The sequence below is a fragment of the Sciurus carolinensis genome, chromosome 2, assembly GCF_902686445.1.
Source record: "Sciurus carolinensis chromosome 2, mSciCar1.2, whole genome shotgun sequence".
NCBI classification, from domain to species: Eukaryota; Metazoa; Chordata; class Mammalia; order Rodentia; family Sciuridae; genus Sciurus; species Sciurus carolinensis.
The window spans coordinates 3,159,254-3,281,149 of NC_062214.1; the positions used below are offsets into that span (position 1 = coordinate 3,159,254).

The 121,896-nt window shown below is 37.3% G+C and overlaps 3 protein-coding genes across 3 annotated transcripts; 2 read left to right on the forward strand and 1 right to left on the reverse strand.

Moving 5' to 3' along the window:
- Nucleotides 1-22,143: 22,143 nt before the first annotated feature.
- On the reverse strand, nucleotides 22,144-29,651 carry Fam217b (family with sequence similarity 217 member B; the record flags this gene model as incomplete). The annotated part of the gene is made up of 4 exons (XM_047541213.1): nucleotides 22,144-26,243; nucleotides 27,632-27,717; nucleotides 27,842-27,953; nucleotides 29,410-29,651. Coding segments are annotated over 4 exons (1,560 nt in total), but the record flags the coding sequence as incomplete, so codon positions are not given.
- Ppp1r3d (protein phosphatase 1 regulatory subunit 3D) lies at nucleotides 29,297-33,173 on the forward strand. Its single transcript, XM_047541214.1, has one exon. The coding sequence runs from the start codon at nucleotides 30,080-30,082 to the stop codon at nucleotides 30,974-30,976; it is 897 nt and encodes a 298-aa protein (XP_047397170.1). The 5' UTR covers nucleotides 29,297-30,079; the 3' UTR covers nucleotides 30,977-33,173.
- Nucleotides 33,174-47,903: 14,730 nt separating this feature from the next.
- On the forward strand, nucleotides 47,904-121,256 carry Sycp2 (synaptonemal complex protein 2). Its single transcript, XM_047540362.1, is given in 43 exon segments — nucleotides 47,904-47,941; nucleotides 49,105-49,248; nucleotides 50,153-50,281; nucleotides 51,126-51,230; nucleotides 51,514-51,538; nucleotides 56,206-56,291; nucleotides 56,880-56,965; nucleotides 57,227-57,261; nucleotides 58,102-58,244; nucleotides 58,327-58,379; nucleotides 59,549-59,594; nucleotides 60,174-60,269; nucleotides 64,073-64,133; nucleotides 73,021-73,169; nucleotides 73,977-74,051; nucleotides 74,499-74,645; nucleotides 76,515-76,614; nucleotides 77,416-77,573; nucleotides 79,299-79,368; nucleotides 79,844-79,901; nucleotides 80,365-80,498; nucleotides 80,832-81,262; nucleotides 93,680-93,807; nucleotides 94,819-94,855; nucleotides 97,408-97,478; nucleotides 97,577-97,634; nucleotides 98,083-98,138; nucleotides 104,819-104,876; nucleotides 105,285-105,453; nucleotides 107,778-107,815; nucleotides 108,284-108,451; nucleotides 109,632-109,830; nucleotides 111,094-111,299; nucleotides 114,731-114,919; nucleotides 115,736-115,826; nucleotides 116,076-116,228; nucleotides 116,729-116,856; nucleotides 118,032-118,126; nucleotides 118,240-118,339; nucleotides 118,920-118,978; nucleotides 119,118-119,196; nucleotides 119,307-119,363; nucleotides 120,480-121,256. Coding segments are annotated over 43 exon segments (4,572 nt in total). The 5' UTR covers nucleotides 47,904-47,917; the 3' UTR covers nucleotides 120,558-121,256.
- The last annotated feature ends 640 nt before the right edge of the window (nucleotides 121,257-121,896 follow it).

Here is a 121,896-nt window from a genome sequence, read left to right on the forward strand (position 1 = left end):
GGGGGCAGAGGGGGAGGGAGCCAGGAGGAAAAGGGGGAGAGAGGGAAGGGAGAGGGAGAGCAAGGATGGGCAGAAATCATCAGGAATGAAGGCAGGCACCTCACCATAGGTCATATACACACTAGAGAGATAGTAAGAAATAGCATGAGCAAGGATATGTCAATCTATTTACCAACTTCAGTGAAATGAACCAAATTACCAAAACTTTCTCAAAAATAAATAAAGAACCTGCAGAATCCTTCATCTATTAAGGAAATGAAATTTGCAGTTCAAAATCTTCCAAGAATCGAAACCTCCAGGCTCAGATGGTTTCAATGGCAAACTGTAGCAAAATCTGGAGGAAGAGTAATACCAGCTCAACAGTCCCTCCCAGAAAACACCAAGGGAAAGAAAACTTCCCGACCTATTTATGAGACTATTGTTACCCAAATAATAGGCTAGATTGTTTTGGAAGAAGAAAATTACAGAATGCTCATAATTCCTGGTTCAAAAATCCTCAACAAAAATATTAGCCAACAGTATGTAGCAATATATAAAAAAGGCAGTACATCATGACAGAATGGTGTTTATCCTGAAAATGTCAGGCTGACTCAATATTTGAAACTAAGTACTAGTAATGTCACAAGATATAGAGTTCGCACAGAGAAGTCAATTAAAGTCTATAAACCAGGCATGGATAATTGGAAGTCCAAATTTTAAAAAAACAGTACCATTTATAAATCTAAAATATGTATAGGATCTATTTGCTGAAAACTACAAAAAACTAATGAAAGATATCAAAGAAACTGAGTTTAATTAAAAGATAAACTGTGTTTTTGAGACTTGATATTGCCAAGGTGAAAATCCTCCCCAAATTGACCTAAAAATTTGGTGCAATTCCAAACAGAAGACCAGCAAAGCTTTCTTAGAAATATTAACAAGCTTACCCCAAAATTTGTAGGGAAAAGCAAGGCAATTTAAATAGCTGAAACAATTTTGGAGAAGAAAAAGAAATGTGTGTATAGATGTAATGACTATTTCATAAACCTCAGTCTCATTTAAAAGATTGTAAGAAGTCTTTATAAATCTTATACCTAAAAAGCATCAAGAACTCTCATTCATTGCTGGCAGGAATACAAAATGGAACAGCCACTTTGGAAGTTTGCTTTTTCTTACCAAACTAAACATCATCCCAGACAATCCAGCAACCACCTTCGCAGGAGTTGAAAAGGTGTGTGTACACGGAACCCCGACTTGAGCGGTGTTCACGGCTGTCAGAATGTGAGCAATCTAGCTGCGCTTTGGAGGTGCATGGGTGCACCACGGGCTGTGGACATCCGGTGGAGTGCTGCAGGTGACCAAGAGACATGAGGGCCCTCTATGCATGCTGTCAAGGGGAAGAAGCTGGCAGAAAAGGGCGCACGCTGGGACTCCACCTCAATGACACTGGAAATGCAAAGTGGTGAAACTCGTGAAGATGGGTGGTTGCCAGGGCTGAGGAGAGGGAGATGAGCAGAGAGTGTTAGGGTGGCCCACATGCTGTATGATGCTGTGACGGGTGACATGATACTCATGCCCAAACCCATGGAATGCACCACACCCAGAGTGAACCTAAGGTCGACTTGGGTTCCACTGATAATAACGGAGAGCATGGGCTCATCAGTAATAACAAACGTGCCACGCCCTGCGAGATGTTAGTAGTGGTGGGAACGCAGGGTGGCCAGGGGGACTCTGCACTCCTCTATTTTCTGTAAATCTGAAACTGTTGCAAAAAAAGTCCATTAATAAGTTATACCTTTACTTATAAGTTGAAGAGGGCGGAGAGTGTGTGTGTGTCATTTCTTTGTTTATAAGGCCTCGTCTGACCTGGTACTGCAGCTCTCCTTCCTCAGGATCAGTAGTGATCCTGTTGAAGGCTGAAGGCTGTGGAGAAAGAGCCTGCGGAGCGCAGCAGTGCGGGGTTGCGGCAAAGGGAATGGGACGCACAGGAGCCACCGCCCGGAGGGGCCATCAGGCAGATGACACTCTTCGTGGGCATCAGATTCTCTAGGTCCTAGGTGCAGAATCCCGCCCGTGGACCTGGGAGACTTGGTTTACTACAGGAAAAGTGTGGCTGCAGAACAGGGCCCTTAGGTAGAGGGACTCCTCCCATCCTGGCAGAACCGGGCGGGGGGCTCTGGGTCCTCCCTCCGCACCAGAGAGGCGGAGCGGCCCTCGGGCTTCGCCCATGTGCCAGCCCAGGCAGGCACAGCCTGCTCCACACTTCTCCCAGGGGCTTCCCAGAGCCCCTAGCAAGCAGCCGCCACGGCGCCAGGCCCGAGTCTACCCCAGGCTGCTCTCCTCCTGCCCGCGAGGCTGAAGGCTGCTGCAGGGCTCCTGTTACCAAGCTAGTTGGCTTCAGGGAGTCTCACATACATTTTTAAATTTTTGTGCAAGCAAATTGGCTCTCTCCCACACCACTGCTCCCTGCTCCTCCATAATTCATGGCTGTGCTGGCAGCTCTTTGCTTCTTAATCACCCTGACTTCTGGCTCCAAAACTGGGCCAACTAAAATCCTCCCACTTAAAACAAGAACCACATGTTTGTTTTATGTTTATTATTTCATTTTCCATTTATTATCCTAAACGCTACATCTGAGACCTTTAGTTCTGTAAGATGCCTGAAAAGCAGGAGTGCTGTTTGTTCTTTGGCAAGACACTAGAAATGTCTGGGAGACTCGAGTCACAATGGAGGCAGGAAATATGGATATCCTCCACACTTGGAAAGGGTTCTTGGTCTTTGGTGAGAGCCTTAAGATTTATACCATTGGATAAACAAACCTCGGGGCACCGACAGGATGGATCGCCATATGGCCATTTGAAATCGTGTGCCTTACACACAGACAAGCACGTGGAACTGGCTCCTGTGGCAAATGCACAATGCCACCCCTGAATGCACAAGGTCGAAGTAGGTAAAGGTGACCGTGTGGCAGTAGACACCATAAATAATTACTTGGAAGAAAAGGATGGATTTGAAACTGTGAAACTGAGCACGTTTAATAAATAGGTGAGATTCACGTACACATATGCCACCAGGCATTTCCTCTTTCCCACTGTCAATCCTACAGCAATTCTCAGTGGTGTCACCATTTTCCTACAGGTTTATGGAACAGACAAGAAGTTAGGCCCCGCCCCCAGCACCAGATCCAAGTGTTTGAAAGCCTCGGCTAGTTCCAGACTCCCTCAAGCTCCCAGAACGTCTTTTTGCAGCTACTTTGGGCTGACTTGAGTGTTCATGTCCTGTCTGCGTGGTCTGCCAAAACCAGTGATAAGCACTCTCCCAGAGAAGCAGATGGCTAAGCCAGGATGCTCTGTTCCTGCAGTGCTCATGTGACACTTCGCTCGTGGCACTTTTCAGGGCTGGTAATCCTTGTCAGAGTGTTCATGGGGAAACAGAGCACCCATGCAGCCTAGGCAGGAGGGCCCGGTCAGGGCCTTGAAATCTCAACTTGACAGACCCCAGGGCAGAGAAATGCATTCTGAAACAGGGCCTTACTTTCACTCTTTGTTCTCAATGGTGCCTGGGACCTGTTGGTGATGCACCCAGCTTGCCTGTCCAAACCCATCTTAGAAAATGCTGCAAGGCAGCTCAATTCACACAACCAATCTAGGGACCCTTCAATAGATGGATGAATAAAAAGAAAAGTGGTATATATACACAATGGAGTACTAATCAACCGTAAAGAAGAATGGAATTATGGATGGAACTGGAGGCTATCATGCTAAGTGAAATAAGCCAATCCTGAAACCAAATGCTGAATGCTCCCTTTGATATGAGGATGCTGACTCACAATAGTCAGGAGGAGTGGAGGGTCCCTGGATTGAATGGGGGGGAGTTGGGGGAGGAAGGAGGACGAGAAAGGGAAAGACAGTAGAATGAACTGGACATAATCCTATGCTCATATATGAATGCATGACCAGTGTAACTCCACATCATGTACAACCACAAGAATGGGAAGGTATACTCCATGTATGCATGATATGTCAAAATACACTCTATTTTCATGTATATCTAAAAAGAAATTTTTTTAAAAGTGGGGAGTGGGGAGAAAATGCCGCTAGGGTCTGGGCTTCAGTACTGCTGGCTTCTAGGCACCAAGTCCCATGCTAGACCTCTTGATTGCTGCCTGCAACACAGCATTAAAAATACTAAAGCAAACAAGCAGGAGCAGTCAGTCATAGCCAGCACTAAACATCTGTCCCCCGCGCAAGGTTCAGGCCTGTGGTCCCATACTCCAGTGCCTCCCTCCTCCCTATGTGAAGCCTGTGGACCCTCAGGGGCTCCTGCGTTACCTGGGAGCTTCTTGGAAGCACAGAACCCCGGGCCCCACCCCAGCCTACCGATATGGAATCTGCATTGTTCCCAAGATGCCTGGGTAATCGATCTTTGGTCACAAAACCCTGAGAAGCACTGTCCTGGGCCCCTTGTGACTACTATACAGTCCCTCTTTTGTAACAACACTGCAAGTTCTGCAGAGAGGGGAGGCAAGAGTAGATGTGGACAGAGAAGATACTTTGTATTTCAATTTCACCACAAATTCTGCCTGTTGAAAAGTGGCAGATCCAGAGCCTGTCAGTGTGCTAAAGGCATATATTTTATTGCATTTACAAATACAGGGGAAGCTATAAACTACTTTTTCGATGTTTAGCAACATTCTCCCACCCTGAGGCAGTCGGTGCACCGCCATGCAGGCCTGAGAACAAGCTCGGTTCCCGCAGCTCTGTTCCACAGGAGCCAGGACAGGGCAGAACAGAACCCACCACCTGAGAACCTAAGTGGGCAGTGGAGGCGGGACGTACCATCAGATGGCTTTGGCACCTTTCTTTAGAAATTTGTTCCTGGCTGCTTAGAACCTGAACTTGAGTTGACTGGGAGACCGTGGTGTCAGACGCTTTGTGAGGAACACCTGAACTCACCACAAGACCCTGTCTACAGGAGCAGGAGTCTCACTCGTCTGGAAAGTGGCCTATTCATGGCTTGACTCCATATTTCAAATGTCAATTACTCATCAGAAACTAGCTGCTCTATTTCATAGCATTCTGTGCCTCTCTTCCCCTGGGCTTTCCGACACCCTGGCCATTAGAATGAAGGTCTGTAGCAGCTCATATAGCCCACAGAAATCACTGCAGAGCCAAGTCCAGCTCTCTGAGGGAAAACTCCTCATTAACCTGTGTCCCTTGCAAACTTCCAAGCTTGTCACAGTGGACAAAGAACCAACTTCCCAGAACCTGACACATAGTCAGCTTAAATAATGTTTGCCAATTCAACAGTCCTGCAAGAGCTTTCCATAACAAATCCAAGCCGAGAATATATCGTATTTTAGATACTAGGAAAATGGTGTCATTTCTCAATCAGTGGGGCAGTGAACATAGATTTTTCTACACCTATGATCTTCTATGGCAAATGAAACCATCTCTGGATATTCATTCACACCAGATCCACTGATCAAATACATTAATGACATGTTAGTAGACATATTGTTGAACAACTGGAAGGAGAAAATGATGGAAACAAAAGAGGAAAGAAAATGAGAATAAGCCACTGTGATCCTCAAACATCAAGGCTTAGAATCAAAGGCATTTTTAAGGAATCATGACCAGCAATTGCACATCTGAGGATTCACACTCAGCTGTGCGAAGATGCAGGAACAGACACTGGCTGCAGTTGGGTCTGCAGTAGTGAGATGCTGAAATAGCATAAATATCCATTAATATGGAACAAATCACAATGATACTCCATCCCTTAGCACAGGAACCTCTGCGGCCCACAATGATGCGTGTACACTGCCAGGAAAGACAGCAGCAGGTCACATCATCAGACAGCAAAGGCAATTGCAGAACAAGACACAAAGCGAGAGCTCAGTTCCTTAGCACAAATCCACATTCCTGGATCCGTAGAGAAATATCTGGAAGAAACAGATTTGTTAATTTGATTTGTTAATACCAATTATCCCTTGAAGGAAAAAGAAGCTCACATTTAGAAAGAGCCAGAAGGAGCAAGCTCACCACATGCCTTACTTGCTCCCCCACTTCCCACCCTCACCCCCTGCCTCGGGTCTGTAAACATTTCCGTTGGTACTGTCATTGAACCTCTGTGCAGATGGCTCACACTGAGGTCACCTGACATGGCAAGGTGCAGTGGGACCACAAACCCAGTCTGTCCTCCTGTATCTTTTACCACTGAGCCTGGAAGCTTCCTGTGACTTCTATGTTTGCATACGGTAGGCATTCACTACTTTCCATAGGTATTTCAAAAATACAAAATACTTTAAATTTTTTCTCTAAGAATCATAACATGTCATAGCTATCAGAGAACCTAATCAGTACATAATTCAAAGGTCTGTTGGTACCATGAAGGTAGTAGAAATGAACACCGCTGGCCAGGTGTGAGAATTCTGGCTTCCCAACATCCTCAACCTCAGTGTGAGGGCAGCGGTAGGGAATGGTGCAGACTGTGGCACTATGGGTGATTGAAACCCCATCTAAGCGTCTTCATGTGGGGATGTGGGCTTCATGTGGCCAGACCTTGTAATTCTGAGAAAGCCTGTAGAAGTGCAGAATTTTTAATATAATCTCCCTATTTTTAAACAGTGAAAAAAATTTAAAAGACTGCATGGGGCTAATAAAACCTCTTTGCAGACTGGAATTAATCGGCCTGCCCTCGTGGGTGGGTCTCATCACACTCACTCGGAGAAGTGACCCGCGTCAGTTTCTCGCTCAGGGAGAGAAGGCCTGGGTCTGAGCACAGGGGCCCTGAGTCTCTCCGCCCCACTTCACTACCAGGCCCACCAGCCTAGAGCCTCCAAGACAATCCTCCCACCTGAAGGGGTGTGCTCATCAGAGAAGGGGGCTCTCTTAAAGAGGAGATCTGACCTCCCTAAATTAGGAAATGGCCCCAGGTCTTCCTGCTCCAACTCCTGGTGGGTAATGACCCGTCTTCTCTCAGATGGCACTAGAAGCTGGTGATGCCCTCCCTGAGAAGGACAATGACAATGAGGACAGTAGCCAGCTAGCTGACTGAGCTTATGGCACCCTGGCTTCAGTGCAGGCCTAGGCCAACCCCGGGTGCATCTCTCATCCCCATAGCAAGCACTGGATTTGCAAGTAGCAAGCATCTGTCCTTTAACTATAGTCACTTCTATTCCAAGCTGGAGGTTCTGGTCACCAGTGATGGTGTAAAGTTCCTGGATACTTTCAGGGGCTCCTCTGACGCAACACTAAAGGTCCTACCCGTAAGCGGCTGCTCACGGTCCATAGTGCACACACACCACTCTTTCTGTTCATCTCAGTTTTCCTGAAGCCACGGCCGAGAAGGTCAGCATCGAGCTGGCCTGTGCCTGGTGCCTCTCTCTGTGAACCTCCCTTGTAACAAGCTGATGGCTAACCTCCCCTTTGACAGAGAGAGTCAGAGACTGAGAGACTTCAATGCAGATCCTGGGCTGAGATTTCTCTTAGGCCTGACACTACAGAAGAACTGAACACCATGGTTTAGTTATCATTATATATATTTTTAACAGCTACTATCTACTTATTGTAAGTGAAGTTGGTTTCTAGCCACATTAATTTTTATCCACAAAAAGCAGGTTTTTTTTTTTTTTAAATGACTTAATTACAAAGGAAATTGATCAAAAGAACATCACCAAGTGAACAGTCCCGCAGTGGCGGGAGGATGTGGCAAAACTCGCAGCGGTGGCAGGTACGTGACTGTGTTTTCATGTCATGAGAAGAAAGTGGCGTGCAGACGCCTGCAGGCCAGTCGGTGTGCTCCATTCCTGAGACTCGCAGTTTGCTCATATTCTAATTAGACATAAAAGCCTCTGCTATGACTGTCTGGCAGTACCTGGAGACTCTAAAAGGCCACATCTACTTACTATTTTATTTTCTGCAAACCAAACATTGACAGGGCACTAAAGAACTCAAAACTGCAATCCAGTCTCTAAATAAAGTGTCGATTCCAGCTTTATTTATTAAGCAACAGACTTCCAAGCCCTACCTTTGACAGGGAAGATCATCTTTTTCATGTTGGAAGCTGTTAATGAGGTTGACCTTAAAAATACAAAGTGACATTAATTAGTGGGGAATATACTTATCAGAGTCCCATAGAAACTGCCTGAAGCCACATTTAGAATTAGAAACAAACAAACAAAAAAAAAAACTTCTGCATTTAGTTTTGATAACAATGATTTCTTATTTGCTGTATCCAAATTCATAATTATCACTTCTTTAAGTACAAGAAAAGTTATCAAAAGATATCTACTATGTTATGACCAATGATAGGGACATTTAAAACCCTAAGAAACTACTGTTCTGTTAATTAACAAACTAAGAAGTCAACCTGGTCATTCAGGATGAGCACAAATGTATTAATATGTAAGATGTAAAATAACACCGAATGTCAGTTGCAATGGGACTTAACTGGGCTAGGCATTATTTGTAATGATCAATAAAATAATAGAACTTGGCACTTCACATTTACAAAATGACTTACATTGAGAATTGCGTACTTAAAATTCACATCCCAACCACCTTCCTCCCTCCCCGACAAAAAAACACATCTAGTAAGACTGAAGAAATCGCCGTCGGGAAATCCTGCCGAGTCTGCCAAAACCAGCAGACAGAAGAGCGTGTGAGAGAGACGGGGGAGACAGACAGGGGACCCAGGATAAATAGGGCAAGACAAATGGATGGGAAGTAAACTGCTGGTGAATGATTGCAAAGGGTACTTTTGGAATTCTGTATATTTTCCTTGAAATTTACATGTTTTCATATTAAAATTTAAAGTTACTACTTCGGTTGAATAACTAAAATTAACTATTAAATTTAGCACTAAGATTCTGACAAAAGGAAAAGAAAAAGCTGCTTTTATAAAATGAAAATTTTTCAATAAACTTTTTATAATTTACAGTTCCTGATATTTTTTTGATAACCTAATGCTTTAAGCAGAAAGAAACAGAGAACCGCACGGGGACACTTGTCACCCAGTGCTGCTGAACCTTAGAATTTTACCATGAGTGCTTCGCTATCAATCAACTTCTACAGATGAAATGGAGGCTGCATGTGCACGGCCCTCACACACCCCCGGAAGCCTCATCCTAGATCACATGGAGCATTCCAGCACACAGGCTCAAACCTTGTATGTGTGTGTGTGTGTTGCTGTGTTCAAACTCCTTCCGCAGAGTAGAGCTATGCTCAAGACTTCTCTCCAATTCAGAGAGGCGGGTCCTTTAAGAGAAGGTGAGTCAGCAGGGCTCTGCCCTCGCCATGGGATTATGGTCAATACAGGGAGTGGGTTCCTCACTGAGTCAAAAGTGAGTTTGGCCCCTCTTGACCCAAGTGCTGTCTTGACCTTCCTCCTTCCACCACAAATAACACAGAGGAAAGGCCCTTGCTAGCTGCCAGGTCCTTGACCTGGGACTTCCCAGGCCCCAGAACAATGAGAAATAAATCTGTTTTCTATTATAAGATCCCCAGTCTCAGGTATTCTGTCACAGCAGCACAGAATGGACTGATGCATTCACACACAATAGCAGGTAGTTTTTTATGGTTTGGGATTTTAAATAGTGGTTTGCAATAAGAATTACTCCATAACTTATTTTTTTACTGGAGTCTTTTTTTTTTTTTTGGTTTTAAGTTTTGGGTGTATGTGCGTCGACACCTCTAGCTACAGTACATTCATTTTCCACACTGATTCTGCTATACGAATAGGGAACAATGTGTTTATTTACCCAGTCCCTTAGTGATGACCATTTAGGTTGGCTCTGGTGTTTCATTAGTACCCCAAACACAAAGCTATGGTAATGAACACCATGTGCATATTGACAGATTCAGTGGAGCACTGTTTTTCAAAGTGTGGTGGCCTTGGGGATCCACACACCCCATTAGAGTCTACAGGCCAAATTGCTCTCATGGTAGCACCCAGGCATTATTTGCCGCTTTCCTGCATCACATTTATGTGGATGGTGCAGAGCAATGGCATGTCTGGTTGCTCAGGCCGGCACCAGCAAAGGCAGCGGCACCAAATCATGGCCACCACTAGCAGGAAAAGCAGGAAAGAAAAAGGGAAACTAGATGCACGTAACGGGTGGATTGACTTACCCATTGGAAGTCCAACAACTGATACGCGGTGGAAATTATTCATCTGACCAACCCGTAGCACCATCCACAGCTGAGCATTCTGAGACTAGCTGGGAAGCATGCAGAGCTTGGCCGCTGCGCACCCAAGCAGAAGGTTTATCTCAAAGAAAATGCGGGTGTGATTGTCTGAGGTGCCAGATGAACCCACCACTTTACTTGAAAGAACTGACGGACCGTGACGGTTCCTGTGTGGAAATCTGATGTGCAGTACCTTCATAATGAACCGTGAGCCTGCCGCTACCGAAGAAACGGTGGGCAGCTCGAAACCCAGTGATAAAATTAAAGCTTTCAACAAAAATCACGATTTTACAAAACTTGTGTCTGCCATTAAGAGTGACAGTTTCCCAAAAATTTGATTTTTGGAGGGTATCAGTGGAGATATTGATGGATTTTTTTTTGGCAGATGAAACATGTCAAAATTTGGACTATCCGCCTGTATTTAATTCTATGTTACTGTGATGAAATACCTGAAGTAAGCTACTTATAAGGAAAACAAGGCTTATTTGGCTCACAGTTTTGGAGGTTCAAGGCTGTGGTGCTGGTAGGGGCTCATGCCTGGTGAGGGCCTTCTCAACTGTGTCACATCTTGGCAGGTGGCAATGCAGGGACTTGTGTGGGAGGAAACCATTACATAGCCACATAGGAAAAGGGGGAGGACTGGGTAGGGCCAGACTGAGGCTTTCCTAACACCCCAAGGGCCCAGGTGAACTTTCTCCATCCCTTCCCAGGACCTCCCACCGGACCCGCCTCTTAAAGGTGCCACAGCTCCATCACCACATTGAGCACTAAGCTCCTAACACACTTTGGGAGACAAACCACATCCAAATAGAAGCACTGCACAACCCAATGAGCTAATGGCTTCCTAATGATCGACCAGCACGTTCCAAAATCACACACAGTTGAGGGTCTCCCAAACCACGAGAGAAAAGATTCTGATGTAACAGTAAGGAAAGTTCCTTAAAATGGGTTCAGATTCTACACTGTGGGTAACGGCAAAGACACTGCCAAGTGTCAGGCTTTGGTGTCTCATCAAGGAAGAATAGTCACAATTATTTGCTTAAGGCTAATTGAAATATTTCCCCCTTTCCAAATGCTTATCTGTGTGAGGCCGGAAGTTGCCAATGGACTTCAACCAGCAGTACTCACACTGGACAGATGCAGATGACAGCCTAGCTGGCCCCTCAGGCCAGACAGTCAGAAGATTTTCAAAGGTAGAAAGCGGCACAACTCTTCTTGCTCCATGGCATAATCCTGTTTCTAAAACAGGTGTAGAGAAGTCCACTTAGGAGGACCCAAGTGAGGTTCCGTGGCTCCGCTGGGCCTCAGTTTCTGCTTCTGTAAGTGGGGAGCCATTGCAAATATCCTTCCAGCATTCAGGCTCAGCTGGTTCATTTTAGTATGACAGCCCAGAAATGGCCCAGCCCAGCGTCAGATCAGAGTCAACTGGGTGTTTGAAAGGGGATTTGAAGTGGCGACTGTCGGCACCTGGCCTCAGAGATGCCTGCAATCTCACTTCTCCTGATGGTGCATGCCTCAGAAATGGACTCGAGATATCTGGTCTGAGCCAAGCAGGGGGACTGGAAGTCGTTACATTTGCTGAAATGGTTTTGTAAGTGCTCTTGTTATGTTTCCCATCCCTGCCAATTTAGGCAGTTTGTCCAAAGAGGATGTCACTCAAAAGGATTTGCATAATGCTTTCTACAGTGCGAGAGGGGGGCCTTTCCAGAGGCGATTCCTGCAGTTGCAGCGGCCACTGCTGTTTGATCAGAGAGGGGCAGGCAGGCAGCTAATGCCTGGGCCGCCCGACACAGCCCTTCAAAGGAGGGCCTGGTATTAGGGCTGCCACTGTGTTGTCCAGTTGGCCTGCCCAGGCAGCAGTGGCTCCTTGGGGGAGGAAAGTACCTGAGCAAATGAAACCTTTGTGTCTCCAGAGAACCAAAAAATCCATATAGAAATCATTCTCCCCAGAAATGCCCCCAAATATTTAATTTTGAACATAAACATTCAAAGAAAATTTTGACTTTCTAGAAACTGACATTTGCATTTCCTGCAAGAGATTCCAATAGAGGTCATTTCATTCTCCACCCCGTACCTAGCTGCGGGTGTCTAGACGGGGTGGTTCAGGGGAACCCCAGAGGACTGGAGTGACCACTCCGCATGGCAGCCACAAGCCACATGGGGCTCACTGAGCACCTGGAACGTGGCTAGTGCTAGTATGGAAATGAATTTTTAATTTCATTTACTTTTAATTAATTTAAAGTTAAATCGCCATGTCATTAGTGGCTACCACTTTATCTATCACAATGAAGACCGTGTGTACGTATGGTGCAACGTGTGCATTTATGGATTCAGATGACCTAGGTTTGAGTCCTCTTCTCTCCCTTACTAGTGTCATCAGGTAGATAACTTAACCTCTCTGAATCTGAATTTCCTCCTCCATGTACATCCAGACATAAATGTATGTACATAGGTACACTTAATCCTCACAATAGTTTCAATCACAATGGTCCTGTTATTATCCCTTTTCAGCATATAATACTTACATTAAGTGCTCAAGACAATTTCAGCAAGCTAGAAGAAAGGATTTTAAATGTCTTCACCATAAAGAAATGATGAATGTTTGAGGAGGTCAAGACGCTCTTGTGATTATTACAGTGTGTACATGAACACAAACACCACACAGTCCCCTGTGATATATACACGCACTTTTGCTACTTTTCCTGTACTAGTCTCTATGCAACGTTAATTTCATTGCTTCCATTTGCATCTCTCACAGGCACCTCAAATCTAACCTGTCCACGATGATCCCAAAGCTCACCTTCTCCCACACCTGCCCCTTCCTCAGGGCCCCGAACTCGCAAACCTGTCCGCTCGTTCCAGAAGTCATTCCTGATGTTCCTGGCTCTCCCCGCATCCATGTCCCATCCACTTCCCTTCCTGAGTCCTCTCTGCTGCCAGCTCTTCTCTGCGTCCACCTCTACTGTGGGAGTTACCACCGTCCTCCTGTCCCTCTTCATCCTGCTGGGGGCTGAACTGTGATCCAAAAACATAGGTGAGGCCCTCAGTCCCAGGCCCTGGAATGTGACCTTATTTGTAAAGAGGATATTTGCAGGCCTCACCAAGTTCAGATGAGGTCACTCTGGATTGGGGTGGCCCTAACCCAGTGACCAGCACGTCCCTGGGAAGATAACAGAGGCAACACAAGTGGGGAGGCCGTGCCCTGACAGGCTGGGCCAGGACTGCACCGGGTCTCTAAGGGGGTGGGGTCCTGCTGCACCCCGACTCCAGACTTCTGGCGTCTAAGCTGTGAGTCGGTCTCTCCTACTTCAAGACCCCTGGCTTGCGGGACCTTTTCGGAATCACTGGGACACTGACACGCTCTCCCACCTCACCCTGTACAAGATACCTGTGCCATCACATTGCAGCATGAAGCCCTACGGGGCCCCTGCTCTTAGGACAGAGTCCAGCCTGCTCTGTCCCCTGCTGACCACCCCCAGATTCACCTCTGACTGCCCTCTGTCCACCATCTACAGCTCTCCAATTTGAATGATCCTGAATGATTTAATAGGTCAGAGAATAAATGCGAGCGATTTTCTAAAAGATAACACAATTCAGAATGTCCCAGATTAAAACCATAGCAACAAAAACAACAGAATTTCTTCATGGTCCAGTTTCATTCTCTTCAAACCTCCCTCCTCTCTGGGCTTTGGGTCCTGCCCAGCCCAAGCTGAGGATTTGTGGGGTCTGGGCCCTGGAAAGGGTGGACAGGGGCGGAGCCTGCAGATCAGCCTCCTGACATTTGGGTGCATGCCAGGCGACCCAGCGGGGGTGTGGGGTCAGGAGAAGCTACTGCAGACTCACAGCTCTCCTGAAGGACAGGTGCCAGTTTTCAAATGTGGAGATCAGAGGAGGGGAAGTAGGTGTCTGTCGAGGATATCAAAGATGATGGAGATAAATCAGTTAGGACAGAAAGGTATAAAAATAATAGGTTACCTACGGCCAATATGGCAAATAATAGAGCACCTACTGGGTGCATAGCACTTTGCCTAAAGGTCCACCATTCTGATTGCCAACAATTTCTGATACCTATTAAACACACGTCCTCTCATCTGTCATGATTCTCTGGGGTCTGTATAAAGCAGCTTCCGCCAGACACTGAAGCACAGTCACAGCACAATCCCTACTGTCCACCAACCAACACTCAATCGAGGTGAGTCACCTTGCCCAGGCATGTGCCAACACATCAGGAGAGGAGTATGTAGCTCTACTTCCTGGGGACCGGCTGAGGGCAGGAGCAGGAGGGCGAGCAGGAGGAGAGGATTTGAGCTCAATGTATTCAAATCCGTGCTGACACGGGCTGATAAGACAGCGTTCTGTGAAGCATTAGAGATAAACTTAATGCACTGTTTGATTTAAAACACTCCCAACTCCTCTATGGCAAAATGCGGCCAAGAACACTCTCCAAACTCCAAGCCACTGGCCTGGAGAAATAGAGTTCTGTGAGAGGGTAGGTAGCTGAGGCAGGACTCCCCTCTGTTCTGTGCACCGCTGTATCCAGGACCCCTCTGAGTGTCTGGCCTGGGCAGGCGTCCAGTGTGTAGCTGTAGCCTGGGCACAGCATGAAGCCAGCCCCCACTGCCACTGTGATTAGAAAATCAGAAAGACCCAGGCACACACTGGTGAGCCATTGCCATGCCGTGCCCTTGGGACATGCCCACCAGGTCAGCCAAGTATGTTGATTAGCTCCGCTTCCAGGCAAAGACACGGAGGATTAACAGGGGGAATTAAAAATCCTGACAGGTGATTCAGTTGCATCTGAACTTCTGGAGGCTGCACCGGGGCATCGAGGTGTGCCAAAGCTTCCCAGGTGAGTCAGATGTGCAGCCAAGGTGAGGGCCAATGTCCCAATCCTTACGTGGATGAACCTGGGTTTGTTCACTAAGCAACCCAATCCAGAGTCCACGGTCTTCACCGATCACAGTGCTAACTCTCCACTCGGCCGACATTAACAGGGAGAAGTGATTTTCTCTTCCTACTGTAGGAAGCAAAGTAAGTGTGAGCAAAATTAGCACCGTCCACTGCCGGGGCAGACAGAAGAAGCACATTTTTCTCATCCTGCTTCGCCTGTTTTGATTCCCGTTCAAGCAGCGGCCACTGGTGGTGGTAGAGGGTAGATTTAGCCTCTCAGCGCCCTTGGTCTGCTCACATTGTCTTTTGTATAAACACAGATTTTCTCAATCTTATGAGAAGTGTGGACAGTGTTGTTAAGAAACTTGTGCAGATTGCTGTCATCTCCATTAAATACCAGCTTTAAGACAAGCAGCTGAGTGGCCTTCACTCCTCCCCCAGACAGGTTGGGATCCTGCCCTACCACCACATAAATTCTGGAATGCCCCCCAACACACATGCTCCTCACCCCAAAGGTGTCCAGCCCGCGGCTCCAGGTGCACACCTGCCTTCTTTCCAGACTCAGCCACATCACACTCGCTTCCGACCGCTTCCTTGAGCCAGAAAGGAGCAAAGCCAGCTTGTGTATTTTCAGATTCTTCACTTGAGTTCTGGGCACCTGTCCCAAACCACCTGCAGCAGCAGCAGTGAGATCACAGGGGCTCTTGCCTGTGTGGGGAGGCCCAAGATGTGCCCAGAGCACACAGGCTGTTATGGGTTGGAGGTGAGGTGTCCCCCGAAAGCTCACATGCGAGATAACACAGGAAGGTTCAGAGGAGAAATGATTGGGTTGTAAGAGTCTTAGCCCAAAATGAATTAAGACCTGATGGGGTTAATTGAAGTGGTAGGGTGTGGCTGGAGGAGGTGGGAATTGGGGTGTGGCCATTGTGTATATTTTGTATCTGGAGCGTGGAGACTCTCTCTCTGCCTCCTGATCACCATGGTGCCAGCTGTTTCCTCTGCCACACCCTTTTGCCATGATGTTCAGCCTCACCTTAAGCCCCGAGGAATGAAGCCTGCCTTCCACGGACTAAGACCTCTGAAACCATGAGCCCTCCAAGACCTTTCTTCCTCTATAATCGTGCTGGTCAGATCATTTAGTCACAGCAGAGCAAAGGCCGACTGAAACACAGGCGGTGGCCAGTCCTCCAGGACTGTGGCTTGGCTCAGCTGGGCACCTCCTCAGCCAGGGACATCTCCTCCAGTGGCGCTCTGGACGCCTGGGCCCAGACATTGTCACTTCAGCTTGTCCCTCCTCCTTCTCAGCCCTTCTTCCTTTGCCAGAGTGACCAGCTGGTGTGTGAGCCTTAACCTGGTCTGGGGCCCCCAGAGTTCCTGGGGAGCGGGTGTTAAGAAACACCAGACGTGCCACCTCGGGGTCTAAGAGCTCAGCCAGAGGAAGCTGAAGGCCAGAGCCACTGGGAAGGTGGGACCGTTCCATCCTTCGCTTCCTGGTGGTTCTGAGTCTCCATATAGATGCCCAATAATCTCTGTCTCTATCAGGCCATTTACTATAATCATCACACACTGGAAACTAACTCCAGGAAATTAGTTAAAGAGGGCGGGGGTGAGTGGGGAAGAAAGAAATGAACACGTTTTTACTTGTCAAAGGACTTTTTAAAAATTTTCCTTCCAAACATGTCTGAGCTTTGGGGTTTAGATTATGTTAACCAAAACCTCTCTTGAGCTTAGATCAGTCTGCCTTTTTGAGCTGGGAATTAATCGATCTTGGAATTAAAGTAGGAGGGAGGAGAGATGGGAAAGAGCCGCCCTCTCAATAGGAAATCTGTGGCAACCTGGAGGCTTTGTGTTGTGTTTTGGTTTGTGGGGGTTTTTATACCAGGGATGGAACCCAGTAGCCACATCCCCAGCCCTTGTTTTATTTTGAGACAGGTTCTCGTCAAGTTGCTGAGGTACTCACTGAGTTGCTGAGGCTGTCCTTGAACTTGTGATCCTGCCTCAGCCTCCCTGCCACTGGGATTGCACACATGCGCCACCGTGCCTGACAACTCTGCGAAAAGGGCCAAGTTCAAGTTCTATTCTACCAACACTCAAGGTTGGATGGGCAAGTTTTGATTCAAATCTGAGAAACATGGACACTGACCACCTTCACACCTCGCTTGTCATCCCATCTTGTTTAAGATAGGGACCTGATTTCAGCAGATGGAATAGAGGTGGATTCCTTGGCTGTACACTGAGCTCTGTGATCGGCTGAGTGCTGCAATTGAATAGCTTATTACTTTAGGCCAGATTGACGGCTTATTATTGAAAAGTCATAAATGTAATGTGAAGGCCTCTCGACATTTCCTATGCGTAAAGAGAAGCAGGAGGATAATGATGGAGTGAACAGCTTTGTGCTTGTTTCCAGAGCAGAGAGTTCTGCCATGGCAGCCAGGTGAGAACTTAAGTGAGTCTCTAATTCAGAATTCATGAGTCAGGTGAGCGAGGTCTCTGAATGCTCCCTGGGAGAAGAGTAGGTGGAGGGCCTGTGGCAGAATAATGCTGGGGATTAAGATGTGGGGCCCGAGAGTCAACCCCTCAGGGCACATGGTCTGTCCGAGGAGTGACAGGGGTCGCTAGGGAGGGGTTCTGCTTTTACAGGTGTTGCAATTTGAAAGCAATTGGCATTTTAACATGTTAATAGCAACTAAAATTTCGACCTTAGGTATTTTAAAAAATACTCCAATTGCCCTTTAGGCAACTCTTTCCCCTTGGGCTGGGGGTCCTCCAACTTGGCTGGCGACCTCAGGCTGACCTGCAGTGTGTCTTAGGTGAGTGCACTAGGAGGTGTCTGTGCCAAGCACCTGGGATTTCGGGAACACTAGGCCAGTGCGCCTGTGTCCTCGGAAGCACAGTACACCTCACAGCCACATGGTGGCAGCACCCTGCAAGCTGGCAGAGGAGTGTGTGTGGAGATGACAAGGCCCCAGCCACAGGTAGTCCCCTAGCCTCACGATCCTCCCCTGGGTGCTCCAGGTGTCTCCCGCTCCCGTGCTCGGCATTCTCTTATCAGCAAATGCATCAGGACGCTTCCAAGACCCGGCGAACTTTGCCCGGAGTTTCCCTGTCAGCGACGGCTCTGCCATTGTCAGGCTCGCTGGCAAAGACCTTTTCAGGGTCCTTGCTCAAGAGGGCTTGAACGTGGGCATCCGCCATGTTTTCAGGAAAAATGGTGTCGCAGGAAGGTTCCTACTATGACTTTAGCTGAGAATAAAGAAGCATTGAATCCACTACTTTCTAAAAGAGCCACCAGTAACTGGAACCAGACTGTCAGGTCTCCCAAATGCAGGCAGTGGTGATCCTGCCATACCCGCCTGCATCTCACCCCAGCCTCCCCTCTCCACACTTCCTCCTGCTGATGTCAGGCATGGAGGAAGGGGTGGTGCTGTCCTCTCAGTCTCATTCACAGAAAGAGCTGGCTGCCTGGCCCCTGGAGTTGGGGGCGGGCTTCTTTCCTCAGGAGGCCAGATGGGAGCAGCAGGAAAATCACGGGTGAAGAATCCGGGCAGCAGCACCCAGCCCAGCACCAACTTCTGCTGAGGCAGTGTCCTGGCTGGTCAGTCCCCAGGGCCAGCTGGGAGGAAAGGAACAGAAGTGGCCTGAGGGATGGAGAGGACAGGGAGGCACCTGACATCATGGCCATTTGGCGTGTTTTGGATGAATCAAGTAAACACTGAAGAGCTGCTCCTGAGTCTTGCTTCCTGACTCCCCTGTGTTCCTGCCAGTTGGGGTGGTGGAGGACATGGTCCCATACAGAGCAGCTGGTATTTGGGTGCCTTCTGCACGTGGGCAAGCAGCACCACCAGCTGGGGATGGCAGAGGAGCATAGCCCTGAGCCTGGACACTCCATTCTGTCCAACCATGCAGGCCCAGATTGCAGCAGAGGTAGGGAGCAGAGGACCCCAGGGGGAACCTTAGCCCTGCCCTGCTCCCTTGGCACTGGTGGGAGGTGAAGCCTCCCCAGACAGGGGCGCAGATTTGGTTTCCATCAAGGTTGACCTTGACCTTTTAAACTAAGAAGCTGGAAGGAAAGTTCCCTAGAGGGAACTGAGGGATTGAGAGCAAGGCAGATCCCAAGTGGAAACAGTTCTGTTCAGATCTCCCGAGTTTCGACTTCTCCATTATCTACCCAGGGTACGTTTATTTTACAGTCCATAATTCTGAATTCAAGGTCCTGTTACTTCATAGTCACAGAAAAGATTAACTCTTTGGAACAGTCTGGAGAAGAGTCTCTTCTTTCAACTGGAAGAGCTCTGCTTCCAGAAGTGGCAAAGTGGCCCTGTAAGTCCCAGCTGTCACACACATATGACAGCTGCCAGCATGCGTACTGCAGCTACCTGGGTGGGGGTGCTGCAGGGTGATGGAGGGCAGGCAGACTGGAGGAGGCAGGTGCCTGGAGGAGGCTGCAACAGGACGGATGGGTGCACAGAGCCTCTGGGTGTTCACTGTGCCCCTTTTAACTTGTCTGTATGTTTGAAAATTTTTACATCACAGCCAGGCCTGCCAGGTACAGCAGGTCCAAGTCTTTCTCACTTCTCGTGGGAAACTTCCATAGGGATGACACTGGTAATGAAGCTACCCAGCTCTCCTAGTCACTTACCGACATAAGTTTTATGCCTCTTTAGGGAAGAAGGCCAAGCACAGGGAGAGGCGGGGAGAGGTTCAAGAGGGAGTGTAGCTGATCTCCTCATAGCAAGTATCTGCTGATGTGAAGATGCATTTCTTTTAAAAATCAGAACATGTTCAATTAAACTTGGCATGCTATAAATAAATGCTATAAATAAAAAGCTTTCTATTCAAGTATTTAGAAAATTGGAAACACCCCCAAAAAGCCCAGCCTTCATCTTCTTTCCCTTGCTGTGTCAAGGCAGGCATCTCTGGAGGAGAGCGGAGAATAGCCTGGGGACAGGCAGGCAGGCCTTCTACACCTGGCTAAAATGGTGGAGCCCATGAAAGGGACAGAGGCAGAGTGACGTCTTGGGTCTGGAGTTTGAGAGAGAAAGAGAGTGGGTGTGAGCAACAGGTGGCAGGTGTCCTGAGAACGCTCAACTCCAGAGCAGGCACCTGCAGGGCTGGTTAACAGAGGTCAGGGTTTCTCACACTGGTGATCAATGGTTCAGCTAAACAGCTACCAAGTGCCTGGAGGCTCAAAAATCAGCCAAGATCAACCAATGATTTCCTCAGCAGCCCCAGTGTGTGAGGCAGTGGGTGGGTGGGGTGCCGCCTTAAAGCACTGGAGAGCAAGCAGGCAGTTCAGCCTTGCAGAGGTCTGTGCCTCCCTTTTCAACATGCCCAAGGGCTCCTCAAAATGCAGAGGGGCTTAGGGTTGGGGACATGCCTCAGTGGCAGAGCACTTGCCTAGCATGCAAGGCCCTAGGATCAATCCTCAACCCTAGGGTGGGGGGGACACTGAAAATCCAGATGGACTGGGTTCCGGGAGGGCTCACAGGCATGAAACTGTGCTTTAGCTCAGTGCAACTTAATGTGCATCAGAGTTGTCTCCCAAGGGGTGGAAAGAAGTGGTAACTTTCCCTACTTATCCTAAGGGGCAGAGCCAACATTCCTGGAAAAGACAGGTTAACAAGAGAAAAGTGTAACTAATTTCTTCAATCGATGTTCTGGAGATTTCAGAAATGAAACCCCGAAGGCCCAGGGAGGGAAACCTGACTATTTTGATGCTGAGGCACCATGCAGCATGGACAGCCTGTGGACTAGGATGGACAGCAGGAACTACCTGAGGAGAGGCAGGGCACCCAACAGGCTCTGTCCCTTCCCGTTCTTTCCCACCTCCCGGGTGTGGGGCAAGGACCCACTCTGAATGAGGATCTTATGACCACATGCCAGCTCTTGCACAGAAAGGTAGGGGAATATTCCCAGGTTTTATGATTGGGTTGGGGGAGAGGAGTTCTAGTCTTTTCTCAGAGGAGAGGGGGAAGCAGGGGAAAGACAGGTAGGAAAGGGTCAGAGAGCTCTTGCTTCTGAGCCCCTTTCCTCCAGCTCCAGGAGTTCAGCACACCGAGACGCCACACCTGAGGGGCGCCTTTCCTGAGTTCCACCACTAACAAATCATCCAAGCTAGAACAATTGTAATTATATTCATCACAATCCCATGTTTAAATTCCTTATGTATTTTACAGTGTTATTACAGTTAATTCCTTAAATATTAAATTGCTGAGCACAGAGATAAATCAGGTTTTATGAAACGGGGCTAGGATATTTTTATGAATTAGTGATTCTTGTTACTTCACTGAGCATTATTTTACCCTAGATATGGTGTCTTTTCTGATCTGGGAATGCCCAGTGAATGCGAGAGTCCTGCACAGCGCTTAACTCCAGATGGTGAACCAGTTATTGTTTCTGATGGCAGAGTAGAGCTAAACAAAGCACCTGCTCTGTGCCTGCACTCCTTCCTTCTCTTTCCCATTTCTTTCTGATTCTGGTACAAACCTCCTTAGTTGACCAGAAGGCGCTAACAGGGCAAATCCGTGGTTATCTGAAAAGGTTTAGTCTCCACCTCGTGGATGATGGTAAAATAGCAACAGCCCAAACCTGCCATCGTGTGTACTGAGGAATGACTTAAAACCCCCAGCACTACCGCCTCCACTGCAGACTCAGAAGAAAGTGCCTCATCACCAGAAGTGAGGTTAGAAAGGAGCAGAGGACTTGCGGGAGGTCTGCAGCAGGCGCCGCCAGGCCACCAGGCGAGCACCTGGAAAGACCCGGGTCACTCGCCAACGTGTGGGTTAAGATGGGACCTCACCCCATACGTGCCAGTTTGATCTCATGCTCACGGGATATGCACCCTTCTTGCCCACACTCTTCGACGTCCTGGGTACTCAGGGTACCAAGGTCTCACCACTTACAGCAGAGCTTCTCTGAGGGACCTAGCAGGGGTAACCTGTGCTCCCACCAGGACATCGCTCAGTGTGGAGATCGGCTTGAGCAGAAGTGTAGCCAGAGCACTTCTTAGAAATAACCAAAGAGAAAATAAAGATAAACTTAGAAACAACAGTATAAAGAGCTAAACAAAACCACGCCCAAAAAATCCAGCTATTTTTCTGCTGTTTAATTGATCTCAAGGAAGGAAGAAAATGAGTTCACAAAAACGTACAGGAATTTGGTTCTATACAAAATGAAACATACCATCATTAAAATAGCCAATAAACATGCTGAAGATTTTCCAGGCCATTTAAAATAGTGTCCTGAACATGTACATAAATAAATAATAAATACTGCCTCTGTAATCTTCAAATGCAGTACCACCAAGAGCTTCATATGTTTATGTAACTACTTGAGTAAATGAGCAAAAAAGTGAGGAAACAGCATCATACATGTCGAGCGGCAATTCTGGTCTCTGGAATGTAATCTAGATGGCTGAAGAACTGCCACCCACCTTCTCCTCTTAGCAGCTGTTCAGACCAATGGGCACATCTCCCCCACGTTCTATCACAGGCCACCAATTCGACCCCCTTCAAGTTATTTACAAACCTTTAGCCCTTTTATGCGTTTAAAGACTTGGAAAATAGTCTGACTTTAAACAATCACAGCAAATACTGACGGGTTTTTATAGTCCATTTTTATACTTCTCTACAAATTTGTCCACGGAGGGGAAGCCTGAAATAGTTTTTCATATACTCTTTTGGATTGTTTTGACCTTGGATCATTTTAATAGGTCTAAGTGCAAGGTCAGAAATGAGAGGCACTTCTTGAAAACGCAAGGACTCCTGTCACCAGACGCGGGATTCGACGAACCGCGCAAGTGCACAGCTCAGCTTTCCAACACCATCTGCACCGACGTTCCCCGATTCTCTTCTGCAGCAGTCGGTGCACTGGGTTGTGTTGGCTATACGTATCACAGCATCAAGTTAAGATTGTGCTTATGCAAATCCTGTAGCAGACCTAACTTTAAAAAAAAGCTTAATACTCTTCATTAGGAGCTCTGATCCCATCCAATAATACTGGTTAAGATAACCAACCTGAGGCAAAAAAAGTAAACAAGGAAAGTCAGTTTTTCAGGCTTTCAAAACTGTCTGAATACATGACGATTCCCAGAGGAAGTAACCGACTCTAGTTAACACAGCTGGGAGGGGAGGCACTGCCTCGGACCTCCATCAACATGGTCCTCAGCTCAGACAAGTGGGCGGAGGGAAAGGAAAGAGCTTCACCTCACCCGCGCGAGGCCTCTGAGAACACCCAGGAGAACGCACTTCAGGCAAGACAGGGCTCAGCACGAACCCTCAGCGCATATAGGAAATGTGCATGTGCACAATATTATATTACATATATTAACTGGTCATGAAACTTTATAAAGAGCTGCATAAAAATCTTGCAGAGGGATACCAACCACACGTAATGGGCTAATCCGTGCTCCCGAGGAGCAGGGCAGGCCAGGGCACATGGGATGCCACTCGGGAACCACAGAAAGGAGGATTAAGAGCAGTGCTGCTTTTCAAATGCAGTGCATCTACTGAGGACTATGGAAGCAAAGCCTACTACATGGACATTTCTGTTGGCATAAACAGGCATGAGACCTTAGCACAGAGCATGCTTTTTCCAGTGGGGTGGTGCATGAGGTGAAGAATCTGCAAAAACCTGCACCTAAAGTCCTACTGTAAAATTTCTCATCTGTGGTTAAGATCAGTTTTAAAAAGAGACATTATTTAGCCTCTGCACACTCTTTTAACTATAAATGTCCTTGTGCTATCTGCAGTAAGAGTTTGTATGCCATTATGTGTTCAAATACAACATGCAAATTTTTCATTTGCCCCAAAGGTGAAAAAATAAAAACACAGATGTAAAAACAAAACAAAAAACCCCACAGAACACAGCAATTGTGTGAAGGGATAAAATCAACCAGTCATTAGAACACACACAATCAAGAAGCTGTCAATCAAAGGTCTTGAAGATACAACCATCAACAGAAAGTTCACAGCACAAGAACAAGATGTCACTTAACTGCAGGGAAGGAAGACACTTGTAGAAGAGCCAGGAAACCAAGTCCAGATGTGGACAGTGAAAACACATCCAGCAACTTCATCCACACTCCCCTCCCCGCCCCCACACGCAGACTAGATTATAAAACCCTGCTCTTGCAAGCTGAAACAGATCCTTATTTTTGACTAAGGACAATAGGATCTAGGTCCCGTGAGTTTTCAGCCTGATGCAGTCCCTTCCTCCCGGCTTCTAAGAGGGGCTGTTTCTGTGGACTCCTTAAGGGAAACCTTCCACACCAGAAACTCTTGGGTGCCACGCAGTATGTTTGTGCCCCACCAAACAAAAATCATGCTTTGACCTGCTGGCATTCCAACTGGAAAATCTGCAAATTATTTTTATTCTGTTTAGAGAATTCAGAAATGGATTTCACCACTGCTTCTAAATTCAATGTTCCCTTTAAAAAAAAAAAAAAAAAAAGAGTCCCATGTCAGAAGTATTGAAGTTCCAGATGCCGTTATCTGTAGTGAGTGAGCAATTTAGTGACAAATGACCGCTCAAAATAGAAACTTGTGTACTCCCTGACCCAGGAGGAACAAGGCTTCTCTGGGAATAAAATGAATACAAATTCTCCTCGAAGAGCTCACGCAAAAGCAGGAGAGGCAGTGGATCCAGAGCGCCTTGTTTCAAATGCTAGGATTTCACGTCATTTAAAACAGTCTGCCTGTTTGACACACTTACATGCAAGAGGAAATGGGGAGCCAACCTGTCCGTACTACCCAGACTGTCTACCACTCTAGAAGTTTCCTTGACTCTTCCAGAGCACTGCCATGTTCCTGTATATGGCACATACTTTGGTTAATTTTTACCTAAAGGGTTCTCAAATGTCTAAGACTGTCAAGCAAAGAAAGGCTTATGTCATAGCAAGACACAGATTGCTGAAAATAACACTACTGGTGTGGGATGGGTGGAGTCAAGAGCCTATCAACCACTCAAACATCAGTCATAAAATGCCTTCAAATTCACAGTATTGTAATTTTGGAAGAGCTCCAATATTTAGGTCTACAGGTCTTGGCAGACCATCATTTCAGACACTATTTCAATTTATGTGTGTTTTGTTTTACTCCATTTGCCTTGAGTTTCTTCTCACTGGGTACAGTGGCATGACCACAGTTATTTGTATTTCCCTTTTTCTTAAGATGTGCATGTGCTTGTGCTCTGGAGCTCTTATAGGAGTCTGCCGAGTCCAGAATCACGGCTGTCTGTCTGGGAATCCGGATGTTACCGCTGGTTTCTATCTTGGGGCTGCTGTCACTGTAAGACAAATCCCAGCGCTGCAACTTGCTACCCTTACTTGATTTCTTTTTCTTTTCTTCAGTCCTCGTCTCAGGGGTTTGCTTCCGAGAACACAGCCTAGTGCTACTCGGTACATCAGGGGACCTGGGGGAAGTCTCAAACGCATAATAGGAGGGATGAACTTCTCCGTGGGGCCAACCTTTCTTTTGTGAAGGGCCTGACTTTGAAGCCCCTTCCATGTAAGGTGGTGGCCTGGACAGGGCAGTAGCAATTAGCTTACTTCTCCCTGGGCTCTTCAGCGCCCCCGAGGCCCCAGGGGCAGCGGGAGGCCTTGCCTTGGCTGCCTTCCCCTTTTCACACTGCACGGTCTGCATCTGCAGCCACTCCAGCTGGATGAGCCTGTCAATGTACTTGCCGAGAAGTCCCCCAGCCCGGGGCACCTCTGGGGTTCTGCACTCTGCATTCAGAAGCAGGGCCATATCCCGCAGGTCCCAGGAGCAGAAAGGGGGTGGAAGGAAGTCAGGATAGCGGTACTCAGGCTTGGTGTGACCCTGCCCCGGGGGAAGGTCAAAGTCAATGGGGTCAATTTCTTCAGCTCGAAGCTTGAGATCTGGAGGGGACAGGGGAGAAGGAGGAATGGGGATTCTTTCCGAATCTGACAGGTCACTCCCACTGTCCTCCTCCACGTCTTCCTTAATAATTCGCATGGACTGAAAGTGAAGAAACAACGTATCCTCCGAGGCCTCCCGGTGCCTAGAGCCCAGGGCGATGGCCTGGGGCTGGCCTCCGGGGGAGACCCCCAAGAGGCTGCTTCTCCTCTGGGAGGAAGCCTGGGCTCCTTGGGATTTACTCTGTCGTTTTCCTGAAGAATTCCTTGAATGTTGGGCTTTGCTCCAAGATGGGCCAGCATTCGTATTGCTGTGAAAAATAAAACTGCAAGTCTTACCACATAGAACCAAAAAAGGGCTAACTGAGCTAGGGTTAGAGAAACCAAATGAATCCTCTAGTTGTACTTTCCAGCTATTATTAGGCCTTAGAAAACCTAAGGCCCCCGGATCCTTGCAGAAGCAGTAGCTTTACAGAAAATTCTCTGCAGAGTGCTCTACCGGAAACATTAGGGACTACATGTGTCCAAGTCAGTATGGATCTTGCTTGACACCAAATGCCAGCATTTAAGAAAAACATTCACAGTTTTCAAAGTGCTTGTTTCATAATTTTAGACCAACTGTGTGTACTTTAAACAACGTCAGCCTGGAAAACTTTGTCATAGAACTTTACGTCTATTATGTTAACGGCCAATAGAGTTTAAAGACTTTCAGAAATAAAACCCACAGCTTTCTTTTGTAGATATATTTTAGGTTCAATGTAAATATAATGTAAAATGCACATTTTACACTATTCAATTGCTGACTGGTGGTGATTCTGAGTCAACTAAACTCTGAATATGTAAAAGAAAAGCATATAAAACCTGTTCTTTAAACTAAAAGCTCATTCATCTGTTGCCATGTAGGAAACACACTCAGGAAAAAATGTATTTAAAAGGATACAAATAAAATCATCCGGTGCCATGATAATTCAATATGAATAAAAAATAGAATGAGTGTTATCTTGTGAATGGCAGGCAAAGACAAAGAATATTGTGTATATTACTAGTGCAGCAGTGGATTCTTCCTGGGGTAATATACTCTGAGGCAGACTCTCACATCATAGTTGAAAATACCTGCAATTCAATTTATTCACCAAAAACAGAGCATTTAACCAAGGTAAGTACTTTTCTGTAGCAGAAAACAGAAATGGGTGGTAAGCATGCTTTCTGGAAAATTCAAGAGGTTCATTTGCCAGGGATTTCAACCACACTCAGCAACTATATGAGAATGTGTCACCCGTAATTAACAAGTACGGAGTATGTTACATCACTGCCAACAGCAATCGTGCTCAACAAATATGAACGACTGGAGAAACCAATGAAGGAGTGGCTGTCATGCAGAATCCACAGCTAACACAGGGAAAATCTTTGTTTATGCTAGCTGTCAGAATGCACCAGAGATGACAGCTGTTAACGGTGCTCTTCAATATAGAGGAAACCCATGGAGAAAAGGGACGGTGGCATTTGCTGACACTGGCAGAACATGACCTCCGCAAGCCAAAAACAAGTAACTCTGTAGCTGCCTGATCTACTCGCTTGAGCTACACGAAACGTATGAATGTGTATTTCTTATTCAGACCTATTTTTTTCCAATGACACATATTCAATCTGAGGCAACACGCCTTTTGCAAGATAAAGCAATTATATGGAAACTATTTACCTGCTTTTCTGATCATATTCATTCACCCTATTCCTTTTCTTGAGAAATTCACATGGTCGACCATCATCTAGGGCTTGATGAACTGTCTAAAAAAAGCAGACATTCAATAATAAATACTGTGAACACAGACGTGCACACATACATGAAAACACAACAAGGGGGAGAACAGGACAAATCTAAGTAAGATTTTCACTTAAAAGTTTACATCACCTTGTCTGTGCTGCTCAAAATATTCTTGCTCAATCTGTTGGAAGATGATGACAGTTGGGGAGGTGACTTCTTTATTCCTCTTATGTTTGGAAAGAATTCACCACCACCGGAACTAGAAGCAACAGCATACTGACAGTCAGTATTGATTGCAAAGGGTCCTATGACTAGTATTGGGCCATTTTTTCACTTGTTTATTTTTTAGTATTTGCACAGCATTGAAACATTGAGGCTGTGACCATACAGTGGTTATATACTCTGAACTGTGACAGATGAGAGGGGCACACTCTCATATGTTTACAGTTTAGTTTTCTTTCCCCACCCCCACAGTGGACATTAGAAACAAGACCACACTATTATCAATGCCATGATAAGATTCTTTCTCTACTTCTCTCCCTGCAATGACATGTGCACACACAAACAAAATCTTCTTGGAAATAATGTGTTGTTGAGGAAATCTGTGATGATAATTAAGGTCAAGTCTTACTCCAAAGCTCCCCCATCTACTCATTCATTCATTCAACAAATAATTTCAGGAGTGCCTAGAAATGGCTCACAAACCCCTCTTCCCATAGCACCTAAACTCTAGTGAAGCAACTCTCTTTTGCTTTCCCTACCCATCAATTCACTAAAAGATCATGAATGTATTAATACATGTTACATATGATATGATGTCATCCCTTCTGAAACTTTGGTCACTCAAACTAGACTGTGGTTATTCCTCTTATTTTGAGAGACCTGGGCAGGTGTGCTCATTAGAACCTGAACACATCTCTCCCATAATAACCCCTGTTTCTGTGGAATGGAAAACCGGGGGGGTGGGGGGGTGACAGTTGTTGGGAACATTTCAGAAACTTCCTGTACTTTTTAAAATTATTTTTCATTTTTAAACATATTCCCGTACTTCTTCATCATAACCGTGTGGGCCTTTTTAGTTGGTTCACATAGGATGGTAACAGAAATCACATAGGGGTTCTCGCAGTTAACTGACCATACCATACTCAGGACGCTCGACTCTGAGGCGTAGAAAATGTTCTTTGCTTGGACCAAAATGCTCTCTAGAAAGTGCACGTGCATCCTGTCCCTTTCACCCCCTAGACTAGATTCACACCAAGGGCTGTCTAGTTTGCTGCCAGAAGTTCCTGGGAGAAAGGAACACCCGCAGGGTCCTAAGCATGCAGAAAACAAATTCCCATCTCCCCGGTGGTTCCGGGAAACGAAGCCAAAAGTCAGAGATTCAGGCTTCAAGAATGCTCCCCAGGCATGGGAGCAGCTGCACAATTCATCACACGGCATTAACTCCTGTCCTGGGTCTTCCTCTGGCGGTGCGCCGGACAGGCAGAGGCAGCCCCCATCCCCGCCCAGGGAACCGGCTAGCCATTGGGCGGGCAAAGGATTGTGGGGACGTGCGGGCATGACGCTTCTCTACGCAGCGAGGCTCCCCGGGTCTGGCCGAGGATACAGGCTGCAAGGCACACGTCCAAAGAGCTGGCTGGGGAGACACTAAATCAGTCCCGGACCGGCTCCCGGCCAGACTGGGTTCTGCCCTCCCTGGCCCCACCCCCACGAACCGCGAAATCCGAGGGCCCGCCGCATGCACCTTCCTGGTCCGGGTTCTGTGCAGGCACCACTGTGATCGATCGGTGCGCAGCCCAGGCAACGCAGACAGAAATCGATCAGACCCTTGCCGCGGCCGCCGAGGGCACGTGACGAGGCCGCAGCCCGCTGGCTCCGGCGCCGCGCGGGGACCGACTGCGGCGCGCTGCGGCAGAGCGCGGGCGGCGCTGCGGGCCCGGGGCTCGGGAGGCGCTGCTGGCCCGGCCCGCCCGCGGCGGCGTCACGAGGGGCGGGGCGGAGGCGCGCCGGGAAGTTGCGCCCGCGGAGTTGCAGCCTCGTAAGTAACCGCAGGCCGGTGGGAGGGGCGGCTCGCCGCGCGCCCTTCCTGAGCTCCCCGAGTCCGAGGAGGTGCGCCCTCGCTCTCGGAGTGGCCCCAAGGGCTCCGCTCGAGGGACGCTCGGCGCCCTGGAAACTAGCTTTTTCCCCCTCCTTGCGACAAGCGGAGACCCTAAGGCGAGGACTCGAGGGGAGGGCGTGGCGGGCCCAGGGTCCCCTGCTGGTCGTAGACCCGGCGGGCCCTCGGTGCCTTCGGTACACTGCTGGGGACACCGAGGAAGCCGGCAAGGGGTGGTAAGGTTGCTCCTCCTCGATTCTGACTCTCACCGACCGACCGACGGCTGCGCCATGTCCAGAGGCCCAGGATCCACGGTCCTGCCGCCGTCCCCGGGGTTCCGGAAGCCGGCTCCCCGGAGCCTCAGCTGCCTCTCCGACCTGGACGGAGGCGCGGCCCGGGAGCCGCGGCCCTGTAGGCCCCCGGGGAGCCCAGGCCGGGCGCCAGTGGCGCCCGCGCCATCGGGCTGCGACCCCCAGCTGCGGCCCATCATCCTGAGGCGAGCGCGCTCGCTGCCCAGCTCCCCAGAGCGCCGACCCAAGGCCGCTGGCGCGCCGGGCGCTGCGTGTCGTCCGGGCTGCAGCCGGCAGCTCCGTGTGCGCTTCGCAGACGCACTGGGCCTGGAGCTGGCTCAGGTCAAGGTGTTTAACGCGGGAGATGACCCGTCGGTGCCGCTGCACGTGCTGTCACGCCTCGCCATCAACTCAGATCTGTGCTGCAGCAGCCAGGACCTGGAGTTCACCCTGAGGTGCCTGGTGCCTGATTTCCCACCGCCTGTCGAGGCCGCGGACTTCGGCGAGCGTCTGCAGCGCCAGCTTGTGTGCCTGGAGAGGGTCACCTGCTCGGACCTGGGCATCAGCGGTACGGTGCGCGTGCGCAACGTGGCCTTCGAGAAGCAGGTGGCAGTGCGCTACACCTTCTCCAGCTGGCGCACTGCGCATGAAGCGGTGGCGCGGTGGCGTGGGCCTGCGGGCCCCGAAGGCACCGAGGACGTCTTCGCCTTCGGTTTTCCGGTGCCACCCTTCCTGCTAGAGCTCGGATCACGTGTGCACTTCGCCCTTCGCTACCGAGTGGCTGGTGCCGAGTACTGGGACAACAACAACAGCCGTGACTACAGCCTCACGTGTCGCAACCACTCTCTGCACATGCCTCGTGGGGAGTGCGAAGAGAGTTGGATCCACTTCATCTGAGCTGCGGTCCGAGTGCCTGGAGCTCCAAGGTGCTGACCTGTAGGTCTTTCCTGGCAGGGTGCTCACTTCTGGGCGGGTTCACCTACCCTGCCGCTCCCCCAAGTTCTGAACTCGTTTTCTTTGCAAGATCCCCTGACAGTGGCTCTTCCTGTCTTCTACATGAAATTTCTGTGTCACCTTGTCTAATAAGTAGCCTCACGTAGCCAGAAAGACAAGTCGGTTGTGGAGTGTGTTGGGGGGCAGGTGCATGGGAATGTTTGCCTCTTTGGAGAGGACCCAGGCCCTGTTTTGGGGAAAGACCCATCTCCTGCTAGGAAGGCCTTTTGCATGTGTCCCGAATGTATCTCTGTAAACTAGCTGTTATTTATTATTGTAATGTTGGGACCTTAGGCCCATAGCGGATACCTTCTCAGGAATATTCTGAATATAAGCTTAAAGTCATGTTGTGTGTTTTTGACCATTGTAAACAAAATGTGCAGTGTGACCTGCATTATGGTCCCTCAAGGCATTCCTGCCCTGGGACAAGGAAAACCTGAGACCTCATTTGCTTGCCAATGCCTGTAGCCTTCTAGCAGTGGAAACTATTAATAGGCACAGAGACCTCTGCCTCGCCAGCCATCCCGCAGCCTTTCTGGGGCTCTGGGCTGTCTCCCCTACATCAGCAGCTGAGAAGAGAATGCTTAGGATGTTTCAGCTGGCAACAGCCCTTTCTCTGCAGTCACTCCTCGTGTCCGGATTTCTCTTGTACTTGTTTGGTCACTGTGTCTGTGCACATTATTGGGTCATCCTGTTTGGGTGTGAAACTACCTAAACATTTTAAGAAATCTTGCCTTAAGTTATTTCAATTTTCAGGTGACTATAGAATTTCAAGCAGTGTGCCCTTTGTAATTAACCTTTCTGACAATTAAGGTGACTTTTTAATTTCCTCTTAAGGATCAGAAAATTCCAGGATTTGTCTTTTGTAAGTTCATGTGGACTTAGCAAGTGGAACTAGAAGGTGTTTTCAGCATTAGCTAAAGCCCTGGAGGAAAAATAATTCACAAATTTTTTATTCTAAATTGTTTTAAATTGTACTTATAGGTCAGGTTTTTTCAGCTACCTGCAACTTTATTCTTTGTGCCTTCAGATAGGAGAAATTTTAACATTTTCTGGGCTTGTTTCCCAGTTTTTAAATGTTAAATGCTTAAAAACACACACACACACACACCACTAACCAGGCAGTCAAGACCACTGCTCCAGTGTTACTTAATGTTCCCATTAAGAGGCTGATGAGTTCTTTCGGTGCTGAGTGGTGGTCTCTCTGACAGCAGGTGCTAGAACTGATGCATGAAAAACCAGCTGAGATGTCAGAACCCCCAAGATGGGACATTTGTCTATGATGCAGCTGAAGCCAATGGGGTTGATTTTTACGATGGCTGTGTCACCCACCGGGAGTGAAGTTTTCCAGTGCCTGTTAACATTTGTATAATCAGTACTGAAAAGATGCATTTTGCCTTTTAACCAGTTTGCTTTTGATAACTGCAACCTCTGTTTTTAACGTTCCAAGAACATAAATGACTTTATTTGATAACTTTCGATCCAGGAACACCAAATCTTGATTTAAAATATGGTGATTAAATTGCACAGCCTTTGCCCGTTAGGGCTGTGAACTACATTGGCATGAGAGAGAGAGAGAGAGAGAGAGAGAGAGAGAGAGAGAGAGAAGCCTGGTTGCAGTCCTGCTGCTTAACAAACTGTCCAATTAGGTCAACAAGTGTTTGAGGGCCTTGGCTGCTCTCCCCATGACCCCAGCCCAGAGTGCAAGACAATTGTCCCTACTATTCAGGTACAGGTTAGAGCTGCCAAATGTGTTGTTTAAAGGCATGAAGAGCATCTTTCATCTATGTGAAAGTCACTTGCCAGGAAGGTTCTGGTTGTAGTATAAAGAGTAATGGCATATCATCAAAATTAAAAGAACCTCAATGTGCCTTTTAAAAAAGCAACGTTTTGAAACTTAGAAGCTTAAATAGACTTACCTGGTGGACAGAGAAGTTTTAAGACAGCTCATGAGTTTTCAGACCTAACACAAAGCTCTATTGCTTAGATGTTAAAAGCTTGTAGTGGATTGTGCAATTGTTGGGTTGTCTCCCCAAGCATATTTTATTGTAATTCATTGAAAATGATTTTACTGAAGCATAAGCATTAAAGTATATGTGCAAAAGTGTCTGTGTGCTCTATTTAAGTGTATTTGTTCTCTTAGTCTACAGAAAACAAAGCTTTAGAAACTTCATTGTTTAAATCATTTCACACATAAGTTTTATCCTTAAGGCACTGATAAATGTAGGGCCTTAGTTTTAAAAAAGAATTGTGTGCTACACCTCACCTTCAGGAACAGAGTTGTGTATGTTTTTGAGAAACTGAAAAATCTTATATGCCAGATTAACATTACTTATGAAGAAAGCTCTAGGGAACATGGGGTGTACTAATTATTCTCCTTCACTTACATTACTTCACTCCTGTGCATAGAATAGTCTGTGACCCTCTGTCAAATACAAAGCCTTGCACACGAGGGAAGGAAACATTGTGTCCTTTCTTAACTGCTTGGCAAAGTACTAGGTGCTTTATTTGATTTCAGTTAATTCTGCAAAATATGCTACCTGGTTGATAATATATATATCCATTCTCTTAGCTGATATGACGGAAGCTCAAAGAGGTTTAAGTAATCTGCCTAACATCCCACAGCTGGTAGGTAGCCCACCTCAACCTTCAAACCCACATCAAACTCCATGGTCTTTCTGCCATTGTGATATGGCTTCCAGAATGTTTCCAATAAGTGCTTGTTAAATTTAGTTAAAATGGGGGAGGTAGCTCAGCAGTTGGTCATTTTCCTAGCATATACAGGCCCTGGGTTCAACCTTCTGTACTGCAGAAAAAGAAATATATTGAAAACTTATGATTTGGATAGGAGGTGTCACCTAAAAGCTCCTGTGTTAATGCCGGAGGTGAAGCAATTGGATCATGAGACATGTAACCTCATTAGTGGATTAATCCATTTGCTGGATTAATGACTCAAAAGAAGTGGTAACTGTAGGCAGGTGGAGATGCCTGGAAGAGGTGGGTCACTGAGGGCTGCCCTTGGGGTTGTACCTCCTCCCCTGGTTCCTCCCCCTGTGCTTCCTGGCCCTCAGGTGGGCAGCTGCCCTTTCCGTGGCCTTGCCTTCCTGCCATGGTGTTCTGTCTCACTCAGGCCCACAGTGATGGAGGCTGCCAACCATCAAGTGAACCCTTGAAAAGGTGAGCCCAAAATAAACTTTTCTAAGTTGGGCTTGGGTATTTTGATCACAGCAAGGAAAAACTTAACACAGAAGCCAAATTTTGATGATGATTTGATTGTTTTCCTTCAAACACCATAATCTAAAACCTCTAAATACCAGTAAGATTTTTCTTCCACATTGTACTTTTTATTGATATTTACTAAAAAGGGAAGATGCAAAATCACTACTTTTTTAGTGTATTTGTAAAATTCCTGTGCATTCACAACTCTCATGAAGGATGTTAAATCTATTAGAGGAAAATTAGATGTGAAGATTATTATGGAAATCTGTCAGATCAGGAGGTTGAAGCACTGGGCTTATGTTATATATTATATATTATTAATGCTAAATTGTGTAAAGAATTCAAAAGCATTAAGAACTTTGCATATATAAAAATCCACAAATCCCTCTAGATTGCCTATGTATTTTGTAAACAAGTTACAGATTAAGATCTCAATTAAGTTCGACAAGGCATTTATAAAGGTTTCAGGAAGTTTATAATTCCACCTGAACAAAATACTTAGAAAGCTTGGTGGGCATAGTGGTTTATGCCTGTAATCCCAGCCATTGGGGAGGCTGAGGCGGGAGGATCACAACTTCGAGGCCCTAAGCAGCTTGAACCCTTTCTCAAAATCCAAGAACAACAACAACAACAACAAAAAAAAAAAAAAAAAAAAAAAAACAAAAAACTAAAAGGGCTTTTGCATGTAGCTCAGTGCTAAAGCATGCCCCTGGGTTCAATCCCCAATATTAAAAACAGGACGCTAAAAAATATTTCAAATTCTTTTACAGTTTATATTTTCCTATGTAACTCCACCTGCTTGGGTCCTCAGTTTTTATTCCCCTGTGTTTACTTTTCCAAGTACTTTTCACTGTATATTTAAGTCATAATTTTACGTAGAGGGGGAGGATATTTGTGTGTGTGCGGGAAGAGTTGCTGGCTACGGAACACAGGACATCCTGCGGGCTGAGCGGGTGCACTCTGAGCTACACCTCCAGCCCCATAAGCCGACATTTAAAAACAAGTGTTGCCTTTTAGATGGAATAGCAATAAGCTACTAAAATACAATGCTAAGTTTTGGCCTGGCGCACTGCATTTTGGCTGGGCCACGGCATTTACACTTGGAAGGTCGCCCAGCAGGGACGCTGGCTAACGGAGCTGTGGCTGCAGCACTGATGGTAGAAGGGAAAGCTGGGAGCGTGCACGCAGGTCCCGGGGGCGGGAGGGGTTGGAAGCGGGGAGTCCATACCCACTGCCTGGCCACGCAGCAGCCAGCCCTGCTGGGCGCCGGCCGGGCGCTCCCAGGAAGGCTGGAGCCGTCAAGAGCCCCGCAGACGAGGGAGGCGCCCGCGATCCACACAGCGCAGGGTTTGGGCTGCGGCTGCGCTGCGCCCCCTGCCGGTCCCTCGCGGCCGGCGCGCCCGGGGGGCGGGGCGGACGGAGTCTCGCGGCTGCGCTCCTAAAGGCCGGGCTGGGCGACCCCAGCGTCGAGGGTGGAGGGGCGGGGCGCGGCCGGCCGCTGCCGATTGGCTACGCCGCCGACCAGCCAAGGCTCCAATTGGACGGCGATTCCCGCCTTCCGTCAACCGCCTGAGGAGCTGCGGCGGTTTTAGAGAGGAGACTACGCGACGCCCATCAGAAGCGGTGGCGGCAGCGGGGCAGGACGCGGAGTCCTGCTGGGCCGGCAGAGTGAGCAGGTGCTGGGGTGCGTCTCCCTGACGCCGGGGCCGGCGGGTGGGCAGGGTGGGCAGGCTGGTCCGTTGAGGCCAGCCGCTGTGGTAACGGCCGCGGGCGGGCGTCTAGGCGAGGCGTGGCCGGGCAGCGGGGCCACAGGGCGGTCGGCACCGCGAGTCCACCTCCAGGGCGGGCACGCGTGTGCCCTGCAGTAGCCACGGTTGAGACTGCGGTCGCGGTGGGGAAGGTGTGCGCCCGGGGCGTCGCCGCCGCCCTCTGGCGGTGGCCCCACTCTGGGGCCGCGTGCTCTCTGCGCATGCGCCGCCGTAGGCTCCCCGCCTGGAGGTGCAGCCCTGTGCACACGGCCCTCTTTTTGGAAGCCCCTACTGTACCGCGTTTCCCCGGGCTGTTCCTGGTGCCAGTCCTTCCCGTTGTTTCTCAGGGTAGAAAAACAAGTGCATTGACTTTGTTTCCTTCTAGGATTAGTGTTCCCTGTTTCTTGCAGATATTCCACTTATTTGATAGAATAGCTGGGAAAACTCTTGTGCCTGGATTGCAGCCTTTACTCATTGATTCTTGCAGGGGCATGTGAAACTGTATTATTTATTTGGTTTTTCTTAAAAAATCTGCCAATATAGTTACTAATTATTTTCCCTTTTTCTACAATTGACTGCTTTGTGAAAAATTAGCTGGAAACTAAGACCACCTTATTCATGTGCCTCTTGGTCATAATTCTTAAGTGCTGCCAGAAAGATCTATGTAAATATAAATAGCCCATGCATTTCACTATGTCATAAACAATGCTTTTTTACTTATTTTGTGTTGTTGACAGTTGCTCTCCATTAAAACAATATGTAAATGTATTCAGAACATAAATTTGAGTTGTTTTAAAGGTTGACCTTAAATGGAAATAACACTGAAATTGTATATTTTTGAATAATTGAATCTTCCTTTTTTTTGTAACAATAAACTTACCATTCTAGTTGTTGTTGACCAGCTAACTGCTGTCAACAAAAATGCACTAGGAAAGAGTTTAAAATTAAAAGGGAGGCTTAAAAAAAGAGTTTGTAAACCAGGAAGAGGCAACCATGGATATAAAATGAGTATGTCCTCCAAAGGGAAAAAGAGAGAGGCTGGTTTATATAGGGGAACCACCCAAGTTCCCACTTAAGTATGCTTATACAAATGAGGGATGCAAGCATGCTCAATCATGGTGAGCATTCCTAGGATTTCTATTCTGATTGGTTGACGTTTATATATGAGTGTAGGTCATAGTTCATCGGTCAGGTTCCGGATGCAAAATGAAACTTTGGAGTTGGGGAGGTTTTTATCTGGGCAGTTGGATTGGGATCAGACCCTGGGCTCCAAAGTTTAGCTTGTAATGCTTCCAGAAAGAGAGTAGAATCAGCAAATGGCTATAAGGTTTATACTGAATTTTAGGTCCAGTTAGCCACTTGGGACCTTTGGAGATTCAGCTTTTCTTAAAGTTCACACTGCCATTGTAAAAAGTCCATATTATGTTAATGAAGTTTACTTCTAGGTCTGCAAATCTGGCATTAAATATGAATTGTATAGCACTACAAAATGTTCCTTAGTTACCATGTGCAACTGTTATTTGCTGATATTTCTAGAGCCACAAATTAGAATGCAAGTGAGAGAAATAAGAAAATGGACATTTGGCACCATTAGCAAATAATTCATTATGCAAGAATCAACTATATTCTTACTCTGCCAGAGGAAGGATTTGACAATTAATGCCTTTTTCCTTACCTAAGCTCTTGAGTTGCTCAAATGCTACCTTTGTTCTGAAGCAGAGACTAAAATGTCGTCATCATCACAACCTGCAGCCTTTCTTGTATCAGCTGTGGGTTCCCACTGTCTCCTGAACTCCTATCATTTATGGTTGCTATAGAAGTAACATCTTTTCATTTTTTCATTAGTTGAGTTTCTCTTTTTCTGAGTGTCTTGTTCTTATTTAATCTTTTCTCCTTTCCTATTGGATTATTGCTCTTTCTTCTGGTTTGTCAATTCTTTGTAATTATTTTGATGTTAATCCTTAAACTGTCATTCCATTGCAACTTTTTTCATAATATGCTGCCTGTCTTATAAAAATATGTACAAAACGTTCAAATCTATGCTTTGTGATTTTGATATCTTCAATTATTCCCTATTGCAAAGTAATTGAACTATTCTCCTAAGTTTTATCTCAGTAGTTTTTAAACATTTAGGTTTTACATTTTAATAGTTAATTCATCTAGAGTTTATTTTTGTGAATAGAGGATATGCAGTTCTGTTTTTTCCACACAGTGAGTCAGTTTTCTCAATACCATGTTGTATCTAATTTCCTTTTTTTCTTTGTCATGTGCAAAACTGGCTTGCTTATATGTGATCTTCCAATATGTAATTGGGTATGCATTTGAATCCTCTTTTGTTTTATTATCAATTTTTCTATTTCACATACATAATACTTCGCTGTTTATAGGGACTATGACTTTGTAATGTGTTTTACTCAAATAAGGTGATTCTTATATTTTTCTGAGTCATTAGAACAGCATTATTTCTCCATATAAATATTTTAAGAACCAAGTTGTGAAAATATCCTTTTATTGTTTTTGTTGGAATTACTTTGAAATTTGAAATTCAGATATTCATTTTAGGGAAGAATTAATAGATCTATAATGTTAAGTCCTCACACTAATGAATAGAAATAATTCCATGTATTTATATCCTTTATTGAGGTCCTTAATATATTAACATCTTACATATCTTGCTTCTTGTTAACTTGTTCATTTTAGTTTTATATTGTCTTACTATTGCTGATATTTGGATATTTATGCTGAGCCTTATTGAAATTCTCAAATAGCAGCACTCTTTTTTTTTTTTCTGGGTTTCAATGAGGGGGAAAAATTTTTTAACTTTAAAAGTGGCAGAAACTTAACTTTCATTAGACCTTTTTGGCTAGTTTGGAAATTTTGAGTTTAGGTTGTAGGCATAATGAATTTGCTAATACTAAGCTCCAGAATTAAGAAATTTACTACCTGAAACGCAGCAGTTTAGTTGAGATAGATCTTTCCTGACCTATATTCCCCACCTTATACCCCAGAAGATAAAGGAGGCTTACTCTAGAGAAAAGGGAGGACAAAGCAAGGTGCTGAGTTTCTCACAAGTTCAAAATTTCCTGAAAGAACAAAACTGAATTCAATGTGAAACTGAAGAGTTCCCATGTAAAAGAAGTGTGGGGCTGAGTGGAGTCTGGTTTGTTATCCTTCCCAAATTTACCAACCGAATAAATAATCACAGCCCCTCAGAGGTGGTATGAGAATGAGGCCAATCTTTTCTCACAGGAACTAGGAGTAGGGGAAAGGTGTTCCCCTCTAACATTCCCCAACTTTTTGTTTACTTAACTATTTCAGAGATTTGTCTAGACAGTTTTGTTCCCTCCTTGATAAGGCCATTTCCCCCTTTTGGGAATCATGTTTGAACTGTTGGCCCTGATGCAGTTATTTCGGGGAGGAGGATATATTTTCATTATTATTTAGTATTGCCAAAGATTGATTCAAAAGACTCTCAGTAGTATGGGGTTGAGGGAAGAGAGCAGCCAGAAATGATGATCTTAGACTCTCCAGAAGACCAACTTATCTCTATCAGTTATCAAGAATCTGACTTATTTAACTGAATTGGAGAAATTTGGCATCACATTTAAGGAAAGCGTCTATGCATATGTTACTCTCTGGTGGCAATGCCATCATGTGTGTGGTGGAGAAGGGCTACCCTAGTTACCAGATTTTATATAAGGTGTTTTTCTTTCTAATCTAGTATATTCAAAATCTCAACTTTTATTTATGCTTTGAATCCCATATTTCTGGCACTTTAGTATGAAATTAAGTGTGGGCCTTAGTGACTATTACAGATTGAATTGTTTCCCCCCAGTAAAATATAAGTAAAATAAAAGTCCTAATTTCCAATATTTAATTTCCTTATTTGGAAATAGGGTCTTTGCATTCAACTAAGTTAAGATAAAGTCATTAGAGTGGGCCGTAAACCAGTATGACTGGTGTCCTTAGAAAAAGGGGAAATTTGGACACAAAAAGGCATAGAAAGAAGATACTTTGAAGAGGAAAAAGGGAGAGCACTGTGTGACAAAAGGAGTCAGAGGGTGGCGCTTTGCTGCTACAGCTGAGACAAGTTGGCTACCAGAAGCTGGAAGAGGTATGAAAGGTCCTTCCCTGAGTACCATCACAGGGAATATGGTCCTATGCCCATCTTGGCCTTTTTTTTCAGACGTCTATTCTCCATTACTGAGATAATAAATTCCTGGTGTTCTAAGTCATTCAGTTATTTGTGTTTTGTTAAGATAGCTCTTGGAAATTAATATAGTAATATAGGGTCTACAGATGCCTGTGAGCAAACATTTTCTTTGCTGTATTGCAGAAGCTAATAGCTGCTACCTCTTGTGGAATTTCTGAGGTTTGTAAAACCTCCCTCCTAGGGAAGGTTCCTCCCTCAACTCACACTTATCTTCACTGGAGACTCCCCCAGCAGATTCCTGAATGGAAGCTGCTTTTGTTGCTTCTGAAGTTTAATCCTTTGATACTGGAAGTATAGAGAAGATGATTTCAAATCAACATAAATTCAGTTATTTATTCCACAGTTCTGTGAAGTTTTGACAAACTAGTAATGTTTTAAAATAGGCAATATTGTTGTGTTTACTTTAAATTGAAACGAACACAGTTATAGTTTTTCCTTTAAAAAAAAAAGAAACAGCATTTGGTGTGTTCCCCATGTGTGTTTGGGAGAAGAGAATACCAATGCTCTCTTTGAAAAAGAAACATTACATGTATTTAAAATATTTAGGAATCAGAGATGTCAATTAAAACCTTATTACCAGGGTACTGTATTAACAAGTACATAGCTGGTCAGCATCATAGACATATTTTGTAGGTTGAAACTCAGGGGCTATGGCATTAAATACGTTCTGGTGACCAAATAAGTCCCTTTTGTTCAGTTAACATTTTTAAGTATATATTTGCACTAGCTGATAATCAAATGATATAGTAACAGTTTTGAATATTAACACAAGTGAATAATAGACAACAGAAAAAGGTTAGTACTCTTATTTGAATTTGGCCCTCATCAGATCAGAATCTTTGAACTAGTTTTAACTGCTTTTCTCATATTTTCCCTTTAATCTGTTGTCTTGACATTGTTATAATGTCTACCTTTGCTTTTGTAGTTTTACTTTTTCTGTCTCAAGGTCTCACACTAGTAGATTACACATTCTTCTAGATTTTCTTCTAATTTTGTTTTTGTTTTTAATGCATTTGAATTTCTCTGTAATACGGTATATATATTTTGTTTGGGTTTCTTGTTTTTAAGCACAATTATTGAATGTTGAGTCACTCATGGAATTTTGAGAGCCAGAAAACTAGGCCAGGTTAGTAGTCAAGATAAAAACAAGAAACAGTCTTGGTCCATAGACTGTGCTTTCTAATATGCAGCCAGTAATCATATGTGTATATTTAGATTTTAAAATATAACTAGTCTATATAGAGATGTGCTATCAAGGTCAAATACACAGTGTAATTCAAGTCATAGTTCAAAAAAGCAAATGTAAAATTTATAAATCTACAATTATAACTGAAAAGGTCAATATTCCTAAATTATTGATAGAACAAGTAAAACTGGTGAAACTGTAGAAGCTTTGAATGGTTCAGTCATTTGACTTGACTTAATTAACCATTTTAGAACATTCTACCCAATAGCAGAATATTCATTATTTTCAAGTATACATGTAACATTTACCAAAATAATCCATGTTCAGGATCATGAAATAACTCTGAAAAGAATTAAAATGATGCAAGTCATGCAGAGTGTTCTGTGACTATGAATGAATGTAGAGGTCAATATCCCCAAAATTATAGAAAATCCCTAAATATTTGGAAACTGTCATGCTTCTAAATAATTCATGGATCAAAGAAAGAAATCAAAAGGGAAATCTAATAGTCATTTGAACAAAATGAAAGTGAGAAGCACAATCTATCAAATTTGTTGAATACCACTAAAGCAGTACTCAAGAGAAAATTTTTGCACTAAATGCCTATTATAGTAAAGTTCTAAAAATTGTTCAAAATTACTTGTTTAGAAGGTGAATAAAGTAAAGTTATCAGAGAAAGAAGAAAAATACTAAATGTCTGGAATAAGAGGCAACATCTACATCTGATTATGAAGAAATTAAAAGGATAATAGGGAAATGTTACATATAAGAATAGAAACTGCAGAAATAGACCCACACATATGTGGACATTGACTTTGGGTAGAGATGAAAATACAGTTTAGTGGAGAAAGGATGATACCAAAATAGCTGGATATCAATTTAGTAAGGGAAAAAAAGCATACCTTACGTTTATTTATTCATACCTTACGTTACATATACAAATAAACAGAGCATAGGCCTGAATGGAAAACCTAAAATAGTAAGGGAAACAGATGGATAAAACCTTCATGACCTTGGGTTAGGCATGGATTAATTAGCTATGCATGGAAAGCATGAGTCAGAAAGAACAAATTGATAAATTGAACTGCATTATTATTAAAAACTTTTACTCTTAACAAGACATTATTAAGTGAATACAAAGACCATGTATTGGAAGAAAATTTTGCAAATCATATATTTGAAAAAAGACTTATGTCTAGGATGTATGAGGAACTCTTAAAATGCAGTAAGAGCACAAAAATTCCAATTAAAATAAGAGGGGGATAGAAGTCCATGAAAGAAGATATCTGGATACAAATAAACGTGTCAGAAGCTCCTCAAAGTAGTTCATCATCAGGGAAATACAAATATAAAACCACATTGAGAAAACATTACATAACCATTTAGGATGGCAAAAATTTAAAAGATTGACAATACCCTGTGTATCTTTTGCATTTTAATAATAAAATAACATGTATATGTAAGCCAATTAGAGTTTCTTGTCCATTTTTATTAAATTATCTTTTTAAAGCTGACATGAGAATTCTTCATCTAAAGAGAAAAGACCTTTGTTGGCTGTAAAAATGCAGCCACAGTGACTTCCGTGGCTTGCTTTGTCAGTTTCTTAATAATGTATTTTGAACAAGAATTTTTAATTGTAAGCTTACCCAACATAGTTTTCTCCTGAATTTTTAGCGCTTTTTATAATAATAAATCCTTGCTTGTGAAGTTATGAAGTTGTTCTAATATATTATTTTCTAATAGCTTATTTTACCTTTCACGTTTTAATTTTCTATCCACTTAGGCATGTTTGTATATGGTATAAAGTACCTGCTAAACATTAGTGAGCTGATTGTATTGCTTATGAACATTCAGTTGAAATGGTACAATTAATTGGATAAACTGTTCTTACTCCTTTGTCTCATCATAAATCAAAAGTCATTATATGTATACCTGGTTTATTCATTGTGTTCCATCTGTCTTGGCTAATGCCACATTGACTTTTGGTAAATCCTATATTAATATAGTTTTTACTAGCTTTCTTTTAGTTAGTTTATAATGTTATATACATTTTTATTTACACTTTCGTATTTTTATCTAAGATGTGTGTATCTTAAAAGCAATTTTTTATTTTTTTAAAGTATAAACCTATCTGACAATCTCATTTTAAACTGAAGTTATAGAGTAGACAAAACTTCCTCTCTCTTAGATCCCCAACCCCCACCCCAGATAAGCCTGAGAATTAAATTGACCTAAGACAAATTAATGAGAGAAAACCACATATTTATTTTATGCAAGTTGTACATGGCACAGGAGCCCTCATAAGAACATGAAAACCCAAAGAAGCAGTTAAGAGTCAAACAGAATAGTAAGTCATAGAATATGACAAGGCAGAAGAAGCTTGGACTAATGTACTTAATTGGGTAAAGAAGTGATTAGGTGTTAGTTTAACAAGATTTGTTTGTACAGATTTTTCTTGGCTTCACCTTCCCGTACTTGAAGGAAAGAATGTTACTTTATTTTTGATATGAAGGGCATGTTTAATATGGGAATTTCATCTTCTGCTTTTAAAAAACAGAATGGAGGCTGGCAGGATGAGACTTTTTTTTTTTTTGAAGTGACTTTAATTCAAAATAGTATGGGAGAACAGCATATTTTAGGATGACATATTCTTAACCTGTTTACTTGTATATATTAATGTAATTACTGATACTAACTTCGATTGTACTACCTTACTTTGTGCTTCCTTTTGTCCCACCTGTTCTGGGTTGGAATCTTACTCTTATTCCTTCCCTCCATCCTGTTCTTTTGTATTTATTAAAATAAAAACATTACCCTCCCCTGCCCTACTTTAATACTGATATATTTTTTCACTGTTCATTTAGTACTTAACCTTAAAAATGATATTCTTTTATCAGCATGTGTTAAGTATTAATGTGGAATGCTTTAAGATCATTTCTACCATAACAGCCACATATGATGTTTATACATATTTAACACTGAAAATTATTTTTATGCTTAATATATATTTAGGAAATTTTTTACTCTTCAGTCTTCTATATGGGACCATTTTCCTTCTGAAATGTTAGTATCTTATTTAGAGAGTCCGCTGGTAACATTGTATAAGTTGTTTTCTTATTTTTTCTCTTAAATGTATTTTTTATCATTTTGATGTGTATTTTTTGCTGGCTATAGAATTCTAATTTGCAGAGTTGTGTTTTTTGTTGTTTGGTTTTTTTTTTTCCTTACCTTCTAGCTGTTTTATTATTTCTGCCTTTGACTTTTTAGTAGCTTTCTATGGTGTGTCTGGGTGTAGTTTTTCTTTTATCTACCAGGGTTCATAGAGTTTTTTGAATCTGTAGTTTGATATGTTCTGTTGATTCAGAAAACTGCTACCTTTCAATGGGGCTTGTGCCTTATTCTATATCTCTTTTTTTGGGCATATGGTTATATATAATGGCTTTATAATGTATCTTTTATATTCTTGCCCCACTTCCCATTCTTATATTTTGTATCTCTTTGCACTTTATTCTGAATATTTCTTATAAGATAGTTTTTATTTCACTAATTTTCACTTCATGAGTGACTAATTTGCTATTAAACAAATCCATCTATTCTTAATTTCATTAATAGACTTTCTATTTTTAGAATAATTTGTTCTTTTTACAAATTTTTGTGACCTTATTTCTTTCCCCAGTTTCCAGTCCTCTGCTAAAAGTCTCAATCTTGCTTTATAATCTTTACATAGGCAATCACAGTTATTTTAAAGTGTCTAATTATATCTGGTGGTTCTGTGAGTCTTTTTTCTTTTCAATAGTTCAGTTGTTTCTCACTTTTTAATAAATTCATCAAAAAGTCTATATTGCTTTTCCTATAGGTTTTCATATGAAGACATTTGCTTATTCACTAAAATATTTTTGTAATTTCTATCTTTTTATATTCGATGTACTATTGAAATACACATATTTTAGTTTTCAAATATATAACTTTGAAGCTACCTTTGGATCTGATTTCTAATTTATTTCATTATGATCAGAGAGCCAAGTATTGTGTTGATTGTTTTGTATGCTTTTGTCTGTTTGTTTGCTCTGGTAACTTAGGATATTTTCTCATTTATTCTTATTCATAAATGTCATCATAGTTTATCTAGATGTTCTTTTTGTTTATCTTCTTGGGACTCAATAGACATTTTCAGTTTGTGAATATTTTTTTTTTTTTAAAGTTCTTGGCTATTACTCGGTTGTCTCTCCCTTGCTAATTTTCTGTATTTGTTAATTTCTAGAACTCCTGCTGCATAGCATTGGAATATCTGCATCTCTCTTTGACTTTTCAACTTTTTCTTATATATATTTTATCATTTCTTTATAATACTTTGTATTATTTCTTCAACCTGATCTGCGTCTATCAAGGAAAAGAGCTACTCCTAAGCTTTCAGGTCTCTGTAATAGTGGCAGTGGGAGCTAGTGTTCTCTATCTCCCATTACTTCTCCTGTGATTCTTCATTAATCCTGTACTTCTAGTTATTTCTTACCTCCAGATTTGAGTTCTTTCTGTATTTTTCATATTTTCTATCTATGAAGCAAGTTTGTGTATGCATATATATAGATATAATCATGAATACAACATTATTTTTCACACAAATGGCTTTTCCCTGTATACATCATTTGGCAACATTTTTAAGTCATTTAAAATTGTTTTATGGAAGATATCCTTCTGGTTGATTTTGTTTAACTGTTCACACAATGATTATCATATATTATAATTCATTCATTCCTCACTTTCCCTACCATTTTGGTCTTCTATCTAAATGATTTTGAAATTTTGCCACTCATAACAGTGCCTCTAAAATATCACTATAACCAGTTTCTTATGCAAATGAAGCAAATGTTTCCCTAGGAATCAGAGTTTCCCTCTTTAGTTAATCTTAAATTCCATTTAAAAGTGTAAGAGTTTTTTTTTTTATTTTTATAACCATGCCTTTTCCATGTCTTATGTGTCTTTCATAGCACTAAATTTCTCTACTGGTGTGTCCACAAGAAAGTAAACTGTGACTAATTACTCTTGTTTTATGGATACATAGTTCTATAGTCCTCGTGGTTTAACTAATTGCCTCTCTGTGTTGGGATTCCTGATGTTCTGACAAAGCTCTTCACAATACAGGTTATATTAAAATTATTCTAGTCATGATTTCTAAAAAATGGTGCTATTATTTCTTTTCCCTTCTGTGCTAACCTCCAGATGGTATTTGGAGATGTTAGATACTTTTGTTGAGATGATTAAGTGGTGCTTCACACAACTCTGCTATTTCCTGTTTCTATTCCCTTTTGAAGGGAAAATATGCTTACGTTATTTTCTAGATAAGAAATGTTTATTGTATAGAGCATGCTGAGATGGTCTTCCTACGTACACAGACACCAATATATCAGATTTTAAAATTTTTCCATAATTATTAAAATAGTGTGGTAAAAAGAGCATAATCAATGAAAGTTGTTATACATTAATAACACTCTCAGACACACCATTGACACATATTAACCTTAAGTTTCTTTTACTGTAAAAGACAAAAATACTTCCACACATTCTACAAAATGAAATGTCATATCGGGTTTTGACTACTGCAATAATCTATTTTCTTCTCCATTGCCAACATTGTTAATCCCATGGGTGCTCATGGGAGGAAAAATAAATAACCTTTGTCTTTCCCCTTGTCAGAAACCCACTAAACACGATTGTTTGAAGTAGCATCATCTATTTTTTGTCCTGTTTTCAGGACCATTGAATCTCACTTTAGAACCTGGGGGTTGCTTCCCTTAAACGTATTAATTTGTGGTAGTCATTTATTTGTATGTGCATCCCATGTCTTAAGGGATCCATATTACTTTGGGAAAGTGATATCATCTCCTTCGTTTGTGCATTTAGCCACAAACTGTGGTTCTCTTTTTTCTGAACATTCTTTTTCACATATAAAATGTATTTAAGTTACCTTTTCTTCACTCTTCCTTGTATATTTGTATGTTCTAATCAGTCTTGTTCTTTGATAATGTATTTTTATTATTCTTCCCTTCCTGAATAATTTATTACTAGCCCAAATTTCATTGAGATATTAATACAAGAGTATTTTTCTTCTCAATCCCAAGAAAGAACAATATAGTAGGAATCACTGGTGAGGGAGATCTAGGTTTCTTTTATTAACTATCTTCCTGACCTTTTGGCAGGATTTTTTGACATTAAATAATCTAGTTTTAAAAAGGACTTGAGTAAGTGATCTTTAAACTTTCCTCTAGAAATATCTTTGACTAGATATGTAATTTGATAAATACGTATGAAAAATATTTACTGAGGAACTTAAACTATATTTATTGCCTTTGGTTTAAATAGCAATGTTCATTTTTGCATGTTAAGATTATTAAACTATAAACACAAGAAACATTATAAGACACAGAAAATGTTTTCTTTTATAGGTGTTTGCTTTGTCCTGCTGTTTTTAAACAAAGTAAAAAATGCCAATACGACCAGATCTTCAGGTATGTAGTCCTGGAGACCAGAAGGAAGTCTTTTAATTCCTAAAATCATTTTTCATGCAATTACATGCATTCAGTGCTATAATCTCAATATCTATCTCTCTCTCTCCCTCCCCCCACTCCTCTCTCCCTCTTCCTTTCCCTCTCCCTTTCCTTCTCCCTTTCCGGGCAATAGGAATTGAACAACCTTGGGGCACTCAGTCCCCTTTTTTTCCCCATTTTGAGACAGGGCCTCATCAAGTTATCAAGACTGGTCTTGAACTTCAAATCCTCCTGCCTCAGCCTCCCAGGCCACTGGGATTATGGGCATGCAAGCCACTGCACCCAGCTTCAGTACTATAATCTTTAGCCAATAACTAAGCTTCCGTGTTTTTATGAAATGGTTAAGAGTAGATCAATTTACATAAACATGTCCTTTCTTTCATTTTATGTTTTCAAAAGTTATATTAAGAATATGAAGTATTAAAAATGATTCTTATACATATACCTTTTACTTATGCACTGATTTAAGTCATAGTAGTATGCCTGGATATTTTCATATCAACTTTTTAAACTTGTAGGATAAAGAGTAAGTTTTAATATGTCTATTTAAATTGTATATGATTCAACATCAAGTCTGCTTAGTGGTCGGAATGAAGTGTGAAAACTCCTTATTACTGAAGTTGTACTAAATAGCAGGGAAGGCAGGTTTTGTAAAGGTTATAAGTATTGCATAGAGTACTGGTTTAAATTATATTGATTGGAATAGTTTTTAAAAGGTGTTTTTGCCTTTTTTTACAAGGTTTTCTTTACTATTTAAATCCCACTAAGAACTTGGTAGTCAGATATGCTGGGTTTTTATCCATTATATTAAAGTATTATTAAAAAGTTGATTTTACTTTTTTCATCAAGTTTTCATTGTGTCTAACATAATGAAGACTTTAACAATAAAAGATATTAATTTGTCCATATTAGTGAAATATTTTTTCTATTTAGATTTTTGTTATCAAATAAACTTAATCTTTCAATTACTTCAGATTTAATAGTGGATAGGTTTTTAAAAAATTGAATTATTATGAACTTGTTTGAAAGTTTTTGTGTGAAAACAATTCTCAAATTACTAGAATGCATAAGGGCATGTTTTTGGTTTTGATTTAATATATGTGCCATTAACTGTATTTCTCTAGCAGTTGGAAAAGTGCATCGATGATGCTTTAAGAAAAAATGATTTCAAACCTTTAAAAACACTTTTACAAATTGATATATGTGAAGATGTGAAGATTAAATGCAGTAAACAGTTTTTCCACAAGTTGGATGACCTTATGTGCAGGGTAAATATCCTTTTTGCTGAATGGTTGTTAAAATTATTAGATTTTTATTTTCTAGGAAGTACTTCATTAGGAAAAAAATGAATGAAGAGTCTTGGGAAAGATTGCTTACAATTATATAAATAAATGTTTATTTTACCATTTGCACATTTATTTTTCATTTGAGGAGTTTCAATACAATGAACTCTTACCATTATTAAATATTACATAATCTTGGGAGAGAAAACCCCTGTTTACCTATTTTTAGTTTAAACAACTTGATTTTTTATAAACTGATGAGCATGGTTTATCTTTTTTTAGTAGTCAATTGACTTTTATTTATTTATATGCAGTGCTGAGAATTGAACCCAGTGCCTCACACCTGCTAGGCAAATACTCTACCCCTGAGCTACAACCCCAGCCCTGATCAGCGTGTTTTTAATGTGACATAGTGCTTGGTGCTTTCAAAAATAAAGCAAACCAAAAAAATATTTATCTAAAACTTCAAATTGAATTTAGTATATCTAAGATATTTTCATACTGGACAAAACAATCTCCCCACTTACCTGAGATTTGTTATAAATCCTACAGATGGAATAGAATTTCTCAAATTCATTAAATACATAGAACTTTTTAGAATGTGAGATAACAGATATCTGAGGTAACAGATTCATTTTATCACAGTCTAAACATTTCTTGAGTTTATGTAGATCTTAATTTTTGCCCTGAATTTATCATTCACTGGCTGAGTGGTTATGGCCAAATTGCTTTTTTGAACAACACTTTAATCCTTTCCAATATAGATAATGATAATGATTATCATTCAGCATTTGTGAGGATTATAAATATAAGTATAAGGCTCCTGGCACAATTCCTAGTCTATACTCTTTTGTCTTTATAAAAGTTTTAATGTATACTTTTCATTTAGGAACTTGATAAAAAGAATATCCAAACTACCTCTACCATTTTGGTTTCTATTGGAAGATGTGGCAAAAATATCAGCATATTGGGACAAGCTGGGTTTCAAACAATGATAAAACAAGGATTAGTTCAAAAGATAAGTATAGATTATATAAAATTTGCTTGTGAGGGAAATATAAAAGATGTACTTTTTATTAAAATAAGAATGATCCAAACTGTTGAAAAATAAATTTGAGAGCTTTCTGTAAATTTTGAGAATAAAATAAATATTATCACAGGGTAAGAGAAAGTATTTGTATGCAAACTGTATGTCTCAGAAAGAATTAATATTCAAAAAATGTATATATATATATGAGCTACAAAAGTAAAGATCCCAAGGAAACTGTAGGAAAATTCCTTGATAATCATGTGAATTTAAGGTCTGTGGTCTCCCTGCAGCCTTTATTTTCTATTTAACTCTTCTTAATCACTAACTTCATTTTTGTTTTTATATTGTTGATTGTCTCCTCTGCCAATATTTAGGATATTGATTTTTTTGTCTTTATATATCCATTGCCATATAACCAGCACCTAGGACAGTTCCTAGAATGTAGTATGTACTCAAGTATCTGAATTAATTAAGGTAAAATAGTGAACTTTTCATATAATAATGATACCAAAATAATCCGAGTTGCAATGATAACTTTTTTCATCTATTCTAACAAATGTAACTGCATGAGGAATTTGAAGGGGAAAATAAAGATCTTCTACCTGGCCTTAGATTAGCTTCATCCATTCCTAACTTATAGTGAGTTAACCAAAAAACAAAAACAAGGAAGATGTTTAAAAGCATAAACTTATTTTGATACGATACTGAAATTTTTATTTTTAATGTCTCTTTTTGCCTAGGCTTACTGTTTATAAAAGTATAAATACATTTTCAAACTTATTAAAATGGAATTCAAAGGAACTAATATGTACAATTCCTTTTTTTTTTTTACATGGTTGCCTGGTTTGAAAAATCCAGAGAGATTATTCTAAGTCGAGGAAATTCAAAAGATGAAGCTGTTATAAATATGATTGAAGACTTATTTGATCTTTTGATGGTAAAAATCACACTGATTAACTGATGTTATAAAGCATGTGCTTACTTAGAAAACAATTTATTTCTCTTTTCAAGAGTCACTAACAGATTGGTTAGTGATTTGGTTAAATTAGTCTGTTTACATTGCATAAAGCATTTATACTGGCTAATCTGATTCAGTGGTTCAGTTATAAAATTTAATTGTGCTGGGAATTAAAACATAAATTGTCATTTTAATACCATTTGTAATGATTTATAATAGAAGATAGAAAATTATACATTAAATATCATTCACTTTTTTTTAGGTCATACATGACATCAATGATGAAGGTAAAATAAATATTTCTGCTGTAACAATGATTTACTGTTAGAGCTTTAGTATAATTTTGCAATTCCTGTAATATGTCCTAATATTATAAACTCATTATAAGGGATCAAAAAACATTTTTTAACAGAACCAGATAATAAAATTTTGGATGTTGTAGGCAAAGAGTAAAAAATGAGAATATTATATAGGTACTTACATAGTAACAAAGAAAAGTTTCTGCATATGTTTTATTGATATAACTGAGAATATAATAATTGAGTATTTCTTTGTAATTTAGGTCTCTCCTAAGAAGGAGGATAGCATTCTTTCTTTGAGGGGGTAACATTTCACTTGGTGTTTTAAAGTTAGTGTTCCCTATTTTCAAAATTGATTACATATATTCATTTACTAATGTTTATCTTTGTGAAATTTATGAATGTCAAATTAGAAAATATCTTTTCAAGCAGATAATGGCAAACACATAAGTTCATGAGCATGATTTCAGTTGAACATGTTCATCATTTGCAAGGCATTAATAGAATTGTTAGGTTATTTTTTTAAATATTTGCCTTTTAAAATGTCATTGCATTATAGATAATCACTTTCAATTGAAGGCTATTGGGAAGCTCCTGAATTGCACCCATTAGAAAGGACTTTGAGATATGGAAATTTCCTTTGAATTCTTATCAAGGTCCAAAACACTGATGGACCCATAGGTACAGCTTGGAAAATATGTATGCCCTGTCAATTTGTGTGGGAATGGAGACGTTGCTTCTTGTAACTTTTAACAGTTTGGGAAATGTATAAGGCAGCTTGGCATTACTTGCTGACAACCTTAGTAATCATCAAAATGACTTTACTGCAGTGTAGAATCATCATGAGCACTATTTTATCTCATAATTTGGGACTCAGTTCATTAAGCAGCATTTTCAATTCTACAACTAAAGCTAATTATCAGAGATGTTTAGTATTCAGTAATAGTTGAAGACAGTTCTTGTTCAGAAAAAGTTCAGTCTTGGTCTTGAGTATCAAGAGTCACAATAAAACTTTGCCACTCTTAAGTCATTGGGTGGGCGGGCAAGTAGGACACTCAGTTACTATTTCTAACAAAAATTCAAATTACTGACAATGACTAAGTTCATGAGAGTGAACGAAGTTTACCTTTGGCGCTATTTTTTCGATAAAACATGACATCCAAATATTCTCCATAGAGCACCTGCTGATATGTAAATACAGCCATACAAAAAAAGGCAGTGGGTTGAACTTAGTTGGTGTGACATAATTTGCCTACCCTGATCTAATGGAACAAAATTTTCAATAATAAACTGAGAATGCAGAACATGTCCTTTCACTTGTGGCTAACAAGTGTCTTGTGATAAGCAGTCAGATCAAAGTTATTTTATCTCTATTGGTTGAGTAAGACTTTCCCAGGATACCAGTTGAGTCTGGTGAATTATTTATAAATAAAGCTTTTTGCTACTTCCTTTTTTTTAAAACTTATTTTTATTGTAAACAAATGGGATACACGTTGTTTGTACATGGAGTAAAGGCATATCATTTGTGTAATCATACATTTACATAGGATAATGGTGTTTGATTCATTCTATTTTTCTTCTCCCCCACCCCTCCCACCCCTCTTTTCCCTCTATACAGTCCCTCCTTCCTCCATTCTTGTCCCCCTCCCACCCCCCATTATGTGTCATCATCCACTTATCAGCAAGATCATTTGTCCTTTGGTTTCTTGAGATTGGCTTATCTCACTTAGCATGATATTCTCCAATTCCATCCATTTGCCTGCAAATACCATAATTTTATTGTTCTTTATAGCTAAGTAATATTCCATTGTGTATATATACCACAGTTTCTTTATCCATTCATCAATTGAAGGACATCTAGGTTGATTCCACAATCTGGCTATTGTGAATTGAGCAGCTATGAACATTGATGTGGCTGTATCTGTGTAGTATGCTGATTTTAAGTCTTTTGGCTATAGACCAAGGAGTGGGATAGCTGGGTCAAATGGTGGTTCCATTCCAAGCTTTCGGAGGAATCTCCACACTGCTTTCCAGAGTGGCTGCACTAATTTGCAACCCCACAGCAATGTATGCGTGTACCTTTTTCCCCACATCCTCGCCAACACCTATTGTTGCTTGTATTCTTGATAATTGCCATTCTAATTGGGGTGAGATGGAATCTTAAGGTAGTTTTGATTTGCATTTCTCCTATTACTAGAGATGTTGAACATTTTTTTATATATCTGTTGATTGCTTGTAGATCTTCTTCTGTGAAGTGTCTGTTCATATCCTTAGCCCATTTGTTGATTGGGTTATTTGTATTCTTAGTGTAGAGTTTTCTGAGTTCTTTATATATTCTGGAAATTAGTGCTCTATCTGAAGTATGAGTGGCAAAGATTTTCTCCCACTCTGTAGGTTCTCTTTTCACATTGCTGATAGTTTCCTTTGCTAAGAGAAAGCTTTTTAGTTTGAATCTATCCCAGTTATTGATTCTTGCTTTCATTTCTTGTGCCGTGGGAGTGTCCTGTTAAGGAAGTCTGATCCTAAGCCGACATGTTGAAGATTTGGACCTACTTTTTCTTGTATAAAATACAGGGTCTCTGGTCTGATTCTGAGGTTCATGATCCATTTTGAGTTGAGTTTTGTGCAGGATGGGAGATAGAGGTTTAATTTTATTCTGTTGCATATGGATTTCCAATTTTCCCAGCACCATTTGTTGAAGAGGCTATCTTTTCTCCTTTGCATATTTTTGGCACCTATTATGAGAAAATGGTATTTATTTGGGTTTGTGTCTGTGTCCTCTATTCTGTACCATTGATCTACCTGTCTATTTTGGTGCCAATATCATGCCGTTTTTGTTACTGTTGCTTTGTAGTATAGTTGAAGTTCTGGTATTGTGATACCCCCTGTTTCATTCTTCCTGCTAAGGTTTGCTTTAGCTATTCTGGGTTTCTTTTTCTTCCAGATGAATTTCATGATTGCTTGCTCTATTTCTGTAAGGTACATCATTGGGATTTTAATTGGAATTGCATTGAATCTGTATAGCACTTTTGGTAGTATGGCCATTTTGACAATATTAATTCTGCCTATCCAAGAACATGGGAGATCTTTCTATCTTCTAAGGTCTTCCTCAATTTCTTTCTTCAATGTTTTGTAGTTTTCATTGTAGAGATCTTTTACCTCTTTGGTTAGATTGATTCCCAAGTAATTTTTTTTTGAGACTATTGCAAATGGAGTTGTTTTCCTCATTTCCCTTTCAGATGTTTCATCGCTTGTGTATAAAAATGCTTTAGATTTATGCGTGTTGATTTTATAGCCTGCTATGTTGCTGAATTCATTGATGAGGTCTAGAAGTTTTCTGGAGGAGTTTTTTGGATCCTCTAAATATAGAATCATGTCATCCGCAAATAGTGACAGCTTAAGTTCCTCTTTTCCTATTTGTATCCCTTTAATTTCTTTAGTCTGCCTAATTGCTCTGGCTAGAGTTTCGAGGACAGTGTTGAATAGAAGTGGTGAAAGAGGACATCCCTGTCTTGTTCCCGTTTTTAAAGGGAATGCTTTCAGTTTTTCTCCATTAAGAATGATGTTGACCATGGGCTTAGCATAAATAGCCTTTACAGTGTTCAGATATGTTCCTACTATCCCTATTTTTTCTAGTGTTTTGAGTGTGAAGGGGTGTTGTATTTTGTTGAATGCTTTTTCTGTGTCAATTGAAATAACCATATGATTCTTATCCTTAAGTCTATTGACATGATGGATTATGTTTATTGATTTATGGATGTTAAACCATCCTTGCATTCCAGGGATGAACCCCATTTGATCATAGTGCACGATTTTCTTAATATGTTTTTGTATACGGTTTGCCAGTATTTTGTTAAGGATCTTTGCATCTATATTCATCAAGGATATTGGTCTAAAATTTTCTTTCCTTGATGTGTCTTTGCCTGGTTTGGGTATGAGGGTGATATTAGCTTATTTTGCTACTTTCTATGCAAAAGAGTTTTAAATTAATTTTGTTTGATTTTAACACTGCCTTTTCATTGATTTGATTTTCTTACAGTTAACATTACAACCTAATCTAAATTCTTATATTTTTAGGGGAGGAAAAAACCCTAAAGCACCAGCAGTTATACACTTGATTTTTGAAAATAAATTACCATATCTTTTTATCTCAGTATATTTTTCCCTCTAGTTACTTTGGGAATGTTGTCCATTTTCTGTTGTAGTTTTTCCATCATTTAGAGTTTTTTTTTTTAATTTACATTATGAAAAATGGTGTAGTAAATTTCTTTGAACATGTATTTAATATTGATAAAGTTTCACCTTTGAAAATGGATTAACTTGAAAATACCTCAAATTATTTAGAGCTTGGTCTGGGCAGAATACATTGATAGTCTTATTAGAATAAGAAATCTTTGAAGTAGGACTGAAAATTAATGAGACCAGTTTTTATTAAACCTCAAAATTGAAGTTTCTACTTTTGAACTACATTTACTTCATCTACAAAGTAAAACATGCCGACATGAGAAGCTGGATCTTGGCTTGTTTCATGCTTCCTGATGCCCTTCTTCAGAATTGCACTAATACATCCTTCCCACTAATTCATGTAAGAAAAAACTGCCTTTTTAAAAGAATTTAAAATTAACATTTGTCAACAATTTAACACTTTTTTTCAGGCAAACAGCAAGTAGTAGAAAGTTTTGTTCCTCGAATTTGTGCCCTGGTTATTGACTTAAGAGTGAATATTTGTATTCAGCAAGAGGTAAAGTCATTTAATTGTCTTTTAATCCTAAAATTTCAAAGTAAAGAAAATCTTACATTAATTCATCAAATTAAAAATTTCTTTTATTTTTGAGCTGAAATAACTTTTTGGAATATATTTATATTGACTTAATCCATTGCCTTGTATATGTCCTAAATATAAAACATTTATAACCATATGAATTAATGTATACAGATAGCCATGCTAAAATAAATTATGCCATCAAGATATTAGTATATAAATGCCAAAAATAACCTACAGTTATGTCTGTTTTTACATACTATATCATAAGAGCATAATCTATAAGGTTATATTTTTTGGTTTCCATAGACCTTATAATAGAATAATTGCCATTTTGCAAAGGGTGTAAATGCTTTAAGTACAGGAGTCATGTTATACTCTACTTTTAATATCTATGGTTTGTCCTTTTGTATTTCACTTTTTATATATTCTTTCTTTTACCCTGTTCCATTCCCTGCATAAAGTACAGTGATTTAGATAAAAGACTTCTGAGTTTATGTGCCTATTTATATAAATACTTAATGTTTTACTGAATATAAAGTTAATTTATTTTTTTTTCTTTTCTAGACTTTAAAAAAAATGAATGCTATGCTTGACAAAATGCCTCAAGATGCAAGGAAAATACTTTCTAACCAAGAAATGTTAACTCTCATGTAATAATTTGTACTGTATTCTTTTATTAGTTATTCAAGTCGAGAATTTAAAGAACGAATTATAAGGCAATAAGGCAACCATGAACTTGCATTAAATAATTGAAACATGCAAATTTTGTAGATTTTTAATATATGTATATATTTTCTGCCAAAGACAGTTATAGTAGCCAGTTATAAATTTTACTGAATCCCCCCAAACATGTGGGCTTTCTATTTAATTAATAACTAGTTCAATATATAACCTGTTCTTTTAATTCACAGGACTAGTATGGGTGAAAGGATTTTAGATGCTGGAGGTAAGTATATCTTTTCAAGATTTGGAATAATTTCAAATTTATAAATAGTATTTAATATATCTAATAAAATATTAGCATACTGTGATAAGATATGAAGCAATTATAAACTATATACAATTGTGCATTTTAAATTACTTTAGTATAAACAAATTTTGAAAGTGTTTTTGGGACACAAGTAATTTGACATTAGATTAGTTAGATAAATGTAATTTGTGCCTAATGGTAATTTATGAATAATAGTTATTTTCCAATAGTTTTGAATTACTTGTGCTAAACAATTCCTCAAATGGTATTTTGTGAAATTAGAAGATCTCATATTCCTGGAATAAATAACCATTTAAACAGTATGTTTGCTAAAAGAATCTAAATTTTATTTCCCAAGTTTCCTATGAGCAAATTTTGATAAAGTGATTTAGTGATTTACATAGAGAGTAAAGCAAGGTTTAAAGTATACTGCGCTGATTATAAATATTGTGTTAAACAAAAGGAAAACAAGATTCTGTGATTTGTATACTACTGTATGAATTATTTTACAGCTTACAACTCTAATTATAATAGTGCAACAGCAGAATATGAATATTTAGGTGTTTCTTCTAAATACTTTTTAAAATTTTACTTTTTCCTTTTATTAGTAATCTTGTTTGTTTTAATTTGGACTGTTTAATTACTGTCATGATAAAATATATCTAAAACATATGAGGAAAACAGCGAAGATGAATAAGCTATACTAGCATTTCCTTATTTCTCTTCTTCATTTTAATACTTTTGAAAATGTTTGTGGTTTTGTAAATTAATTTCTGTAATTTCAAATCATACATTAATTTACAATTTTTTTCCTAGATTATGACTTACAGGTGGGCATTGTGGAAGCTTTGTGTCGAATGACCACAGAAAAACAAAGACAAGAACTGGCATGTCAGTGGTTTTCAATGGATTTTATTGCTAATGCATTTAAAGGAATTAAAGACTCCGAATTTGAAACAGTAAGTGGAATAAACGTAATAGAAATATGCAGATATTTTTGTTTGACTATGATTTTTTAAAAGTTTTTCTCTTTAAAATTAGGATTGCAGGATATTTCTCAACCTTGTAAATGGCATGCTTGGAGATAAAAGAAGGTAAACTCAATTCAACCATTTACTGATAAATAGAGCTCAAGAGGGAGCATCTAGTGTTAAATCTTTATTAATAGAACTTCATTTGTTAGGATGGAGTATGTAGTGAACTTGGATATTTAATTTAAAACAATATTTTACATCATTTAGTGAATTACTACACCAGTAATCTGAAATAATCTTCTTCTGGTCTTGTTTTGCTTTATACTTTGTGAGGAAAGAGTGCATTCTGATTTAATTCATATTATTAATTTTGAACCTCCAAATTTTGTAGTCTTTCAGAGTTGCATAGACATTATATTTAGTGTTTGAGGAATAATAACAATCTAGATATTTATGTATTTCTTAAAACTATCTTCTTCATCTACATACTAGTGAGAAAGTATGTAGCAAACACATCATCTCATTACTTTATAATTGACATAAGTAGGATGTTTTCATACTCAGGTAGAGTATGAAAGAATGCATTAATACAAATTTGTATGCTTTTTTAATAATGATAGAACAACAATATTTCTAATGCCCTATTTCTGGATTGATGTCCTGGATGAATTAGTTTGTATTTACTTTACTTACTAAGGAAATGAAAAATTGAGTAAGGGTTAAATGCAAGGAGTCATATTACCTGGATCTGAATTGTAAGTTCAATCCTTACTATTTCATATATGTGTATATGTGTGTGTGTATATACACACACACACATACATACATACACACACGATTTATATATATCTCACACACCCCTATACACACAAATTATTTAACCTTACTGCTTCAGTTTCCTTAGCTATAAGAATGCTAATAATACCTACTTCATGTTTATTGTGAAGATTAAATGAGATAATGTTTAAGTGTTTAAAATAGTATCTGACCATGAAAGAGCACCGCAAGAAGTTAACTATTTTTACTATCAGAATTACTCACTTGTCTTTTACTATGAGAACTTTATTGTATTAGTAGTGTATTCAAAATTAGGAATTTCTGCTCATATCTGATAGTACACAAAATATTTGATATAGTTACTTTGTCAAAATGGTAGGTTGAGTAGTATTCTCAAAGTAATATGCTTTTCTCTACCCAATTCACCAGTTTTATAAGGTAAGAAAGTCTATAACTGGAGAAGATTAAGTTGTGAAGGCTTATTAATTTTTTAAAATTATTTTGTATTTCAGGGTCTTTACATTTCCTTGTTTGTCAGCATTTCTTGATAAATATGAGGTAAGTTTGAAATTTAAAACGTTGTATTGGATTAATTTTGGTTGGAAAGTGAAGTAATTTATGGGATTTGATAAAAGAAATTAATAGTTATAATTAGATCACAGATACAACTGGTTTAGTATTGTGTCTATGACACCAGGAATAATTCTGTGAGACAGCATATGTGTAGCTGTGACTCTCCACATTTTCTCGTTTCCTTAATCAAGCCCATTATTGTTTATCATTCACAAATATATTCAGTCTAATATTTTCAACCTCTATTAGTGCTTGGAATATTTGTGTCTTCTTGACACATGTTAATTTCTGTATAAAATGTTGAAATAGCTTTCCTTTGATTCTTCATAAATTTAAGTGTTATATTTGTCTATTTTGTCTTATTTTCCCTTCAAACTATACTTTTTTTTTCCTTCAGAAAGAATTCAGGGAATACCTTTCCTTTTTATGGAATATAATGTTGCTGGACTCTAGAACCTAAAAGCCAATTAAGATGATAATACAACCATGAATATAACCTGATCATAATTTTATGTTGTCATTTTATAAATATAGTATGTACTAATCCTATGTTCATTTTATTAGCTACAAATACCATCAGACGAAAAGCTTGAGGAATTTTGGATTGATTTTAATCTTGGGAGCCAGACTCTATCATTCTACATTGCTGGAGATAATGATGTAAGCTTTATTTCTCCCATGTTATTCTGTGTTTGTATGTATGTATAAAAATTTTTAAATGTTCTTTAAGAATCTACTTTAAGAATTTCTAGTTTTATGGCTATTCATTTCATATATTTCAGTGTTAGCCCTTGTAATTTTAACATAGTAACCTACCAAGCTAGTTAGAAATGAAAAATTTTTCTGATGTTTTATTTTAACACGAAAATTAATGCTAAATTTAATACTAATTTTAACATATACCTTTTAGAAATAAATTATGTTAATTCAGAATTGAATATTCACACAAAGTCAATTAACTCTAGAAGAGACAGCTGTGGGCCCTTGGAGTATAACTTAGTGGCATTGTGTGTGCTTAATTCGTGTGAGGCCCTGGGTTCAATCCCCAGCACCACATTATTTAAAAATAAAAACAAAAACAGGAAAAAAAAGGCAGCTATTCGAATACAGAGGCATTATGTTAAAATTAATATTAATAAATGGGGATAAATAGTCTTATTCATTCATAAAATCTTCTCTTTGAAATATTTAGTAATTAATATGGTAACATTTGAAAGTGAATTTGCCTTCTAAACATGTGGGGTGTTTTCTACTGATCTTTACCTGAAGAAAATCCTTGAACCATTGTTTCTTAACAGATTCTACCTCATATTCGGTACACTGGCATACTTCAGTTTGGAATTGTATGGTCAGATTACCAAATTCTGAGTGAGACTTGATTGACATTTATTAACCTATTAGTAGTGGGTGATATTATAGTAAGGCTTTTAGTCTTTTTATTTGGTTTCTTTATAGAATTCTGCTTTTTGTTCCAGGTAAATTATAAGCGAACATTAGTTACATTCTTTTTAGAATTTCCACATTCTTTTACTTTTTTTGAATTTTAGAGTGCCTTCTTAGAATGCTTAATTAAAACGGAATTCCAGTGATTAGCTCAACTTTTAAGAGACAGTGACAGTTTTCATAAGTGTATTTTTCCTTTAGGATTTGTAGGGGTATTTAACTGAATTTTCCTTCAGAAATCGAAATTTCATTTTGAGAGAAGAGTATTTTATTAATGTAATTCCTGCCTTCATTCAGCTTAGTCTAATGGGATTTAGACCAAAAATAAGCACTCATACTATAGTATAATATATGATAGGGAAAGTATAATGCATTTTTAAATTATGTTTTTGACACTGATCAAGATGCTTGGAGATTCTTCCCCAAAATATATTTTGAATTCTCTTGCTTATGAATTTTTATAATAGTAGTATGTTAATATTTAAAATCATTTTGTTTATTTGTGGTTTGTTTTCTACTTTTCCTTCATAGAACGTAATATTCTTGAGATCAGGGACTGGCTTTTTTTTTGTTCATAGCCCTAAGGGCTCATGTTGGTTGCCAGAACAAATAAATGAATAGTGAAAGAACTGTATGATATGTAGTTTGGCTAGTGCATAGAATGCATAGGGGGTTAGGAAAAATAAGTTAGTGTGGAGCCAATGAATGATTTCAAGTAAGAGGTAACATTAATTCATTAAATATTTATTAAGAACTTAACTATGTATTAGATATGCACTAAGCACTCATGTAAAAGATTCCACTATGGGGAGAAGGGGTTTAAATATAGTGGGGAGAATATATTTAAAAAGACCAAGGTCAGAGGTAGTTAGGGGGCTTTTGCAGTAGTCTGGGTGAGGAGTCATGATGTCATGGTTTTGGGAAGTGACAGTGAGAATGGATGGATGGTAGAAAAACTGAAGGGGAGGTAGAATTGAGCAAATTTAGTGAGTTGTTTTATAATAAAAGGATTGGTAAACTTGGATAACTAGATAGATGAAGATACTGTCACAGGAGGTTAAGTTTTGTAGGGCAAGGATGAGGAGTTCAGTTTTGAATGTGTTGATTTGGAGACACTGTGGACTATTCATTTGCATAGATCTGGTAGGCAGTAGAATATGATTGGTCCCAAGCTCATATGCAAGCAGTGAGCCATAAGTAGAGTTATAGAAACTCTCTTTGTATAGATGACAAAAAGACAAAGATTTAATGAGTTTGCATGGAAGAACTGTGAAAAACATGTATTTTTACAGGATAGAAAAATCCTCTCAAAGAAAACAAATTAGAAGGGTGTAGAATTATGAAAGACTAGGGAAAGGAATTTTTATAAGAGAAAGTGATCAATACCATGAAATACCCCTGGAAGGTTAAGTAAAATAAAAACTAGTGATTCATTAAAGAGCAATTTCACTTAAACAATGAGAGTTTAGGCATTCCTGGAAGATTGGATTCTTTGTTGAGAAGCCATGACATCAAATTAAGGGAAAGAGCATAATAGTAGGTAGAGTAACATGAATTTAAAGGAAGAATTTTTAAAATTTTTATTTTGTAGGAACTTTATCTTAAGGATTGGAGCTTTTTTAAAAGTGATGCTGCAGGGCAGATATGGGGGCAGGAGATGGAGGAAGAAATTGAGGTCAAGAGAAAAGTACATAAAACAGATTTAGAGGTGATGATGAAATAAGTTGCCACAAAATACTGATAACTGTTAAAACTGGGTAAAAGCATATTTTGGGCTTGTTATACTATGATTTCTACTTTAAAAAAATCTGGTTTAAATTCCCATAACATATTTTTGAAAAAACTGTAGCAGTGAACAAGGTATCTTAGTATATAAGGAGGAAGAGTTGCTCTGCAATTGGTAAATGATAATAATCACTAGGTATAGAACGTAAGGGCTGCCATTGTTACCAGGAATGGAGATTCCACCAGGGCCCACTGAAACCTTTCTGTCTCAAATCTCCATCTTCAGGGACTCAGCAGCTCTTATGAGAGGGGAGGTACTGAGGGAGGAAAGGCAGGAGACATACATATGTAGATTAGCTAGGCTGTGCTAGTCAGAAACAAGTTATAGCCTGTTTCCCTGGTGTCTTCCTTGGTTAGCATGAAGTCCCTCAGCCTCCATTCTCAGTAGGAGGAAATCCCAGACACAGAAAAACAACTCTCAGGAAGTTGCTTTTGCTTTTAAAGGGGCTCTGTTTCATCATGTGTCCCAAAACTGCAAGGTTTTTTTAGTAGAACTTTGGAGAGAGATGTGAATATCAATACGTTCCCCCTGTCTCTGGAGTTTTGAGGTATGGCAAAATTAGTTCCCTAATTGAAGAAGACTAGAAAGATAGTGATGCCATTCAGGGATGACCAGTTTCAACTAAGGCAAATAAGGGAAGAGAATTAGTGAAGAGATTGAGGAATTTCTATATGTCTTCATTTATAAGCATTTTTCTTTAAAGAGCAAATAATTAGAATTATTTTCCTCACAAGAGTCACAACTGGAATTCACAACAGTTCCTTCACAACTGGAAGGTTTATGGTCCTATTTTTTTTTTTTTTAGGGGCTAGTATATAATCTGTACTGTAACTTTGCAAATTCAGTATCATTTTATTCATACAGATTTTTAGTGAAAATACTTGGAAGAGCACACATTATTTAGGCTTTTTCATGCACATTTTGCTTTCAAATTCAAGAATAACCAATTAAAGAGTATTATGATTTAAGACTTGAGATATAGGTACTAGTAGTGTGAACTGAGGAATGACTATGTCTTCACAAAATATTTCAAAGGAAGAATAAAAGGATTTGGAAAAGTTTTTAAAAAGGATATCCTCAAATAGCAATAGTCATTCTTTTTGGGCATTAAGAATAAGAATTTATAAAATTAATACTATTATATCATTTATAAAATTTAAAAAATTATATTTAAAGGTATTTTAAATCAGGAATAAACTATAATTTATTGTCAAAACTTGCTTTTACATTTAAGGATCATCAGTGGGAAGCAGTCACTGTGCCTGAAGAAAAAGTGCAAATGTACAGCATTGAAGGTACATTGAAGCATTGTCATTTATCGTTCTCTTCTTGATTCTTATCTTCAGGAGTAGAAAATGTATCTTCGTTGGGATAACACAATAGGCTAATGAAAACAAAATCAATATTTTCAGATGTTCACATCCATAGAGTCATCAAATTCCCTAACTCCACATTTCCCTCTGATCTCCCAGCTCCTTTCTATACTTTTTCTCTTCCCTATCTAGTCTAGAACCCATGATCAATCAATCTGACCCCTTGCTTGTTGATATTTTCAAGGCTCTTATGTTTCTATCCCATTTGCTTGATTAAATCCAAACATCTAGTTTCTCTACTCTTTTAAGTGGAATTGCATAATGCTGCTGGATAAAATCATGTAATCTGGCAGACTGGTGTCATTACAAATTCAGATATTAAGACATATTTCAGTGAACATTTAGTGCTTTCTCCTTTTGGTTTTTATTTGCATTTCCCTAATGTCCAGTGATGTTGAACACTTTTCATGTGCTTTTTGGCAGTGATAATAATTTTTTATTGGACTGTCTTTTTTAGTGCATTAAAGTTATATATAATAATGGGGTTCATTTTGACATTCATAAGTGCATATAACATAGTTTTTTCCATTTCAATCTGAGTACTATCCCTTTCCTTCCCTTCTTCCCCCTTATTGGTCTTCTACTTATTTATTTTTAGTTGGTGCAATATAGTTATATATAAAATTGGAATGCATTGATATGTACATACAAGCATATAGCATAATTTGGTCAGCTTAATTCCCCAACTCTTCCCCTTGCCCTCTGGCCCTTCCTCTCTCCCTCTTGGCTCCCTGCTTCTACTCTCCTGATCTCCCTTCTATTTTCACATATATATGAGATCTTTCTTTTTTGGACTTTTTTATTATTTTTAGGGGTTATATTCTGTATACCTGTGTTTTATGTTTCTCCCAGTCTATATCTTGCTCACTCATTTTTTTAATGGTGTCTTTGGTGAACACAAGTTTTTAAATTTGAAATCTAGTCAATCTGGTTTTTTTTCTTTAATGGTTATTGCTTTCTGTGACCTAAGAAATCTTTGCTTATTCCCAAGTCACAAAGATGTTCTCTTATTCTCTAAAAGTTTTATGCTTTTAGGTTTTATGTTTATCATTGTAATCTAACTCAAATTAATATTTGGTTATGGCGTTATATAGAAATTGAGATTCTTTTATTTCCATATGGATGAGCAGTTATTGCAGCATTACTTGCTGAAATGTCTTTCCTTTCTCTGCTAGATTTCTATGGCTTCTTTGTTGAAAATCATGTGACCCACAAGAGGAGGCCTATATCTTGGTGTTCTGCTCTCCTTTGGTCTGTCCTTCCTTCTACTAGTACCACACTGTTTTAATTATTATACATTTATGATTAATCTAGCAGTCAGCTATGCAAGTTTTCCAACATTGTGGGTTTTGGGTTTTTTTGTTGTTGTTGTTCCATGATTTTTCTGGAAATTCTAGGCATTTTGGTTACCCATATAAATTTTAGAATTTGTTTATCAATCACTCCAAAAAGCCTATTGGAATTATAATTAGAGTTTAGATCAATATGGGGTAAAATGACATATTAACAATAGTAAGTATTTCAGTTCATAAATAAGGAATATATCTTATCTGGTGACTCTCTCTTATAATACATTTCTTTAGATTCAAACATCTTACATGTTTCAGTTTTATTGCTATGTGGAATTATACTATATGGGTATGCTTCAGTTTATACATCCATTCACCTTTTTGGAATGCTCCCAGATTTTAGTTATTAAAAAATGTTGCTATAAATATTCACATATAATTATCTATATAGATATGCTTGTATTTCTCTTGCGTAAACTGCTAAGGAGTACAGTGGTTATATTATACCATAGGTATGTGTTTACCTTTTTAAGGTAAACTGCTGACCAAAGTGATTTTATCAGTTTATATTTTCACTCAGTATATACTTCAATGTTCCAGTTGTTCTACATCTTTGCCAACACTTTAAATGGTCAGACCTCCCTTCTTTCTTTATTGTCAGTTCATTGCAATGTTGGTAGAAATTTATGAAAGCAGACATCTTCCTAGTATCTGATGTTGGAGGAGTGGGAAACATTAATCATTTTTTAACCATGAAGTATTTCATGCTATCTTAGTCTGTTTCCTGTTGCAATAACAAAATCCCTGAGGCTGAATAATTTATGAGAAAAGACATTGTTTTAGCTCATAGTTCTAGAGACTAGAAAGCCCATAATCAAATGACCACATCTGGTCAGCTTCTGGTGAGGGTTTTATGGAAGAAAATGGAAGGAGTCACATGGCAAGAGAAGAAAAAAGAAAGCCAAGGAAGCAAAACCTGCTTGTTTATCAACCTGCTCTGACAGTAATACTGTCCTGTGAGAGAGAGAAAACTCTTGCACAGTTAAGAAGGCATTAATCCATTCATGAGCATTCTGTCTTCATGAGCCAACCACTTCCCACTGGGCTTAACCTCCCAATATGGCCACATTGAGGAGTTAAGTTTCAACATGAGTGTTGGTAGGTATAAAACGAAACATATTTAAACCGTGACCCATTGTGACAGTTTTTCATGTATTCCTTTTCTTTTAGCTTGTTTTATGATAGGTTTCATAGAATCTGCTGAGATAATTCATTTTTCCCTATTTTGTCTATTTCCATTTTTTCTTTAGCATACAATAGTAATTTTAAAGACCATGTTAGATCTATTAATTTTAATAATACATGATTCTATTACCTGAATCATCTTTAGATCATCTTATAAGGTCTGTTGCTTCCTCTCTTGATCAGTCATACATTGTTGTCTCTTTGTATGTAAAGTAACTTTTTGCAGGACATTGTATATGAAAGAACTATAGAGGCTCCAGATGCTTCTTCCACCAGAGAGAGTGTCTTCCTTTTTCTTAAGTGGAGAGTAAAGAACTAATCAGTGATGTACGATCATCAATGCTAGTCCATGTTTGGTTCATTTTAGTAGGTTTTCTCTCTACCTTGGTTGCCTTTATTCTTTTGGTGTGATTATGAACCCTATAGGTTTCTGTCTTCTGAATCTGAGTGACTGTGAGAGATACAGTTCTATCTTTTAGAGGTTTCTACCCAACTCTCCAACCTTAGTCCATTCAGTACAAAATCTAGGAAATGTTTTGAGAGGGAAACTTACCCCATGTTTTAGGCTGGCCCCTCTTTGAAGCAGCACTTTGCTTCTAAGCCATGGGACTACTATAGAGTTAATTCTACCTTTTAAAAAAATGATACATAATAACTTTATGTATTTGAGGTGTACAGTATGATATTTATACACACGTATATACTACAAGTCCTAGCCAGAGCAATTAAAGAGAACTCTGCCACTTCAAGCAGCTTCTATCCATCTCTTATTGCTATGTAGGGAAAATCAGATATCCCATGGCCCAGCTATTCTACTCCTTGATATTAATCCAAAAGAACTAAAATCAGCATGCTGTAGTGATACATGCACATCAGTGTTTATAGCAGCACAATTTACAGTAGCCCAGTCATGGAACCATACCAGGTGCCTATGAATAGATGAATGGATAAAGATACACACACACACACACACACACACACACACACACACAATGGAATTTTACTGAGCCATTACAAAAAAGAATGAAATTATGGCATCTGCTGGTAAATGGAAGGAACTAGGGATCATCATCCTAATTGAAATAAGTTAGAGTCAAAGATCAGATGTTTCTCACATTTTTGTGGAAGCCGGAGAGAAGTGAGTAATTAAAAAAAGGATGGGGCATCCCATTGAAAATAGAAGGGAAAACAGTGGAGTAGAAGGAAGGAAATCAAGGGGGAAAGAGTAAGGGGAATGGGAGAGGGAAGGAACTGTAAGAAATTGACCAAATTTTGCTATTAGTACTTCTATGAATATATCACAGTGAATTCCACTTTTATGTATATATCTAGAAGATGCCATTTGACAAAAACAGTAAATAAATAAATAGAAGGAAGACCAGTAAGAGTAGAGTAGAAGAAGCAGGGAGAGAGAAGGGAGGGAAGATAGAAGTACCGGAGATTGAAATGGAATAATTCATATTACATGTTTGTATGAGTACATTGAAATGAGCCTCATTTTATAACAAATTAATAAAACATTAAAAATAATAAAAATGAAAAGAAAATCATGCTTGAAGGTATCAGTGTATGTAGATGTAACAAGCAAGACGTGCCACCTTTTTTTCCAATAGGGACTTTTGACAACTCTGATTGTAGGCTTAGAAAGAAAAACTCTACTGGAATCAAAATATACCAGCAAATATTTAGCTAATCAGTTGGGCCTGGAATAAGGAATAGAAAACTCAGAGACTTTATCACTGTAGTATGCTGTAAGTATAGTACAGTATGTTACAGTATGCTTATTTTAGTTCTTTTGGGTAAATACCAAGGAGGGGGATAGCTGGGTCATATGAGGTTCCAAAGTCTTTTGAGAAATTTCCATACTGCTTTCCAAAATGGTTGTACTAATTTGAAGTCCCACCAACAATGCATGAATGTATCTTTTCTCTCACATTCTCATTAGCATATATTATTTGTATTCTTTTAATGATGGTCATTCTAACTAGAATGAGATAAAATCTCAGTATTGTTTTAATTTTCATTTCCTTGATTGCTAGGGGTGTTGAACTTTTTTTCTTTGTTTGCTGGTCATTTATATTTCTTTTGAGAAATATATTTCTTTTGAGAAGTGTCTGTTAATCCTATACATACAAGACCCAAAAAACTCCCACCAGAAGACTTCTAGAGTTGATAAAAAAAATCCAGCAAAGTAACAGGATACAGATTAAAGTAGGAAAGTCAATAGCTTTCCTATGCTCAAATAATGAATCTGCTTAGAAAGAAATCAGAAAAACTATTCCATTCATAACCCCCGCCCCAGACACACACACAAAATAGCTGGTAATAAATCTAACCAAGGAGGTGAAAAACCTCTAAGAAGATGGAAAGATCTCCCATGTTGATGGAAAGGCAGAATTAATATTGTCCAAATGAACATATTACCAAAAGCACTATACAGATTCAATGCATTCCCCATCAGAATACCAATGACATTCTTTATAGAACTAGAAAAAACAGTTCTAAAATTCATTTGGAAGAATAAGAGATCCAGAATAGCCAATGCAATACTAAGCAAAAACAGTGATACTTGGAGGCATCACAATACCTGATCTTAAATTCTATTCTAGAGCTATAGTGATAAGAACAGCATTGTATTGTTATCAAAACATACAGAAAGGGTGTTGGGGTTGTGACTCAGTGGTAGGAGTGTTCACCTGGCACGCATGAGGGCCTGGGTTTGATCTTCTGCATCACATAAAAATAAAATAAAGGTATTGTGTCTACCTACAACTAAAAAAAAGAAAAGTGGAAGACCAATGGAATAGAATAGAAGACACACAAACCAACAGAGATATGGTCATATACTTCACAAAGGTGCCAAAAACATGTTGGAGAAAAGTATCCAGATTTCCCATCAGCATATATCCTATCTGTAGTAGAGGAATGAAACTAGATCCCTATCCCTTACCCTGCACAAAAGTCAACTCAAGTGGATCAAACACCTTGGAATTAGGAAACTTTGCAATTGTTAGAAGAAAACCTAGACTCAGTACTTCACCTTATTGCTACAATCACCGACTTCTTCAACAAGACCACTAAAACTCAAGAAATAAAACCCAAGAGTCAGTAAGTAAAATGGTATCAAATTTTAAAACTTCTGTACAGCAGGGGAAACTTTTAAGAATATGAAGAGAGAACCTACAGAATGGGAGAGAAATCTTTGCCAGCTACTCTTCTGACAGGGTATTAATATCCAGAATATATTAAAAACTGAAAAAGCTTAACACTAATAATAATAACAACCCAATAAATGAATAGGCAAAAGAACTAAACATTTGAGTTTTAATTTTTTCCTGTTATTTTCTAGGAGGATATTGGCCTGCCACAATTTACCACATCTTAATCAAATGGAAGCCTCTAACTTTCAGCTTCAGATTCTCCCACAGCTACTTGGCAGTCCTCCATGTCTATAGTGACCCTCTTCTCTCTGACTCTCACCAGCAGCTATTTAAATCTTTATAACCATCCTTAAGATGGGTTTCCCTTTTCATTTCCTCTCTCTCACTGTGATGGTGATAACCCAGAAAAACATGAAACTTTCAGGTAAGAATGCCTAGAGATTTTAATTTCTCAGACCTTCCATCTCCAAACATCTTGTATTCATATCCTTCTAAAAAATCTCTATAGCCAGGTGCAGTGGCACACCCTATAATCCCAACAACTTGGGAAGCTGAGACAGAAGGATCACAAGTTTGAGGCTAGTCTCAGCAATTTAGTGAGAGCCTTTCCCAAAATAAAAAAGACTGGGGATGTAACTAGTAGTAAAGCATCCCTGGGTTCAGTCCCTCACCCAGTCCCAAAAAATAAAAAGAAAAAAGAAAAAAATAGCTTCTGTAAATAGAAAAGGTATATCTACTCTTTTGGAAAACTAATTTTTCTGAGTTCTCTATTCACATTTTTCAGTTATTTGCTCCATTAGTTTGTATCTCTTATATCTTCTTCCTCTCTCTTAGTAGTTCATTTTTCTTTTCTCAGCATAAAAAGGGGTCACATATCTACACCTTAAAACAAAAAGCCATGTCATTTTTTAGCTCTTTTTCCACTCATAGCCAATTTTGAAAGAATAGTTTTTCTCTTTCCTTCTCTTCTTCCCATTAACTTCTGTTCCTAATATATTCTGTTGTATTAAGAACTCCACTGAAACTTTTCCACTGTCAAGATAATAATTAACTCATAATTAAAAATAAATACAGGTACTTCAGTCCTTATACTTACTCACATTTGACAATGTTGGTCACAACTTATTTTTAAATATTTTTTTTCTTACTTCTGAGCCAAACTCTAGATGCAGATATAAAACTTTTATACTTGGATATTTTCACAAATATCTAAAACCCATGTATGAAACTAAGCTCATTATTGTACTCTAAAGAGCTCCTTCTTCATTTCCTGTCTTAATAAATGGTATGATAGTCATTTAGTTTAGCCAGATATATTCTTGACTGTTTCCTCTCCTATACGTAACCCACTTTCCATGATCATTCATTTTTACCTCTTAACATCTTTTGAATGTCTTTGCATTCCCTTTGTCCCATGTTTGATTAATGTGAAGTGGTAATTTGTGAGAATACTTTTATATAAAAATTAGGTATAAATGGTTTAAAAGATTTTTCTAAATGACTTTTCAGGATAAAAGTATATTAACATACATATTAATGTAACTGTAGTGTACTGGAAACCATCCATTTATCTTAATATGTTAATAAAGTTCTGATATTTTGATATCTATAAATATTTAATTTTTATAGTAAGCAATGTAACAGGAAGTCTTTTAGAATCTCAGTAATATTGCTAACAAATTAAAAACAAAGCAAGCCATGAACATATTCCAGGCAGTTGAAGCAAGTACCAGAAAGTTTGTTTAAATAATCAATAAAATAAGTATCAATAAATTTCTGAATAGGTAGTCACAATATATGTGCATAAATCTTTGTACAGCAGTGGTAAAGCATTCAGGAAAATTACAAGTTTGAAGTAATCTTTGAAGTAATCTCATATTTATGTGCTTGCAAGCAATGAAAGCAAATATTACATTTAAGTTCACAGCAGACCTCAGAAAAAATGCATTTTCAGATGGATAAAACAATCAGCAATAATATTCTATAAAGATTATAAATGTTTTAATCTTCATCATCAAAACGTGAAACATTATCATCTTAAAAGTCACCTAAATTTTCATCTCTGAAACCTGAAAACTTGTTACTATTGCCCATGACTGTTTTTCAACTATTTTAACTCCTTGAATTAGAAACTGTCACTACTATCTTCAATCTATTAGTAATTTGTACCACTAAAGGGCATTACTGTGGAAGTTTCACAAACATCTGTGCAAAAGCACTTAAAACATTTTCTCTTTCAGCAAAGATCGTAAGAATCAGAAAATTTCATAACCCATAGGGTTATTTTGTCCCTTAAGACATGGAGTGGCCTACAGAGCTTTTTCCAAATGCAGAAATTCCATATTTTGTTTTGGTCCTTCTACCTTTTACATGTTTTCTTCCTGCCCAAAAGTATATTCTGGGGGTAGGTGTGGAGATCTCTCAGCCAACAATAGTAGCCCCACCGTAGGTAGGAGAGGAGCAATGGTGGTCCTGGGCCTGGGGCTTAGTCCATAATATAGGCAGCTTAATCAGGTGCCAGGTGATTTGTAGGTAACTTTTCTAGGGGGTGGAGTGAAGTATTGATTATATACTGGCACTTAATTTTTTTCTGGATTTAAAAATTCATCGAGGATAAGAACTATATTCACTTCACATTTTCTTGATACTTAATTTTTATCAAATATTATTTGTAACATATAAGTATACGTTTATAACAACTATATATAATAGAAATGTTTGAATAGATGCTTATGCCTAGAAATTTAGTGATTGTATGAAATTATTTTCTTTGCTAACCTTTTTTAAAGTTAAGGAAACAGCTTTCTTAAATGTATTTTAGGAATATTTTGTTAAGAATCTGTCAAGAGTCCAGACTTGTTGAATTCTCTGTTTCATTAGTTATGACATTAGCAAATAATTCATAGATCCAGAACACTGTGACTCTTAAAGGTAAATTGACTTGACTTATTTACATAGTAGGTAATGCCAGAATTGATTAAACACTGTTAGTCCTTTAAGTTTGAAGTTTGATTCAATTAATCTAAATTAATATGTTGTTTTTCTTATTTTTAGTATACTTAGAGTGATATAGAAATCAATATAAATTAATCAATGTGATTTGTTTGTATACAGTGATAGAATCAAAGAAGCTACTGACTGTAATTCTGAAAAATATAGTAAAAATTGGTAAAAGAGAAGGAAAGGAATTGCTTTTGTATTTTGATGTATCATTAGAAATCACTAATGTGACTCAAAAAATTTTTGGTGCTGATAAATATAGGGTAAGTTTTTTAACTCCTTAAATAAATATTTATTATGTTTGTAATTCTAGAAACCTAGTTCGTGGCTAAAAGTTTCATTACTTTTCTTTCCCCATTCTATACTTCTTAAAATGACATGTAGTTCTTTAAATTTGTACTATGGAATAGCCATCATCTTATTAGCCATATCCTTTGAGATGTTTATTAGAAAATATCTCAGGTGACAGAATTAGCAACAGCTTAGAACATTATTGAATTCCTGGCCCATGTTTAAAAAGTAAAATGAGACAAAGCACTGTTTTCAAGATAGTAAGCATTGTACGAATTATACAAATGATAACTTAGAAGATATAAGTAATTTGTTTGGGAAAATGAGTTGTATATGGAAATTGAAGAAAGAGAATGTTCGTGAGAGGTTTGAAGATAAGGCATTATTATGAAGTTGGGGCTTGAATGGCCTTCAAAGTTAAAGAGAAAGATTTGGATAAGATGCTTTCCAGGACCGTGGAAAACATTTTAAGCCAAATATTATTTAATGATAATTTAAGGTGAAATTTCATCTGTTTGGGGAGATATTCTGTTAAAAAGTTTATATAGTACAGAAGATTTATGCTGAAAGATAGTAAGATAAATTGGTGAGGAAGCTTTGTAGAGGGACCAAAATGGTAAGCCAAGGAGACTCTGGTTAGTAGGAAGTAATTGAAGCATTCTGAGGAATGGTACTTATGTATATGAGGAAGGGATATTTTGGTAGTTGTGGAAGAAAATAGGTAGGAAATAATTACATTAAATTGAAAGAAAATGACATTACTTTGAATTGAATTTTAGGAATTTGCCAGAAAACAAGGTATTTCAGTTGCCAAAACATCTGTGCATATACTTTTTGATGCAAGTGGATCACAGGTATATCTCTGACTTACTTGATTTTTATCAATGGGCCAAGTTTAAGAGTAAATAACAACAGTAATAAAGTTGATATTGGGTGAATATCTAAAAAAAAAGCAAATATAAAATGGTGCTCTAATAAAATATGTATGATTTTTATAAAGTCACTAATGATACATTTTAATACAGAGATTAGAGAGTTATTGATAAACACCAGTTTTGGTAACTTTACAGATTAGTAGTAAATGTTCTTTTACTAAAGACAAAACTTGTTTGCAAGTGGATATTTTTAGTTGAGTCACTTTGTAAAAATTGGTATATGGATAGAAGAGAATAGAAGAGGAAAAGAGTTGACATTTGTAAATGTGAGGTGAATAGGAGCTTCATTAAAACATGAAGTAGGTTTTCAGAACTTTCTATGACTTGCATTTTTAAGAATAGTTTTTTCCTACATTCTTCACCAAGATTCTAGTGCCAGAAAGTCAATTCTCACCAGTGGAAGAAGAACTCAGTAGTTTAAAAGAAAAATCTAATCCTCAAAAGGAATTTGCTGAACCTCCAAAATACATCAAAAACAGTAACCAAGGAAATGGAAAAAATAGTCAACTCGAGGTAAATATGGTGTCAAAATAGTTTATAAAACTGCGTAAGTCAAATCATTGTCATATATAAGTGACAATGATTTCTAGCTAGCTATCATTTTTATATTAATGGCCTTGATAACTGTTCAGTTCCCGCCCGTGTTTTGCAAATGCAAACCAAAGAAGATAGTATTTTGGCAAATTATGTATACGTGTAGGGTTAGAAGTTAGAACAGGTTTACTATGGAATTGGCATTCTAATTATTTTCCTACTTCTGGTACATCAGAGATACTTTCTCTCCCATCTACTTTTTTATAGATTTTCTCTAAAAGCTTAATAACCAGTGTTCTGAACATTTTACTCCTTCCCTGCATAGCTTCTTTTGTATACATAATTTAAAAGCTTAAATTATGTACCAGACTTGTCCTCAAAGTTCTATCAGTGCATCTTCATTCTTTTTTCTAAGGTGTCCTCTTGTATGTCTCTTCAAGTTATTCTCTAAAGTCTAATCTCAATTATTTTTTGCCTAAAATCTGCTTCCATACCTCAAAAACACTACTGTTAATTTTTCTGGTGATATCCTTGATGCTGGCATCTTCTCCCCCCATATATAGAACCAAGATGGTGATAATTGTTCTTTTCATAGTGTCTCTCATATCCTTTCTTCTTTGTTCCTTCTACTCTTACTCATCTCAGTACATATAGGTTAAAGTAACCTAATTGAGCTTGATTTAAGCTATCCCTGGTATACCAGTGATTTTGCTTAAATATCAGTGTTCTGACAGTATTCTTTTGCTCAAAAAGCTTCATCATCTCTGTGTTTATCCCACTGACTCAATAGATTTTGATTTAGTTCTGTAGACCTGCAATCACATTGTTTGTTCCCTTTTTTTTTTTAACCTTTTCTCATCTAAAGCATACCTACATTTACAATTCTCAATTTTTCTTTCTTCTTGGAACTTTCTCTATTTCAGATTTTATTAATCTTTTATCTTTAGGAACTCTGACTCTCTACAGGCTTTTGCATACATTTTGGAATGTTTTTCACTCAGTATTTTCTCCGTTAGTCTTGTGTCCTCAATTAAATGAAAAATGACATCTTTTATTTCCTCTAGACAGTTAGATCATAAAAGCTAGCTTTGGCATCTTGATTTCGGAATCATGTTGGGTGCTTTTTAAAAATGCATATTCTTTGATCTCGCTTTAAACTTTTGTATTGTAAACTCTGGGAAAAGTCTTAAGCATGTAAAACTTGGAAAAATGCCACAATGTTGTTAAACTTCTGCTGTGACTTCAGTAAGGATTAACTATTTGAGGCATTCATGTGAATAAGTAACTTTTCAGTTCCCATTCAATATGTCACAAGAACCATAATTTCTTTAAGAAGAACGGGGTTGATGTTGAAAAATACAAATCCTTATTGGAGCCTCTCCTTATGTGCCACCAGATCTCTGAATTCCTGTAGTGACTTTGCTCCAAAGGCATTTTGGTTTGCACAGATAATTAATTACATTTGCAAAAAAGTGTGTGAAAGTTTTAAAGAATGCTTCATATTGTGAAAGCATTTTTAAATAATTTTACCTGAGCATGTGTACGCAAGTTAATAGTTAGCTAGATAAATAATATCAATAAAATATTTTTAGTTTGTACTTGAAAGCACTATATTGTATAAATTTAGATATTATATAAATATTATTTTAAACAATATTTCTGATTTGTTTTGATTATTTAATACAAAATGTGGATAAAACCTCTCAAGTCAGCCAGAAACACAGAAATTTCTGAATATTGTGTTATTTTTAAAAAGCATATAACTTATGCATATTGTAAGTAAAATTGTAGTGTTTTTAATTTCAAGAGAAAGTGTATGTTTACTGTGGTTGTTTCTCATGGTTTAAGATAACTACTCCTAGCAAAAGAAAAATGTCTGAAGCATCGATGATTGTTCCTGGTGCAGATAGATACACTGTGAGAAGTCCAGTACTTTTAATCAACACATGTAAGTTTTATAGTCTGAAAAGATTTTTAACAAGTATTATATTTTAAAGGAGAAGATGTTTAATTCAGGGAAATTTTAACATAGTCTTCCTGAAGATACATAAAAATTTATAAAAATATGAATCACAAATGCCTTCTAATGGGAAGAAAGATATAATGGGAATTGAGATATAAACTTTTTCAAAATATTAATATTCAGCATTAATATTTTGTCATAATTTAAGCAGGAGGCAGCATAACATAATGGTTAAAACATTGATAATGGTTAAACAGACTGCTTGACTATTCCTGTTTCCCAGTTTGTATTTTGTACAGATTATTGTCTAGCTAAATTTAGAACCAGTGTCTTTTCTGTGATACAGCCCACGGTGTTTATCTCCTCAAGATTAGAGGATGAAATGAAAGTCATCATTCAACAGGGAATCTTTGTTAAACATATAGCTGGTTCCTGGCATATACTGAGTTAAACGTTTAGAAAAAATTGATACTTTGTGCTAGTGACTTTAAACAAAGTCTTTGTCTTCCTGACAATTTAATATTGACCTTCCATTCCCCAAATCTACTGGCAGTTGCCTAATGTATGACAGGTTCCTCAAACTTAATAATAGGTCCAAAATTAAGTTTCTTTTACATCACTCCCTGACATTTTTTCTCAACTTCTTATCTTGATGAGTGGCATCCATGTCTACTTATTCCTGTAAACTAGAAACTTGGAAACTGTCCTAGAACTTTATCTTACTCACTTCAAAAGTACTGCAATAGAAAAGAAAAAAACTCTTGCCATCCTTTGTCCTCCTTTTAGCAACACCACAAAGAAGAAGAATTAAACCACCACTGCAAATGATAAGTTCTGCAGAAAAAGCTGCTCTTTCTAAAACATCAGAAAATGGAGTGGATAATGCTGTATCACTTAAACCTAGACCAGCTGAAGGAATAAATAGAAGAGATAATACAGACAAAGTAATTACACTTGGGGAGTATTTTTAAAATTGTTATCAGATTATCATAGAAATACGTATTGAGTTAACTTCTCTTATAAGCAATGTCTCTTTGTTTATACATTTGTAGTTTTTCTAGATATCATTTATTATCCTTGAAAGTAGATTCCTTCTGGAATATTACTCATTTACTATGCTTGCAGTAAAACTTATGAACATCTCTTCACTATAATTGTAGTTCATACACTGTTAAGAGAAAAGGACTTTCTATCATTCTTTAAGAGTTTGTGATACAAGTTAACATCTGTTACAGGGAAGGCTTTAGTGGGTACAGAAATGTGAGATCCAAATGGATTCTTTCCTTATGTATTTCATAAGTCTCTCATGGAATTAGACAAGTTAATAAGATAAGATAATCCCAATATAGTGTAAGCCTCTTCAGATGTACATAGAGGTTTCAGTAAGAACCATTGAAGAGGCAGGTACTTAACCGTATAGCTGGAGGAAAGGATGAAAATCAGCAGAGACCTTTTAAGGATATATGGGAGGATGAATTGATTTTTAAAATATCAATTAGTCACATGAATATTAAAGAGAAGGGCATTCATTCCAGGTTATTGAAGGGATAGGATAGGGAATGGATAAGACAAAAATGGTTTCTTGGAGAAACAAAAGTTTATAGATGAAGAACACTTAATGGGTTTTTATTTTCCCCTGGAATATAACATGGTCAATTTCTCCTGGGATCTGTTGATGCAGGGGTCAGGAACATGTAAAGATTTAAAATCACTACTAAGAGTTAAAGGAGAAACCTGAGAGTAAGTACAAGTGTTAGGCAAAGTTGGAATTTAAATCTGAGTTTGATCATATCATTAGTTCATAAAAATGTGTGCAATATTCTCAAAGCATAGTAGTCTTCCTTCTCATATTTAAAGAAAGAGCACATAGGTGGATTTTTAAAAAAAATTTAAATGGTTGTTTGTGGGACATAGAGGATATAAGAATTGAAGAGAGAAAAATAGTAAAACTAGCTCAAATTATTGAGCTAAGTATTTATTAATAAAGGCACTATTTTTCAGTTGTTTGGCATGGTCCTAAGTATTGTAAATGATAGGCATGGTAGCTAGAATTTTGCTTACATATTGTCAGGAGAACCCTTTTGACATTGTGACAACCAAAAACATACATGCATATTTCTACAGCTGTTTCTAAGTGTAGAAAACCTTGGCTAAATTAAGTAGAAAAGATTGCTGAGGCAAGGTAAAATATCTTGGGATAGAGAGTATATTTTCTGAAAGTGATAGCATATTTTAATTGTATCTGCATTAAGTGTGAATCTGTGGCTGTGGAAAGAGGAAAGCTTAATGCAGATAACAACTTACCTGGGTGGTGGCCAAAAATTAAAAAATAATTTAATACTTGATAATTTCCAACTCCTCTAAATACTTTAGTGAAAAGAGAAAAGAGGTGTAGACTTATGACATCAGCAACAACAGGAGATGTGCCATGGAGGTTCTATAAATTGTCAGTAACAGATGAGAGTTATTATTCTAGTTATGAATGGGATTAGAAAACTTATATGATCTTTTGCCTCCTTGTCTGCAATGAAAGGTAGTTTCTTCCATTTCAGAATAGGCAATATTCTAGAATGGGCATAGCATTTATTTCAAATCTTAATACCCAACTTTTAAAAGTTTTCATATAATGCCTTAATTCAAGTTTACATTAATGTTTCCTGTGTTTGTAGCATATCAAAACTGCTAAAGTTGTAGAAAAGACAGAAAAGAAGGACATTGAATTTCCAAACCAAAACTTCAGTAAGTACTTTTTAGTTTAATTTTAGATGCTTTTGTAGTGGTGCATGCCTGTAATCCCAGCAACGTGGGAGGCTGAAATAGGAAGATTGTAAGTTCAAAGCCACCCTCAGCAATTTAGTGAGGCCCTAGCTAACTTAATGAGGCCGTGTCTCAAAATAAAAAATAAAATAGGTTGAGGATGTTGTTTATTGGTTAAGTATCCCTGGGTTCAGTTCCTGGTACCTAAATAAATAAATAACAGAGAAAGAGGGTACTTCTCTCTATACTTCTCTTTAGCCCCACTGACTTTCATTGAGTTGAAAAAGAATAAAAAATTATAATGAATGTGCTTTGGTGTGTTTGAGGTTGCAAAGAAATCGAAGACAATTTCTGTTCCCAGTAAATTGGGTTCTGAAATTATGGAATTTTATACTAACCCCTATTTGATTCTTCCCAACTACTTGAAAAATGAAAATATCATTTTTGTTTTATTTAGATGAACTCCAGGACACTGTTCCTGAATCACAGGCAGTGAGAAAAATAGATAAACCTGTGTAAGTATGAGAAAATCCATCAAATAATTGAGTGTATATTGTTATTTTTAGATGAATGTAACATTTGAAAAAAGCCTTTATATTATTAAAATGTAATATTAGTTATAGCATAAATCTTGCTCAGTTATTATAATAGCACTGTGGGAAATGGCCTATACTTTATTTCCATATTAACCAGCATAACTTTTTAAGTTGAGAGATTTTTTAAATGTATGAATGTGAAAAAAATTTAACGTGGTTTAAATACATAGTAGAACGTGAAAAGTTTGAGATATATTTAGGTAGATATTAAAGTAGTAAAAGTAATGGTACTTTTCTAAATTTTAATTTTTGTCATGTCTTATGAAAATATTTTCATGTTTAAACAGGTTGTTTTCAATAAACATTGACTTAAATAAAAGTCAAGGTCTAAAGAGTCATATGCTAATTTTTATATTAAGTAAATGAATTTATTTTCTTCTAGACTGCCTGGTGTTTTAGACAACATCTGTGAAAATAAAATGAACTCAAAATGGGCATGTTGGACACCCGTAACAACCATTAAACTATGTGATAACCAAAGAGTCAGTACTTTTTCAGGAGACACATTTAATCAAGGTGAAATATAACTTTATATGCATGAAGTGGTAACTTCCTTGGATGTCTAACACATATTTTGGGTTTTAACAAATTTTAGATATTGCCAGGCGGAATGGCACACTCCTGTAATCCCAGCTATTCAGTAGGCCGAGGCAGGAAGATTACAAGTGTGAGGCCAGCCTTGGCAATTTGCTGAGACCCTGTCTCAAAATTTAAAGTGAAAAAGGGGCTGGGATGTAGCTCAATGGTAGAGCACTCCTGGGCTCAATTCCCATTACTGGAGAAAATAAAAAATAAAAGTATTATAAATTTATGCATTTTATAAGAATTAATTTTTCATCCTTCCATTAGATATCGGTATCAACAAGACACATACTAAACAAAAATCATCTTCTATATCTGATGATGATTCTGAAGAAACAGGAAAGGCAAGATATAAGAAAGAAATAGTGAAACCTAACAAAATAGATAAAGCGGAAGAATTGTACAAAAGAAACAATCAACAACAAAATCATCCACAGTATTCAGAGCAGAAAAATACTGAAAATACCAAGCAGAGTGATTGGCACATTGAATCTGAAACTACTTTTAAATCAGTTCTTCTAAATAAGACAATTGAAGAATCTCTGATCTATAGGAAGAAATACATATTGTCAAAAGATGTGAATGCTGCTATTTGTGATAAAAGCCCTTCTCCTGGAAAAAATTTAAAGAGTCAGAAAAAATCAGGGAAAGAAGTAACTTCTGAACTTAATTCCTGGGAATTGAAAGAAAAACAAATGGTGAGCTGTCAGTGAGTTTTGATGTCTTATATAAATAAGGTACCTACTTAATTACATAAGAAAGCGCAAATTTGATAGCTGCATGACGTGTGTAATGCCTTGCTCTTTAATTGAAGGCATAGACCCTGAAAGGAGGGGGGTCCCCTTATCCTTCTTACTCATCTCTCCCCAGCCCTGATAGAACAGGCATGTGAAAGTGGAGAATAAGTGAACCCTGAAGTTTCTATCTCTTTGGGTTCCTTCCATTCTGACCTTTTGAATACACATACCAAGCAATTCTTTCTTTCATTTTTATAAACTGTTATTTTTTATTTTCCTCTGTGACTAACCTACCAGAGATTAAGGACTGTGTTTATTCAGCATTTGTTTTCTTGCATGTCCTAGCAGAGCTTTGGATGAATACATTAAACCTTTACAAGTGTTTGCAGGAAAGGATGTGAATAGCTTAGAAGAGACTATCTTCTGTAACTGTTGCTCATCCTCACTGGAGCCCCAACTTTATTTTTCAGACTTAATCATCTCAGTATCACATCTCCAAGACATTTTAAGCTACTGTGCATCACACTTGCACAGAAGAAAATTCTACATTTTGTAAAAGGTGTCATAAATCTTTTTTTCAATTGCTATCAAGATACAGATTATGGAAAATTTTTATTTAAAATACATTTTACTGCCAATAACGCAATTGGTTTTTGCCATTCCTATGATGATCAAGTTTTTTTAGTCTTTGATTTTCATTTATCCTCTGAAAATACTGTTAATACTTGAGTTGCCAAATTTCTGGAGTCAATGTTAAATGTTTATACATTCTGATCTAGACATTACTTAATTTGTTGACAGCTTCCTTTAAAATTTTTTTAACCTGTAATCTACTTTTCATGCTTAATTTGCTTTCTTCCATGTTTTTTTTTTTTTTGATTCCTAGTATGCTGTTCTTTTCTCTTTAGACTCTTAGCTGCTATTTAGTTGCCTCAGTCTTAGAGGAAATGAGGTTCCAACTGTCCAAGCACAGTTATATCGTTCAATTTTAATTTGAAACTTTTCTTTTTTGGTGGGGGAAGGGTGTTAGAAACATTTCACAAAATTTTTCTGATCTAGTCATTTCTTTTTTCTGGAAGTGCAGAAACTGAATCTTCTCTTCTAAGACATGGTATGATATTTTAAAAACCTACTTGCAATTTTCAAAAGTTCTCTTCATTTCTTCATACTCCCTGTATCACTACACAATATTTCCTGCCATTCATGGATCATTCTAAAGTAGTCATCTGTCTGGCCTTGCCTTCCTACTTAGTATCTCACACAGAGTATGCCTCTGTAGTTCAGATTTCCCAAGCTGGCTCTAATGATACTGAAAATTCTGAAATCACACTATTTTACAAGAGGCTCATTTTTACTTTATTTTTATCAAGCAAGTAAACTATGTCTTCATGCTGATAATCTCAAAGTACAGTAAATGACAATTTATTACTTATTTATAAAAGCATGTGGACTTCAAAATGGTTAAAAAGATTTTATGTCTATATTGCTACAATTAAAAAACTCCATATACCTTTTATGTAGGAAAGAAAAGTAAATATAAAATCAGGAGACCTCATATCTTTAAGAGTATTGTTAGGGTTTTTTAAAATAAATTATCTAAAATTGCACTAATACTTTTTCAGTCTTCATTTTTTTTTTAAAATTAGTAGACTTTTTTAGAAAAGTTTCACATTTACAAAAAAAAAAATGAGTGGAAAGTAAAGAGACTTCTCATATTTTCCCTCATCCATTTCCTCTATTATTAACATCTTGCATTTAAGTGGTGTATTTGTTAGAGTTGATGAATCATTATTTAAACATGATTATTAACTAAAGTCCATAGTTGAATTACAGTTCAATCCCTGTTGTACATTCTGTGTGCTTTGACAAATATATGATAACATGTATACACCGCTACAGTACCTTACAAAATCGTTTCATTGTCTTAACATTCCCATACTCCACCTGTTTATTCCTCCTGCCAAAATCGTGGAAACTATTTTTTACTACATCCATAGTTTTTTTTCTTTCCAGAATGTCATATGCTTGAATTTTATAGTATGTAGTCTTTTCAGAGGTTTCTTTCACTTATCAGGTGCATTGAAGGTTTCTCAATGTCTTTTTGTGACTTTTTTGCTTGTGTCTTTTTAGTGCTGCATTATATTCTATTGTGTAGATTAACAAGGTTTGTTTTCACCTATTGAAGTTTGCTTGGTTGCTTTCACATTTTGTCAGTCATGAATAAAACTGCAGTGAACATTTACGTGCAGGTTTCTGTGTGGACATCCATTTTTCCATTTGGAGAAAATACCAAGGAGCATGATTGCCAAATCATATGATAAGAGATATGTTCAGTTTTGTAAAAAAAAACAAAAACAAACAAAAACACCAACAATAAAAACTGCTGTCCTCCCAAGTATCTGGTACTCTTTTGCATTCCTGGCAACAAGGATTGAGAGTTTGTATGTAGTGGTCTTTTTATTTGCAAATTTCTAATGACTGGATGTTGAGATATTTTCATATTTTTACCATCTGACCTGTATGTTTTCTTTGGTGAGCTGTCCAGATCTTTTGGCATTAAAAAATTGCTTGACTTGATATTGTTGAGTTTTAACTAAGAGTTCAGTGTGTATTTTGGATTCCAATCCTTTATCAGATACATGTTTTGCAATTATTTTCTCCCAGTCTATGTCATTCTTTAAACAGTGTCATTTTTTTTAAGGAGCAGAAATTTTTAATTTAAATGAAGTCCTACTTACTGTTTTTTCATGGTTTTTACTTTTGGTATTGTATTTAAAAGGCACTACCAAACTCAAGGTCCCCTAGATTTTCTCATATGTCATCTTCTAGAAGTCTTCTTGTTTTGTAGTTTAAATTTAAGCCTGTGATTCATCTTAAGTTAATTTTTGTGAAAGATATAAGGTCTTTGTCTAGATGTTTTTTGCCAAGTGGATATTTAGTTGTTCCAGTACCATGTGTTGGAAAGAGAATCCTTTCTCCATTGAATTGCCTTTATTCCTTTGTCAAAGATCAGTTAACTATACTTGTGGGGGTCTATTTCTGGGCTCTTAATTGTTTTACTGATACTTTGTCTATGCTGCCATTACCACACTGTGTTGATTACTGTAACATTTTAATATGTCTTGAAGTCATGCAATGGCATCCTCTGACTTTTTGTTCTTCCTTATTCTGTTGGTTTTTCTGGAATTTTGCTTTTCTGTATAAACTTAAGAATCAATTTGGTAATAACCACAAAATAGCTTGCTGGGATTTTAATTGGGATTGCATTAAGTTTGTGGATCAACTTAGGAAGAACTGACACCTTGACAATATTGAGCTTCTTATACATCTATGTGGAATATCTCTCTGTTCATTTAGACCTCCTTTGATTTCTTTCATCAGAATTGTGCAGTCACATGTTTGTTAGAATAATACCTAAAGCATTTAATTTTGGTGGTGCTAATATAAATTTAATTTTTAATTTCATTGCTGTTTATTAAAAAGTTACTGAGAGGAGATTCAAGATGGTAGATGAGAGGAAGGCTGCATTCCTAGTTGCTTCGTGGCTCAGGATTCAAGCAATGGGAGTACTATTTTTCAGTGAGGGTGGGTGAAAGGGATTTCACAAAAATTCAACATTGGACAATGAGAGTATCTTAGAGACTCAGAAATTTGGGTGCATTAAACAAAGAAGAAAGAGTACATTGGAGCCAGGCCGTTTGTGGCAGGGGCAGAGACATGGGTCTACCTCAGAGAACACAGAGAAACAAAATAGACAAATTTGGTATGGAAAAAGTTGTAGATCAGAAAAGCAGACTGAACTTAGCTGATCCAGATGCTATATTGTGAACTGGTGTTTGAAAAGTACTCTTTGTTTCTCAGCTGGCTGGGGAGAGCTGAGATAGGAGTCATCCTGAGGCAGCCATGCTGTAGCTGCTGTTGTGGAGCCTCAAGGTCATGGCCAACATTGCCATACTGCCCAGGCAAACACATGCCATGTGGCTTAGGGTGTACCTAGCAGAATGTGAATGAAACAGGCACAGAAAAGATTGTACCCAAGGGGATTCAAGTTTAAAAAAGCAAAGGGGAGCCCAGCTTGCTTTTCCTGTGAGTCTGGTAGCTCAGATGACCAGATGAAGAGGGTTAGGAATTTGAACAGGCAGGTGTGAATACTCTCTGGGCTAAGCCTGGAAAGGCTGTTTGTGGGCAGCAGAGAGGGTGGAGGCCTGATTCCCCTGCCTCATGAGTAGAATTATTGGGAGGTTCCTGAGATCCAGATTCCCAGCACAGAGCAACTGCCTGGCCCTGTATTGTGTTGAGCTAATCTCTCAAGAGCAGACACCACCCCGCAAAGCCCCTAAGGCCTGATTAGACCTAAACTCCAACCCCTGGAACTCTCCTCATAATAGCACTCTGCAGTAGCCCTTGGGAGTGCATTTATCTGGTCTGTGTAGACAACTCCAACTGACAGCACTTACAGCTCCATCCTATCTTATTCTGCGAGAAGGGAGGCTGAGAGCTATTTTAACCAACTTCAGTCTTAGGACATTCCAAAGGGTAGCTCAGTGAGCAAAACAAAAAGAGGAAGAGGTTAAGGTTGCTTATGTGCTTTTTCTAGTTCTCTCTCTTGTTGACTATATTGACCACATTGGTAGAGACAGTTCCTTCATTTTTCATTAAGAATAATTTTTTCTGTGTGTGTATGTTTATGTGTTTTTGCTCTGCTGATTGGTGTGTATATTCATATTTTTGTCTCATTTTTAGCATTTTTATTAGAGTGTAATAATTATTCCAAATTATGTCCCTTTCCCTTCTTTCCTCCCTCTATCTAGTTCTCCTCCTACTGTACTTATGCCATGTATCTTTATGATATTGTCTCCTTTCTTGCCACCTTCTTCACCTTATTTTGCTCTAGTTCTACATAATGAGAGAAAACTTTTGGCTTTTGATTTTCTAAATCTGGCTTGTTTCACTTAGCATGATTTTCTCCATTTGCATTCATTTACCAGAAAATGCCATTATTTCACTCTTGATGGCTTAGTGGAACTCCACTGTGTATATATACCACATTTTCTTGATCCATTTATTTGCTGATGGGCATCTGGGTTGATTCCATAATTTGGCTATTGTGAACAGTTATTTTTTCTTATCTTGTGTTTTGAGGGTTAGGGGCTTTTAATTGTTTATTTAGGTCTAGTTTTGTCTTTGTTGGTTTCTCTCCTTTTTCTTCTGCTAATAGCAAAATTTAACTGTTCTTTCTTTTTCTCTCTCTTTTCTTTGCATGTTTTTCTTTTCCCTCCTTACATTACCTACTACATCTTCTCTGTATTATGTGTTCCCTTTTAAACATTGTAAACTCACTTCTACCTTATTTTCTTTTCTCTTAATGAACTGTATTCCCACCATCTTTTAGAACTAGCTGGTTTATATAACTCCTGCACCCACCATCCGTGCTCTTTGAATTACAACTGTGGATGACCTAGTTGACACCTGCTATTTGTTTTAATGCCAGATCTAGTTCATGGTTGCTTATTGTTTTTCTGTTGGCATGTGCTGATTCCCCCATTCCTGTTTATTGTGCTAGTTAATATTATAGATGTCATAGTATGAACTGGGTACTTATTTTAGTGCTATATATTATTTGCATTGGTTGTTGCTGTTGTTTGTTTCCCCCTATTCTGTGAGGTGGTGGTGACCTATAAGGACACTAGAAGTTCACAGGGTAGAGACTCTGGTGCTGAACTAAACTCAAAGGGTTACACACCTTCCTCCACACCCATATTAACAATATTCAAACTTCATCTCTGTTAATACAAAGAATAGAAGAGACAAAAATTCAAACTAATGACCAGTCAGTCCCCAAGTAGAAAGGGATGAGAGTGAGCCCTTAGGTTCTACTCACAGACATCCACTACTACAGTAAAAACAGAATTAACAAAAAGGCTGTGGATACCACACCTACGAGGGGGTTCTCAATCTAGATCATTCTAGGAAACTTTGGCAAGAAAAGATTGTACCTTAAAAAGGCCCACATGTAAGAGTGGAAGAGAAATCCATCCAAACAGATGCCTAAAACCAACATAGGAGTATAAGAAAAATGAAAAATCAAGTTAACATAATACCTGCTAAGTTCACCAGCAACTGACCTCAAAGATATTGAAGTGAATGAAGTACCAGATAAATAATTAAAAAGAATAATTATAAAAATGATCAATGAATTCCAAGAGAATACAGAAAAACATAAAGGAAGCCAGTACAGGATATGAATGAGAAATTGAATGAGAAGATAGAGATATTGAAAAAGACCCAAATGTGCAGTTGAATATCTAATAGAGTAGACCATGCTGAAGACAGAATCTGAGAGTTGGAAGATAAAGTAGCCAACCTTGAACATTCTGGCAATATTAAATAAGTAACTATAACCAGAATATACAAGATCTCTGGGTCAACATTAGGAGACCAAATTTAAGAATCATTGGAATTGAGGCAGGTTGTGAAATGCAGGCTAATGGAAAGGATAACCTCTTCAGGTAAATAATTACAGAAATATTTTTCAAAAACCCTCTCTCAAATTAAAATTTCTAACAGAACAAGGATAGAATTTTAAAAGCCTCAAGAGAAAAATATCAGGTCACATATAGAGGCAAGGCAAACAGAATTATTTAGAATTTCAGAGTACAGACTCTAAAAACCAGGAAGACTTGGAATGGTGGTGTTCCAAGTCCTGAAAAAATAACTGTCAACCAAGATTGCTATATCTAGCAGAGCTATCCTTCAAAATCAAAGGAAAAATAAAAATCTTCAAGATAAGATTGGAATACTGGTATACTGAGCCAGCATACAGAATTTACTTAAAGAAATACTCCACACAGAAAAAATAAAAACAAACCCCAGAGCTCACCAGTGAACAAATCTCATTTGAAGAACAGCTAAGCAAATGAGAAACAGGACCAAATAAAACATTATAAATAAATCACAATGGCAGGAATTAATAAACCTCTCGCTGTACAACTTTGAATATAACTGGTCTCAACTCTTCAGTTAAAAGACATAAGCAAGCAGAAAGGATTAAAAAGTAAGATCCAACAATATGTTGTTTCTAAGGGCCTCTCCTTATAGGCAGAGATAGTCATCACAGGCTGAAAGTGAAAGGGATGGAAATTAATATACTACATGAATGGAGCCCAAAAGCAAACAGGAGTAGCCACGGTCATATCTGACAAGGCAGACTTCAAACTAAAATCAATCAGAAAAGACAAAGAAGGTCACTTCATATTGGTAAAGGAACTGATCATAAATACTTATGCCTCAAACATGGGTGCAATTAATTATATAAAAAAGAAACTAATTAAAGCCTCAGACCCCAGTACAATAATACTGGGTGATTACATCATACACTATTAGATAGGTCATCCAGATATAAACTCAGTAAAGACTCTTTTGACTTCAAAAATGTCATAAATCAAATGGACTTAACAGACACCTATAGAATATTTCATCCAACAGCTGAATATGCTATCTTGCGTATCTCCAAAATAGATCATATTTTAGGTCACAAAGCAACTTATCAAATACAAAAAAAATTGATATAATTTCATGCATCTTACCAGATCATAATAGAATGAAATTAGAGATCAACATCAGAAAACGATCAGAGACTAAATAACATATGGATAAAAACATATAAACATATGGATTTGAACAATATACTTTTGAATGATGAATGGGTGATAGAAGAAATCAGGGGAGAAATTAAAATGTTCCTAGACTTAAATGAGAACAATGATACAACATTCCAGTACCCCTGAGACACTATGAAGGCAGTTCTAAGAGGGAAGTATAACTATGAGTGTCTACATAAGAAAATCAGAAAGTTCCCTAATAAACAACCTAATGATCCATCTCAAGGCCCTTGAAAAGTAAGAACAAACCAATTCCAAAACCAGTAGAAGGAAAGAAATAATTAAGATCATAGCCAAAATCAATGAAATTGAGAATAAAAAATACAAAGGATCAAAGAAATGATCTTTGAAGAGATATATAAGATTGATAAACCTTTAGTCAAACTAACCAAAAGAAAAAGAAGACCCATATTTATAATAAAGTTAGAGATGAAAAAGGAGAATCATCACAGACATCACAGAAATCCAGTGGATCATTAGGGACTTTTTTGAAAACTTTTACTTCAACTAATTGGAAGACCTAGAAGAAATGGTACATTTCTAGACACATGTGACCTGCAGAAATTGAATCAGGAGGACATAGAAAACCTAAGCAGAGCAATACTAGTAATGAGATAGAAATAGTAGTTTTAAAAATGTAAAACTAACAGAAGCCTCCGACCAGTCGGATTCTTAGCTGAATTCTGTCACACCTTTAAAGAACTTATGCTAGTGCTCCTCAAACTTCCATGAAATACAAAGCGATGGAACACTCCCAGATTCTTTCTATGATAGCCAGTATCACTCATATCAAAGCCAGATAAGGACATATCAAGGAAAGAAAACTGCAGACTAATATCCCTGATGAGCTTAGATGTAAAAAAAAAAAATCCTTCATAAAATAAATATAAGCAAATCATATTCAACAACATATTAAGAAGATTGTACATCATAACCAAGTTGGCTTTATCCCAAAGAGGCAAGATGATTTAATGTATACAAATCAATAAATGTAATTCATCACATAAATATAATGAAGCACAAAACCACTTACTCTTCTCTACAGATGAAGAGAGGGCCTTTGATAAAATTCAGCACCCATTCATGATAAAAATACTGAAGAAACTAGGAATAGAAAGACCTACCCCAACATCATAAAGGCTGTATATTAAAAATTCAAAGTCAACCTCATAGAAAATGGGGCAAAACTGAAGTCATTTCCTTTAAAATCTGCAACAAGAGAAGGATGTCCATTCTCACCACTTGTATTTAAAATAGTACTAGAAATTCTAGCCAGAGCATTTAGATACAAGGAATAAAAATAGAAGTCAATTTATCAGTTTGCAAATGATATGATCCTATATTCAGAAGATCCAAAAAACTCTATTAGAGCGAATAAATTCAGCCAAGTGTCATATGACAGGATCAACATACAAAAATTAATAGCTTTCCTATATACCAACAATGAATCTACTGAGAAAAAAATCAGTAAAGGAATTCCATTCACAGTTGCCTTTTAAAAAAAATACTAGGAATAAATCTAAGGAGGTGAAAGACCTCTACAGTGAAAACTGTACAACATTGAAGAAAGAAATTGAAGAAAGCAAAAGAAAACGGAAAGACCTCCCTTGTTCATGGAGAGGCAGAATTAATATTGTGCAAATGGCCATACTTCCAAAAGCAATATATAGATTAAATGCAATCCCCCTCAAAATGCCAATAATATCCTTCTTAGAACTAGGAAGTAATAGTCCTAAAATTCATTTGGAAGAATACAAGACCCAGAATATCCAAAGAAATTCTAAGCCACAAAAACAGTGGTGGAGCCATCACAATATCTGACTTGAAATTATATACCACAGAACTGTAGTAAAAAGAACCACATGGTACAAGTGTAAAGACAGACACATGGACCAGTGGTGCAGAATAGATGACACACAAACTCACACATCTACAGTCATCTGCTCCTTGCAAAGTTGCCGAAACCATACATTGGAGAAGATAGCCTTTTAACAAATGGTTTTTGGAAAATTGGTTATCCATATGTAGAAAAATGAGACTAGACCCTTATCTCTTACTCTGCACAGAAATCAACTCAAAATGGATCAAAGACCAAGAAATTAGACCAGAAATTTTGCAGCTCCTAGAAGAAAACTTACGGTAGATATTCCAGCTTATAGGCACAGTGAATTTCTAAATAGGACCCCTAAAGCTCAGGAAATTATGCCAAGAATTAATAAATTGGCATCAAATTGAAAAGCTTCTGCACAGCAAAGAACAATTTTGAATGTGAAGAGAGGACCTAGAGAATGGGAACCAATCTTTGTGAGCCACTTTTCTTACAGAGGATTAATATCCAGGATATATAAAGCACTCAGAACAAACAACAACAAACAAAAAAACCCCAAATAACCCAATTAATAAATGGGCAAATGAATTAAACACTTCTCAAAAGAAGAAATACAAATGGCCAACAAATATATGAAAAAACGTTCAACATAATTAGCATTTAGGGAATTACAAATCAAAACCATATTGAGATTTCATCTCACAGTAGTCAGAATGGCATTTATCACAACTGGTATGAATCTACATCGTGCACAACCATAGAAACGAAAAGATGTACCCCGTTTGTGTACAGTGAATAAAAAATAAAAAAAATAATTTTAAAAAAGTGTAAAAATAAAAAATAATTAAAAAAAGAATAGAAACAATGCTGGAGAGGATTTGGAGAAAAAGGAACACTTTTACACTGTAAAAGTGTACAATTGTAAATTGGTACAACCACTCTAAAAATTGATATGGAGGGTTCCTCAAAAGATTAGGCGTGAAACTACAATATGACCCAGATATACCACTCCTCAGTATTTATCCTAAAGAATTAAAGTCGTCATACTACAGTGATACATGCATCCCCATGTTTATAGCAGCACAAATCACAATAGTCAAAACTATGGAACCAGCCAAGGTATCCATCAGCAAATTAATGGATAAAGAAAATGTGGTATATATACACAATAGAGTTTTATTCAGCTGTAAAGAAGAATGAAATTGTCGTTTGCAGGAAAATGGGTGGAACTTAAGAACATTATATTAAGTGAAATAAGCCAAACTCAGAAGTCAGGGGTAATATGTTTTCTCTCATGTGGAAGATAGGAAAAAAGGAAAAGAAAGGTGGTAGGGAATCTCATGAAAATCTAAGGGAACCAGTAGAATAGAAGAAAGGGACCAGGGTGTGGAAGGAGAGGAGAGAGTGGGGAAGTGCTCACAGAGATATTGGCCAAAGTATATTCTTATGTTTTGTGCTTGTGCTAATATGTAACAACAAATCCCACCATTATACACAATTATAATGCACCAATAAAAAGTGTGGGGAAAAAAGTTAACTGGCTTTTGTATACTAACTTTGTATCTTGCAAACTTGTAGTGTTTATTAGTTGTAGTAGTTTTTCGTTGTTAATACTTAGTTTTTCTACATAGACAATGAAATCGTCCATGAACAAAGACAGCTTTATTTCTTCCTTTGCAATCTGTATACCTTTTATTTCTTTATTGCATTATGCAGAATTCCTAGTATAATGTTGAAAAGAAGTGATGAGAGGGAACTATCCTTGCTTGTTCTGATCTTAGCAGGAAAGGAACTCATCTCTCACCATTTGGTGCAGTGCTAATTTTAATTTTTTAAATAGATGTTCTTTAAGTTAAGGAAGTTCTCCTATATTCCTAGTTTACTGCAAATTTGTATTATGAGTAGGAGTTGGGGTTTGTCAAATGCTTTTGGGCCTCAGGTGATAAGATTTTTCACCTTTAGCCTCTTTATATGATAGATTACACTGATTGATTTTCAGATGTTCAGTTAACCTAGCATTCCAGAATACCACTTGGTTGTTGTGCATAACTTTTTTTAGTACATTATTGGACTTGATTTGTAAATAATTTGTTGAGAATTATTGCATCTGTGTTTATGAAAGATACTGGTCTGTAGTTTTCTCTTTTTAATGTCTGGGGTTTTGGCATTAGTGTCATACTTTCCTTGTGGAATGAGTTAGGATATATTCTATTTCTCTCTTGTGGAAGATTGTGAAGAATTGGTATAATTTCTTCCTTAAATATTTGATAGAATTTACCAGTTAACCCATCTAGGCCAGGTGCTTTTTGTTTTAGGAGATTAATTATAGATTCACTTTCTTCAATACATGCAGGCATTTTCAAACGATCAACATTTATCCTTGCATGAGTTTTGGTAAAATGTATTTTCAAGAAATTGGTCCATTTTATCTAGTTATAAAATTTGTAGACATGGAATTCATGATATTCTTTTTATCACTGTAATTTTCCAGGTGGTCAAAAATGATGGCCACTCTTCCTTTATCAATATTAGTAATTTTTCTCTCCCTCCCTTAACTTAGCTAGAGATTTATCAATTTTATTGATCTTTACAAAGAACTGGCTTTATTTTCCCCTTTCCCAATGTTTTGTTGTTGTTGCTGTTGTTGTTGTTATTATTATTATTATTATACTCTATAGAGCATTCTGCAAAGTTCTTTATGTTAAAAGACTTGTCCTGGGTGGTTCTAATGCTTTAGGGAGCCCAAACTTATTAAATAATTTGGACCCCTTTTATTTTTCTTTGTAGGTATAAATAGAACCAGATTTTTCTTAAATTTTTATATTTAACCTTTATTCTCCTTCGAAAGTTAATTGAGAGAATTTTAAAGTAACTTATAAATTGTTTCAGAGAGAAAAGTCAAAAGGAAAAGAATTTACTAATGCAGCAGAAACCTTAATAAGCCAAATTAATAAGAGATACAAACCAAAAGATGACATGAAGTCTACAAGAAAATTAAAGGAGTCTTTGATTGACGGGTATGTTCATAAATTTTAGACATAAATGTTTTTCTGACAGATAACTGAATTTAAAAAAAAGTTAGTTTCAAATATGCATTCAAATCATGTAACTATCCAATAGAAAACACATAGTAGCTATTATGAGCAGTAGTTGTTTAGATTACACAGGAAGGGAATTAAATTTGAAATATGTCATTCTAGTGATTGGTTACATTTTATAAAGTATCAAATAATGCCATATCAATATATATACCATTTTAGAAGTAAATCTTTAGGATGCAAGTATCTTAGAATTGTATTTATGGACTCTAGTACTGAGTAAAACTAAATTCATTTAAGTAGGTTGCTTAATGAAATACGAAGTTTAAATGAGCTGAAATGAGTTATTTTAACGTGGTAAATAATGTATTCCTTGTTTGCCATCTTTCTGAATGTTAATTCCTTTAATATACAACGTCCATTTATGAACTCTCAGGTGGTGGTGGTTATTATTTTGGTACTAGAGATTGAACCCCGGGGTGCCTTACCATTAAGCTATATCCCAGTTCTATTTATTTATTTTTATTTTGAGATGGATCTGGCTAAGTTGCTTAGGCCTTGCTAAATTGCTGAGTCTGGCCTTGAACTTTTGACCCTCTTGCTTTGGCCTGCCAATTGCTGGGATCACAGGCTTGTGCCACTACATGCAGCTGTCAGGTTGTTAATTCAAATTTAAATTAATTCTGGCCCTGTTAATTTAATTCAAATTAATTAATTCTGACATCTATAAATGACCTTCAGAGCAAAACCATTTATTTTAAATTGTTTGGTACTTCCTGTTTCACTAATGATTCAACTTATAATTAACTATTTTAGTTGCTATTTACTCTTAGTAAAGCTGCAAAAATATAGCTGTTGCATTTTGATTATTTATAGCATATTGAATATAGATTTGGTGACAAATATGTTTTGCCTTATATAAAATAGGTTTTATGAAAAATAATCTGATATTTAATTGCTCTTTAAATATTGTCAAAATCTTTTTTATAGTGGTTTTTTAAATAAACCTGACCTACAACTTAGTAAGGTAGGTATCCTTTATTTAACTTCACCAAACCTGTAGTCAAACTTGATATTTGAATCTAGACACTAAACTTAGTAAGAAGGAATTGGATGCTTCTTTTATGTAAGCCCAAGATTTTACTTTTTGTATATAATTCAATATGTCCATATCACTGGTTTTTGTTGTTTGGGTTTTTTTTTTTTTTTTTTTTTTTTTTTTTTTGGCTAATTTATCCCATCCATCTTGACAATTGTAGATCATTCTTAAGTTCTGATTTGGTAAAAATATTCTCTATTAATCCAGACAAAAATATCAGTTTTCTTGAATTTATTATTTAAAATTACTTTCTGTGTCCACTTAACCAGGTTCTAAAGTTCACCCTCTGTAAGGGTGAATCTTCTCTTCTTTCTGACAACTCCTATTGTCTTTCAGTTCTTATTTCTGATTCCTATGCTGTTACAGTAGTCTTTCTATAATTCTCTTTGCTTATAGTTTGTTTCTTTGCCAATCCATTCATTACAACCAGTCCTGGCTCATTTTCTTTCTGAATGACACAGCTTCAATCATGTTATTTTCTGGTTTAGAAACCTGCTTACTAAATTATGTGGAGTCCAGAATGGTACACTGCTCCCTTTAATAGATTGTCTTATTTCTTAATATCTGTTTCCTAGACAACTCTTATTTAGCTGAAACAGGATAACTTGAGGTTCCCTGATGTGTCTTCCCTATGTACTTATTCTCTTTAATCTTCTTTGGAAAGAACTCAGAGTTAAGTAGGCTCTCTCACCATCTTTTCTGATTAGCAAGATCTTATTACCTTTAGGGAGTCTTGCTTTGGAGTCCGTCTTCTTTGTGAAAAGTTTCCAAGGTTCCCTGACCCCCCCCCAAAAAAAAAATTCAATTGGAAAGAAATAATTTTTGTACTTTAAAAAAAAATTTTATTCATTGTTATAGGCGTCCCCTCCCCCACCCTGTCTCCTGTCTTGCCAGGCTATAACTGTTTGAGTCATCCTTGTATCTTCTTTTAACACCTTTATTCACTTTTGTACCTCTGTAATACATACATGTATTCACATTTGCAAATCCTGTTTTATATGCTCTGTAACACCTAGCAGTAATAGTACACTGATGCATAAAAAGTAAATGAACATACATACCTAAACATTGGTAAGTCAGATAAGTGATCAGAGGAATGATATATTGAGAGATAAGGTTTTGGGGATAATGCAAATCATTCTATATGAAATAGCCAAAATTTTAAATTGAAAATAAATCACAAATTACAATGAATGTTTTAGGTTTTAATATTTATAACTTACTGGATATTAAATTAGTTTTATGATTATTTTGATTATTTAGCAATATTATTTAATCATAGTTTAATGTCTTTAATAAAACAATACAACTATTGATTTATTAAATTCAGTAATTTGTGATCTGACTGAATTTATTTTGAGGTATAACCTATGTGAATAATCTTAAGCATATTTTCCACAAGTAATACTAGTTTAGTAATTTCCATTTTGTCTCTCTCACATTAAATTTTACATAAGCTTTAACCTCTTTCAAAGTTTTCTATTTAAGAATTTAAAGCAAATGAGAATCCAGTAAAATTGAAACATGTTTGCTTTGAGTTTCTAGAATCACTCAAATGTAGCTTACAGTACTAGTCAGAATGTCATTTAAGTACTGTAATGTCAGTAAATTTTAAGGAATGAAGATTTGTTATTAGATTTATAATATTATGTTTTTAATTAGTACATGCATTCAAATAATTTTTTTAGTGTGGATGTTTGATATTTTCCTTGTATAAATTTGAGGTACATGAAATGATGACATTACATAGTAAAATGATTACTATGGCCAAGAAAATGAATAAATCCATTATTTCACATAATTTACTCATAGTGGAGGAGCCAAAAAACACCTAACAACATAACATTATTAACTGTAGTCCTCATTTTCTGTATTAGATCTCTAGAATTTATTCATCCCTATATACTATCCTTTGACCAACTTCTCATTTCCTTCTTGTCCCACTCATAACCACCGTTTTACTCTCTGTTTCTATATACTCAATCTTTTCTTTAGATTTCACATGTGAAATCATGTAGTTTTCTCTCTGTGTCTGTCTTATTTCATTTGGCATAATACTCTCCAGGTTTATACATGTCGTGGCAAATGGTAGTATCTCCTTGTTTCTAAAGCTGAATAACGTCCCTCGTGTGTGTGTGTGTGTGTGTGTGTGTGTGTGTGTGTGTGTGTTTATCAGTTTCCTTATCCATTCCTCTGTCAGTAGACACTTTAGGTTGTTTCTCTGTCTTGGATATTAAGAATAATGCCACCATGAACATGGGAGTGAAGGTATCTTTACAGGTGGTGATTTCATTTCTTTGGGGTATATGTTTATTCAACTCACATTAAGGAAAATGTTACAAATGCCAGATTTATAGTAGTGAAAGCACAACTGGAAACATGAAATATACTAAAATTTAATTGCACATGTAATTTCTTTGCTATATATGGTAAATAGTAATCTAAGTTTAAATGGTTTTATGTAAACCTCTTGTATTTAGGAAAAAGTTCAGAAAAAAAGTTATAGAAAACTGAAGACTACTTTCGTTAATGTTACTTCCAAATGCCCATTGTAAGTATTTTTCATAAATCTTTTCATTTTCTGCACATTTGAAGAAACTAAACATATTTATTATATAATGGAACTAATATTTGTCTTTAATTTCACAGGAATGATGTTTATAATTTTAATTTGAATGGAGCTGATGATCCTATTATAAAACTTGGAGTAAGCTAGAAATTAATGATTATTTTGTACTTATTCATAGTTATTTTATTATACAGTTAAGAGTGTATTTTTTATGTGCATCTTCTTATGGATGTAGTTTAAAATTTTTTTTAAATATATGAAAATTTATTTGGATAACCAGCCTAGGTATATCTAGGGGTTTTGTTCTAAATGCTTTGTAATAAGATAGAGAGAAATGAGTGGAAGAAGTAAAAGGACTTATTCTATCAAGAAAATCAGTTTTCTTGTTGGGACAGGTTTAAAACAAATGCTTGCATTTGTTTTGCTTTTAGTATATTTTATTACATTTATTGTACCTTTTGATTTTATTGTCAATTTTTATGATTCCTTGAAATGATAGAAGCTAGAATTTTTGCTTATTTCCTTAATTTTTGTTTACCTTGACACTAAGACTACTCTTTATTTTTAATGTTTATTCACCATATAGATCCAAGAATTTCAAGCTACAGCTACAGAAGCCTGTGTGGATAATTCATTAAAATTGTAGGTGTTTTTATTAAACTACATAAGTCAGATTAAAACTTAATTTTGTCTTTTTATTTTTTTTTTATTTTTTTTTAATTTTTTTTTACGTTTACATAGGGTAATGATGTTTATTTTATTTTTCCCCTCCCACCCACCCCTCCCACCCCTCTTTTCCCTCTACACAGCCCTTCTTTCCTTCATTCTTACCGCTCTCCTTAGCCTAACTCTAAACCTAACCCTAAACCTAATGCTAGCCCCTCCCACCCCCCATTATATGTCCTCATCCGCTTATCAGCGAGATCATTCGTCCTTTAGTTTTTTGAGATTGGCTTATCTCACTTAGCATGATATTCTCCAATTTCGACCATTTGCCTACAAATGCCATAATTTTATCATTCTTCATTGCGGAGTAATATTCCATTGTATAAATATGCCACAGTTTCTTTATCCATTCATCAACTGAAGGGCATCTAGGTTGGTTCCACAATCTGGCTATGGTGAATTGAGCAGCAATGAACATTGATGTGGCTGTATCTCTGTAGTATGCTGATTTTAAGTCCTTTGGGTATAGGCCAAGGAGTGGGATAGCTGGGTCAAATGGTGTTTCCATTCCAAGCTTTCTGAGGAATCTCCACACGGCTTTCCAGAGTGGCTGCACTAATTTGCAACCCCACCAGCAATGTATGAGTGTTCCTTTTTCACCACATCCTCGCCAACACCTATTGTTGCTTGTATTCTTGATAATCGCCATTCTAATTGGGGTGAGATGAAATCTTAGGGTAGTTTTGATTTGCATTTCCCTTATTACTAGGGATGTTGAACATTTTTTCATATATCTGTTGATTACTTGTACATCTTCTTCTGTGAAGTGTCTGTTCATTTCCTTAGCCCATTTGTTGATTGGATTATTTGTATTCTTTGTGTAGAGTTTTTTGAGTTCTTTATAGATTCTGGAAATTAGCGCTCTATCTGAGGTATGGTTGGCAAAGATATTCTCCCACTCTGTAGGCTCTCTCTTCACATTTCTGATAGTTTCCTTTGCTGAGAGAAAGCTTTTAAGTTTGATTCTATCCCAGTTGTTGATTCTTGCTTTTATTTCTTGTGCTATGGGAGTCCTGTTAAGGAAGTCTGATCCTAAGCCAACAAGTTGAAGATTTGGACCTACTTTTTCTTCTATAAGATGCAGGGTCTCTGGTCTGATTCCGAGGTCCTTGATCCATTTTGAGTTGAGTTTTGTGTAGGGTGAGAGATAGGGGTTTAATTTCATTCTATTGCATATGGTTTTCCAGTTTTCCCAGCACCATTTGTTGAAGAGGCTATCTTTTCTCCATTGCATATTGTTGGACCCTTTGTCTAGTATGAGAAAATTGTATTTATTTGGGTTTGTGTCCATGTCCTCTATTCTGTACCATTGATCCACCTGTCTATTTTGGTACCAATACCATGCCGTTTTTGTTACTGTTGCTTTGTAGTAGAGTTGAAGATCTGGTATTGCAATACCCCCTGCTTCGCTCTTGCTACTGAGGATTGCTTTAGCTATTCTAGGTTTTTTATTCTTCCAGATGAATTTCATAATTGCTTGCTCTATTTCTGCAAGGTACATCATTGGGATTTTAATTGGAATTGCATTGAATCTGTATAGCACTTTAGGTAGTATAGCCATTTTGACGATATTAATTCTGCCTATCCAGGAACATGGGAGATCTTTCCATCTTCTAAGGTTTTCTTGAATTTCTTTCTTTAGTGTTCTGTAGTTCTCATTGTAGAGGTCTTTCACCTCTTTTGTGAGATTGATTCCCAAGTATTTTATTTTTTTCGATGCTATTGTGAATGGGGTAGTTTTCCTAATTTCTCTTTCTGAAGATTCATCACTTATGTATAAAAATGCATTGTATTTATGAGCATTGATCTTGTAACCTGCTACTTTACTGAATTCACTTATGAGTTCTAAAAGTTTTCTGGTGGAATTTCCAGGTTCCTCTAAATATATAATCATGTCATCAGCGAATAGGGATAGTTTGAGTTCTTCTTTTCCTATTCGTATCCCTTTAATTTCTTTGGTTTGTCTGATTGCTCTGGCTAGAGTCTCAAGGACGATGTTGAATAGAAGCAGTGAAAGAGGGCATCCCTGCCTTGTTCCAGTTTTTAGGGGGAACGCTTTCAGTTTTTCACCATTTAGAATGATATTAGCCAATGGGCTTAGCGTAGATTGCCTTTATAATGTTTAGGAATGTTCCCACTACCCCAATTTTTTCTAGTGTTTTGAGCATGAAGGGATGCTGTATTTTATCAAATGCTTTTTCTGCATCTATTGAAATAATCATGTGATTCTTAACTTTAAGTCTGTTGATATGGTGAATGACATTTATTGATTTCCGGATGTTGAATCAACCTTGCATCCCTGGGATGAAACCCACTTGATCGTGGTGTACTATCTTTTTAATATATTTTTGTATGCGATTTGCTAAAATTTTGTCGAGAATTTTTGCGTCGATGTTCATTAAGGATATTGGTCTGAAATTTTCTTTCCTCGATGTGTCTCTGTCTGGTTTAGGTATCAGGGTGATATTGGCTTCATAGAACGAGTTTGGGAGGGTTCCCTCCTCTTCTATTTCATGGAATACTTTGAGGAGTATTGGAATGAGCTCTTCTTTAAAGGTTTTGTAGAACTCGGCTGAGAACCCATCTGGTCCTGGACTTTTCTTTGTTGGTAGGCTTTTGATGACCTCTTCTATTTCATTGCTTGAAATTGGTTTATTTAAGTTGTGTATGTCCTCCTCGTTCAGTTTAGGTAGTTCATATGTCTCTAGAAATTTGTTGATGTCTTCGAGGTTTTCTGTTTTGTTGGAGTATAGATTTTCGAAATAGCTTCTAATTATGTTTTGTATTTCACTCGTGTCTGTTGTGATGTTTCCTTGTTCATTCCGAATTTTAGTAATTTGAGTTTTCTCCCTCTTTCTCTTTGTTAGTGTGGCTAAGGGTTTATCAATTTTATTTATTTTTTCAAAGAACCAACTATTTATTTTGTTAATTTTTCCAATTGTTTCTTTTGTTTCGATTTCGTTGATTTCGGCTCTGATTTTAACTATTTCCTGTCTTCTACTACTTTTGGTATTGGTCTGCTCTTCTTTTTCTAGTGCTTTGAGCTGTAGTGTTAAGTCGTTTATTTGTTGATTTCTACTTCTTTTTTTGAATGCACCCCATGAAATAAATCTTCCTCTAAGTACTGCTTTCATAGTGTCCCAGAGATTTTGATATGATGTGTCTTTGTTCTCGTTTACTTCTAAGAATTTTTTTATTTCCCTCCTGATGTCTTCTGTTATCCATTCATCATATAATAGTGTATTATTTAGTCTCCAGGTATTGGAGAAGTTTCTGTTTTTTATTCTGTCATTTATTTCTAATTTCAATCCATTATGATCTGATAGAGTACAAGGTAGTATCTCTATCTTCTTGTATTTGCTAACAGTAGCTTTGTGGCATAAAATATGGTCTATTTTAGAGAAGGATCCATGTGCTGCTGAGAAGAAAGTGTATTCGTTCTTTGTTGGATGGTATATTCTATATATGTCCGTTAAGTCTAAATTGCTGATTGTGTTGTTGAGATCTATAGTTTCTTTATTCAATTTTTGTTTGGACGATCTATCCAGTGGTGAGAGAGGTGTGTTAAAATCGCCTAGTATTATTGTGTTGTGGTCTATTTGATTTCTGGAATTGAGAAGGATTTGTTTGACGTACGTGGATGAGCCAATGTTCGGGGCATAGATATTTATGATTGTTATGTCTTGCTGATTTATGCTTCCCTTAAGCAGCATGTAATGTCCTTCTTTATCCCTTCTGACTAGTTTTGGTTTGAAGTCCACATTATCTGAGATGAGGATGGATACTCCAGCTTTTTTGCTGTGTCCGTGTGCATGGTATGTTTTTCCCCATCCTTTCACCTTTAGTCTATGGGTGTCTCTTTCTATGAGATGAGTCTCTTGCAGGCAGCATATTGTTGGATTTTTCTTTTTAATCCAATCTGCCAGTCTGTGTCTTTTGATTGATGAATTCAGGCCATTAACATTCAGGGTTATTATTGTGATATGATTTGTATTCCCAGTCAATTGACTCATATTTGTTTTTGACATGATTTGGTTTCTCCTTTATTTGGCTATTCCTTTAGGCTAGCGCCTCCTGTTGCTGATTTGCATCGTTGTTTTTCATCTCTTCCTCATGGAATATTTTGCTGAGAATGTTCTGTAATGCTGGCTTTCTTTTTGTAAATTCCTTTAGCTTTTGTTTATCATGGAAGGATCTTATTTCATCGTCAAATTTGAAGGTAAGTTTTGCTGGGTATAAGATTCTTGGTTGGCATCTGTTTTCTTTCAGGGCTTGGTATATGTTGTTCCAGGCCCTTCTAGCTTTTAGGGTCTGGATTGAAAAATCTGCTGATATTCTTATTGGTTTCCCTCTGAATGTAATTTGATTCTTTTCTCTCGCGGCCTTTAAAATTCTGTCTTTATTTTGTATGTTAGATATTTTCATAATAATGTGCCTTGGTGTGGGTCTGTTGTAATTTTGTATGTTTGGAGTTCTATAAGCCTCTTGTACTTGGTTTTCCATTTCATTCTTCAGATTTGGGAAATTTTCTGTTATTATTTCATTGAATAGATTGTTCATTCCTTTGGTTTGTTTCTCTAAGCCTTCCTCAATCCCAATAATTCTTAAATTTGGCCTTTTCATGATATCCCATAATTCTTGTAGATTCTGTTCATGATTTCTTACCATCTTTTCTGTTTGGCCAACTTTGCTTTCAAGATTAAATAATTTGTCTTCAATGTCTGAGGTTCTGTCTTCCAGGTGTTCTATCCTATTGGTTATGCTTTCTATGGAGTTTTTAACTTGGTTTATTGTTTCTTTCATTTCAAGGATTTCAGTTTGGTTTTTTTTCAGTATCTCTAACTCTTTATTGAAATGATCTCTTGCTTCCCGTATTTGGTCTTTTACCTGTTTTTGGTGCGATCATTTAATGCCTGCATGTGCTCTTTCATCTCCTCCTTCAATGCCTGCATTTGCTCTTTCATCTCCTCATTAGCTTCCCTGATCGTTTTAATTACGTACATTCTGAACTCCCTTTCTGACATTTCTTCTGCTGTGCTGTCATTGGGTTTTATTGATGTAGTATCTAGGTTTGTTTGGGACATTTTCTTCCCTTGTTTTCTCATATTGGTCAGTTGTCAGTGGGACCCTGAGATATTGCAGTTTTCCGCTATTGGCTTATAGTGTCCCGGTAGATTTCCAGTGTATCACCTCCCAGCCTTCAGTAGCCTGATGTCTTGGAGGAATCTGATAAAGCAGCTCATCCGAAGAAAACTGCCCCTAGCCCCCTACTGGTTCCACGGTTTGGAACTGGCTCTGTGCGGAAATGCTCTCACTGTGGGCATGCACTGTGCAGCTGGCCGTGTGGGAGGAGCCCACCTCCGGAGTGTGCAAGGCTACCTGGGGAAGACTCTAGCTGCCCTGCCCGGCTCCAATAAGCCACCTCTATCTGGGTCTGCCACCCGGGCCGAGCTTTACCCAGTGGGCAGACTCACCTGTGGCTCTATTTCAGTCCGAGTCTCTCAATGCCTCCCCTTCTTAACTCCTGGGTTCTGGAGCAACTGGGGGTGCAGTCTCCCTCTAGGCCGCCATCTTGGATCGCCCCGTGAAGAGAGCCTGCAGCCAGAGTGGGTAGAGCCGCCTGAAGAGGTCTCTGGCTGCCCTGCTCTGATCCCAGAGGCTGCTTGCGGATCGAGGCTCTCCGCTGGTTCGTTGCCGGAGTACGCTTCGTTGCAGTGGCTCCAGGACTCGGAGCTTGTTCTGGTCAGAAAGGCTCTCACTAGCGGGCCAGTTCCGTTCAGAGAACCTGGAGAAGCTGGCTGTGTGGGCGGGGCCCACCGCCAGAGTGCGCAGGGCTGCCTGTGGATGACTCTAGCTGCCCTGCCCGGCTCTGATAAGCCACCTCTATCTGGGCCTGCCACCCGGGCTGAGCTTTACCCAGTGGGCAGACTCACCTGTGGCTCTATTTCAGTCCGAGTCTCTCAATGCCTCCCCTTCTTAACTCCTGGGTTCTGGAGCGACTGGGGGTGCAGTCTCCCTCTAGGCCGCCATCTTGGATCGCCCCGTGAAGCGAGCCTGCAGCCAGAGTGGGCAGAGCCGCCTGAAGAGGTCTCTGGCTGCCCTGCTCTGATCCCAGAGGCTGCTTGCGGATCGAGGCTCTCCGCTGGTTCGTTGCCGGAGTACGCTGCACTGCAGTGGCTCCGGGACTCGGAGCTTGTTCTGGTCAGAAAGGCTCTCACTAGCGGGCTTAATTTTGTCTTTTTCCCCTCTTAAGTAACTTGCCTCAGTCTGTTTCTCTGAGATTTTTTAACATATGAGAGGAGTAAAATAAAAATGCTACTGTCATGATTATTTCTATCATGATTCTGTTACTTCAGCATTTACTTTTTCAGTTAATTTGCAAATTATCTGTACTTAGAGTTGTAATTGTATATTTCTTTAATCCACACACATTATTTTATAATTAAGGCAGAGAGGATAAGTGACCTGGCCAGAATTACATAGCTGATTAGTGAAAGAGTTCAGGTTGAAAACTCAGATCTAATTGTCCAGTGCATGCTGGCTTAAGAAAACAAGTACGACTGGTATTTTTACATTAATTCTTATTTTTGCTTAAGGGTAGGTTTGAGGAATCATGATGAACTTGAACCTTCTCTCAAAACAAAAGATGAAAGGGTAAGTTATAATATCCTCATGTGTTCTAGTAAAAACAGCATTTCTTTTAATAAATTTTAATGCCAAAGATTATCATCAAAGAAATGGGAAACAAAAATATTTTTATTTTTTATTCCTTTATGAAATTAACCATATTAATATGACAATGTCTGCTATTTCCTTTAACAGTTTATATCACTGAAAGTAAATTATTTTGATTTTTTAATTAACACCAACACAAAAATATAAACTCACTATCCAATCTGTATTTCTGAATGACTTTCTTGAATAGATCCTTAGTGCTGATCCTTAAATTGGTATGTTAAAAAAATGAGAAGATTTCCTGGATTTTTTGCAGGGAGAAGGGTTGGCTTAAATTCCTTTAATAAGATGTTTATTCATCTCTTTCAAATATCTTCTTAAAAACAGATTATGACAAATCATAAAAAGAAAAATCTCTTCAGTGATACTGAAACAGAATACAGATGTGATGACAGCAAGACAGATATTAGCTGGCTAAGAGAACCAAAATCAAAACCACAGCTAATAGACTATAGCAGAAATAAAAATGTGAAGAAATGTGAGAACAGGAAATCAAGTAAGTAATTATTAAAGAAATAATGCAAATTTATCATTTCAATTATATTGTTTTATTGTTTGATAAGAATACTTTTATATGTAGACCATTTACAACAACTTATGCCTACAAATAAGACAAAATACTATGGTAGTTATGTTTTTGTTTTGTACACTATGAATATATTTAAATTACTTTTTAAATAGGACTGTAGGGACTCAAAATAAGATTTACCATGATCCTTGGTTCATGACATACTTTCTCACTTTTCTACTCGAGGCTCACTTAACTGTAATTTAGCTAATTAATTATTGTGAATAGTATACAAAATACTCATGAACTCAGCACCCTTAAACAAAACCAGAGTTTAAGCTATGACACTAACATTTATCTATTTATGGTTATTTGCTTTCATTGTATATATTTACTTCTCAACATCCTGTATCCCAGCTGTACCTAATGTACATGTGTTTAAGGAATTCCTTTGGGTACAATAAAAATATATCAGAAGGAAAACAATTTTCAAGTCTTACAAAAAATGTTTTCCTGGATTATAGTTTCTGTCTTTGTTAAAATTAATCTATTAAAGTAGTTGAACACAAGTTTGAGGTATAGGTTTTGGCTAAAGATAATTGCCATTTTTATAACTGAAGATCAATGTCAGTGTTTGCTAAAAGACAAAGACTTTATTTCATTTTTAAAAGAAGACAACTATTTTTCAATTAAATTTATATTTATTTTAAGGGAATCAGCTTTTATTGAATTTCAGGATAAAAATAACCAGTGTCTGGTGGTGAGTGACATGGCTTAAAGAGAATTAAAACTAGACAAAAGTGAATTTGGGTGTATGTTTAGAAATGAGGCTGAATCTCAAACATGAGTTTTCAACCAAATGCATCAGGAAGAAAAGGAGCAGAATTATAATAGGTAAAGGGACAGAAATATGAAATAGCATAGTATATTCAGAGAATGCAGAATAGGGGTAGTTGGAACATGGATTATTATATTTGTAAGACAATAATGAAAGGTGAAGCTAGATCTAGTCATGGAGTCTGGACTTTGAAGCTGTGTGTTATAAACCAAGGAGAAACACAATAGGGCTCACATGCCCTCAGGGAGCTTACAGTTTAGTGGGAAGATGCCCAAATTGATACATTTTTTAAAAAGCAGATCAGAAATCTCAATATTTTAGAAGTTAAATTCTATAATTAGTAAATACTTACAAAATTGAACTTCTATGTGAATTACTTTGTATAAGTAATTAAGTAACAAGTTAATATGTATAAGCTGATTAATTGCCAGGAGTAGAAGACCTTTCTTCCAAATAAGCTTTACTCCTTTGACTTGGATGATCTCATTTCTTAGGCTTCAGTGGATATGTAAAAAGATGGTATTATCCTTGAAAGGAAAAAAAGGGAAGTGGAACTAAAACTACTATCAGTAACATGGGTAAATCTTAGGAACATAATGATGTATGGAAAACAAAGCAAATCATGGAATATTGCATAGGACATGATATTATCCTATGAAGCTTATTATATTTAGAGATACCATTCTGTGACAATGAATCTTTTTTAAATCAAGTGAATGAGAAACAGATTTCAGGATAGTGATTACTTTTTAACAGGATAATGGAGGATAGTTAAAGAACATACATAAGTAGATCATCATTATTCATAATCTAATTCTTAAATTGGCTCTTCACTTTATAACTTATATTACATATGCTTTTACATGTTTAAGAAGTTTGAGAATATAAAATAAAGAAGGAAGAAGATTGGCAATTGATACCATACCAAACACTTTACAGTAAGAGTTATCAATTCTTGAAATTTAAATTTTTGAATGAGTTTAAAGATGGATTTTTTTTCCCATCTGTGATGTGGTACCATGGGATACTAACTAGAATTCAGGGGAATGGCTACATGTGGTAGCACATGCCTGTAATCTCAGTGTCTCAGGAGCCTGGGAGAGAAGGATCACAAATTCAAGGCCAGCCTCAGCAATTTGATGAGACCCTGTCTCAAATAAATACAACCAGGGATGTAACTCAGTTGAAAAGGGACCCCCTGGGATCAATCCCCAGTATCATGGGGTGGGACGGGAAGCCTGGAGGAAGGGAATGGACCCCAAGCAGTCTGTCAACCGATGGCAAACTTCTTCCAACAGAAGAGTGGAGATTAAGTACAAGGGGGCCTGTGTTCTGGAGGGAGATTCATTAAGTACTAACAAAAATTTTTTTTAAAAAATATGCTCTTGTTTTTTAATGATTTTTAATTTAACATGCAGCAATGGCTCTAAGAAACTTATCTGTTTGAAAAATTTACCCTTATTTTGAATTGCAGAACCATCCTTGGATAAGGGTCAACCAAGATCTAAAATGGTAAAGTAAGAAGTTTGTGTTTAAACATTCTCTTAAAGTTATTTTTTTCTTATCATATAAAAATAATTCATTTGCCATCTCATAATTTTCTTAACTATCAATTACTTGTTTTCCACAATTGTTACTGCCTTTGCACACTTCTCTTGACTTGTGCTTTTTGGAATCAGGTTGACCTTATTTTTAGTTTATTTCATTCTGTGTGATTACTGGTACATTTGACTTCTCTTTTACTTTAGTTAATTTATATCAGGTCTTTTACAGATTTAATGGTAAGGGGAAAAAGTGATAAATAAGATATTTGAAATGGGAAAATAAAACATTATAATCATTCAAAATCCATTAATCAAGAATCATTTTATTCTTACCATATGTTTTATGTCTGTCTAGTGCCAATTTTATAGCAAGAAGGTTGGATTTTTTTAATCTTAAATATTGATCTAATAATATTCAGGAATTTTTCTCCTAAAGGCATACAATAAAAACACCAAAAAGGTGGATGAGACAGTTCCAGATGGAAGAACTAGACTTCCACGAAGAGCAGCAAAAACTAAAAAAAATTATAAAGATCTCTCAAATTCAGAATCGGAGAGTGAACAAGAATTGTCACATTCTTTTAAAGAGAGCTTTCTAATAAAGGTAAATAGATACAGTTCAGTTTAATAATTTCTGAAAGCCTCTTAAAATATTAAATGTATATTTTGTAAAAATGTGAAATTTTTTCTTGTCACTTCTTTATTAAGATTTGACCTTCTACATGAGAAAATTCTTTATAATAATTCTAAAAATTGGTCCCTAGGCAATATAGTACTAAATTTTATAAGTTGGCATTAGTGTTTAAAATCATGTCTGTCTCCAGTGAGATTATAACTTTAAGATGATGTTTTTTAAATAGAAAAGTACTTGATCTTTCCAAAATCATGCTTCAAATATAGTACAACCTGTTGGGAAACTGTAGATATTTCTCTTGAATGAAAGCAAAAATACTGGTGACAGGTTCTTCCTTTATACTGCCCCACCTATGACTAGTAATATTACAGACATATTCCCAGCCACCTGTGTTTGAAAGTTTTTTTAACAAAAAGGTAAAAGAGAATATGTCAGCTGTAGTTTTAAGCACTTCACAGATTTATCACACAAGGAAATGACCAAGAGAGAATTTGAACTCAGGGAATCTGGTAGGTTTCTGACTACTACACTGTGCTGATCTTAAGTACCTCTCACTTGTAAGACTTCATCTCTAACCTCCACATCGTGTATCACGTACAGTCAAATGAATCCAAGTCACTTTCATCCTATTATTCTTCAAAGAATTAACCCTGAAAAATTTCCCTCTCAACAGATATTCTAAGCATCAAAATACCTTTCCATGCTTTCTTCGACTTTTTCCCAGTATATACCCAGAACTGTAACAGCCAGGTGTACCCCAAGACCTGAACTTTCTACTGTCTTCACTCTATCAGTTGTCTTCATTTCCCAGTAGGTCCTCCCCTCACCACTTTCTTTCACCATGTCTCAGTACTTCAGATACTTCAAAATCTAGGAATTCTTTCTGGTTTCCCTAAATTGGATGTAATCTTTGAACTCTCGCAGCATTTTATTTATATCTCTTGTTTATTGTACCTAAGCATTACATTTTCCTGCACATTTGTCTTATGCCATCTAGTATGTTAGAAAGTTTTTCACTAATGCCTAGGCCCTTGTGATGCCTGTATATAGTAATGTAAGACATTTAATAAGTATTTCAAGGATTTGTTTTATGTATCCAAGTGTAAGTATTTGTATTCAAGTATAACTTCAAATTTATCAATAAATTTAGGAGGAAAACATCCATTCCAGAACCAAAACAATGAAACTGCCAAAGAAACAACAGAAAGTCATCTCTGCTGATACCCAAAAAGAACTATCAAAAGAATTGAAATACTCATCTCTACTAAAAGATACTATAAAAGATAATAGCCTTGATTTATCTCCTTCATCTTTATCTGAGACTTCATCATCTGTAGAAGAAATGAGATGTCAGTATCATTTTCTTGCATTGTAGTTGAATAATTAACTCCAATTATGTGAAAATATAATTTGTACATTAATTTTGAGGGATTAAGATTATAGATACATGAGATTATAGGGAATTAAAATTTATACTAGGTAATTCTAGTAACTTGATTTTTGCTAACTTGGGAATGTTGTCACTATTAAATTTTTCATGTTAGGAAGTTAAAGATCAAATGTTTCAATGTGGAAAACATTTAATACATGTTTGTAAGTTATAGTAAAAACTAAGAGCTTTTAATGTGCTTTTAGCTGAAAATATATTTAAAAACACAGGATTATAGGGATTTCTATTTTTTCCTTTTTATAATTTATTGACAAAGGTCCAAAGAATATCATGATCATTCTGTGGACTAACAGTCAATTATCTTCATAATAGGTGTTTTGCTTTTTAAAAATAAATTGTAAAGAAAATTCATATTTTTGGAGCTCTGGCATATGTACGTCTTTCTAGAAAAGAAACGAAGTTCTCACTTTTTGTATCACTTTCAATTCCTTGTAAGGATCTTTTAAAACATTTCTAAATGTTATTCATTTCACATAAAATTTGACATGTAGATAAGTTAATGTACTTATGCTTTCCCTAAGTAGCTAGTGATTGTGTTCTTTTACTTTACTAATGCTTAGAACCACTGTCACTTTAGATAAGCACATGCTGAAAAGACAGATAGATGTACGTGCCCTGACTTCACCTGAAAACTGAGAATTCTTTTAAGACTTATTTCACCAGTGAATTTCTTCATTTTATAAGAGATTCAGATCAGATGATTTTCCTAACCTTTCCAATCATAAAATTCTATGACTTTAATATGTAATAAACACTATTTACTATGGTAATAAAATAACCAAGATAATATTTAGATCAGCTCATAATGTAGATATTTTGTTAGAAATTTGTTTTGAACATTATTAAATTAAACTATTTTTCAGAGTCTTACAAAATATTTTAAACATCATATGGTCTTAATTTATGGAAAGTTGATCTTTCATTTTTCAGTGGTGCTGGGAATCTTTCAGTTTTAGGGATGGAACCCAGGGTCTTAGGCATGCAAGGCAAGCTCTCTGCCACTGAGGGACAACTTGTGAAAGCTTATCTTTTAAAAATATAGCTAAGATTTTAGGGTTTGATAAATTATCATATTCTTAGAATTTAATCATGCTCTTTCTAAAGCAGACATCATTGATAACACCTGCCATCTGTTTTGTTTGTATTTTGTGAGGCAATACAGGTATAGAGAATATAACAGAAAAGGATTTTACTCAGGATTATGACTATAGAACAAAATCTCTATCACCTTACCTAAAATCTTCATCACCTGAATCCTTAAACAGTAACAAAGAAGTTGGAGGTCCAGTAAACTCATCCAAAAACAATGAAACAAACTTGCTATGTGCAAGTGAAAGTTGCTCACCAATTCCACGACCTCTGTTTTTGGTAAGGGTCAGGGAGGGAGGGGGAGATGGAATAGGATGTATCTGTCTGAAGATGGTAAATCATTTGTCTATGATCTTAATCAAATATACATAACTTGTATATTTAAGGTTTTGAATTTGGTCTTGGGCCTGGGGTAAGAGGACATAATGACAAATAAGTTACAGTTCCCAGTGAATCTGACAGACTCATGTATAGCTGCTGCACAGGATGGTGTGACAGAACAGTGTGCAGATGAGGGTTCTCTGCTAGGAATGGTCCCTTCTGTTTATTCATCTGAACATCAGAACTGCATACATTTTTTAGTTTTGAATAGGCTTATTTCTGCATCACAGGTACTTCCTTTACATTTCACCATAATTCAAAGTCCATAACCTTTTAAGAAACTTTTATTAAAATTGCAAGTTGACAAGTAAATTGATAAGAATGTAGTTCAAAACAGTATAACTTAAAGTGTTTGCTTTAAATTTTTATAAGGAAGTTTAAAACTGATAGGTAAATAATGAATGTAAAAGTTAAAAATGATGTGAATTTTTTCTTTCACATATCAAGTTATATATACTGTTTCTTAATATAAGTATGCTTAAATATCTAAAAATCTGTAATAAAGATAGAATGCAATTAAGGGTTAAAATGAGGTAGGTAACTGAAATGTTTAATGTTTATGAGGAGCACTTTTCTTATTTTGAGATGTGCTTTTTAAAGAATTTTGGGTACTTTGGTACCAGTTTACAAACCTTTTTTTGCTTGTGTTTTATATATGGCTTAAGTTAGGTAATTTTGAAGTAGTGAAATAAAAACAATTGGTTGCAAAGATATTCATGTTGTTCATTATTACTGTATATAGGTGAGAGTTTTCAGTCAGACAGAGTTGGGTTAAAATCCTGACTTCACTATTTGCTAAGCATGTAGCACAAATTAACTAATCTCTTTGCACTTCATCTTTTTCACCTGTAAAATGGGGCAGTTAAAATTTTAGGCTGAACTATGCAAACATAGTACCTGATATGTAATAAATGCTCAAATATTTTCTTGATATATGCTGATCTTTGCATACAGAGTGGAATTAATGACTCAGTGGTAGAGTGCTTACATGCATGAGACCCTGCTTTTAATCCCTAGCACTGCTGGGAAAAAAAAGAAAAGGGGAAACTGTTAATGACTGTTCAGCACATCTGTAGCAGAGATCTAAAACTGCTGCTGCAACCAACCTTCTGTCCTTCGAGCACTTTTAAGTGAATGTACTCTTTATTCCTAGAAGGTTTTAAGGTCCTTTTATCAGTAGTCTTCACAGAGAATATTTTTCAAATGAAATCTTATAGGAAACTCCTAAAATGTCAGACAGATGAGAGTGGAACTATACTCTTCAAAGCAGAAGTAGGACTTCTAAACCCTAGCCTCCATAGCTTTCCTCCCCATATAATCCCCAACACACCTTTTCAAGACTGAGTTTCTACAGACAATTTAAAAAGTAGTTTCCCACAAGATTATCATCGTGTGGTCATTTATCAGTATTGCTCTGTCATTCTTAGTTTCCTGGCATCCTTTAATTCCTTCAATATCCCAACTTGAAAATGCCTAAACCAAGGTAATTCCCACCCTTGATGCCCCTCTGTGCTAGATGAAATTTTAATTTGTTATATATTTATCTGTGAACACTCATACATGAGACATTCTCTACTCCATTTACTGTTGACTCTTCTTAAGGTATTAGAAATTTTCTTTAGAAAGTAGCTGTCCCAGGGCTGGGGGTATAAGCCAGTGGTAGAGCATTTGCCTAGCATGCACAAGGCCCTGGGTCTGATCCCCAGCACTGCAAAAATTAAAAAAAAAAACCAGTAGCTGTACCACTTAACACACTCAACAGTGCTATGTGATAGTGCCCCTTCTCCACAGTTCTAACTAGATCTTTTCAGATGACTATTTTTGCCCACCTGATAAATGTGAAAGTTGTTGCTTTCTTAACTGTATCAATGAATATTCATATGTGTTTTGGCAATCTTGTAAATTGTTTGTTTTCTAACTTTGTAATTGCTTTGTTCATTTGTCTTATAAATTTATAGTTCAAAATCTATTCTGATATTTTGTATTGGTTATATGTAGACAGTTTTTTCCTAATATGCAGCTTGTCTTTTGACTTAGTTAAATCCAAAACTTTCCATTGGCAAATGGTGCAGTGTCATAAAATTTACCATTTTGTTGTTCAAGAAATCCTTCCCTACCAGGTGTGGAGGTGCTTGCCTATAATTCCAGGGACTTGGGAGGCTGAGAATGGAGGGTTGCAAGTTCAAGGCCAGCCCTAGCAATTTAGCAAGGCCCTAAGCAACTTAGTGAGGTTCAAAATAAAAAGGGTTGGGGATGCAGCTCAGTGGTAAAGTGCTTCTGGGTTCAATCCCTAGTAGCCTCCCCTACCCTGCAAAAAAGAATTTCTTCCCTAAGCTGTTGTCTCATATAAGCATTTTCCTTTCTTACAGGAATGGTACTTTTGATTTTAACATTTAGGGGTTTTGTCTTTCTGGACTTTTTTCTTCTTACATATGGATAACAAATTCATGCAACATCGTGAGCAGAATACCTTGGTGACCACAGATGATCTATTAGGCACTATTCTGTTTTACTGACCTGTTTACCTGTCTTTATGCTAACACCACACCATTTTAACCAGTGTAGTTTTACACTTCCAGAGTGTTTCTCACACACACCCCATTCTTTTACTTCAGCATTCTCTTGGCCCTTTACTTACCTGTATAAACCTTAGAATTAGTTTGTCTAAGAGAACTGCTATTTCTCAGTATTGATACTGATCTTTCTCATCCACACATCATTTTTCTCTCCATATTTGACCCTGTTCCCTACAAAGCTGTACCAAAGGTTTCACAAAGGAAATTAGACTTCTTGTTAAAATTAATTCCTATCTTATGGATTTTCTTTTTGTTGTGTCTAAAAAAAAACACTTTTAAAAAATTTACATTTTCTGCTGTTTTAATTTTGTATAGGAACATCAAGTTTTATATCTAGAACAGTCTTACTAAATGTTATGATATTCTGCACAGATTCTTTTAGCTGTGCTATATAGACAATTATATACACTATTACTCATAATAATTTTTGCAATTTCTGTTCTAATCCTTCTACTTAATGTTGTCTTGTTAAGGTTGACTTTGACCTCTGTAGCATACTTCTGTGTCCCAGGCTTCTATACTAGGAGGGATCTTTCTCCGTATTTTTTGGTAGATACTCATCATCAAGTTAATGTTCTATTTGCCTAAGGGTGTTTTTAAAATTATAAATAGGTGTTGAATTTTAGCAGTGGATTATTAATTCCTTCAAAATTTAAGTAACATTGATTTAATTTTTCCTATTATGTTTAAAATTTTTTTGGCTTTAAACAGTTGTCCCAGTTCATTTGGATTTCTGTATGTCTTCATTCATAGCCTAGGCATATTTAAAATCAGAATAATGCAGTAGTGAATAGGAAAAATATAAATTCTGTGATATTTATATAACAAGAAACACATAATTATAACAGCTTTTCAGATATAAGCAGTTATAATTCAGAAAAATAGCTTATGGAAATTGAATCTCCAGTTATCAATGAAAATAATATAAAAAGCAAAAGAGAGGTAATATGTGATACTATAATTTTCAGTTTTTCCTTTGAGATGATTCTTATAAGAATCAAATTGTTGCTTTTAATGGTAATTTTATTATTTAAATACTTTTCAATTTCTATTACCTGAAAATCTGATGTTTAAAGTATACAGAAAGACTTAATTATAGACAAATGTATTTTGACATAAAAGTTTAAAGTTTTAAAATGAGGATAGCAAGGTCTTAAATAGTGAAGACTTAGCTGCTGAACCCCTAATTTACATATTTATAATTAGGAATGGTTTCACAATTATATAACAATTTGGTTGCTTGAGCTTCTTGCCACAATACAAGTATATCAGTCCACTATTAAAAATGTTTTAATCTATAAAATACAGACACAAGACTGAATTTTATAGCTTGGAGACAGGGTGGGATTTGAGATAGACCTAAGGCATATACAGATGAAGCTGAGCAATAACAATAACACAAATAAAGATTACTAAATTTTAAAAAAAGTATATTCCAATAGTTAAAGCAAGGTTATATGTGAAAGATGCAGTTTGGAAGAGTTTAAACCTTAAATTTTTTGTGACTCCCTATTTACTGACTTGAAGTAATGAAAAACCTAACGAGGTAAAATTGAATAGCAATAATAGGAAAAAATCAAGTTCAAAAATATTACTGTAGGATTGATAATTAGAATCGAGGTTCATTAATGGTAGTGTTAAAAGAATTGACAGCATTTGAAATTACTGATTAGGATTTGAGAAATATGGTCAAAGGTGAATCCAAGAGTACTTACAATGTTTTTTTTTTTTCCCCCTAACTTCTAATATGTATTTTAGGGAAGTCATTCACCATCTCCATTATCCATGTCTAGTGAAAAAAGAAAGAAAATACTGTTTGACATGCCTTGTGACACTACCCATGTATCAGGTTTGTAGTAAGAGTTTTTTAAAAAAATAACAGTTGTTGAAATATTAATGTGAAATTCGATTGAAAGGAACTATATATTCGAAGTCATGCCATTATTCAATTTAGTTAATATCAAAAATATAAACTAGGTAGAATTTAGTGGGCAGTTGCTTAAAACATAATTAATTGAAAGGCTTTTTAAAGGCAAGAAATTTGGGGGTATTTTAATCAAAACTGTAGCACTATTCATTATTTTTAACTATTCCTAAGGCTCCACTCAGCATCTTAGTTGTAAACGAATATACATAGAAGATAATCTCGGTAATGTCAATGAAGTGGAAATGGAAGAGGAAGAACGGAGAATCCATTTGATTCCCAAAAAACGGTGTAGAACTGATGATGCAGATCACCACACCTGCAGAGGTAGGCAGATCAAAACCCAATCTCAGCATACAACGATTTGGAAGGTGACTTCTTAGATTTTGGATGACATCATCTACCAAACAAATTCCTTTGTAAAGACAACTTTGAATAAACCCAATTTGGATTGTGTTTTGTTACAAATTTCACCTTATAAGAATAATGTAGGAAGGGTCATAGATACTCTCCTTCTGTCACTCATTACTGCATTTAAATTTTAGTAGAGTATGAATTAGTATTAGTGTGTCTCTAAAACTCATGTTAATGGTAATTTGGAAGTAGTTGAAAGCAGTTTAAAAAATATCCCAAAATGCTTCATTTTAAAGTTGCCATTTCTAGTTTAATAGCCATACCAATAGACTTTTTTAATAAATAAGAATTTTGTTTTTAAATTAAGAAAGCATAATGAGGTCTGCCTTTGATTTGTATAACCTTAAGTTATACATTGACTATGAATATAATAATGTATATTTAACTTTTAGGTGATTGTTTTTGTTTTTTAGTGTCTGAAAGCCTGTCTCCATTATCAACAAATGATTTTTCATTTCCTGAGGAGAACTGGGACAGTGAGTTTTCAGGTGTAGGGTTGATTTGTGAGAAGATCAATTCAGAATTTAAGAGGAAGATTCATGTGAGTTACCATTCTTTATAGTTTATACTCAATAATATGACAACGTACCCCATATTTTATTAGACTGTTGGCTTGTTTGATCTTTGGGTAACAAAACACCCATTCATGACTCCAACTTCCTGCATATGTGAATAACCGGAATAATTATCAGGTTAAAAAAAAAACCCTGCTTTCATGAATGGAGTTTTTCTCACTTAATCTGTCTATTGCCTATATTGTTTATTTTTCTATCAGTTCTCTCTTTTTGGTCTTATTTTCCTTTTTAGTTTCACATTTTGTTTCCTCTATGATTTTTATTTTCCTGGAAAGTTTCCCTTTCATGCCTCATCTTTAAACATTTTTTATCTCAGAGGTGACCATTAATGAGGATAGTGTGATATACTATGTTACACTGCCTGCTTTTTTCTACCAGCTCTGTATTTACTTGTGCTGGGGGTTTGTTTGTTTGTTTTTGAGACTCTAAAAACTTCAAAATGATGGGACAGACATTATTACCCTATATACACGTATGACTACACAACTGATGTGACCCTGCACCATGTCCAGCCATTTGTGCTCCATTTGTGTACAATGTGTCGAAATGCATTCTGTCATGTATAACTAATTAGAACAAATTAAAAAATAAAACCTTCAAAATGAAATGATATATGCAAAAATTCTCTCCAAAACAATATTTAATTATTCAGAATGTTTTTCTACTAATACCTTTCTCTCATATGCCTATATTGGAAATAGTTCTTTTATATTCTTCTCTGAATAAAAGATTTTTCAGCACTATCAGGGTTGTTATCAGTCCTATCTCTTGCCTGCCTTTTTCTTCTGCTCAGGGGCAAAATTGGAAATTATTTTTAATTCTATGCATCTATTTTTTAAATTTATTTTTACCTTTTTTTTTTTTTTTTTTTTTTTTGGTACTGGGGACTGAACCCAGAGGTACTCTACCACAAGCTACATCCTTAGGCTTTTTATTTTTCATTTTGAGACAAGGTCTCACCTTTGTACTGATGAGCTTGTTTATAAAATCTTCAGTTTAAATAATTGAGTTTTTAACTTTTTAGCTTTTCCAACTTTTTCTTGGTCATTTACATTTCATGGAAAGGTTTTCTTCTTCCTATGGTCTTGGTTTGATTGTTGTTTTGTGAAGATATTTTAAGTTAAAAATGAGTATTTTTCAGATCCGACATAAAATGATGGATTATTTTACTAAGCAGTCTTGGAAAACGGCTCGACAACATCTGAAAACAATGAACCATCAAATTCGGGAGTATAGGTTTGTAATAAAAATATATTCTGAAAACTTTTGAATGTTGTATATTCATCTATTGAAAATACATATTCTGGATGTTACAGTTTTTGAAGTTAATACTCTTGTTTCTTTAATAGGATTAAAAAACTTGATAAATTCCAATTTATCATCATAGAAGAGTTGGAGAATTTTGAAAAAGATTCACAGTCTTTAAAAGATTTGGAGAAGGAGTTTGCGGTTTGTACTTTTAAGAGCTTAAAGCTAACTTTAAGGTCTGGGAATGTACACTAAAGAACATGTCAAAAAACATACAACTAACTTTAAAATCTTGACTTTAAAAAGCTATAGTTAGGGGGCAGGGGATATGGTTCAGTGATGGAGTGCTTGCCTGGCATGTATGAGGTACTGGATTTGATTCTCAGCACCACATAAAAATGAATAAATAAGGTATTATGTCCCTCTACAACTAAAAAAATTTAAAAAAGCTGTAGTTAATTTGTTCTCTCAAAGCAGAAAATAAATGTTATTCTAATGCAATTTGTTCTTTAGGTCATAATTTAGTTTTATATGTTTAATCAGCTTTATATAAACATATTGCAAACAAGTTTTTGATAAATCTGATAATACAGGAGAAATCTTGAGAAATATTACCTTCAATTTTTTTCAACTCTGAAAGTATATAATATCTAGAATATTCTTATCATTTAGCCAAATTTGTTTATTTAAATTTGGAATAATAGAAATATACAAATTTCAACTTTCAGGCTTTAGTTTTCAATCATATTGAAGTACAACTAATTTTTATGCTAAAATTTAGGATTTTTGGGAAAAGATATTTCAGAAGTTCAGTGCATATCAGAGAAGTGAACAACAGAGGTTAGTATGCTGTTCTTAATGACTTCTAGAATCTGTAAAATGAGGTTTTAAAATTTTTACATTTGAAAAAATTGCATATACATACATAGCAAATTTAATTTGAATTCCTAATATAAAGGTAACTCATTTTATTTGTTAGGCTTCATCTTTTGAAAACATCATTGGATAAAAATGTCTTCTATAATACTGATTATGAAGAAACTATTTTTACATCTGAGGTATAAATTTATATTTTTATGTATGATCTTTCTTGGTTTCAGTTAGTCTGACTTTTTGCTGTAAAAACTTTGATAAGTCTCATGGGGGAAGCATGTTTACTTATTTACAGATGTGTCTGATGAAAGAGAACATGAAAATACTGCAAGACAGACTTCTGAAGGAAATGGTAAGTCTGCTGAGCTTGTAACAGGTTGTTTTTTCACAGGTTTTTCTTTTATTCTTTTTGACCTGGGAGAAGACAGTTCAAGCCAGTGACTTTTAGTTTTTAAAATAATAGGAACATAGTTACAGTAGAGAATGGGGGTAATATAAATAATGAGTTCATCCAGAGAGAGGAAAAAAAGGAATATCAATTTGTAAATGGAAAAATTAGCTGGAGGAATTACTTCTTTGCACTTCCCCCTTACCCACCCCCTTCTCCATACTAGAGATTGAACCCAGGGGCACTCTACCACCGAGCTACATCTCTAGGCCTTTTATTTTTTCATTTTAAGACAGGGTCATGCTAAGTTGCCCAGGCTGGTCTTGAACTTGTGATCTTCCTGTCTCAGCCTCCGGAGTTGCTGGTATTACAGGTGTCGCCACCATGCTTGTCTTTGCACTGTTTCTAAACACTGCACTACAGCAGGACAAAGCTATCTAGAAAGGCTGTGTAATTTAGTGAAAGACTTATTGTCCACTTGTTCAGCAGGATTTCATGTACTTATATTTGAGGATAAAAATTGTTGACTTTCCAAGGTTTGTAGAACAGCAAGTGTACCTGATAGGGTGTAAAGGCACTGGTTTGAGTAAATGTTTGGGTATCTTTCAAATGCCTAAGTACACTTTAGCATTGTTTGTAGTCTATTAGGTACATTAATATACTTTTGAAATTTTAATAGAATCTCAGTATGCTGAAATAAGTAGAGGTCCAGAATGTTGTAGCTAAGCCAGTGTAGCTTGAAGCAAACCAAAACTACCTGACTAGGTTGATCCTTCTTGAAATTTTCTTCTACATTATTTTTATTTTATTGTCATTTTAAAAAATTTAAATGTCATTGATATGGGGAAGTTATAATATTCTCGGGTCTTCTCTCAATTTTATCATCTTATATATTACGGATAATCACAGAATTATATGGACATCTTGACATAGATTCTGGTGGATTCGGTCAAATGAACACTGATACATAATATCTTTATGAAAAGGGTTGTTTTATAATGAATCCCTGAAAACAGATTAGGTTTTTTTTTTCTGTTTTATATGATAATGTAAAATCCATGATTTTTTTCTTGGTCATAGCAAGAAGAGGAACTTCTTAATGTACGCAGAGGACTGATGTCATTATTCATGGCTCATGAAAGAAATATTAATATATAAATAAGTTGTTACTACATGTTTTATCTAATTATTTGTTGTATGTAACTAAGGAAACAATAGAGTAGCCCTACAAAGAAAAAAACTACATGTCACCTAGTCAAGTGTTCCTTTGGAGGAACCCCCAAATTCAAATGCCTCCTTATGGATGAGAGAGAACCACTGTAGCTGGACTCCAAGCCCTAAAGACTTTTGTCTACACAATACTACTTTTTCTGTTTTAGAGAGGAGAGGTTTTGTGAAACCAGATAGTAAAAGGAATTGGCTTATTTTTGTAGTAATATTTATACTAGTTAAAATTACTTTAATAAATTTTACTGTGTAAAATGCATTGTAAAATTAATACCATTTGAACTAAAGTATATTATTAAAATTTAATAGTTCAGAATATGCAAGTAATAAAAATTTAGCTACACTTAAAAGAGGATGAAGTCCCAATTGAAAATGCTCACTGTAGTAGGTCATTATAGTTCACTGTTAAGAGAGATTTATTCAGTTTTGGCTTCAATGTATTAGAAGGCACTAAATGGCCTAAGATTGTTACTGTATTATCTAAATATTTTAATTCAGCCTAGAAATCAACTTATAAGCAAACTATTTGGCAAATAGTCTTTAATCTCCTGATATTGTAATATCTTGCTAGATTATTTTATCAAGCTGAGTATACATTGATATGCTTTAATATATTACAGTTGAAATAAATGCTTATTTAACTTGCATAAATATAAGATTATCATTATTTTCCCATTTTATGAGCATTGGATCAAACAAAATATCCTTCTCTAATCAGATATCTGAAGTATAATAAAATAAACAGCCTTACTGTCCCTTGCTTATTTAAGGTAACAGAGTATTCGAATACCAGTATGTGAATATGGTGGTAAAAATGGCCTCTTAGTCAAGATAAGCCAAAAACAAACACAAAACCCCCTTCATCTTAGCTCACTCAAATTCTGGCATCAACTAAGATTTATTGATAGGGTAGTAGAGTTTCTATTTCAAGAGAAAAAGTGACATCTCTGCTATAATATTAAATACTACTCAAATTGCTACTCCATTTTCCTGCAAGACTTCAGAACTAATCCCATCATGCATGACTTACTTATTTAGCTCACACTCAGTCAAATCTAAAAGACTCCTGAAATCATGTTACACTTATTCCCACACTGCACTGTATGTATGATCCATCACAAGTTCATACTTCCTCCCTACCCTTTAGTACCTCTCTGCTATGACTGTCATTACCAACAGAATATGACTCTCACTTTTTATCATTCTTGTCACCCCAAACTTTATATCTTTCCAGCTTATTTCCTAGAATGGTCCCAGGCCATCTGCTCTA

Coding starts and splice junctions, on each gene's coding strand:
- Ppp1r3d (XM_047541214.1), top strand. CDS start 30,080: ATGTCCAGAGGCCCAGGATCCACGGTCCTGCCGCCGTCCCCGGGGTTC.